General features: G+C 35.8%; 2 protein-coding genes across 2 annotated transcripts; one reads left to right on the top strand and one right to left on the bottom strand.

Moving 5' to 3' along the window:
- Window positions 1–14,055: 14,055 nt before the first annotated feature.
- ADAM32 (ADAM metallopeptidase domain 32) lies at window positions 14,056–106,311 on the bottom strand. Its single transcript, XM_033104017.1, has 18 exons — window positions 106,210–106,311; window positions 100,930–100,991; window positions 98,486–98,561; window positions 86,576–86,652; window positions 82,141–82,318; window positions 80,205–80,273; window positions 76,996–77,067; window positions 76,623–76,789; window positions 68,080–68,161; window positions 60,287–60,423; window positions 55,468–55,645; window positions 49,921–50,013; window positions 47,566–47,761; window positions 35,989–36,094; window positions 34,712–34,895; window positions 29,834–29,917; window positions 15,960–16,059; window positions 14,056–14,219 (listed from the first exon to the last, which is right to left on the bottom strand). The coding sequence occupies exons 1-18, from the start codon at window positions 106,309–106,311 to the stop codon at window positions 14,056–14,058; spliced, it is 2,127 nt and encodes a 708-aa protein (XP_032959908.1).
- On the top strand, window positions 15,287–15,777 carry LOC117021489 (dynein light chain 1, cytoplasmic-like). Its single transcript, XM_033104673.1, has one exon. The coding sequence runs from the start codon at window positions 15,326–15,328 to the stop codon at window positions 15,593–15,595; it is 270 nt and encodes an 89-aa protein (XP_032960564.1). The 5' UTR covers window positions 15,287–15,325; the 3' UTR covers window positions 15,596–15,777.
- Window positions 106,312–121,896: the final 15,585 nt, after the last annotated feature.

A 121,896-nucleotide genomic window follows, 5' to 3' on the forward strand; every position in this document is an offset into this window, starting at 1 on the left:
ATATGAAGTAAACTATTTGACATCAGTCTGAGTAATATCTTTTTGGATATGCTACTCAAGCAAGGGAAACAAAAGCAAAAATAAACAAATGGGAATAAAACGCTTCTGCATAGTGAAGGCAACCTTAAACAAATAAAAAAGACAACCTACTGAATGAGAGGGTGTATTTGCAAACGGTAGAACTGATAAGGGGTTGATATCCAAAATATATAAGAAGCTAATACAACTCAATAATTAAATAACAAACAATCTGGTCAAAAAACGGGTAGAGGACATGAAATTTTTTCAAAGACGACAAACAGATGGCCAACAGACATATGAAAACATGCTCAGCATCATTAATCATCAGGGAAATGCAAATCCAAATCACAATTAGATACCCCCTCACACCAGTCAGAATGGCTATTATCAAAAAAAGTCAACAAATAATATGTTAGCAAGGATCTGGAGAAAAGGCAACCGTGTGCACTGATGGTAGCACTCGAAATTGGTGCAGCCCCTGTGGAAAACAGTATGGAAATTCCTCAAAAAACTAAAAGTAGATATACCATATGACCCAAAAATTCCACTTCTGGGTATTTATCCAAAGAAAACGAGAACACTAATTCAAAAAGATATGTGCACCCTTATATTCATTGCAGCATTATGTATTTTACAAATTGCAGCAATTTAAATAATATCTAGAAAATAATTGTGAATTATTAATTTATTCTTAACTTTCAACACGTCTTAAGAAACCTTCTAATTTACTTACCTGGTGGTATATGAGTGAATGCTGTCTTCTGATCTGGATATTAAAAAAAAACAAATAGAAAATAATGTCTCAAATTAGTCCTAAGAAAGCTTGCCTACTACATTAATAAAAGTCAGGCCATTTTATAAGCAGTAGTGTCTCTTTTATAAGACTAGCTATCAATAAAGAAAGTAATGTCCAAGGTCACTGAACAAAAGTATCACACAGAAAACCAGGAACCTTAAGTCTTTAACAACTATAGGTTTGGGATATCAATTCATGCTTCCTTTGAATTCTAGATCTCCAGGTGTAACAAGTGCTGTAAAAAATTTATGACTTAAGAGGGTAAAACATGAAATAACTTCCACAAGGAGGATTCTACGAAGCAGGATGTGAAGAACTCTCATGAGACAGTAACTGCTGCTTGAGATGGCCTTACAATCAAAGAAAAAAAGCCATTAAGAGGTAATGTCGACAGCCAGCACAAACTAAAGAATTCATACACCAACAATTATAAGTAACAGAAAAACTTCAAAAAAAAGAATATTTAGGATTTCCATAGAGATCAATAAGGGAACAGAATCCATTAAACAAAAAAAGACAAAAAAAAAAAGAATTGCTGATTTTTAAATTGCTTAGGGAGATCACCCAGATCACTAGGTAAACAGAACTATATAAAACACCAACTCAGAAACATGGAGAAATATAAACGTAGAAGATTTAGAATGGGGAGAGTCAATATCCGAAGAGACAAAGTCCAGAACTTTTCCAAATTGAAGAAAGGCATGAATCATCACACTAAAAGAAAACATTGAGTCCAGTTAATAAAGAAAAAAAAAAAAAGAAGAAGAAGAAGGTCTCTACCTGAATACATTATAATGAAATAAGATCTCTAAGGACAAAGGGAAAACCTTAGAGGCTGTGTTAGGCCAAATTCTAATGATGGCCCCCTAAGATTCCTATTCCTTGGCTATTTAAATACTCTTCTAAGTACTGCTCTGAAGAGAGGTTGCAGATGTAATTAAAGCTCCAAATCAGTTGATCTTAAAATACAGAGATTATTTTGGTGGGCCTGACTCAATCAAGTGAGCTCTTTAAAAGTAGAGTTTTCAATTTCCTCTTAAGTATCAAGTGAATTAACATTTAAATCTTTTTGATTTAGTCAATTCTATCCTTTGCTATTTTCACAAAATAAATCAGTTTGTCTCAAAAAAAATTAAAAAATAAATAAGAGTTTTCTTCTGCTGGTGGCAGAAGAGTTAGTAAGAGAGTCAAAGCCTGAGGAAGACTTGACATGCTAGGGTTTCTTTGAAGATGAAAGAAGGTACATGAGAAGCCATGTGGCTCTAGAAGCAGGGAGGGGCCCCTAGCAGACAGACAGCAAGAAAATAGGTATCTCTGATATCTGCAAGAAATTGGGTTCTGCTTACAACATGAATGAGCTAACAGCCCAGCTTGGCCTTCGGGCTTTATGACAACACAGTCAAATCCACCTGGATTTCTGACTTACAGAACTTTGACATAATAAATAAATATTGTTTGAAGTCATTAACCATGTGGTAATTTCTTACGTAGCAATACAAAAACAAAGGCTACTTTAGATAAAACTCATATGAACTGTAAAGGAATAAATGAATCAACACACTAACAGAAGATTCATCATCATCAGTAAATGCCAGGCTACACTGACATTTCCTCAAATAGCTGAGGCAAGGTAACTCTCAACCTAGAAGTCCATACTACACAAATTCACATTTAGGAGTGAAAATAAACACAATTTCAGACAATAAGATAAACAGCTAATTAACACAGACTCACTGTTGGAATTTCTAAGAGATGTACTCCAAAATATGAAGTGAAAGTCAAAAAAGAATAGTGAGCAAAAACAGTGGTAAATATGTAATGAAATCCTAGTGTATTTTGACTAAAAATGGTAATGATAACAAAAATGATGACTTATTTGAAGCAGGTTAAAATTCAGGAGTAACTAAATACCAATGAAAAAAATATGGAAGAGTGAAGAAAAGAGTATAGGGTTAAATGGGTTAAGATCCATATATTCTTAGAAGACTATAAATACTTAACAATAACAGCACAATCAATATAATGGAATACAAGAAAGTAGAAAAAGTATTGAAAAAGTATAATCAGAAGATAAAAACGGCAGAATTCACCTAAATATATTGTCAAACATAAGTATGTGTATATAAATACATTAAATTAAACTACTGAGAAACTCTTGACATTACCTATTTTTAATCCCATTGGCAGAATATTTTTCAGAAGCCAACTAAATGAAAGATTGAAACTAAGATGATGGAAAAGTTACATCAGGTAAATTTAACAGAATGTTAGTATGGCAGTTATAAAACAGTGAGGACGGAATTTATGGTTAAGAAACATTAATGAGGACAAAAATGCTATTTTTAGTAATAAATAGAACACAGTTAAGACAATGTAATTAGTTTTCCCCAAAGCATAATTATTATAAAAATTTATACATGAGCTCTGTCACAATCTATCAAATGTCAGGCATTTGCTTGTTTACCCAAGCTGTGCATGAATATGTAGTCATGCATCATTTAAAAATACATAACAATATGTTCTGAAAATGCACATGTAGGTGATTTAGTCATGGTGTAAACATCACAGAGTGCATTTACACAAACCTAGATGGCATAGCCTACTGCACACCAAGGCTACATGGTATAGCCTATTGCTCCTAGGCTACAAGCCTGTACAGCATGTTACTGTACTGAATACTGTAGGCAATTGTAACACAATGTAACTACTTGTGTATTTAAACATATCTAAACAGGGAAAAAGTACAGTGAAAAGACGACATAAAAGATAAAAAGTGATACACCTCTACAGGACACTTAGCATGAACGGAGTTTGCATGACTGGAAGTTGCTCTACGAGAGTCAGGGAGTCAGTGGTGAGTGGATGTGAAGGCCTAGGACGTGACGATCCACTACAGTGGACTTATAGACACTGTCCCACAAGCCCTCCCCCACTTCCTTCCAACATGGTCAGAAATAGGACATTTAAGCTCTCAATGCTGCTCCATGGACAGGGATGTGGGCTGGACTGATTGGAAATATCGAGGAGAAAGTGGATGCATATGTCATACATAGATCACCGTAATAGTGACTGTCCAAGGGAAAGAAAGGTGGCTTGAGGATCAGTAAGAATAACAAATCAAGACGGAGTGATAAAGGAACATAGGGGACTGTTATGGCAATATGACTTTGGCTATTATATGTTGAAGCAGTGGTCAGATTAAGGAACTTTAATCTGTGGTATTCATTTAAAAAAAGAGGGTGTTTAACAGGGAGAGGATATAGATATAAAAGTGCAAGGTGGCGCAGCAAGTGCTAACATTGAAGCTAAAGCAAGTTATCTAGATTTAGCTAAAATAATTAATGAAAGTGGCTACACTAAACAATATATATTCTTTATTTATTTCATTAAATATATTGGGGTGACAATGATTAATAAAATTATATAGGTTTCAAATGTACTTTTCTATAATACAGCATCTATGTATCACACTGTGTGTTCAGCACCCAGTCAGTTCTCCTTCCATCACCATAAAAATTTAGATGAACGAGCCTTATATTGGAAGAAGATGCCACCTAGGACTTTAAGAGTTAAAGAGGAGAAATCAATGCCTGGTTTTAAGGCTTCAAAAAACAGGCTGACTCTCACCAGAATGGGGAAACAAAGAAACATATCCCAAATAAAAAACAAACAAACAAAACCTGAAGAATTGGACCCAAATGAAATAGAGGTAACCAACGTATAAAAGACAGAGTTCAGAACACTGATGATAAGAATGTTTAAGGAGCTTAGTGATGACATAAAGGATAGAGTAATCATAATGAACAACCAGTTAGAAATAAAGAATACAATAACTGAAATAAAGAACACACTTGAAGGAATTACCAGCAGATTAAATGAGGCAGAGGATCGAATCAGCAACTTAGAAGACAAGTTAGGAAAGATCACCCAAGCGAAACAACAAAAAGGAACAAAAAACAATGAAAATGGTTTAAGAGACCTCTGGGATAACATCAAGTGCCACAACATGCGCATCATAGGAATACCAGAAGGTAAAGAGAGGGAGCGAGGGCTCAAGAACATATTTGAAATCATAATGACTGAAAACTTCCCTAACCTGGTAAAGGAAACTGACATACAAGCCCAGGAAGTGCAGAGAGTTCCAATCAAGATGAACCCAAACAGGTCCACACCAAGACACATTCTAGTTAAAATGGCAAAGGTTAAAGACAAAGAGAGTATCCTAAAAGCAGCAAGAGAAAGACAGCGGGTTACATACAAGGGAACTTCTATAAGACCATCAAATGACTTTTCTACAGAAACATTGCAGGCCAGAAGGTAATGGCATGAGGTATTCAAAGGGATGGAAAACAAAAGCCTACAACCTAGATTGCTTTATCTAGCAAGGCTATCATTTAAAATTGAAAGAGAGATAAAGAGCTTTCCAGAAAAGAATAAGCTAAAGGAATTTATTACCACCAAGCCAGCATTGCAGGAAATAATAAAAGGTCTTCTGTAAGCAGAAGAAAGATGAAAAACAATCTAACTACAAATAACAAAATGGCAATAACTATGTACCTATCAATAATCACTTTAAATGTAAATGGATTAAATGTTCCAATCAAAAGACATAGGGTGGCTGAGTGGATAAGAAAACAAGACCATATGCTGTATATGCTGTATACAAGAGACTCTCCTCAGATCAAAAGACACATACAAGCTGAAAGTGAAGGGTTGGAGTAAGATATTTCATGCAAATGGAAATGAGAGAAAGGCTAGAGTAGCAACACTTATATCTGACAAAACAGACTTTAAAATAAAGAATATATTAAAAGACAAAGATGGGCACTACATAATAATAAAGGGATCGATCCGACAAGAGGACATAACCTTAGTAAACATCTATGCACCCAATATAGGAGCACCTAAATATAAAAAACAAATATTGACTGACATAAAGACAGAGATCAACAGTAACACTATCATAGCAGGGGACTTCAACACACCTCTGACAACAAGGGACAGGTCTTTCAGACAGAAAATCAATATGGAAACAACGGCCTTAAATGACACATTGGACCAGTTGAATTTAATTGATATTTTCAGACATTTCACCCCAAAGCTGCAGAATATACGTTCTCCTCAAGTATACATGGAATATTTTCCAAGACAGACCACATGTAAGGCCACAGAACAAGTCTCGATAAACTTAAGAAAACTGAAATCATACCAATTGTCTTCTCTGACCACAGTGCTATGAAATTAGAAATCAACTACAGAAAAAAAACTGGAAGACACACAAATACATGGAGGCTGAATAACATGTTACTAAATAATGAATGGGTCAACCATGAGATCAAGGAAGAAATCAAAATATATCTCGAGACAAATGAAAATGAAAACACAATACCTCAAAATCTATGGGATGCAGCAAAAGCAGTCCTAAGAGGGAATGTTGTTTTCCTTCAAAGACTATAAAATACCTGGGAATAAATTTAACCAAAGAAGTAAAAGATCTGTACTCAGAAAATTATAAGACACTGAAGAGAGAAATTAAAGAAGACATAAATAGATGGAAACACATACCATGTTCATGTATAGGAAGAATTAATATAGTTAAAATGTCCATACTGCCTAAGGCAATATACATATTCAACACAATTCCTATCAAACTATCAGGATGTTTTTCACAGAAATAGAACATATAATCCTAAAATTTATATGGAACCATGAAATACCCCAGATAGCCTCGGCAATCTTGAGAAATAAGAACAAAGTGGGAGGTATAACGATACCTGACATCAAATTATACTACAAGGCTACAGTAATCAAAATATCATGGTACTGGCATAAAAACAGACACATAGATCAGTGGAACAGAATAGAGAGCCCAGAAATAAATCCATTCCTATATGGTCATGTAATCTATGACAATGGAAGCAAGAATTTATGGTGGGGTAAAAACAGTCTATTCAATAAATGGTGCTGGGAAACCTGGACAGAAACAAAATGAAAATGCAAAAAAATGAAGCTGGACCACCTCCTTACACCATATACAAGAATAAATTCAAAATGGATTAAAGACTTAAATGTAAGATCTGAAACCATAAAATTCCTAGAAGAAAATATAGGAAGAAAGTTTACAGACATTACCTGGAGTAATATTTTTACTGATATATCCCCTTGGGCAAGGTAAGTAAGAGAAAAAATAAACATATGGGATTACATCAAACTGAAAAGTTTTTTCACAGCAAAGGAAACCATCAATAAAACAAAAAGGAATCCTACTGAATGGGAAAAGATATTTGTCAATAATATATTCAATAAGGGGCTAATACCCAAAATTTATAAAAAACTCAACTCAACTCAACTCTAAAAAAACAAACAACCCAATTAAAAAATGGACAGAGGACATGAAGAGACATTTTTCTAAAGAGGACATACAGATGGCAAACAGACATATGAAAAAATGCTCAAGCTCACTAATCATTAGAGAAATGCAAATAAAAACCACAATGAGATACCACCTCACCCCAGTCCAAATGGCTATCACCAATAAATCAACAAACATCAAGTGCTGGCAAGGATGTGGAGAAAGGGGAACACCTGTGCACTGTTGGTGGGATTGCAGAGTGGTGTAGCCACTATGGAAATCAGTATGGAGGTATCTCAGAAAACTGATAATGGACCTACCTTATGATCCAGCAATTCCACTCCTAGGTATCTATCCTGAGAAATCCAAAAGTCTAATTCAAAAAAATTTATGCAACCCTATGTTTATTGCAGCACTATACACAGTAGCCAAGACATGGAAACAACCGAAATGCCCATCAGTAGACAACTGGATTAAGAAACTGTGGTACATTTATACAATGGAGTATTATGCAGCGATAAACAAGAATGAAATCTTACCATTTGCAACAATACGGATGGACCTAGAGAACATTATGTTAAGTGAAATAAGTCAGAGAAAGACAAATACCATATGATGTCCCTTATATGTGGAATCTAAAGAAAAGAATAAATGAATGATCAGAAACAGTCTCAGAGATATAGAGGAAAAAACTGAGGTTTGCTAGATGGAAGGGGGTGGGGATGAGAGAGAAGTTGAGGGGATTAGAAAGCACAGTCAGTAACCACAAGATTGCCACGGGGATACGAAAGTCAGTTTGGGGAATATACTCAATTATGTGTAAAGATTTTGTAGCGTATCCGATGGACACTTGTCTTATTAGGGACCACTTCAGGAATGGTGTAGATGCCTGATCACTGCACTGTACACCTGAAGCTGAAGCGGAATAATAATGAATGTCAACTATAATTTTATATATATATACGTATATGTACATACGTATATATACATATGTACACACACACATACATATATATATTCACAAGAAATGGGGTACAACATTAGGAATAGAGACAGTGGAAATGTAACGGCTGTATGTGATGTCAGAGGGGTAGTAGATTGGGGGAGGGAAGTTATCACTTTGTGAGGGGTAGAAATGATAAATGTCTAACTAGTACATTGTTTTGTACACCTGAAACTAATTTTAAAAAAAAACAGGCTTACTCTCTTGTTAGGGGGTAATACAACTGGTGACTTTAAGTTGAAGCCCATGCTCATTTACCCTTGTGAAAAATCTAGGGCCTTTACAAATTATGCTAAAGATACTCTGCCTTTGCTGTATAAATGTAACAACAAAGTGTGGATAACAGCACATCTCTTTATAACATGGTTTAATTAATATTTTAAGCCCGATATTGAGACTTACTGCTCAGAAAAAAAAGATTCCTTTCAAAATATTACTGCTCATTGACAATGCACCTGGTCACACAAGAGTGCTGATGGAGATGTATACAAGATTAATGTTGTTTTTATGGCTGCTAACACAACATCCATTCTGTAGCCCATGGACCAAGGAGTAATTTCAACATTCAAGTCTTATTATTTAAGAAATACATTTCATAAGGCTATAGTTGCCACAGATAGTCACTCCTCTGACAGATATGGACAAAGTAAATTGAACGCCTGCTGGAAAGGACTCACCATTCTGAATGCCATTAAGACCATTCGTGATTCATGGAAAGAGGTCAAAATATCAACATTCACAGTAGTTTGGAAGAAACTGACTCCAATACTATTGGATGACTTTGAGGGATTCAAGACATCAGTGGAGGAAGTAACTGCAGATGTGGTGGAAATAACAAGAGAATTAGAATTAGAAGTGGAGCCTGAAGATGTGACTGAATTGCTACAATCTCAAAATAAAACTTTAACAGATAAGGAGTTGCTTCTTATGGATGAGCAAAGGAAGTGGTTTCTTGAGATGGAATTTACTCCTGGTGAAGATGTGAAGATTGTTGAAATGACAAGAGATTTAGAATATTACATACGTAAACTTATATGATAAAGCAGAAGTAGGTTTTGAAAGAACTGGCTCCAGTTTTGAAAGAAGTTTTACTGTGGGTAAAAGCTATCAAACAGCATCACATGCCACAGAGAGATCATTTGTGAAAGGAAGAGTCAATCGATACACAAACTTCAGTGTTGTTTTATTTTCAGAAGTTGCCACAGCCACCTCAACCCTCCACCAGAAACAAATCATGACTTGCTGAAGGCTCAGATGATGGTTTGTTTTTTGTGTTGTTTTTTTTTTAGCAATAAAGACACACACTGACTGAAAGTAAAGAGATGGAAAAAGATATTTCATGAAAAAGGAAACGATAAAAGAAAGCTGGGGTAGCAATACTTATACCAGACAAAACAGTCTTTAAAACAAAGGCTATAAAAGGAGACAAAGAGGGATCCTTCCTCTGTGTTTTAGCTGAAGAAACCCAAAACACTACTTTGAGGAGAACAGCGCATCCATATGTTCATTGCAGTATTGTTTATAATGGCCAAGATGTGGACACAGCCTGGGTGTCCCTGAATGGATGAATGAATAAAGAGGTGGCATATATATATATATATATATATATATATATATATATATGCAATTCAATGTTTCTCAGCCATAAGAAAGAATGCAATCTTGCTATCTCCAATAAAATCAATAGACTTGAATGGTATTATGCTGAGTGAAATAATTCACACACAAAAAGACAAATACCATATGATTTCTCTTATATGTGGAATCTAAAACATAAAATAAACAAATAAAACAGAGAACATTTTGATGGTTGCCAGATGGGAGGGGAGTTGGGGAATGGGTGAAAGGGGGAGGAAGGGATTAAGAGGTACAAATTAGTAGTTACAAAATAGTCATGGGGATGTAAGGAACAGCATAGGGAATACAGTCAATAATATTGTAAATCACTATGTACGGTGCCAGGTGGGTACTAGATTTACCAGGGGGATCACTTTATAAATTGTATAAATGTCTAACCACTATGGTGTACACCTGAAACTAATATAAAATAATACTGTATGTCAACTGTAATTGAAAAATTGAAAAACAGAAAAAAAATTCGTAATACAATACAAACACACATCCTCAAAAATGGAGTACATGTAAACACTGGTGAATATGACTAAGGTCTGTAGTTTACTAATACTATATCAATACCAATTGCTGACTGTAAATATGCGTTATATTAACATAAGATGTTATCATTGGGAAAACCTAAGTGAAGGATAGAAAGGAATTCTCTGCTAGTTTTTGCAACTTTTTATATTCTTTTTTTTAATGAACAAATGTTTTATTGACATGTTCATCATTGTACATAGTATCTGGCATGAAAAAGTTTTACCAAAACTTTTACATTGATTTTTACAAATTAGATGCCATTCTCAAAATTTATGTATAATTGTGTTCATTGAATAGTTGTATTTAGCAAAGCAAAAAGTTGCCGACTATAATAGACTTTGCAATGAAATCATGTTGACTGCATCAGCTTATGCTATGTATGACCTGACTTACTAGCAAGTTTATTTAACATGATATTAAGACATTTCCCCAAAGTTAAACTACATGTAACAAATCAACTCCAAAAATTAAAGTGGGACTTACAAGGGTTCTAGAAGATCCAAACTTGAAGTAAATCTTCAAAAAGAAATATACAAAAAGAAATAAAATCTTGAATAATTTCAAAACAAAAATTTAAAAGGAAAAAACTGTAAGCTAAGATGCTGGGAGATATAAACCTGAAAGCAATAAATGAACAGGACAAACAGACAAACAAAAACTCAGACACAGAAAACAGTTTTGTGGTTACCAAAGAGTAAGGGGGAAGGGTCGTGGTAGAAGAGGGAAAAGAGGATCAAATATATGATGATGGAAGGAGAACTGACTCTGGGTAGTGAACACACAATGTGATATACAGATGATGTATTGTAGAATTGTACACTTGGAAACCTATGTAATTTTACTAACCAATGTCACTCCAATAAAGTTAATTAAAAAATATATGTGATAAGAAATTCTAGTAAGTATTAACTAAATATAATAATGATAATTACAAAATAACCCTAACTTATTTGGAGGAAACTGAAAAGCCAGATGAGAAACAGATTGAAGAAAAGAGGTTAAAGGGCTGAGAGGCTTATGCTATTAGGAAGAAGACTACATATAATGTTAAATTTAGACATTATATAACATTAACCATGAATACTAAAATTTAAAGAAAATCATGAAAATAAAAACCATGTAATTGTACAAAATAGTAGAAAGAACAAACAAATACAATCAAACAAATGGATTACAGGAAAAGAAAAAAGTAGAAAAGAAAATGGTAAATACGAAAAAATAAGATAGATTTCAGCTTAAATATACACTGCCATATATGAAGCATAACAAAATCCTCTATTGCATTCCATATAAAGATTGTTTATAAGACACCAACCAAAAACAAAGAAAAGTTAAGAATAAGGGATGAAAAAAGATGTACTAGGTAAATCTAAGTTTCAAATAGCAAGTTGGTATAGCAATATAAAACAGTGAGAGTAGAATTTAAGATACAATTATTAATGACTAAAAGAAAATACACCAAAGAAAATATAATTAAATTGAACATTATGCATTCAGTCACTGTCTGAGAATATATAAGGCAGAAGGAAAGCTATGACATATTGGAAAATTTCAGTTTCCTTCTCACAGAAAATACATTATCAAGCAGACGGAGGAAAAAACCCAGTAAGTATAAAGATGATTTGAAACAACACACTGAAAAGATTATTCTAAAAACAAAGAAGCAAACATACCATGTCACAATAATTGAAGCCTATATATCAACCACACATTTTTATGAAAATTTACTTTCTGGTTTCAACATTGAAGAGTCTAAATAAAAGAGACAAGTTTCTCACAATAAGTAATAGAATTGGAAAATGATTTTTACAACAAGAAAAATAAACCATATAACTGGAAACTAAAGAACACAATTTAGTCATGATTTAACCAAGAAATCATAATGGAAATTTGTAATTTTTTTAACTGAATGTCAACTATATCTTAAAAACTGAAGAATGTAGATAAAAATGATATATAAAAGAGAAAGTTTTAGCTTTTAAAGCATATGTTAGGAAATTAGAGAGACTGAACATCAGTAAAAAAAGAATTAGATTGAAGAAAGCTAGAATTAAAACAGAGCAAAGGTAAATAGAGTAGAAAAGAGGGAAAGTGCAAAACTTAAGGATAATAAACACAAAGGAAATACAGAGATCTCAACAAACTTGTATTTTTTGAAATACAAATGAAAACTTGTATTTTTCAATTTACTAATAAAATAAACACTTTTCCATAAAGATATATGTACTCTGATGTTCATTGCAGCTTTGTTTATGGTGGCCAAGACATGGAAACAATTAAAGTGTCCTTTGATAGATGAATGGATGAAGAAGATGTGGTACATATACAAAATGGAATGCTACTCTGACATAAGAAAAGATAAAATACTGCCATTTGCAACAACATGGATGTATCTTCAGATTATTATGCCAAGTGAAATAAGTGAGACAGAAATAGTCGAGAACCATATGACTTCACTGATATGGGGGATGTAAAACTGAAAGCAACAAAGGAACAAGACAAACAAATAACGAAACAAAAACTCATTAGACAGACAACAGTTTAATGGTTACCAGAGGGGAAGGGGGGAGGAGGGTTGTAGGAGAGGTTAAAGGGGATCAAATATATGGTGATGAAAGGAGAACTGACTCTGGGTGGTGAACACACAATGTAATTTATAGATGATGTGATACAGAATTGTACACCTGAAATTTATGTAATTTTACTAACAATTGTCACCCCAATAAATTTTAAATAAATAAATAAATAAATAATAAAAAAATAATAAATAAATTTAAAAAAAACCTATGTAGTTTTTTTGACCATTGTCACCCCAATAAATTTTAATCAAAATGAAATAAAAGAAGACTCTTTTATTTCTCTAAGAAGACTGCTCATGAAAAAGAAAAAAGGAAAACCATATAAACAAAATTAGAATTAGATTAGGAAATGTATCTATAAAAATGTATAAATATTTAGAATTATATATAATTTTAGACATGTCACATGGATACAGCCATATGTAGTAAAAATATGTAACATACATCAACTTTCAATGTAGAGATTGTTTTCTGCAGGGAGGAAGATAATACTAGAAGGGGACTGCAGCTGTAGATGCAATGGTTATATTAACATTTGTTTATTTCTAATGATGGGTCAGTAGGTGTTTGTCACCTTGTTCTCTATCTTTGTGTTTGAATTATTTATATATATATACATATATATATATATATATATATACACACACACACACACATATACATATATATATACACACACACACACATATATATATATATAGCAGGCTAAATTACAAATTCACCTTCTGAAGACTTTATCCAAAAAATCTTTTTAAAATTATTTCTTACATGAAGCAGCAATGCAAAATGAAATATTTCCTGTGTGTTAAGGCCCAGAAATCTGCATTTTTAATAAGTACTTCTTCTGTGGGTAACATGGAATATTTTAAGAGCCACTAGGGTATTTGAAAGCAAAAGATGTGGGTGCATTTGATTTCTTCCTCTCTCAATTACCAAGGCAACGACTTTGGCCAAGTTACTTAACCACACTCCCAAATTTTTGTATTTCTAAATATAATAATATTCAAAATTATCACACACAATTAAATGAGATACTGATGTAGTACTCAAAGTCCCTGTAAAATGTATCATTGCTGTTCATGATAATGCCTTATTTATGACTAGATTTAAATGGTACTAAAGTTTAACTTTAGAATACAAATTCAATTTACTCGCTACTTAGGGATTCCTCTTTATCAGTGAACCATTTTTTCAAAAGAGTCCATGAAATAGCTATTATGGTTGCTACGATGACAATAGGTAAAGCAATGTAGAAACCTAGAATCCACCGGTTCTTTCCATGCTTCCAAAAAGCTTTTTCCATTATTAAACCTAAAAATAAAAACACATTAAAAAATCAGAGTAAAAGAATTAATCTATTTTTACTTTGAAGTTGTAGCAAACTACAATGTTCTTAATTTTTGTTCTTATTCAAGTAACATAATAGAACCGTAATAGTTTGGACTAACTCTACTACCTCTCATTCTAAAAGAGCAGAAACCAAGTTGCAACATAGTCTACATTATATAGCAGCTACAGCAAAATCTCACTATAACCCTGTAAGTGGGGCCCAATAATTTCCATGATATATAATGTGGGATAGTGTAATTGCAAGGTTATCCAATAAATATGCATTGTTACAAGGTCCATTATCAAAGAATTTCACTATATTTGTGCATACACTGTTTTTCTTTATTAGATTGTTGACATTTTGCCATTAAGAATCTGTTTTTATGTATGGAGCCACTGCAATGCTACTAAAATGGCATTGGCATGAAAACTAGGAGACTTGATTCCTAACCCTAATTCTGCAACTAGTTAGCACTAGGTATGGTGCGCTAAGATTATTTAAGCTCCATGAGGAGAGGGACTTTGTTTCACTTACTATACATCCCCAGGCTATATGACCAGCACCTAGCATATATTAGGAGTTCAATAAATATTTGCTAACTAAATGAATGAATAAAAACTAAAGTCATGGTGAACACATAGAACATTGTGCTAGCATCCCTCTGTGATCTCTTTGACAGAAATTTATGGATTTTTCTTATTTAAACTATAAACTCCTTCGGAGTAAAAACTTATCTTTGATTTCCTTTATTTTTTCCTGTAACAGACACGTAGTAATAGTGCCAGGAACAGAGTAAATGCTGTCTGTTAGAGCTGAAATCACAGGATCAATTATAAAGGGGGGAATGTTGAAAGATAGTCTTAAAGGAGAAAGTCAATGATATCCATAAATAAAAATTTTAAAAGATACCCGTAGCTTCAATCATGATATTTGAGAGTTAAAATTTGAAAAAAGAGCAAGATTAAGAAGGCATATTTGGAGATGCCCCATGGCTTCGGTAGCGACGGCTTCTCCCACTGGGTCTGAGCTCGCCAGCCCCTTCCCCAGGAGACCGTTGCAGTCGGCCAACCCTTGCTCCACTGTAACCATGTGCGACAGAAAGGCGGTGATCAAAAATGCCGACTTGTCCGAGGAGATGCAACAGGATTCGGTGGAGTGTGCTACTCAGGCGTTGGAGAAGTATAACATAGAGAAGGACATTGCGGCCCATATTAAGAAGGAGTTTGACAAGAAGTACAACCCCACCTGGCACTGCATCGTGGGGAGGAACTTCGGTAGTTACCTGACACATGAAACCAAACACTTCATCTACTTCTACCTGGGCCAAGTGGTCATTCTTCTGTTCAAATCTGGTTAGAAGCATGGACTGTTCTACACACCCAGTGATCCATCCAAAAACAAGGACTGCAGCCTAAATTCCAAATACCAGAGACTGAAATCTTCAGCTTTGCCTAAAGGAACACCTTGATCTTGAACCTTTGTGTTTTGTACAGGGCTTTCTCTGTACTCATTTGTTGTGGTTATAAAACAATTAGCAAATCAAAACAAACAAAAAAAAAATGAAGGCATATTTAGTTTCCATTTCTTAAGAGAAGGCTATTTACTTTTTAATTACAAATACTGGTTTCTTCCTAAGTGGCAAAAATCTAACATTTTTTTTCTGTGAAGAGAAACTATTTGAGAATTTTATTAACTGGCTATGTAAAGAGACAGATACTTGCCTGGTGTTTCAGGGAACATAGAAGCGTCTCTGGAACGCTGTTTACAATCTGGAGGTTTGAAGCCCGGAGAACAATGGCACTCCATCTGGGAAGTGCACACCTAGGATCATTTTTTAAAAATTTAAATGATCATTTAGAAATATTTTCTCATAGAAATTAAAATTATTAGTTGGATCATCAAGCTTACTTTTGTATTTTCATCTAGTATAATTTTATTTGATTTAGAAAGATAAGCCTATAAATCAAATTATTTCTTGCCCTAATGTACACACACACATACACACACACACACACACACACACACACATACACACACAGCTTTTAAAACCTGTGAAGTTTTGATTTGCATTTCCCTAATAGCCAGTGAAGCTGAGCATTTTTTCATATATCTGTTGGCCTTTTATATGTCTTCTTGGAAAAAGGGTCTGTTCAGGTCCTCTGGCTATTTTTTAATTGGATTGTTTCTTTTTCTGTTGTTGAATTGTATGAGTTCTTTATATATTTTGGATATTAGCCCCTTCTCAGAGGTGTCTGCAAATATTTTCTCTTATTCTGTTGGTTGCCTCTTTGTTTTGTTCTTGGTTTCATTTGCTGTGCAGAAGCTTTCTAGTTTGATATAGTCCATTTATTTATTTTTGCTTTTATTTCCTTTGCTTTTGAAAGGTGGTAGAAGAAAGTAAATGGGGTCAAGTATATAGTGATGGAAGGAGAACTGACTCAGGTGGTGAATACAATGCAATATATAGATGACGTATTGCATAATTGTACACTTGAAACCTGTATAATTTTACTAAGCAATGCCACCCCAATAAATTTAATAAAAATTTAAAAATAAATTAATTTTTAAAAAGCTTTAAATTAAGGCTCACAATGTTCGCATCAAGAAAATTTAACATCTTCAAATGTTAACCTAAAAATTTAGTGTGCAGTTTCAAAAACACATACTTAAATTCGAATGAAAATGAGATACCTTCAGTGGTGTGCTAGAGCCAGCTAGTATCAGCTCCTCAGCTCCCAGACCTGCTTGTGCACGATATTTCCCATCTCCAAGTTCAGTGACATCACATGTAATGCAGTATTTGCACTTACAAATGAAGACTGTACTCTCCCTCCAGGTGGTTATTAAACTTTTATAAGCATAACACTGCCTTGACCACTATCAGGCTTTATTTTGTTTGTTTGCTTTGTTTGTTTGATTTTTAAACAGAGGCTTTTTGTATCACAAGAGGGCATCAGATACTTAGATACAGCATAACATGGTTTATCTGATGGTTTCTGTAATTAATACATTAATTATTGAATAATAATATGGCAAACACCTTTATGTTGCCCACTGTGTGTGAGTCTCTATTCTGAGGACTTTTTACAGATTTACTCATTAAATCCTCATAACAGTGCTGTGAGGTCAGAATTATTATCATTCCCATTTTACAGATGAAAAACTGAGGCACAGATATTTAACTTGCCAAAAGCCACATGGCTAGTAAATGATAGAGCCAGGATTGAAACCCAAAAGATCTGGTTTCAGAAGCCCTGCCCTTGACCACTATGCTACGCTACCTCTCAAGCTAACATAAAACATCTCTCAATTTCTAAGATCTCAATTTAAAGCCATGAAGCCAATTTCTCTATTTCATGGCTTAAATGTACAGGGAAAAAGGTATTGTGTTCAGGATATCCAATGTCCCAGATTCTGTCATACAACCTTCATGCTAGTGTGTGTGTGTGTGTGTGTGTGTGTGTGTTTGTGTGTGTGTGGTGGGGGCGGGCGGGGGGGTGCATACTTTTACGCTGAAATATTTCACAGAAGTGATGTTAGCCTTCGCAGGAGACTTGGTGTCAATTTGTCCTAATATTGTACTGTTACTTTTGGATCACTTTGCTTAAGGTGCTGCCTTTCAAATTTTTCCACTGTAAGGTACTATGCTTCCATTTTAATTAATAACTAATTTCTGAGGAGACACTTGTAAGATTATGTAAGTATCTGGGTCCTCATAAAACTTTCACTCACTAGTTTTAGCATCCACTGATAATTATTTAACTAAAGTAGTCCTATATTGATTACACCATAAGGAAGAGTGTTCCTTTATCTCCATTTATGTACTCAGTTACTGCTATTAGTAATATATCACTTATGTGGCCTAATGATCTTTGACAAGGGTGCCAAGACCACTCAATAGGGAGAGTCTCTTCAGCAAATGCTGTTGGAAAAAACTAAATATCCACTGCAAAAGAAGTTTCCCTTATCGCACACCATATACATAAATTAACTCAGGATGTATTAAAGACCTAAATGTAAGCCCTATGGCTATAAAACGCCTAGAAGAAAACATAGGGGGAACCTTCATGAGATTGGACTTCTCAATTTCTTGAATATGACACTAAAAGCATAAGCAACAAAAGTAAAACCAGACAAAGGGGTCAATAACAACCTTGAAAACATTTGCGCATCAAAGGACACAACCACGTGAAAGACCAACTTACGAAACAGGAGAAAAGATTTGTAAATCATACATCTCATAAAGGGTTAATATCTAGAATACACAAAGAACCACAACTCAACTACAACAAAATCAAATACCCTGTTAAAAAAATAGGAAAAGGACTTGAATAAGACATTTCTATACAAATGACACACAAATGGCCAATAAGGATATGAACCAATGCTCAACATCACTAATCATAAGAGACATGCATGATTTTTGTTCTATTTCTTTAAAAATGTCATTGGGATTTTGATAGGGATTGCATTAAATCTGTACATTGCTTTGGGTAATATAGCCATTTTAATTATGTTGATTCTTCCATTTCATGACCATGGAATATCTTTCCATTCTGTATGTCTTCTTCCATTTCATTTCATAATGTCTTGTAGTGTTTGTTCAGTGTATAAGTCCATCACATCCTTTGTTAAGTTTATTCCTAGATATTTTATTCTGTTTCTTGCAGTTGCAAAAGGAGTTGCTTATTTTTATTTCTTTTTCTGAAATTTCATTTTTAGTATATAGGAACACAATGGATTTTTGTACATTGATTTTGTATCCTGCCATTTTACTGTATTTCTTTATTGTTTCTAATAGTTTTTTGTGGAGTCTTTAGGTTTTTCTATATAAGGAAACATGTCCTCTACAAAAAGTGACAATTTGACTTCTTTATTCCTAGTCCGAATGCCTTTCATTTCTTTCTCTTGCCTGATTGCTCTGGCAAGGATTTCCAATACCATGTTGAATAACAGTGGTATGAAGGGGCATCCCTTTCTTTTTCCTGATTGCAGAGGAGAAGCTTTCAGTTTTACACCATTAAGTATGTTATTAGTTGAGGGTTTGTCATATATGGCCTTTATTATGTTGAGGTACTTTCCTTCTATATCCATTTTATTAAGGGTTTTAACCATAAATGAATGTTGTATATTGTCAAAAACTTTTTCTACATCTACTGATAGGATTTTATGATTTTTATCCTTGATTTATGTGGTTTATCACATTGATCAATTTGCATATATTTATATGCTGAACTATCCTTGTGCCTCTGGAATAAACCCCACTTAATCGTGATGTGTAATATTTTTAATGTATTGTTGCACTAGATTTGCTAGTATTTTGTTTAGGATTTTTGCATCTGTATTCATCAGAGACATTGGTCTGTAGTTTTCTTTTTGTGTGTTATTTTTACCAGGTTTTGGTATCAGGATAATGTTGGCCTCATAAAATGAGTTATGAAGTATTGCCACTTCTTCCATTTTTTGGAAGAGTTTGAGAAGGACAAGTATTAAATCATCTTTGAATGTTTGGTAGAATACATTAGTGAAGCCATCTGGTCCTGGACTTTTGCTTTTGGGGAGAAATAGAACAAAAAAGCATCAGATTTGTATGAAATCACACACACACACACACATAAAAAAACCAAACAGCCAAAGCAATCCTGAGAAAAAAGAACAAGGCTGAAGTTATCATATTTCCTGCCTTCAATTATTACTACAAAGCGACAAAAATCAAAACAGCATGGTATGGGCAGAAAAACAGACACACAGACCAATGAAACATAATTAAGAACTCAGAAGTAAACCCACATATTTATGGGCAGACAATTTTCGAAAAATGAGCCAAAAACATACAATGGAGAAAAGAAACCCTCTTAAATACATGGTGCTGGGGAAAGTGGAAAGCCATATACAAAAGAATGAAATTAGACTGTTATCTGTCACCAGACACCAAAATTAACTCAAAATGGATCAAACACCTAAATATAAGACCTAAAACAATTAAATGCATAAAAATAACATAGGTACTAAACCTATGGACTTAGGTCTTAGAGAGGATTTTATGAATTTGACCCTAAAGGCAAGGGTGGTAAAAGCAAAAATAAATGGGAATATATCAAACTAAACAGCATCTGCACATCAAAAGAAACCATAAACAAAACAAAAAGGCAAATGGGAGAAGATATTTGCAAACAATATGTAAAATAAGGGGCTAATATCCAAAATATATAAAGAGCTTATACAACTTAACAACAAAAAAAAACAAACTGGCCATCAGATACATGAAAAAATACTCAACTTCCCTATGTATAAGGGAAATGCAAATCAAAACCACAATAAGGTACATCTCACACCTGGTAGAATGGCTATTATCAACAAGACAAGCAATAACAAGACCTGGAGAGGATGTGGAGTAAAAGTAACTCTCATACATTGCTAGTGGGAATGTAAATTGGTACAGGCACTATGGGAAACAGTATGGAAGTTCCACAAAATATTAGGAATAGAGTTACCACATGACCCAGCAGTCCCTCCTCTGGGTATCTGTCTGAAAAATTTGAGAACAATTATTTGTAAAGCTATATGTACCCCTATCTTTACGGTAGCCAAGACAGGGAAACAACCCAACTGTCCTTTGATGGATAATGGATAAAGATGTGGTACATATATACAATGGAGTACTACTCTGCCATAACAAAAGATGAAATCCTGCCATCTACAACATGGATGGATTTTGAGAGTATCATGCTAAATGAAATAAGTCAGACATTAAAGGACAAGAATCGTATTATATCACTCATATGTGAGATATAAAACAGAAAGCAACAAATGAATGAACAAAACAAAGAAAAAAAACTCATTGACAGAGATAAGAGTATGGTGGTTACTAGAAAAGAAGGGTGGTGGGGGATGCTGAAAAGTATAAAGGGGTTAAATATATGGTGACAGAAGGAGACTAAACTTTACGTGATGAGTACACAATCCAATATACAGATGATGTATTATAATATTATACACTTGAAACATAATCTTATTAACCAGTGTCACCCCAGTAAATTTAATTCTAAAATAGAAGAGTAAAAAAACAAAATTTTTTAAAAAGCATGCTTTTTTCTTTATATATATAGTACCATGTTATCTTTGTTGAATCAGTGAGTGACTGAATTAATTAGCACACTCATACACATAAACATATTTGATGAATTAATAAATTAATTTATATATATATATATGTACACATATGCATACAAGGCAAACAATGCTTTTAGAAGAGTTATCTCTGTATTGCAAAAAGATGACTAATTTTGCTTTCTACTTTAGATTTCTAAATATTCCAAATCTTCCATGATGAGTAAATAGTACATCTTTTATGGGGAAAGAAAAGAATAAGTAATGTCTATGAATCTGAAGGAGAACTTAGATTATGAGCAGGCAAACAATTGGACTGTTGGAGAAATTTAGCCTCAAAATAAGTTTTATACTGCATGCACAGAGTGTTCAAATGTAGTATTCATAACATTCATTGCTCAAGAGGATCGAGAGTAAAAGAGATGAGGAGGAGGAGGTAATTTTTTACTTTGTAAGCAAAATTAAATGTTTTGGTATTTTGGGAAGGCTATCATTACTAAAGGCTATCATTACTAAAATTTTAAATATATAGGTCCTTCAAACAAGCAGTCGCACTCCTGGTAAACATCCCACAGCAATATAGGTGCCAGCATGCAAGGACATACATACAAGGAGGCTTATTTATCAAAGCTATATCTACAAACTTAGAAGGATTTAAGTTTGTTGAACAAAAAGGTAAGATATAGAAATGTGTGATATGATCTATATCTAAATCTAATATCAATCCATGGATAGATGATAGATAGCTCAATCGATAGATAGACAGCTAGCTAGATACTCATTCAGCAAATATTTGAGTTCCTAGTATGTGCTAAGCAGAGTAGTGGGCTCTTGCTAATATCAAAGAATATATGTGTATATGAATACATCTCTGCACATGATTAAATAAATCTAGAATAAACAAAGAAGGAATGATTCCTGGTAAACTGATAATAAGAGAACAATACAAAAATTAATGCGATAACATTGGTATGATTATATAAAGTTAAATATATTAGTGAATATATGTATATATAAACGTGTGAATGCAAAGAGACACTTCAAAAAATAAACTATACTAAAGCAATATAATTAGGTGGTGTGTCAGTGGTAACATAAGTAGTTTAATGACTATTGTTGTATATCAAATGAGCCTTGCCCATTTATTTATTCCTTTCACATAAATTTATGACTGCTGAAAGTGTTCAACAGAAACAAAATTTTTAAATTGGAATAATGCTTCACACTTGTTTTCAAATGTGTTTTTTTAACTTACTAATAATACAATTTGTTTTTTCTTATTATTCTAATATTTATTATTCTAATATTGTGTGATTTTTGTCTTTAAGCTAATTTTCTGAAAGGCAATCCATTGAAAGCCAATTTGCCTAGGCCAACTGTAGTCTAGGCAATATCAGTTTGTCTGCTAGTCAACTCATCAAATAGTTATTTGGTATTTGGATGCAAAATAATCACATCTGAGTATTTACTGGGTTTTCTTAAGCTCTTAATTTATAAAATGATTAACTGCATTTTGGATGCACTGCATTGGAAGATTTCTGTAAAGTTTTAGTAAACAGTTTTCACTGTGTCTTCAGAAAAGCATTTTAATGAATTTCTTATTTATGTATGCCTAATTCATATTTCGCTAGCTATAGCAGCAGAGACCCACTTTTTAGCATTTCTGAGAACACCAATTTCTGATCTGACATATAAGGATCTTGGAAGTCACCACTCCATCCTAACAAGTAAAGAGATAAACAAATTTTAAAAGTCAACAATTCTTATTATATCCATCATAGAAGTAATATTACAAGACAAACTCTTACCTCCAAAACTGGAGAGATTGTCAAGCAAATACAGAGAATCACAACTTACTAGAACAGAAACCCCCATGTGAGTCAGACCCAGGGTAGAAAAAATTAAATTATTGTTGATGTATTACTGAAAGCTCAGTTTAGAAAAGTCTGAGAGTTAAAAACTCCATGGGGCTCAGTTAATGGTGGGTCCCCCCACTTTTATGAGTTTTACATTCAGGAGCTAGAACAGATTCTCACATTGAATATAGAAGAAAAATTCCCTTGTACTTCCAGCCGGGGGAGGGGAAAGAAACAAGTCAAAATACACCAGAGTATTCTGTTCTTCTTAATATGGCCTAACCTCAAAAGAAATTATTTTACCAGCGCCTAAACTTACTGAAGTTTTTTCAGAGCCTAACTGACATAGGAGAAGGGAAATACCCAACTCTAGCATACTCTAGCCATCCTGTCCTACCTAAGGGGGTAAAAGAGAAATTCACAGTCCAGAGGTATAAGGCTCACTAAAAGACTGAGGCCTAATTATAGGACTAGCGAAAGCTTCCCCTCCTCTTCCACACATCTTACCACTACATTATTGCAGTTCCGTTTACCCAGTACATAATGCCCAGCTATTAAGAAAAAAGTTGCAGGCATATGAAAAAGGAAAAAGTATATTTTGAACAGACAAAGCAAGCTCAGCTATGGAAAGGAAGTTGTAATTATCAGACCAGGAATTTAAAACAACCATAATTAATATGCTAAGGGCTAGTGGATAAAGTAGACAGCATGCAAATAAAAATGGGCAAAATAAGCAGAGAGATGGAAATTCTAAGAAAGAACCAAAAAGAAATGCTAGAGATAAAAACTGTAACAGAAATGAAAATTGCCTCTGATGGGGTCAGGAGCAGATTTGTCAAATCAGAATTTGAGGATATCTCAATAGAAACTTCCAAAATGACAAGCAAAGAGAAAAAAGACTGGGGTGGCGGGGGTGGGGTGGCAGGGAGGGCAAGCCAGAATTTGCAGGAACTATGAGCAACTACAAAAGATATAACATATGTGTAATGGGAATATTAGAAGGCAAAGAAAGAAAGAAACAAGAAATGTAAAGCAAAATGACTGAGAATTTTGCAAAATTAAGGTCAGACACCAAACCACAGATCCAGGAAACTCAGAAAACAGAGCAGGATAAATGACAAAAATTTACACCTACGTATCATATTCAAACTTCAGAAAATCAAAGACAAAGAAAAGTCCTGAAAGAAGCCAGAGGGGGTTAAACCCCTTGTCTAGAGAAGCATGAGGATAAAAATCACATTGGAAATGATGCAAGGAAGAAGAGCATGGCGTGAAATGTTTACAGTGTTCATAAGAAAAGAATTGCCAGGCTAGAATTTGTTATCCTTCAAAAGTGAAAAAGAAATAGACTTTCTCAAACAGAAATTGAGAAATTTGTCTTCAGTAGACTTCCCTTGGAAGAAATGATAAAAGAAGTTTATCAGAGAAGAAAATTATATAGGTCAGAAAAATCACATTTACATTAAAAAAAGAGCATTAGAAATGGAATAAGTGAACACAAAATAAAAACTTTTATGGTTCCTCTTCATAATTGACCTAATAGTTACCCAATTATTCAAAATAATAATAGCAACAATGTATTAGATTAAGTATGATTCTGTGTAAGTAAAATGACAGCATGATACAAGTGATGGGAGAGTATATATGGATTATTTTCTTACTATAAGGTTACCTACACTACAAGTGGTAGAGTTGAAAGAGGACCTATGAGGTGGGATCAAACAATAAGGTGATTGTTTAAATTAAAAAAATGTATTAGAGTAAAAGACACATTGCCATTAATTCCCCTCAAATACTCCTCCTCTCTTTGAACACACTTATCCCATCGTGCCACTTTCTGAAGCAGTTCTGGAAGTCCTTTTTCATGAGTGTCTTTAGTTGCACTGTCATGGTTGTCTCGGAATTAAGGGGAATTAAGACTCATAGATACAGAGAACATTTTGATGGTTTCCAGATGGGAGGGCTGTTGGGGGTGAGTGAAAAAGATGAAGGGATTAAGAAGTACAAATTGGTTGTTACAAAATAGTCATGGGGATGTAGGGTATAGCATAAGGGATAGAGCCAATAATATTGTAATAACTGTATATTGTGTCAGATGGGTACTAGATTTATCAGGGTGATAGATGGGAGGGGTTGCAGGCAGGGCTTAGAAGGGATTAAGAACTACAAATTGGTAGCTATAAAACAGTCATAGGGATGTAAAGTTAAAGCACAGGAAATATAGTCAATAATGTGGTAATAACTATATATAGTGCCAGGTGGGTATTGGACTAATCAGAGGGATCACTTCTAAAATTACGTAAATGTCTAACTACTATGTTGTACCCCTGAAATAAATACAAAATATTATTGAATGTCAACTGTCATTGATAAATTAAAAGAGGGGTGAAAAGTATATAGGGGAATAAAGGGTTCAAATTTCCAGGTATAAAACAAATAAGTTATGCAGGTGAAATGAACAGCATAGGAAATACAGTCAATAATATTGTGATAATGTAGTACGGTGTCAGATGGTTGCTGGACTTATCATGGTGATCACTTCTTTACATATATAAATGTTGAATAACAATGGGGTATACCTGAAACTTATATAATATTGTATGTTAGCTATATTATAGTAAAAATATTTTTCAAAAAAAAAGAAGAACTTTCCAAACCTGGGGAGAGACTTGGACATCCAAATCCATAAAATTAACAGATCACCCCAGTATCTCAATACAAAATGACCTTCTCTAAGACATATTACAATGACACTCACAAAAATCAAAGACAAAGAGAAAATCTTAAAAACTAGCAAGAGGAAAAAATAACTGTAATCTACAAAGGAACCCCCAATAGGCTATTACTGGATTTCTCAGCAGACATCCTTAAGGTCAGGAGAGAGTGGAATGACATATTCAAAGTGTTGAAAGAAAAAAAAAATTAGCCAAGAATACTCCATTCAGCAAACTTATCCTTCAGAAATGAAGAAGAAATAAAAAGTTTCTCAGACAGTCAAAAATTGAGGGAGTTCATCACCACTAGGCCTGCCTTACAAGAAATGCTGAAAGGAGTTCTTCCATCTGAAATGAAAAAACGTAATCAGTAACATGAAAACATAAAAATATATACAAAACACTGGTAAAACTAAATACACAGATTTAGAAAACTCTAAATCTGTAATGTTTGTCCATTAACCATGTAATAATAGTATACAGGTTAAAGGAAAATATTATTAAAAATAATTATAGCTACTATAGTTTGCTAATAAATGCATAATATCAAAAAAGGTAAATTATGACATCAAAAATATAAAAGAAGGCAGTAAATGGTTAGAACTTTTGTATATGATTGAAGCTGCAAATAGCTTAAGATGGACTATTTTATCTACAAGATATTTTATGTAAATCTCATGGTAATCATAAAGCAAAAACCTATAGTTGATTCACAAAAGATAAAGAGTGGGGATTTAGAGTACACCATGCTCGGAAAGGCACCAATTCACATAAGTAGGCAGACAAAAAAGGGGGAAAAGAACAAAGGAAATAAAACACAGCCAGAAAACATTTAGAGAGTGGCATTAATAAGTCCGAACATATCAACAATTACTCTAAAGTTTAATAAAATTAATTAATTAATCAAAAGGTACAGAGTAGATGCATAAAATGAATGGATGAAAAAAAAAAGCAAAGCCCAACTAAATTCTGCCTTCAAGAGACTGATTTCACTTATTTTTTAAGATTTTTCTTTTTTTTTTTTAATTGGGAAGGGGAACAGGACTTTATTGGGAAACAGTGTGTACTTCCAGGACTTTTTTTTTTTCTTCCAAGTCAAGTTGTTGTCCTTTCGATCTTAGTTGTGGAGGGTGCCATTCAGCTTCAAGTTGTTCTTTCAGTCTTAGTTGATTTCATTTTTAAGAGAACACATAGGCTCAAAATAGAGATGGAAAAAACATTCCATGGAATCAAATACTCTTTTGATTCCAGAAATCAAAAGAAAGATGGTTTTTTTCTCTATATCTCTGACAATATTTGTTTACTTTGCTCATGTATTCAGTTCTTTAGATTCCACAAATAAGTGAGATCATATGGTATTTGTCCTTCTCCATCTGACTTACTTCACTTGGATGGCCTGACCACTATACTATACACCTGAAGCTGAAGCTGAATAATATTGTACGCCAACAATAATTTAATATATGTAGTCACAGGATATGGAGTTCAGCATAGGGAATAGAGTCAATAGAATTGTAATAGATATATACGATGTCAGAGAGGCAATAGATTGCGGGGTGTGGGTTGTCACTTTGTTAGGGGTGAAATATCTGGCTATTGCATTGTTTTGTGCACCTGAAACTAATTTAAAAAATAAAAATAAATTTAAAAATGGGGTAGCTATCCTTATGTCAGTCAAAATAGAGTTTTAAGCCAAAAATAGTAAAAGATAAAAAAGTCATTATACAATGATAAAGGAGTTCCTTCTTCAAAATATAACGATCATAATATACAAACCCAACATTAGAGTACCTAACATATTAATCAAATAGTAATAGATCTGAAGGAAGAAATTGACAGCAATACAATAAAAGTAGGATATTTCAAAACACTTTCAACAATGGATAGATAATCCAGACAGAAAATCAGAAGGAAATGTTGGACTTGAATTATACTTTATACCAAAGGGACTTAACAGATATATTCAGAACATTTCATCAAACATCAGCAGAACACATATTGTTCTCAAATTCATATGGAACATTACTAAGGAGAGGTCACGTCATAGGCCACAAAAGAAATCTTAGCAAATTTAAGAAGACTAAAAACATACAAGTATCTATTTGGCCAAAATGATATGAAATTACAAATCAACAAGAGGAAAGCTGAAAAATTTACAAAGATGTAGAAATTAAACAACAAATTTATGAACAACCAGTGGGTCAAAGAAGAAATTAAAAAGGAAATCAAAAAAATACCTAAAACACATGAAAATGAAAACACAACATAGCAGAAAATTGGGACACTGCAAAAGCAGTTCTTAACGGTAGTTTATAGTGATAAGTGCATATATTAAGAGAATAGATCATTTAAAATAAGCTATCTAACTTTACAACTAATGGAACTAGATAAAGAAAAATAAGTCCAATGTTAGCAAAAGAAAGGCAATTACAAAGATCACAGTGAAATAAATAAGGACCAAAAATCCAAAGGCAAACATCAATGAAACTAAAAACTCGTTTTTGGGGAAAAAAATAAATTAACAAATCTCAGGTAGACTGAAAAAAAAATAGAGAAAAGTGATATCACCAAGATGGCAACATAGGTTGTTCCCAGCTTTGCTCCCCCTCAAGGAGAAAAAAAAAAACTAACAACTATTCATGAACAAGATACCACTGAGAAACCTAGAGCACGGGGTGAGAATAAAGTATACCCGTGCACCACTGAGACGAGACAGACTACATTAGAAGGGTAAGAGGAGTAGCAATACGCTGACCATATCGCCCCTCCCCCAGCACCACCACACTGAGAGGTCTACCCTGCGCCTCCAGTTCTTCCAAGGGGAAAGAGAACTCAGGGTGGACATATACATCCCCCAACAATGTGGGTCACTTCTTGGGAGTCCCCAATCTGATTTTGCCTCACAGTGCTCATGGGCAATTCTGTGGGGTCTGCCCACTGAAATTCTGATTGTGAGGGAAGAGACCGGAGGGGCTTGCAACAACCAGTGCTTGGATCTTGGCAGCCCAAGTTCCTACCTGCAGTGCCCAAGTGTCCCAACCAGTGTCTTTGCTCATCTGCATAGCCAAGACAGTGCTCTAGTCTGACCAGGAAACTTGACAGGGTACAGGTCTGCCTGATTTGGGACCTCAAATGAAGAGCCTTGCCACCTCCGGAGACTGATCTGTCCCCTGACCCAGGCAGGGGACCTGAGTCATAGCCCTGTTCACTGCTGAGTGTAGTTTCTAGCCCCATACAACTAGAAATCATGGCCAATTTAATTCTATACCATGTTCTGAAAAACTACCTATGGCTACAAATTTAGTAACCCAATTCAGTTCCATATTGAAGCTAGATACAGCAGGGTTTAACTATTACGAAAGGTCACCAAGAAGACATGATCACTGGTTTGACCCACAAGCTAGACCTGGGAAATTTGGGGCTCCTATCCCCTCTACTGTGCTTGGGCTTTGTGCTCTGCTTGCTTTCCCTGCACTAGAAACTACCCAAAGACACAACCTTGAGACAGAAACGTGGTGATGAGACCACCTGGACTGGGTATGTGACTAAATCCAGTTAAGTCCGCCTGTGTATGTGACTGAATCCATGGCCTCTATATTAACTTTTAAACTTCTGGCGGGCAGGTACAGAAAACTACTTTTCTTGCAGCTGCCCAAGACGAGCCTTATAAGCAAGTTGCCTTGTTTATTAAACCTGCAACCTACCAATCAGGAGTGATCTACCTTTTGCTTCAGTCTCACCCTGCCATCCAGATATGGGGATCAGGTACAGATTACATCCAGGAAGCACTAGAGGAGGTTGTGACCCAACACTCGCATTTAGTTGGAACCCAATAAATATTGAATAAATTAATGAGTAATTCTGAAAAGTGTCCAAGATAGATATAATTTGGAAAAACATAAATCATGTGCTTACCCCATTTCCACTGCACTTTTTTGAACAAGCAGAGAATTCATCCATAAGTAACCTCGATTCTACACATTCACCATTTACACAAACCTAAAGAAAAAAATGTCAAAGTCAGAGGGGTCCAGCTACCTTAACATTACAATCAGTAATTTTATAATGTAAGACTATAACCATTAATGCAATAAATATCCATCTAAGTACTGCTTTTGTCACACCCCACAGAGTTTTATATGTATAGAATATATGTATAGAACTCAGGATGGACATACACATACCCCAACAATGTGGGTCACTTCTTGGGAGTCCCCAATCTGATTTTGCCTCACAGTGCGCATGGGCAATTCTGTGGGGTCTGCCCATTGAAATTCTGATTGTGAGGGAAGACACAGGAGGGGCTTGCAACAACCAGTGCTTGGATCTTGGCAGCCCAAGTGCCCAGGTGTCTTTCTTTGGGGTCTTTCTTTTCCTAGGGTCTCTCAAAGGTTCCCTAAAACCAGACAAGCAGCATCTGGCTTGAGCCTGTCCTGTACCTCTGGCTGAGCAGCCCTAAGTGCAGCACTAGCAGCAGCCAGCTGTGATTTGTGGTTTGGCCTCTCAAGGTACTTCCAAACATAGCATAGGTGGCAGCCATCTGCGGATTTCTTTGTGGCTCCTGCCGGATGGCCCCAGGTGGGGCATGGGCTGCGGCTGAACTTGACCTACAGTGGATCCCCTCCAAGGTGGTCCTGGGGCTGGCGCCCCCTATGGCCAGCTTCAAAACAAGCTGGAGCATCATCCAGCTGCCTCCAAGTACGACACACCCAAGGGACAGATTGGGCTGGCATCAGAGTCCTGCTGAGGCAGATCCTGCTCTGTAGAGTCAGCCCCTGCACAACAACTCTTCCACTGTAGTCAAGGCCAGTCCTTACAACCAGTGAGCCCAAGGATCAGTCCCTCACATTGATGTGCAATTGTCAACCAAGGCTCAACTATAAGAAGAGAGCACATACAACCCACACAAGGGATGCACATGGTGTATGTGGCTCAGGTGACCAGAAAGACTGCACCCCTAAGCCCCACAGTACACCTATGACATAAGACCGCTCTACTAAGACCAGGAGACACAGCAGTCCTGCCTCATATGTAGAAACAAACACAGGGAGGTAGCCAAAATGGGGAGACAAAGAAACATGTCCCAAATAACAAAAGAAAGCTCCAGAAAAAGAACTACGTGAAATGGAGATAAGCAATCTATCAGACACAGAACTCCAAACACTGATTATAAGAATTCTCAATGATCTCAGGGAGACCTTCAATAGAGAGATAGGAAGCATAAAAATGCAGATGGAAACCATGAAAAACAACCAGTCAGAAATAAAGGATACAATAACGGAAATGAAGAATATATTACAGGGAATCAACAGCAGATTAAATGAAGCAGAGGATCTAACCAGCGATGTAGAAGATAAGGTAGCAGAAAACACCCTACCAGAACAGCTAAAAGAAAAAAGAATCTAAAAAATTGAGGAGAGTTTAAGGGGCCTCAGGGACAATATCAAGCATACCAACATTCGCATTATAGGGGTACCAGAAGGTGACGAGAGAGGGCAAGGAATTGAAAACCTATCTGAAGAATAATGACAGAAAACTTCCCTAACCTGGTGAAGGAAATAGACATACAAGCCCAGGAAGCACAGAGAGTCCCAAACAAGATAAATCCAAAGAGGCTCACACCAAGACACATCATAATTAAAATGCCAAAGGTTAAAGACAAAGAGAATCTTGAAAGTGGCAAGAGAAAAGCAGTTAGTTACCTAAAAGGGAGCCCCCTTAAGACTGGCAGCTGATTTCTCAACAGAAACTCTGCAGGCAAGAAGGGAGTGGCAGGAAATATTATAAGTGATGAAAAGCAATGACATACAACCAAGATTACTCTATTCAGCAAAGCTATCATTTAGAATTAAAGAACAGGTAAGGAGCTTCCCAGACAAGAAAAAAACTGAAGGAGTTCATCACCACCAAACCAGTATTACAAGGAGTCTTAGAGGGACTTCTTTAAGATGGGAGGCAGATTAAGGATGAGTGAAAGGGGAAGGGATTAAGAAGTACAAATGTGTTGTTATACAGTAGTCATGGGTATGTAGGGTATAGCATAAGGAATATAGTCAATAATATTGTAATAACTAGGTATGATGCCAGATAGGTACTAGATCTATCAGGGTGACAGATGGGAATGGGGTTGAGGGTAAGGTGAAAAAAGTGAAGGTATTAAGAAGTACAAATTGGTAGCTAATACACTATGAGGAATATAATCAACAACGTTGTAAAGATCACGTAAGGTGCCAGATGAGCACTGGGGATCACCTCACAGATTGTGTCCAATGCGCTATATACCTGAAGCTGAAGTATTAATAGAATAATACTGAATGTCAACTATAACTAAATATATAGGTATATATATAGTCACAGAATGTGGAGTATAGCATAGGCAATATAATCAATGGTATTGTAACAGCTATATAAGATGTCAGAGGAGTAGTAGCTTGGGGGGGTATCACTTTATGAAGGATTTAAATATATAACAATTATGTTGCTTTACACACCTGTAACTAATAAAAAAAGGAATGAGAAATGAAGACTTTCTGAGACAAACAAAAATTGAGGAAATTGTTACTAGTAGAGCTGCCTTGTATGACAAGTTAAAAGTTCTTTAAACAGAAGGAAAATAACAAGTCAGAAACTAACAGAATGTACAACACCAAGAGTGAGCGTTTATGTACGAGTAAGCTATTGTCTTTGTGTAACTATGATGTGTCAATGTGGGGTCATCAATTGTAACAAATACACCATTCTTGGGGATTTTGATAAGGGGGAGGCTATGCTTGCATGGGGGCATATGGGAAGTCTATGTATGTACCTTCCTCTCAATTTTGCTGTGAACCTGCTGTAAAACTGCTCTAAAATATGGTCTTTAAAAAATATTTCAGGGCAGACAAATGGGATACAAATGAAACAAAATGGACATGAAAAAATTGTAACCAAATAACCACTTTTTATTACAATACCATGAAATCTAACAAAACTATTCCTAAGAGTGTAGTTAAAAGAATATCCTATATTCATTGCACATATCAAAATTTGGCATAGAAAGAAAATCAACTCAATATAATCAGGATATGTATTAAATTTGCATTAAATATGAGCTATTATTAGAGTCCCTTAATAAAGATAATAGAAATTTTTATTAAATTATACTACAGATATCTAACATTCTATTATGGGATATATTAAACATCGACACAATCCTTTTAAGTTTAAAGTATAATAATTGGAGGATTAAGGATATATTCCCAACTCCATTATTTATAGCAATATCAACTCCCGTAAGTTACGGTTTTCTTAACCTGAGTGCAGATACTTTTTCTAAAGCATTTGAGATTTGTTTCCAGGCTAAAATAAAACAATGTGAAAATGATGTCCTTTTAAACACTAAGTCACAGTATAATTCTCTTCAAAGAAATGGCCTCACAAAACCCTTTCTAAATCCAAACAACCTAACCCTATTAAACTTTTAATGTGTTGAGTCTTCTCATTAGTTCTTGGCCATGCTGGTGTGTCTAACAACTCTATTTGAAATGTAGTATCTATTGTCTTCCTGTCTCAGTAAAATTGCCATGAAGAGTCCTGTTACAGGTGGACACTACTGACAGAAACAAAATTGCCAAGAATGTTTCAACATATAAGAGTTACCCATAGTATCATTAAAGATAACCTGGTAAAAAAATATTTCATACATTATCACGAAGAACTATCCATGTTATAGAAAAGATCCTATTCTTACTAAATCAACATCTGAATATTACCAAATCATCTACTGACTGTGTTTCATTTTTTAATTGTTTTGGCTCGATGGCCTAAATATATCTATTGAGCTCCCTGGTGTATAGCTCCTTCATGGAGGCATTTTTGATTCCAAGCCATGAGAGGAATCCAACATTAAAGAGACCACATATTTTACCTACAGTCAACTTCATTTAAACTATAAAACCACCAAAAGTGGCTATTAATATATACATTTCACATATTAAATAATTTGTTCAAAATCATCTATCAAGTTAGTAAAAGAGTTAGAATTCAGATCTATGCATATATATCTTTAAAGACTACATCTTATACTATATTGTAGTTCCTCATGAGCAAAGATCTGATCAAAAACTAAATGAGATTTTGAAGTAAAGTCATCCCCTCTATGTTTTCTCCAGATTTATGTCAGCCTTAGAAATAACAAATTATAATAACAATCAATAATAACAGCCAACTTATATTTAACTTTTTCTGTGTGCTGGACATCATGTTAAGCACTTTATACTATTATGTCATTTAATCTTTGCAATAACCTCACAGAGTAAGTGCTATTGTTATCCCCACTTTACATAAAGTTGTGGTATCTCAGACTGGTTATATAACCAGCAAAATGTCAACACCTAAGAGGTAAAGATTTGATTCTAAGTAACCTCATCTAACGTGTGTTGTTATCTGCTGAGCCACAAAGAGACACATACTACTAAGTGGGATTTCTTCTTTTTTTCTCCAATAAGAAAAGTAAATTTGTATGCAATAGTGTACTTAACTACACTGTATTACCAAGTTCTCTCCCCTCCTTACTCCAGCTCCAAAACACTTGGGAATTTCCTTGCTCACAACATTGAAATCTTGAAGGGGATCAAATACTCCATTTCCCTCTTAATGTCTGGAGGCTAACTGAAGCTTATTCATTTTGTCCTTAAACCATATATTTAAGGTTACACAGAACTACATATGAATTTAAATTTGATACTTAAATGAAAATACATATTGAAGAGATGAATATAACTATATTTTTAAAATAAATTTTAAATCATTTACCCTCCCAACATCACATTCAGAGCCATTACGGATCACCATTGGATCTATAACAGAGCCATGAAGACTGTAGTCTAAAGTCACACATACAACATCTCGTACATAAGCATAAATCACAGCAACATTTTCTTGATGGAAAGGAGATCGAGAAGGGTAGGTACAAACTAATCTGCCACATATAAGATTCCTGCAAAAATAACAAAATTACATGATTATAATACATCAGGCATTTATTAGAAATGCTTCCTATTTGCTTTCTTTGACAAAAAAAAAAAAAAATGTTGATCATCAATGACAATGAATCCAGGGATTTTAACACTAACATTAAAAGCAAAAGCAAAAAGTAAAAAAGTATAAAGCCATTGAACCAAGATTAGCTTTCAGTGCTACTAATGGCCTTTTATTCACTCTTCAGATTTATATACTTATTGTCAATTCACTCAAACAATTTATATCCCTATAATAGAGGGATATAAAGATAAATAAGTTGTTACCCCCTACCCTCAAGAACCTTATCATCTAATACTAAATGTGGTACAAAGCCCATTAAAATTATTACAAATTAAATAAACAAATTCTTACAGAGATTTAAGATGAGGACACATTCTCACTTAGCAGTTAGGGAAGATGCCATCTGACTCAAAGTTTACAAATTAGTAGGATTTCAACAGGCAAAGTAAGGTATTTCTATACAAAAGTAATAGCACAAGCAAATAAAGGAAGTATAAAACTATCTGGTATATGTACCAATCTACAAATTCCATGAGTACAAGGATCATGTATGATTTGCTAACTAGTAGCTAGCCCAGTGTCCAGCACATAGTAGGTTCTTAATAAACATTTCTAAAATAAATTCAGGACAAAATATCAAAGAGCTGCCTCTTTAGATGCACACAAAAATGAACTTCAATTTATAGACACTGGGCAGTAATTGAATGAATTACTTGGGCATGAATGAATCAGCTTGGGCAAGTAATTGAATGAATGGGGACAGTATTTTTATAAAGAATAACGAACAGATTCAGAAAGAAGAGGTACAACAGGTATTATTAGTTTCAATTATGTATTTGATTTAGGAATGTAATGGTCATCTAAAAATTTCGTGGAAATTTAAGCCTGTCACACAAGAAATATGTCAGGGCTAGATATTTTGATTTGAGATTCAGTCCCATATACATGTAATACTTGGAACCACTGGAATGAATGACATATATAAAGAAAAACTAAAGAAAGAATCTTATAGAACATAAGAAAATATCTTTAATATTTGCATAGCATACCTCCATGAACATATTTTATATTTGCCTCTTTCCAGACCGCAGTTCCCAAACCTATCACTTTGAGACTGTATTTCTTCATAGCAGGCAAATGGAGCATTTTTTGAACCTGTCAAAATTAAAAATGTATTTGGATTAAAACTTGCTTTCTTTTTCATCTACTTCCATTTCCTCATATGTTATATGTCTCCTTTTCCTTTTTCTCTATTCTCTAATTAAAAGCTTTTCCTAGTGAGGTTGTAGAAAAAGAGAAAGAATTAAAGTTAAAAGGCAATGCTACTGGTTATCTTTTTTTTCTTTTTTTCTTTTTTTTTTTTTTGCTTCATTTCCCATTATTTTCATCACAAAAGATATTATGAAGGGAGGGAAGAGTTATAGATGTGTAAACCCTGAAAGGCCTCTGTGAAGGAAGGCAACAGAAAGATAACATAGAAAACTATACTTGTTCTCCTCTATTCGGAGTAGGAACTCATAAAAAGCCAGCTCTGTAACAAAATCTCATTGAAGAAATGTCACTGTATCTTCAGGAAGTCTAAAATAAAGGGACCAAAATTATCAACTTACATATTTTCCTATATTTTTCCTTCATTACTATATGAGTTTTTTATTGCTTTGTAAAAGACTACCAAAACCTTGGCAGCTTACAACACCCATTTATAATGTCGCAGTTGCTGTAAATCAGAAGTCCAGCAAGGCACAAGTGATCTCTCTGCTCAGGGTCTTACTAGGCTGAAATAAAGTTATCGGCTGGAGTTGTAGTCTCATCTGAGGCTGGAATCCTCTTAAGAGCTCACTGATTGTTGACAGAATTCAGTTTGGTTTTTTTTGCAGTCGTAGCTCCATTTTCTTACTATCTGCCAGGGGCTGATCTTGGCTCATAGGAACTCCCGATCAGGTCCTAGTCACACATCCCTCTCACAACATGGCAGCTTATTTCTTCCAAACCAGCAGGAGAATCTTTCTGACATCTCCCATATTTTAAGGGTTCACATGATTAGGTCAGGCCCACTCAGAATGATCTCTATTAATTCAAAGTTGACTGACTGTGGACCTTAATTACATCTTGAAAAGTCCTTCATCTTCACTATGTAATCTAATCCCAGGAACAATAGTCCATCATATATTCACTGGTTTTGCCCCAACTCAAAGGGGATTGATTATCTAAGGCATGCACACCAGGAGAGTCATGGGGGCCACCTTAGAGTTCTGTCTAGCACAGTTACCTTCTCCAAAATGAAGCTTGCTAAGCCTAACTGCTTCATCTATAAAAGCAGATAATATCATCTCAATGGATAGTTATGAGAATTAATTAAAATGTTGTTTATTTAGTCACTGTGGATTTCCATCTAATCCCCCTCTATATTCTTTTAAGATCAAGAGTGTCTCTCCTGTTTACCTGCCCTTCATGAGTTACATTTATCCCCACTATTCTTTTTAATTCTTTATTGTGTACTAATTTTTTATCTTTCCACCATTTTTAAACACTGGCCTACCAAAGGTGATTGCATAGATACCATGAAGACAGGCAACGTTATTTCTGAGTATTCACAATGTTTATCCAAGACAATTGTAAATCTAAGGCACTAGATTAGGAATGCCAATGCAGGGCTTGTTAAGCACCATGATAATGCCCAGAAAAAAACAGAAATTGAATAATTCAGTCCAGTTTGGAAAGGTAATATAAAAGAATATGTTAGGCACAGAGCAGTCAGATGAGTTCTGTTGAAAGTGATGTTCTTCTTCCCAGTCCAATTTATATTAGTCCACCTATCGCATCTAAAGGTACCAATGAGCCCTATTATTAACTTCTCCCTTGGAGACCCTCTCTCATTAGTGTTAGAGACTTTCTCTCAGATAAGTCTGGGTTTTCCAGGGTGAGAGGGAAACACTAAAAGTGCAACACTTTGCAAATGACAAGTCACATGTCAAATATACCTTTAAATCCAACATACTGACCAAGTAAGAAAATTTGCCCTTCCATAGTCCGAATAGTATATTTAGATTCTCTGTACCCTGTTACCAAATGCTATGAGGTGCAATAAAGTCGTGAGCATAACCTAACTTCTCACTCACCTCATCTCACATTCCCCTTATCGGCATGAATGCATTATTTGTTTCATTCTTTTACAATATTTTTCATAACTCCTGTTTCTATCTAAAATATTCTTAGAGAGAGACGTCATAGGAATGGCGGTAGAAGGGCGCACTTTCTGAGTTCTCCTCCGGATCTTATTACAAACAAGACCTATAACCCATCAAAGAACTCTTTGCTCATCACAGAGAACAGCTAAGAGACTCCTGGATTACTTGAAGCTAAGGATTACTTGAAGGTGCGCTAATTGGGCGAGCAGGGGAAGGAAGGGAGCTGAGTGAAAACTCCCGGCCGGCGGCGGCGGGAAATCCCAGCCCGCAGCGGAGTCTCAGCAGGCGGCAGCAAAAACCGAAAACCGCGGTGGCACCCACAGTTCCGGGCATGCACGGGATCCCAGGGCGGAACGGAGAGCACAGAGACCAGGAGGTGGGCTCTTTCCCTGCGTCCCACGGCTGATTTCTCCCGCCGGGAGGGCAGCCAGTGGGCCCTAGGGCGGACAAAGAACACAGACTCCATACCTGGGCCCCTCCCCCGCCCCTCTCTTCCAATCCTACCCTGCCCTTCCAGAGACTTAAACTGGCCCCTGAACTGAGGAGAGGTGTCAGATTACAGAGGAGCCGTAGTAGTGCTCAGGCTCTGGGAAGCCTGACTGGCAGCCCTGACCCAGGGAGACTGGGAAGTGTGTGATTTTGGCTGGGCTAGGAGAGAAGAGACTCCTCCACCCCCAGCCACCACCTTTTCTGGCCTGCGGGAAGAGGGTGATGCGCGGCTGGGCTGGGAGAGAGAAGACCCCTCCATCCCCAGCCCCCACCCTTTCTGGCCTGCCTAGGGCGGGGCAAGTGCAACTGCAGAGACACACCCAGAGATCAGCAGTAAGGCAGGCACAGCTCTGGGCTTTCAGCAGATCAGAAATCTCCCGCCCGCACTCCCCCATACACACACACACTGAAGAAGTGCCCTAAGACTCAGGAGTACTGGACACGGGGCTGGTGGTGCTACTCTCAGTGTGCATATGTGCAGACAAGGGCAGAAACTGCACTGACTTTGTAAAAACTATCATCCAGACCCCTCAGGCCCACGCATTTAAGTCTGCAGTCCCAAAGTCACTCTGGGCACCAGGTGACTGGCTCTGCCTGCGCAATAAGCAGGGGGCTCTTTGGTACAGCAGAGGACAACCTGGACATTGCTTGGTGGGCTTAGGCCGAGACTGTCGCTGCTTTTTGTTTTGCTTTGTTTTGTTTTGTTTTGTTTTGTTTTGGTTTGGTTTTTTTGTGGGCTTATATCTTTTTATTTTCATTAGTCTCATTTCACTGGAGTGGAATACACAACTGTACTTAATATAGCACTTGGAACATAGTAACCTTTTAGAGAATGTTCCATTACTTGGACTAATGGCACCTTTGGTGTTTAACATCTGTTTTGTTTTGTTTTGCTTTGTCTTTATATCTTTGATATCTTTGCCTGTGTCGAGTGGGGGTTATCGGGTGTTTTTGCATGTGAATGTATTTGATTTTTTTCTTTGTTGTTGTTGTTGCTGTTGTGCTTGGTGATTTGCTTTGTTCTGAAACTGCCCTGCCGGGGCCCAGCTTTAGAGGCACGGTCAGCAGATCAGAAATCTCCCGCCCGCACCCCCCCATACACAAACACACTGAAGAAGTGCCCTAAGACTCAGGAGTACTGGACACGGGGCTGGTGGTGCTACTCTCAGTGTGCATACATGCAGGCAAGGGCAGAAACTGCACTGAATTTGTAAAAACTATCATCCAGACCCCTCAGGCCCACGCATTTAAGTCTGCAGTCCTAAAGTCACTCTGGGCACCAGGTGACCGGCTCTGCCTGCGCAATAAGCAGGGGGCTCTTTGGTACAGCAGAGGACAACCTGGACATTGCTTGGTGGGCTCAGGCAGAGACTGTCGCTGCTTTTTGTTTTGCTTTGCTTTGTTTTGTTTTGCTTTGTCTTTATATCTTTGATATCTTTGCCCGTGTCGAGTGGGGGTTATCGGCTGTTTTTTGCATGTGAATGTACTTGATTTTTTTCTTTGCTGTTGTCGTTGCTGTTGTGCTTGGTGATTTGCTTTGTTCTGAAACTGCCCTGCCAGGGCCCAGCTTGAAAGGCACGGGATTCAGCATATCCAGGGGCCAACTCCAGACCAAACTGGAGTGCTGCTGGGTTTGACCTGCGGGTCACACACCCAGAGGGGGTTCTCTGCAGGCACTGGAGCCCATAGAGGCCAAACCACATTTGGGTGGTCAACCCTCACGCAGCAGAGCGCCCTGCGGGGGGCAGAGCCAAGTCTCAGAACAGGTCAGCCCAGGAGTTAACCCCACCTACTCACAAGCAAAAAGCAATTAAAGATCTTCTTGAACAGGACAATATACACAACACAAGAGTCACTTTTGGAGCACACGCAGAGGAGGACGACATGGTGCGAGTCAAATATAAAGGACACATACTACATAAGATAACCTAGCAAGAACTAAGAACTCTAGGGGATCTATCTAATATATCAAAATAAACACAGTCAGCCAGAATGGGGAAACAAAGATACACGTCCCAAATAAAAGAACAGAAGAAGCCTCCACAACTGGAACCAAATGAAGCAGACGTAACCAACCTCTCAGAGACAGAGTTCAGAACACTGGTGATAAGAATGTTTAAGGAGCTTAGAGAAGACATAAAGAAGGATGTAGAAATCATAACGAACGAGCTTAGAGAAAACATAAAGAAGGATGTAGAAATCATAACGAACAACCAGTTAGAACTAAAGAACACAATTACCGAAATTAAGAACTCACTTGAAGGAATTACCAGCAGGCTAGGTGAAGCAGTGGATCGAATCAGCGACTTAGAGGACAAGGTAGCAGAGATCACCCAAACGGAACAACAGAAAGAAAAAAGAATAAAAAACAATGAGGATGGGCTAAGAGACCTCTGGGATAACATCAAGTGCAACAACATGCGCATCATAGGAATACCAGAAGGTGAAGAGAGGAAGCAAGGGATTGAGAACATATTTGAAGTAATAATGTCCGAAAACTTCCCCAACCTGATGAAGGAAACCAACATACAAGCCCAGGAAGTGCAGAGAGTTCCAACCAGGATTAACCCAAACAGGTCCACACCAAGACACATTACAGTTAAAATGGCAAAGCTTAAAGACAAAGAGAGAATCCTAAAAGCAGCAAGAGAAAGAGGGAGGGTTCCATACAAGGGAACTCCCATAAGACTATCAAATGATTTTTCTACAGAAACATTGAAGGCCAGGAGGGAGTGGCAGGAGATACTCAAAGTGATGGAAAACAAAGGCCTACAACCTAGATTGCTTTATCCAGCAAGGCTATCATTTAAAGTTGATGGAGAGATAAAGAGCTTTCCAGAAAAAAATAAGCTAAAGGAATTTATTACCACCAAGCCAGCATTGCAAGAAATACTAAAAGGACTTCTGTAAATAGAAGAAAGATCAAAACAACCTAACTACAAATATAAAAATGGCAATAACTATGTACCTGTTAATAATCACTTTAAATGTAAATGGATTAAATGCTCCAATCAAGAGACATAGGGTGGCTGACTGGATAAGAAAGCAAGACCCTTGTATATGCTGTATACAAGAGACTCACCTCAGAACAAAAGACACACACAGGCTGAAAGTGAAGGGTTGGAGTAAGATCTTTCATGCAAATGGAAACGAGAAAAAAGCTGGAGTTGCAATACTTATATCTGACAAAATAGACTTTAAAATGAAGACCATACTAAAAGACAAAGATGGGCACTATATAATAATAAAGGGATCGATCCGACAAGAGGACATAACCCTAGTAAACATCTATGCACCCAACATAGGAGCACCTAAATATATAAAACAGGTACTGACTGACATAAAGACAGAGATCAACAGTAACACTATTATAGTAGGGGACTTCAACACACCTCTGACAACAAGGGACAGGTCTTCCAGACAGAAAATCAATATGGAAACAACAGCCTTAAATGATACATTGGACCACTTGGATTTAATCGATATTTTCAGAACATTTCACCCCAATGCTGCAAAATACACGTTTTTCTCAAGCGCACATGGAACATTTTCCAAGATAGATCATATGTTAGGCCACAAAACAAGTCTTGATAAATTTAAGAAAATTGAAATCATACCAATTGTCTTCTCTGATCACAATGCTATGAAATTAGAAATGAACTACAGGAAAAAAACTGGAAGACACACCAATTCATGGAGGCTGAATAAATAATGAATGGGTCAAGCAGGAGATCAAGGAAGAAATCAAAAGATATCTCGAGACAAATGAAAATGAAAACACGACGACCCAAAATCTATGGGATGCCGCGAAAGCAATCCTAAGAGGGAAATTCATAGCTTTGCAGGCCTACCTAAAGAAACAAGAAACATCACTAATCAACAGTTTATCTTCACATTTAAGGGATTTGGAAAAAGAACAGCAAAATAAGCCCAAAGGGAGCACAAGGAAGGAGATAATAAAGATCAGAGAAGAAATAAATGAAATAGAAACCAGAAAAACAATACAAAAGATCAATGAATCCAAGAGTTGGCTCTTAGAGAAGATAAACAAAATCGACAAACCTTTAGCCAGACTCATTAAAAAAAAGAGAGAGAGGGCCCAAATTAATAAAATCAGAAATGAAAGAGGAGAAGTGACAACGGACACTGCAGAAATACAAAAAGTTTTAAGAAGTTACTATGAGCAACTATATGCCAACAAATTTGACAATCTGGAAGAAATGGACAATTTTCTAGAGGCGTACAACCTTCCAAGGCTAACTCAAGAAGAAACAGAAAACCTGAATAGACTGATTACCACCACGGAAATTGAATCAGTAATCAACAGTCTCCCAACAAACAAAAGCCCTGGACCAGATGGCTTTACAGGTGAATTTTACAAACGTTCAAAAAAGAATTATCACCTATTCTCCTCAAGCTCTTCCAAAAAATCCAGAAGGACGGAAGACTCCCAAACACTTTTTACGAAGCCACTATCACCCTGATCCCAAAATCAGACAAAGACACCACAAAAAAAGAAAACTACAGGCCGATATCTCTAATGAACATAGATGCAAAAATCCTCAACAAAATATTAGCGAACAGAATTCAGCAATACATTAAAAAGATCATTCACCATGATCCAGTGGGATTCATCCCTGGTATGCAAGGGTGGTTCAACATCCGCAAATCAATTAACGTGATACACCACATTAACAAAATGAAAAATAAAAATCACATGATCATATCAACAGATGCAGAAAAAGCATTTGATAAAATCCAACAGCCATTTATGATAAAAACCCTTAAGGAAGTGGGAATAGAGGGATCATATCTCAACATAATAAAGGCCATATATGGCAAACCCACAGCTAACATCATACTCAATGGGGAAAAGCTAAAACCATTCCCCCTAAGATCAGGAACAAGGCAAGGTTGCCCACTATCTCCGCTTCTATTCAACATAGTGCTGGAAGTTCTAGCCACAGCAATCAGACAAGAAAAAGAAATAAAAGGCATCCAAATTGGTAAGGAGGAAGTAAAGTTATCATTGTATGCAGATGATATGATACTATATATAGAGAACCCTAAAGACTCCACCAAGAAGCTATTAGAGCTGATAGATGAATTTAGTAAAGTAGCAGGATACAAAATTAATATTCAGAAATCAGTTGCATTTGTATATACCAATAATAAAACATCAGAAGGAGAAATTAAAAAACAATCCCATTTACAATTGCTCCAAAGACTATAAAATACCTGGGAATAAATTTAACCAAAGAAGTAAAAGACCTGTACTCAGAAAATTATAAGACACTGAAGAAAGGAATGAGGAAGATATAAACAGATGGAAACACATATCATGTTCATGGATAGGAAGAATTAATATAGTTAAAATGTCCATACTGCCTAAGGCAATATACATATTCAACGCAATTCCTATCAAACTACTAACGTCGTTTTTCACAGAAATAGAACATATAATCCTAAAATTTATATGGGACCATAAAAGACCCGGAATAGCAAAGGCAATCTTGAGAAATAAGAACAAAGTAGGAGGTATAACAATACCTGACTTCAAATTATACTACAAGGCTACAGTAATCAAAACAGCATGGTACTGGCATAAAAAGAGACACATAGATCAATGGAACAGAATAGAGAGTCTAGAAATAAATCCACGCCTATATGGCCATTTAATCTACGACAATGGAAGCAAGAATGTACGATGGGGTAAAGACAGTCTATTCAATAAATGGTGCTGGGAAACCTGGACAGACGCATGCAAAGAAATGAAGCTGGACCACCTCCTTACACCATATACAAAAATAAATTCAAAATGGCTTAAAGACTTAAATGTAAGATCTGAAACCATAAAATACCTAGAAGAAAATATAGGAAGAAACTTCTCAGACATTACCCGGAGTAAGATTTTTACTGATATATCCCCTCGATCGAGGGAAGTAAGAGAAAAAATAAACATATGGGATTATATCAAACTAAAAAGTTTTTTCACAGCAAAGGAAATCATCAATAAAACAAAAAGGGATCCTACTGAATGGGAAAAGATATTTGCCAGTGATATATCTGATAAGGGATTAATACCACAAATCTATGAAAAACTCACTCAACTCAACTCCAAAAAAACAAACGACCCAATTAAAAAATGGGCAGAGGACTTGAAGAGACATTTTTCTAAAAAGGACATACAGATGGCAAACAAACATATGAAGAAATGCTCAACCTCACTAACCATCAGAGAAATGCAAATAAAAACCACAATGAGATACCACCTCACCCCAGTCAAAATGGCTATCATCAATAAATTAACAAACAACAAGTGCTGGCGCGGATGTGCAGAAAAGGGAACGCTTGTGCACTGTTGGTGGGATTGCAAATTGGTGCAGCCACTATGGAAAACAGTATGGAGGTATCTCAAAAATCTGAAAATGGAACTACCCTATGATCCAGTAATTCCACTCCTAGGTATCTATCCGGAGAAATCCAAAACTCCAATTCAAAAATCTTTATGCACTTCTATGTTTATTGCAGCACTATACACAATAGCTAAGACATGGAAACAACCGAAATGCCCATCGGTAGATGACTGGATCAAGAAACTGTGGTACATTTATACAATGGAGTATTACGCAGCCATAAAGAAGAAAGAAATCTTACCATTTGCAACAACATGGATGGACCTAGAGAACATTATGTTAAGTGACATAAGTCAGACGGAGAAAGATAAGTACCATGTGATCTCACTTATATGCGGAGTCTAAAGAAAAGAGTGAGTGAATGAACTAATCAGAAACAGTTTTGGAGACAAAGAGGAAAAACTGAGGGTTGCTAGATGGGTGGGGGGGGTGGGGGTGGGGGGGCAGAGTGAGGGGATTGGAGGGCAGTCGGTGACCACAGGATGGCCACGGGGTTTGAAAATTAATCTGGGGAACGTAATTTAGTGGTTACCAGAGGGTAAGGGGGTTGGGGGGTGGGAGATGAGGGTAAGGGGGATCAAATATGTGGTGATGGAAGGAGAACTGACTCTGGGTGGTGAACACACAATGTAATTTATAGATGATGTGATACAGAATTGCACACCTGAAATCTATGTAATTTTACTAACAATTGTCACCCCAATAAATTAAAAAAAAAAAAGTCAAGAGATAATAAATGTTGGCGAGGATATGGGGCAAATGGAACATGCCCACTGTTGGTGGGAATGCAAATTGGCACAGCAACTACAAAGAACAGTGTGGCGGTTCCTCAAAACTTTAAAAATAGCACTACCATACGATCCAGCAATCCCAGTTGCAATCCATTTCCTATCCAAAGGAAATGAAAACAAGACCTCAAGAGACATCTGTACACCCAGTTCACTGTAATTATTCACAATAGACAAAATATGGGAAAAACCTAAGTGTTCATCTAGACATACAATGGAATATAATTCAGTCATGAAACAGAAGGAAATCCTGCCATTTGCAACAACCTGGATAAAACTGGTGGGTAATAATATCCACTACGTGATTAAGTCAGAAAGGGAAAGACAAAAACTCCATGATATCACTTATATGTGGAATCTAAAAAAAGCCAAACTCATAGAAACAGAGAGTACAGTGTAGTTACTATGGGCTGGGAGGAGGAGAAAAAGGGATGTTCATCAAAGGGTACAAACTTCCACTTATAAGATGAGTCAAATTCTGAGAATCTAAGGTACTTGACATTATATACTTGAAAGCATCTTATATACTTGAAAGCATATTATATACTTGAAAGCTGCTGACAGTAGCTTTGAATGTTCTCCCCAGAAAAAAAGAAATAGTTGCTATGTGACATGATGGAAGTGTTAGCTAATGTTATAGTGTTAATCACTTTACAATATATGAGTATCAAATCAACACACTGTACACTTTAAACTTACACAATGTTATATGTTAACTATGTCTCAATAAAGCTGGGGTAGGAAAGACTTAAACTTTATACTGTAAAACTCCTAGAAGAAAACATAGGGAAAAAGCTCTTGGATATTGGTCTGGGCAACAACTTTTTGAATGTGACAAAAGCCAGGCAGCGAAAAACAAAAATAGACAAGTGGGACTGCATTATACTAAAAAACTTCTCAGCAAAGAAAACAATCAACACAGTGAAAAGGAAACATACAGAGTAAGAGAAAATATTTGCAAATCTGTATCTGATAAGGTGTTAATCTCCAAAATATATGCGACTCATACAATTCAACAGCAAAAATAATGAGATTGTAAAATAGCAAAGTACTTGAATAGACATTTCTCAAAAAGAGACAAAAAAGTAGTCATCAGATATATGAAAAGGTTCTGAACATTGCCAATCATCAAGGAAATGAAAGCTCATACCTTTGGGATACGGGCTATTATCGAAAAGTCAAAAGATAAATGTTAGCCCTTAAGGATGTGGAGAAAAGGGAACCTGTGTACACTGTTGATGGGAATAAAATTGGTAAGCCATTATAGAAAACAGCATACAGGCTCTCAAAAATTGAAAATGAACTACCTTATGATCCAGCAATCCTATTTCTGGATATAGATATAGACATAGATATAGATATAGATATATATAGATATATATAGATATATATAGAACATATATATCTATATATATAGATATATATGTAATGGATATGTTAAGTAGCCTTGATTGTGGCAATTATTTCACAACGTACGTGTATACAAAAACATCAAGTCAAATACCATAAATATATACATTTTGTCAATTATACCTTAATAAGGTTTGAAACAAGTAAAAATATAGATGTTAAACAGAATAAAGAATTTAAGTGTATATATATTTACATACAACTTACATATAGAATATGTTATACGTATATTCTGTTCTATATATATTATATTACACATACAATTGCCCACTGTCTTGATAATGTTAATAAAAATATTGAAGAGCAACTCTTTAGATGTTACAAAACAATATTACCTCTTCCAAATATGGATGCACAGCGTGCATCAAGATCATGGCAGTCTCCATCGTAACAAATAAATTTTCCTTTACATAAACGTCCATTGTATATAGTTATATCAGGATTACAGGCTCCTGAGCTTCCATTACAAAATTCAGGAAGATCACAGTCAGGATGCGCTTTGGGCCTACATTCCGAACCTACACTTAGAAACTAGTAGAAATTAAAATATAAAAAATAAAGCATTATATGTAAGATTGTTGCATTTATCAATATTTATTTCAAAACTGTGTTAATTCCATTTATAGGTTGATGATCTATTTATTCATTAATGTCTATTAGTGTCTTCCGTACAAAGCATTATGCTAATCATACTGAAAAAAATGAATGTTAACTAAAACAGGAGAGAAGACATATGTACAGGGAAAAGGATAACACAAATATGATGTGATGAGAGCCAAGGTTTTGTTTGTGTTTCAGTACAGGGAATAAAAGTCATTTTTAGCTTACGATACTTATTCCTTGGGGGTAAAAATAGTGTAATTTAGACAATTCCAAATGAAATATATTTATTCAAACCATAGTGTGTAAGTTTGGAATATTTGTAATTCTATGGTAAATATGAAACATTAATAACAGAATGAACAGAGGGAAACTGAAGGGTGATTTAAAGAGGCCCTTCAAGTCTTTGGAGAGGAAGGAACCCAATTGCAATCTTTCTCTTGAATTATCCTATAGTTAATTAAAATTTCCACATATAGAAAATTTATATAAAGAATCTTAAATGGGCATCTATCTCATACTTTTTTTCAATTCAAGTTTATTGGGGTGACAATGGTTAGTAAAGTTACATAGGTTTCAACTTTGTAACCTAAGAACCTACAGAACCTGAACTTCTGTAATACATCATCTATATATCATGCTGTGTGCTCACCACCCAGAGTCACTTCTCCTTCCATCACCATATATTTGACCTCCTTTACCCTCGTCTACCACTACCCACTGGCAACCACTAATCTATTGTCTATGAGTTTTTGTTCGCTTGTTTGTCTTGTTCCTTTGTTGTTTTCAGTTTTATATACCACAGATCAGTGAAATCATGTGGTTCTCGACTTTTTATGATTTATTTTGCTTAGCACAATAATCTCAAGATCCATCCATGTTGTTACAAATGGCACTATTTCATCTTTTCTTTTGGCAGAAGAGTATTCCATTGTGTATATATACCACATCTTCTTTATCCAAGGACACTTTGGTTTTTTCCATGTCTTGGCCACCGTAAATAAAGCTGCAATGAACATAAGCTTTACTTATCTCATACTTCTTAATTGATAGTTTCCAGGTGACACTAAAAAGATCAGAGATAAAAATGTACCACACGGTAAAGTTCAGAGAAAAATAACATAAAACTGTGTCAGTGAAGGACAGTCAAGAACATAGAACCAACCCATGCTAGGCAGTTCAACAGAAGGATTCTCATATGACAAATTTGTTACAAATATATTGAAAGAGCTGAAAAGGAGAACGGGACAGGAGTCAACATCTTAACCATATAAGCTAAAAATGTGATCTTTAAGACAGATGATTTTTAAATAAGTTAATCATTTAAGTTTTGTGCCAATATGTAGCATTTCTTTTTTTTTTAAGTTGAGAACCATATGATATCACTGATATGTGGGATATAAAACTAAAAACAACAAAGGAACAAGGCAAACAAAGAAACAAAAACTCATAGACACAGCAAATAGTTTACTGGTTACCAGAGGTAAAGCAGGGAGGGGGGTTGGTAGGGTAGATGAGGGTAAAGGGGATCAAATATATGGTGATGGAAGGAGAACTGACTCTGGGTGGTGAACACACAATGTGATATATAGATACTGTATTACAGAACTGTACACCTCAAACCTATGTAACTTTACTAACCATTGTCACCCCAATAAACTTTAATTTAAAAAAATGTAGCATTTCTAATGAGTTTCATTACTTATACATTTTTGGGAAACTGTTGTGTCTTTCAATTACATACTTACAGATACCTATCACAACCAGTACATTTTTATTTATAAAAATAGTAATACTGGAAAAGTGAATAAAAATAATCCCTTTTAATAGAGAGTTTCTGTATTGAAGAATCCTATAATAGCTCTCAATCAAGGTTTAAAAATAACAGCATTACATTAGGGAGAATAATGGCATTAGAAGTTTCAACATCCAGCTAAAGTACAAAATCAGAAGACTGATTCGGAATGTAGTACCTTCTTCTTTATTTAAAGGTCATTTATTTGACTTAGAACTGTAGGTCTAAGTGTTCTAAAGAATCCCAGATATGATTCATTATATACTTGGAAGATAATAATAAACTTAAATCTTACTTTACAGTTCTTGCAGCATAATCCTTTATCACATTGGGATCCTGATTTCAGCACACAAGTTTTAGGTTCACAACAGCTATCAGGTCCACATTGCTATGAATGAGTGGAATTCAAGTAAGAATGTCATAACATAATATAAACTTTAGTAGGAGCTATGCTTACTGTACTTTTTTTGAGTTTTGGGAAAGAACATGAATGCTGTGAACATTTATAGATTTTTGCATCTCTAAATAAATAAAATACTAAGGTACTTCAAGTAAAAACAGAGTAACTGGAATCGCACTAAATTTTAATCAACTAAAAAACAGGACAAAATATATGGAATAATTTTTTTTCAAAAATTGGATAATAGTAACAGATAGTAGAATTAGAATGGTGGTTACCAGTGCCTGGAGGGTGGGAGAAAAGGGGAGATAGTGATCAAAAAGTACAAACTTTCATTTATATTATGAATTAGTTCTCAGGATCTAATACAGCATGATGACCACAGTTTAAAAAGGATCGTATACTTGAAATTTGATAAGAGAACAGATGAAGTATTCTCACCACACACACATACGAAATGGTAACTGTGTGAGTCATGGATATGTTAATTAGTGTGAGTGTGGGAATCATTTCACAATGTATAACATATCAAAATAGCATACTGCATATCTTAAATATATACAATTTTTATTTGTCAATCATACCTCAATAAAGCTGGCGGGGAAAGGGTGTGTAGAATTTAGGCCCACTGCAATTGTAAAGAGAACAGTCCCCAAGACTTCTTACACCAATCACAAGTTCAGTGGATTCCCAAAACTATCCTCAGGTTTGATTAATTTACTGGAAGAACTCATGGATCTCACTGAAGCTGGAATACTCACAGTTATGGATTATTGTATGGAAAGGACACAAAATATAATAGCCAAGAGAAAAAACACCTAGGACAGACTACAGGAAAAGCAGTGAACATGGAGCTCCTATTATCATCACCTCATAGAATGATATACGCACTACTCTCCCAGCATTAATGTTGATACTTCCTAACTCATTCTATGAGACCAATGTTACCCCCACACCAAACATTACTAGAAAGGAAAATTACAGACCAATATCTCTCATAAATACAGATGTAAAAATCCTCAAAAAAAATTTGGTAATCAAATCCAACAATGTACAAAAAGAATTATAGATCACAACCAAGTAGGACTTATCACAAGTATGCAAGGCTGGTTCATTGTACAAATCTCAATTAATATACTCCATCTTACTGACAGGCTGAAGAAGAAAAACGATATGACCATAACAATTCATGTAGAAAAAGCATCTGACAAAATCCAACACTCACTTCTTATACAAAATGCTAGCAAAGTAGGAACAGAGGGAAACTTCCACAATCTGACAATGAACATCTAGAAAAAGTCTACAGCTAACATCACACTTATGTTGACATAAGCTTTCTCCCTAAGATGGTGAACAAGGCAAAGATGCCCCCCCACCACTCCTGTCAAAATCTTACTGTAAGTGCTAGCTAGTACAATAAGACAAGAAAATGAAATTGTTTTTAAAAATACATGTTGGCAAGAAGTAAAACTATTTTTGTCCAGAAATTACATGATTGTCTATTTAAAGAAAATTCTAAATAATCAGCTAAACAACAGCAGCAACAAAAAAACCTCCTGTGACTAATAAGTGATTGTACCAAGTTTGTTGGATACCAAGTCAACACACAAAAGTCAATTGTTTTCCTGTATAACAACAATAGAAAATGGGAATTTGTAATAAAAATCATAATATCATTTACATTAGCACTAAACAATAAAGTACTTGCCAATAGTTCTAACAAAATTTTACAGAATCTATAAGAGTAAACCTACAAACCTCTGATGAAAAGAAATCAAAGAAGGTATAAATAAATGGAGAGATATTCCATGTTTATGGACAGGAAAACTCAAAATTATTAAGTTGTCAGTAGTTCCCAACCTGATTTAGAGATTCAATGTAATTTCAATCAAAATTCTAGTGAGTTGGCAAACTGATTATAAAGTTTATATGAAGAGGCAAAAGACCCAGAACAGTCAATATAATACATAATAAGAAAAAGGAGGAGGAGGAGGAAAATTAAAGGACTGACAATACTCAACTTCAAAACTTACTATAAACTCTAATAATGACAGTGTGGTATTTAAAAAAATACACCAAAAAGAAATAACTGGAACAAAATAGAGATCCCAGAAATAGACATACACAGAGAACAAAAATCTTTGACAATAGAGCGAATGCAATTCAATAGAGGATGGATAGTCTTTTCAATAAATGGTGCTGGACAACCGCACATTCACATGGAAAATAATGACTCTATACCTTTCAAACAAACAAACAAACAAAAAAACAAACAAACAAACTCAGGGGGGAGCATTAACCAAAATGTAAAATGTCCTCCTAGAAGGTTAGATTTAAGAGGGAAGATCTCATATTAAGTACTCTTCCACAATAAAAATAATAAATAAATAAATAGAATAATACAAATCTTAAACACATTTTTTTCAAAAAGAAGGGAGCACTTTCCAACTCATTTTATGAGTCAAGAATCACTCTGACACCAAAACAAGATGAAAATACTATAAGAAAAAAACTATAGACCACAATGTCCTTATAAAAGTGTCATAATCCTGATGAAATATTGGCAAATTAAATCTAGATAGATAGATAGATAGATAGATAGATAGATAGATAGATAGATAATAGATAGATAGATGATAGATAGATAGATAGAAATCCAACTGGGGCTAATGTCAGGAATGCATGGTTGGATGAGTATTCAAAACCAATCAATGAAATGCACCATATTAACAGGAAAAAAGGCAGGAAAACTCATATGAGGAGCTCAATAAACACAGAAATAAGACATTTGACAAAATTCAACATTAATTCTTGACTATGGTGATGGAAGGAGAACTGACTCTGGGAGGTGAGCACACAATGTGATTATGTATTACAGAATTATACATTTGAAACCTATGCAATTTCACTAACCATTGTCATCCCAGTTAATTTAATTTTTAAAAAAAAATCTCTCAGCTAACTAGAAATAGAAGGGAACGTCCTCAACATGATAGAGGGATCTGTTTTTTAAAAAAATGTTTGTATCTAACACCATATTTGCTGGTGAAAGTCAGAAAATTTTCCCCCTAAAAATAAGAACAAAGCAAAGACCACTTTCAGCACTTTTAATCAACACCAGAAACAAGGTGGATTCACAAAAGTCAACTGCATTTTCGTATTAACAATGGACAACTGTCAAATAAAACATTAAAATAATACTATCAAAACCATTAAACTTTAGAAAAAATAAATTAAAGACTTTAATAAGTGGAGAGGTACACCATGTACATAGATTGGCAGACTCAATATTGGTAAGATTCCCCCAAAATTGATACATGGATACAACATAATTCCAATCAAAGTCCCTACATTTGCATGCTGATTCTCTAATTTATATGAAAATACAGATCCTAGAATAGGAAAACTATCTTGCAAAAGATGAACAAATTTGGATGGTTTACACTATTTGTTTTCAAGACTTACTGTAAAAGTACATTAATTAAGACCATGTGGAGTTGGCATAAGGATATACAAATAAATAAACAGAAAAGAACCCAGGGATAGGCACACACATATGGTAATTTATTTTCATAAGGATGTTAAGGTAAAACAATGGTGAAAATGTAGTTATATTAACAAATACTGCTAAAAACATTGATATTCATATGGAGGATAATGAATGTCAACCCAAATCTCTCAACAAAAACAAACTCCGATGCATCACAGACTAAATGTAAAAGTTTAAATCGTATAACTTCTAGTAGAAAACATAGGAGAAAATGTTCATGACCTTGGGTAAGCAAAGATTTCTTAGGACAGAAAAAGCGTGACCACAGAAGAAACAAATGATAAAATGAACTTTCTAAAAAACATACCTGTTATTCAAAGAGTTTGTTAAGAAACTGAAAAGGTAATCCATAGATTGTAAACAATACATGTCTAACAAAGGACTGGTATCCAGCCTATACAAAGAACTCTTGCAAATCAATAAAAATAATAATAATAGTAATAATAATAATAACCCTAATTTTTAAAACTGGCAAAAGATATGAACAGATTATTCAAACAACACATGGCCAATAGGACATGAGAAATGCTCAATATCATTAGGGTCACCAAGGAAATACAAATCAAAACCATCGGAATGGCTAAAATTTGAAGGCTGCAATATCAAATTCTGGTAAGGATGTGAAGGAAAGAAGTTTTACATGTTGCTGATAGGATTGTAAAATTATACAACAACTTTGGAAAACAGTTTGAAATTTTTCATAAAGATATACTTATCATGTGACCCAGCAATTCTACTTTTAGGAATTCAGAATAATGGCCCAATATTGTTAACAACTCAAATGTCTATTATCAGATGGATGGAAAAACAGACTGTGGTATACCCAAACAATAAAATATTAGTCAAAATAAAAAGGGAGAACTATTATGACATAAAACAATGTGGATGAATCTCGAAAACGTGTATTGAAAGGAGATGCTAGACACAAAGAATATGTGCTGTATCATTCTTTTCATATGACTTTCTAGATCAGGCAAAACTGACATAACCAGAAGTTGCCTGGAGATGAGAAGTTACATGACTGCAGAGGGGGCATGAATAAACTTTTGGGGATAATGAAAAGAATCTGTACCTTAACTGCACCAATGCTTACATACATTTGTCAAAAGTCATCAACCGGTATACTTAAAATGAGTGCACTTTATTGTATGTAGATTATGCCCCAATAAAATTGATTTAAAAATAAATGAAGAAGAGTAAAGATGGAAGACTTGTTCTACCAAATGGTAAAACATGAGACAACAAAAGGCATAGCAATTAAAACCATGTCATACAGGTACAAGTACATTCAAGCCCATATATGTATCAAACCCTAATATCATTTCCATCTATCTTGTAATCATGAAAATTAATGATATCTGCTATATTACTGCAAATACTGAATTGTCTAGAAGCATTATATCCAGGACTTTTTCCATTCATTATACTCTCAGGACTTCCCTATCAAAATCACCCACTATTCAGACTGTAATATTAACTCCGTCCTCCCTCACCATACTACTGATTCCATTATGAAGTAAGGCCCTAAAGGACACTGGATGGTCCACTGTCATATTAATCTTCAGTAAGACATTTATAAAATGTTCAAAGGTTAAGCACGGGTTTGAAAAGATCTTATATATTTAGTCTGGAACCCAAAACCTCATTCTAGATTCTCATTTTTCCCATCAGCAATAATTATTTTGGAGTACATTTTATATTTTACATTTTACATTTATTCAAAACTCTTCAACCCGTAAAATCTAGACAGTACATTCTTGCACATATTTCAACCTTGATTTCACTGTCAATATTCTACATGGTACTCAGTCATATTTGAGATACGTAACATTTATGAAAAAAAGATTAAAACAATAAATTTATTAATTAATTTTCCTAGTTTTCAGACTTACTTCCTCAGTACCACAGTCACAGATTTCATTGCTCTCAACTTTGCCATTGCCACAGATTGCTCGACCCCTTTGCATTTGTGGCTTATTCTGAAGACATTTGGTGGCACCAATATTTGAAATGAAATTTTCAAAGTCACTCAAACTGCAATTGCTAAAAGTCTTCACACCACTGGATTGCCTAAAGATGAATCCATATAAGATCATTGGCAGTATACTTCTGAAAACACAATTCTATATTATATAAATTAATTTCAAAATGCTTAATTTAATGGGGAATGATAAATGTTCATAACACGTGCTTAGATGCCAAAATCATTCCTGAGGAGGTCATGTGATTTCATTCACTGGAATACATGTCCTTATTAAAACAAAATTAAGTACAGCTCAATAGCTAAAACAACCAACCCATTAGAAATGAGAAAAATAGACATTTTTCCAAAGAAGACAGGTATATAAAAAGGTGCTCAGGATCACTAATCATCAGGGAAATTCAAATCAAAACCACAATGAGATATCACCTCACACCCGTTAGGATGGCTATTATCATTTTTTATAAAAAAGATAAGTGCTGGTGAGGATGTGGAGAAATTGGAACCCTGGTACACTATTGATGGAAATGTAAATTGATACAGCTTCTGTGGGAAATAGTAGAGAGATTCTTCAAAAAATTAAAAATATAACTACCATGTGATCCAGCAATTCCACTTCTGGGTATATATTCAAAGTAATGGAAACCAGCATCCCAAAAAGATTATCTGCACTCCCATGCTCATTGCAGCCTATTCACAATAGGCAAAGATATGGAAGCAACCTCAATGTCCATTGACAGATGAATGGATTAAAAAAAAGTGGTATGTGCATGAAATGGAATATTATTCAGTCTGAAATAAAAGAAGGAAATATTCCATATGCAACAACATCGATGAACCTTAAAAACATTATGGTAAGTGAAATAAGCCAGTCATAGAAGGACAACTCCTGCATGATCACACTTACAAGAGGCATCTAAAATAAAGTCATATATGTCAACAGTAGAATGGTGATTGCCAGAGTTTAGGAGAAGGGAAACATGGGGAGTTGTTTCATTTATGCAAGATGAATACATTCAAGAAATTTGCTATACAGCACAGTGCCAATAGTTAGCAATACTGTACTGTATATTTTAAGAAATTTTAAGTATTTTTTTCAGTTTTTATTAAATCAATTGGGATGATATTAGTTAGTAAAATTATATAGGTTTCAAGTGTACAATTCTATAATACATCATCTGGTTATTGCATTGTGTGTTCACTACCCAGAATTCTCTCTTCATCACCATATATTTGACCTCCTTTACCCTCTTCTACCATCCCCCCTTACGCCTTACCCTCTGGTAACCACTAAACTGTGTCTGTATCTATGAGTTTCTGTTTGTTTGTCTTGTTCATTTGTTACTTTCAGTTTTATATCACACATATGAGTGAAGTCATATGGTTCTCGACTTTTTCTGTCTGACTTATTTCGCTTAGCATGATCATCTCAAGATCCATCCATGTTGTTGTAAATGGCAGTATTTCATCTAATCTTATGGCCAAGTAATATTCTACTGTATATATACATATACATATATAGTATATCAAATCTCCTTTATCCAATCATCTATCAAAGGACACTTTGGTTGCTTCCATGTCTTGACCACCGTGAATAATGCTGCAATGAACATAGAAGTACATGCATCTCTACGGATAAAAGTTTTCATATTTTTTTGTGTAGATACCCAGAAGAGATTGCTGGGTCGTATGGTAATTCTATTCTAAATTTTTTGAGGAACCTCCATACTGTTTTCCATAGTGGCTGTGCCAGTTTACATTCCCACAAGTAGTATATGCGGGTTTCTGTTTTTCCACAACCTCTCCAACCCTCGTTATTATTTATCTTGTTGATAATAGCCATTCTAATAGGTGTGAGGTGGTATCTCATTGTGATTTTGATTTGCATTCCCTTATAGCTAGTGAAGTTGAGCATCTTTGCATTTGTCTGCAGGCCGTCTGTATGTCTTCTTGGGAGCAGTGTATGTTCAGGTTGTCTGCCCATTTTTTAAGTAGACTGTTGCGTTTTTTGTTGTTGCATTGTATGAGTTCTTTATGTACTTTGGATAAATACATAAACCTCCCTCACTGGAGGTTTTATTTGCAAATATTATCTCCCATTTGGTTGGTTGCCTCTTTGTTTTGTTGATGGCTTCTTTTGCTATGCAGAAGCTTTTTAGTTTGATATATTCCCATTCATTTATTTTTGCTTTTACTTCCCTTGACTTTGAGGTCAAATTAATAAAAACCTCTGTAAACCCAAGGTCCATAAATTTCGTAACTGTTTTCTTCTGCAATTTATTGTTTCGGGTCTTATATTTAGATCTTTGATTCATTTTGAGTTAATTTTGGTATATGGTGACAGATAGCAGTCTAGTTTTATTCTTTTACACATCGCTTTCCAATTTTCCCAACAACAGTTTTTGAAGAGGCTTTCTTTTCTCCGCTGTATGTTTTTGGCTCCTTTGTTGAAAATTATCTGCCTATATATATGTGGGTTTATTTCTGGGTTCTCAATTCTATTACATTGATCTGTGTGTCTGTTTTTCTGCCAATATCATGCTGTTTTGATTATTGTTGCTTTGTAGTACCAACTGATGTCAGGGAGTGTGATACCTCCGGCCTTGGTCATTTTCCTTTCAGGGTCCTTCTCTCTTCTACACTCCCCACCCCCAATTCCACGTTCTCACTGTTCTTGTGTATTTTTAGACGACCATTTTAATACTTTCCTAGGTCTTTCCTATGCCTCAAATAATAAGAGATATAAGCACAATAATAAATTATGTGTACACACACACACACACACACACACACACACACATATGCATTTTAATCACTTGCATCCTCATAACAACTGTGTGGTGTAGCTATCTGGGTCCTCATTTTTCAGGTGAAAAAACTAAGGGTTAGAAAAATTAGCAAACAAGTGAATGATTCCAAAGCCTATGTTCCCCTCAATGTATTCCATACTCCAAAGTGGTATGCCCTCTTCCTTAATCAAACTTCCATAGCTTAATGAAGCTGGTCTTAGCAAGGAATTAAGAGAAAGGAATATGAATAAAACAATTTGATTTCTTTGAATAATTAATAACTGTATGCTCCTTCTAAATGTTTGTGCCTTTTTGTAAAATGATGCAACCAGAGAGGTGCGCAAACCTTGACCATGGTTCCTACATTCATAGCTATTGCCAATTTCTATGTCTCTTTTCTCCCTTCACTTCTAAACTCAATTGTGCGTGCAGACTGTATTGAATGTAAGGATTTAAAACATGAGCTACCCAATTTTAAAAAGTAGATGTAAATTAAATCATCAAAATAATATGCTAAATGATCACTTAAGCGTAAGAATGAAATGTAAAAATATATAATAATGGTCTCTGCTACTTGGTTTAAGTTGATTCCAATATATTAAGTCTTCTATATGAAGTCATTATGGAGTAAAGAACATAACAAAACTTTGAGTTATATTAACTTGCTAACTAGTACCAACACTGTGACTTATGAGGCTTATAGGCAAAGTGATTCAATTCTCTAAGTCTCAGTTTTCTCATCTACAAAACAGGAATGATACCCATCCATCTCCTGGGTTGTTGTGAGGACTAAATAACATTAAATAAGCCAAGTGCCTAATTCAACTCTCTGACTTACAGACATGCCCAACAAGTCACTGGTGATTACTGACATCAGCTGAATTTTGGCCACTAATTAATAGTATATCCAATGTAGTCATTAGGCTCTCTGTACTCCAGGGGCTTTTAAATAAAAAAGAACACATGAAATGGAAATAATAATATTTGCCTTACTTACTCACATGCCTTCTTTGAAAATTACATAAAATAATGTATGAGGTATACTGTGGAGATGCGAAAGATATGCAGATACATTAGATTTTGAAAAAATTCATATAACACTTGCCCTACACACATCACAAGAGATTTTTAATAAATTGGAGAATATGTATGAAAGCATTTTAATATTATAAAGCACCATACAAACCTAAAGGTTTATTAACACAGATTCTAGAGCCAGAATGCCTGGATTCAAAACTCAGGTCTGTCACAAACTAACTATCTGACCACGGATAATTACTAATGACACTTGCTCTAGTCTTCAACTGATATACTATTTGGGAAACATAGGCAAATTTAGAAATTACTGTAACTACTCCATCACATACTTATGGGATTTTACATTTTAAAAACCAGTTTCCTATCTTATTTTCTTGTTTTATTTTCATATCACTGTAAAATAAGAGAATAGGTATAATCATTACCATTTTAAATATGAGCAAGATAAATCTAAACAAGGTTGAGTAATTTGTCCAAAGTCACACAAATATCATATATTTAATTAGGAGCTTCCAAGTAGGACTTAGTCATTGGAAGGCAGTTTTTCCACAACATTAAACTAGTCTAAAGGCAAAAGCAAAAATTCTGCCTAAAAATAAAGGCTACTTGTTTTGTCCTGCTGACATATTTTTAAAGACCCTTACTAAGTGCTTTCATAAAATACACAGCCTAGGAGAATTCCTTTGCTAACGTATTGTCCTTATTGTATTTGCTATCCTTGACTGTTCTTAATCGTATGTCTCCCTCTATACTCCTCTCACACTGAAATTTTCATTTTTATATTTTATAGTACTTGGTCCATTTATAGCTAATTTGTGCTATAAGTAAATATATTTTGCACTTCAAATATTTAAAACAAAATAAACATAACCAATAAATAAATATTATTTTTTAAAAACTTACATAGCTTCTGGATTCATTATACAGATGGCTCCTGAACACTGACATTTCTTTGGGTCATCATATGATATTCCCAGACTGAGTCCCAACATCTGGGTGACAATTATTGAAAATGCATCCAAAGTTATCTCCTTGGGATACTACATTAGCAATAAAAAAAATTCAAACGAAAGACAATTCATTGAAGGGTGGTAAAAAAACAATATTTTTCTAATTCTGAACATTTTTATTGTTTTAGCAAATATTTAAGAACAGGGAAATATAGCTCCTTGGACAGTTGAGAAACTGAAGCTCTTCTTAGGAAATTTTACTGAGATATAAGCCTATTGAGTCTAGGCCAAGCTTTGCCATGATCTAACAGCTAAACAACTAACATAATGAATAGCTACCATACCTATATAAAAGGCTTGTTTTTACATTACATTTTTGATTATATGGACCATGATCTTCAATTTACCCAATTTCTTACAACAGCTCTCATATACACTTAGTAAGGCCCACATGATATTCAGCCTCCCAGCTCCTAAAGTGCCCACATAACCAAATTCCTGAGTTTGAGTGTGCTACTTTCTTTCTGCTAGTACTCTCAATGACACAATAACTGGTATCAGGAGAAACCACGTTCTTGTCATATATTTCACAAGTGCACAAATAACTTCCTTGCCAAGGTGAATGGGGCACTTAGAGTTATCCGTCTTTTTCATGTTATAATTTCTGGTGGATATAAGGTAGTATATTTCATTAAGTTTTAACTTGCATTTCACATAATTTTTGACAGTTTGGCTATCTTTTTTGGGAAGTGTTTATTAAAGTATCTTGTCTATTTTTCTACTGCATTCACCTTTTATTGATTTATGGAAGCATTTTATATATTCTGTATATGAATCATTGTTAGTCATACCTTGCAAATACTTTCCCTACAGTGTGGCTTGTCTTTTCACTCTCTTAATGTCTTTTCATTAACAAAATTTCCTTAATTTGATGTGGTCCAATTCATCCAACTTTTCCTTTATGATTAGAGTCTTTTTGTCCACTTTAAGAAATCTTTCCCTGTGATATGGATTGGACCTAAAGGGTATTATACTAAGCCAAATAAGTGAGACTGAGAAAGACAAATAGCGTATGATCTTACGTATATGCGGAATCTAAAGAACAGAAAAAATGAACAAAAAATAAAAAACAGAAATAGACTCATAGATAGAGGGAACAAACAAATAGTTGCTAAATGGGAGGGGGATTGGGGGACGAGTGAGAAAGGTGAAGGAATTAGAAAGTACAAATTAGTAGTTACAAAATAGTCACAGGGATATAAAGTACAGCATAGGGAATATAGTCAATAATGCTGCAGAAACCGTGTATCATGCTAGGTAGGTATTATAACTAATTGGGTGATTATTGCATAAATTATATAAAAGTCTAACTACTATGCTGTACACCTGAAACTAATATAAAATAATATTGAATGTCAACTATCCTGTTTCCCCGAAAATAAGAACTAGCCAGACCATCAGGTCTAATGCACCTTTTGGAGCAAAAATTAATATAAGACCCAGTCTTATTTTAATATAAGACTGGATATAATATAATATAATATAATATAATATAATATAATATAATATAGTGCCGGGTATAATATAGTATAATATAATACCCGGGTCTTAATTAATTTTTGCTCCGAAAGACACATTAGACACATTAGAGCTGATTGTCCACCTAGGTCAATCGGGGAAACAGGGTAATATCACCAGACACAACTATTATTGATTTATGCAGGCCATGTTCAAACAATTCTTTTATTACTTTTCGTTCCCTCTAAAGCTCAGATCTCCCAGTTGGGATCACTCTCCTTCTGCCTGAAGAATATTATTTATAATTTCCTTTAGTGATTTTGGACTGCTGGCAAAGCAGCAGAGGCAAAGAAATGGAGGCAAACAGAAAAAAATGAAAAATATGATGATAGCATTAATTCTAAAACTACCAATAAGCACAAAAATGGGCATGATTTAAACTGAAATAATTAAAATACATATATTTTCAAATTGGACAGAGAAAATATATGCTGATTACAAGAAATACTCCTTAATTGCCAGGATTGGATATAGCTGCATGAGACAGGAAATTCAAAATAATGACTTAGAGTAGAAAGAAATTTCTCTCACACACACATACAAGCGGCTTCTTGGTTTTCAGGAATCTGACTCCTTCCAGCTCCTAGTCCATCCAGCCAAGGTAATGACCTTGTCGTCACAGGTCATTTGAAACAGCAGATTAGAGAAAAGTCACAATGAAGAATGGGTACCATTCCCTTAAAGAAGTTTCCTGGAAGTTCCAAATGTTATTTCTGCTTGCATCTCATCAGAGGAAACTTAGAAAAATCTAGCTACAAAAGAGGCTAGGAAATGAAGATTTCTTCATATACAAGTACGAACAGGAATATTGCCTATCTAAAAACTGAGGTTCTGTTTTATTAAAAAAAAAGAATCAAATGGAGATTGAAAGATGTATGTACAGAGATGTTTATTAAATATTGTTTGTAATGGCAAAAATAGAAACAACCAAAATACTCATGTAAAGCATAAAGGATATAGTGTGGCATATTTACAAAATATCACAAACCAAAGCAAAAAATTAACTAGACACACAGGATTTTGAGTACAGTGAAACTATATGATACTGTAATGATAGATATATGTCACTACGCATTTGTCAAAACTAATAGAATGTATAACAGCAAGAGTGAACCCTAATGTAAACTATGGAATTGGTTGATTATAATGTGTCAGTGTAGGTTCATCATTTACAACAAACATACCAGTATGGTGTGGAATGTTAATAGTGAGGGAAAGAATGGGAAATCTCTGTACTTTCTTCTCAATTTTGCTATGAACCTAAAATTTCTATTAAAAAGTAAAGTCTTTTAAAAACTAAGTAGAATCCCATATACCAGATGAATAAATCTCACAATTATAACTGGAAACCAAAAAATTCAAATTGCAGAATGACAAATTATGATACAACTGATATTTAAAGCATAAAAACAATTGTTTAGAGAAATATTCAATTGTGGTCAAAGTATCAGAGCTTTTAAACAAAGAAATATAAAGGTTTTGTAAAAGTATAAGTATAAAAGCTTTGTAAAAGAATAATTCCTTGAATTCATCTCCTCCAATTATTCTATCCTACACCCTGTCTCAGCCCTCATTCCCATGGTTCTCACACTAAGCCTTGTCAACAGATCTTTACCAATAACTGCAACACCTCCATCATCTCTATAAAGTGCATCCCACATCCTGACCACCTGATGTCTTTCCTAATCACTCCTCTAGCACCCCAACTCCAACAATCTGTGTACCCACCAGCACATTCAAACTATGGTTCCTAAATTTTCACTGCCCCTAACTTCCTTACTGACTTATTTCCCTCCTTAACCAGTTCAAATTCTCTTACAAACACCCTCAAGTTTCCTTGCCATCGTTGCACCTCAAAATTTGACAAAAACACAATACATCAATCTTCAAAACACTGAGATAGAAAGATATGAGAACTAGGATTTCATACCTAGCCAAATTATCAATCAAATGTGGGAAAGCAAAAGTATTTTCATTAATAAAATAATTCAATGTTTGCCATTTATACACACTGTTTAAAAAAAAACTCAAGAGTTATTTCAGAAAAATACATGTAACAAAGAATTCCAAGAAAAGGAAGATAAGGTTTAATATTCTTTGGAAGTTGGTTTCACCCATAAAAGTAAGTTAAAAACAACTTACTGTTAGAGCGTGATACCTAAAAGATCCTCCTTTGTCAATAACCTAGAAGAAATGGACAAGTTCTTAGAAACATATAGCCTTCCAAGGCTGAACCATGAAGAACTGGAAAATCTAAACAGACTGATCACCAGTAAGGAAATTGAATCAGTCATCCAAAACCTTTCCAAAAGCAAAAGCCCAGGACCAGATGGCTTCACTAGTGAATTCTACCAAACCTTCAAAGAGGATCTAATACCAATCCTGCCCAAACTCTTCCAAAAAATTGAAGAAGAGACAGCACTCCCTAACTCATTTTATGAGGCCAACATTACCCTGATACCAAAACCTGGTAAGGACAACACGAAAAAAGGGAACTACAGACAGATATCTCTGATGAATACAGATGCAAAAATCCTAAACAATATTCTAGCAAATCTAATACAACAAAAGATCATTCATCACGACCAAGTGGGGTTCATCCCCGGGGCACAAAGATAGTTCAACATCCGCAAATCCATCAATGTGATACATCACATAAACAAAATAAGGGACAAAAATCATATGATTATATCAATTGATGCAGAAAAAGCATTTGACAAGATACAACATCCATTTATGATTAAAACACCTAACAAAATAGGTATAGAAGGAAAATACCTTAACATAATAAAGGCCATATATGACAAGCCCTCAGCTAATCTCATAATTAATGGTGAAAAACTGAAGCCCTTTGCTCTACGTTCAGGAACACGACAGGGCTGTCCCCTATCACCTCTGCTTTTCAACATAGTGTTGGAAGTCCTTGCCAGAGCAATCAGACAAGAGAAAGAAATAAAAGGCATCCACATTGGGAATAAAGAAGTTAAATTATCATTCTTTGCAGATGACATGATGCTATATACAGAAAACCCTAAAGACTCCACCAAAAAACTATTAGAAGCAATCAACGAATACAGTAAAGTTGCTGGCTACAAAATCAACGTACAAAAGTCCACTGCATTCCTATATACTAACAATGAAATCTCAGAAAAAGAAATACAAAAAACAATTCCTTTTGCAATTGCAGCAAAAATAATAAAATACCTAGGAATAAACTTAACCAAGAATGTGAAGGACCTATATGTTGAAAACTATAAGACATTTTTGCAAGAAATGGAAGAAGACACAAAGAAATGGAAAGACATTCCATGCTCATGGATTGGAAGAATCAACATAGTTAAAATGGCTATATTACCCAAAGCAATATACAGATTTAATGCAATCCCCATCAAAATTCCAATGGCATTTTTTAAAGAAATAGGACAAAAAATCATCAGATTTGTTTGGAACCACAAAAGACCTCGAATAGCCAAAGCAATTTTAAGAAAAAAGAACAATACTGGAGGTATCACACTCCCTGACTTTAGCTTATACTACAGGGCTACAATAATCAAAACAGCATGGTATTGGCAGAAAAACAGACACATAGACCAATGAAATAGAATTGAGAACCCAGATATAAAACCACATAAATATGGACAGATAATTTTCAACAAAGAAGCTAAAAACATACAATGGAGGAAAAACAGCCTCTTCAATAAATGGTGCTGGGAGAACTGGAAAGCCACGTGCAAAAGAATGAAACCAGACTGCTATCTGTCACCATGTACCAAAATTAATTCAAAATGGATCAAAGACTTAAGCATAAGACCTGACACAATAAACTGCATAGAAGAAAACATAGGTACTAAACTTATGGACCTTGGGTTCAAAGAGCATTTTATGAATTTGGCAATGGAAGTAAAAGCTAAAATAAACGAATGGGACTACATGAAACTTAAAAGCTTCTACACAGCAAAAGAAACCATCGACAAAATAAAGAGGCAACCAACTGAATGGGAGAAGATTTTTGCAAACAGTGCCTCCGATAAGGGGCTAATATCCAAAATATACAAGGAACTCATGAAACTCAACAACAAAAAAACAAACAACCCAATTGAAAAATGGGCAGAGGACCTGAAGAGACATTTCTCCAAAGAGGACATACAAATGGCAAATAGACATATGAATAAATGCTCAACATCACTAATCATCAGAGAAATGCAAATAAAAACCACAATGAGATATCACCTCACCCCAGTCAGAATGGCTATCATTAACAAGACAAATAGTAACAAGTGTTGGAGAGACTGTGGAGAAAAAGGAACCCTCATACACTGTTGGTGGGAATGCAGACTGGTGCAGCCGTTATGCAAGGCAGTGTGGAGGTTCCTCAAAAAATTACGAATAGAATTACCATATGACCCAGCAATCCCTCTCCTGGGTATCTACCCAAAAAATCTGAAAACATCTACACATAAAGACACGTGTGCTCCAATGTTCATTGCAGCTTTGTTTACGGTGGCCAAGATGTGGAAACCACCAAAATGTCCTTCAATAGATGAATGGATAAAGAAGTTGTGGTATATATACACAATGGAATACTATTTGGCGGTAAGAAAAGATGAAATAGGACCATTTGTGACAACATAGATGGATCCTGAGAGTATAATGCTAAGCGAAACAAGTCAGACAGAAAAGGCAGAGAACCATATGATTTCACTGATATGTGGTATATAAACCAAAAACAACAAAAGAACAAGACAAACAAATGAGAAACAAGAACTCATAGACACAGACAACAGTTTAGTGGTTACCAGAGGGTAAGGGGGGTGGGGGGTGGGAGATGAGGGTAAGGGGGATCAAATATATGGTGATGGAAGGAGAACTGACTTCGGGTGGTGAACACACAATGGGATTTATAGATGATGTAATGCAGAATTGTACACCTGAAATCTATGTAATTTTACTAACAATTGTCACCCCAATAAATTTTAAAAAATTTAAAAAAAGGAAAAAAAGATCCTCCTTTGACCACCAAAGCTTTACTAGCATAATGTTTTTTTATTCAATAGTTAATATTACTTATATATTCAAAATACTGTAAAGTACTAATTATTGGTTTAATTATTAAATCAACTGTAGACAAAGTACAAAAGTTCAATAGAATTATACATTTTATGAATCTTGACAATGGATATGAGAAGTGTACAACCATTTTACATCTCTTATTTTTCATAGCAAATAATCAATGGATATTGTCTAAGGTAAATAGGTATTATTTAAACAACAAAATGTAAGTATGAAAATGATAATATCTATTATATATAATTATGTATACTATATAGCATGACATAATATGTATATATACATGTATACATATGTATATTATGTCATACTATAATAATATGTTTTAATAATATAAACATTATTAAAGTATTAAGAATAAGTATATGACAAATAGAGAGAGAGGACTAAGTATAGTGAGTATAGTGATCACTTCCTGAGTGGAGAGATGCAAGATTATATGAATTTCTTTATATGTTCCCATATGTACATTAAAAAGTGGACATGAACAACAAATTATTTTGTAATTTAAAAAATATATAGTACTTGTTTTGAAAAAGAAGGAATAGGATGGGTAATGGCTCAACTAATTACTTCACCTTTCAATGTCAATGATGTATCTAATTGTACCAATAATTTATGTATATACATAAAATATTTATAAGTACTATAAATATTTAAAATGTACATAAAAGTTTCTTTTAAATACTGCTTGAAACATTTTAAAGGATTTTTATTATACTTTTTAGTTGATCATTTGTTTTGATTTTGAAGCCATTTTATCTGTAAGACTATTTCTCCAATTTTATATCTACAAGCAAAAATCTATTTGGGTTACCAAAATTTCATTACAGATAATTTTTCATAATGCACTATTCTATATATTAAAGACTGTATGTGTATTTGTGATATTTTTGTTCCACTTTAACTTCCAAACAATTGCAACAATACACTTGTTCTACAGAATACTCTTCCTTCTACACACTTTAAATTTTTAACAGTAATTGAAAATAAATGTAATCTCTAAATATAAATATAAATGTGAACTGTATAAAATAATGCTACAATGTGGAATAAGTTTTAAATGTATAATTTTTAAAATAAGATTAAATAATTACATACCAAAGCAATGCCCGCAGAATAATGAGAAACACACATCTTTCCAGGAAACGTTGCTCCCACATAATCTGGAGACTCTCTATAGCTAAAATAAATAAACAAACAAACAAACATTTATAATTCATTTGACAAACGATTCAAATGTGGGAGTTCCTGCTAATAAACTGTCTGTACTTCATAAAATCCTAGTCTGAAGCAAATTCAGTTACAATGTTTCCATATGTCCTTAGTTGTTTCAAATTTGGAAGGTATTCTTAATTAAATGAGATTAAATTCTCTGGATTTATAAAACATATCCAGTGAATCGAAATTTTTGATGGCTTCCTTTACTGTTCTCGTCACATTTGGTTAAAGCTAACAAAGACTTTGATCAAATATTTTGATCAAAATCATTTTGCTGACTGACAATGAAAAATAGTTTTAATGTGTGGGTTAAAATTTTTCACTCGCATGAAGAAATGCTCACCAGTTTCTCATAGGAATGACTTGATTGTTCTACAATTTAACATTGTTATTCTCCTTTGAATAAGGGTCCATAAAAATTGTTGTATAACATCAGCACAATTTGCAGAGATCTACATAAATTAGTCTGTTTAATACTCAAATGAAGCCAGTGAAATAGATATTATTTTTATCCCCCTTGAAAAAAATCAAACATCAGATGGGAAGTATAAGTAACTTCCTCAAGGAGATACAAATAATAAGTGCTACTGAAGGATATGAATTTGGGCAGTCTGAATCTGGAGCCATACTCTTAACCACAAAGGTATATGCTCAAAACATAAATTATGTCATCTTTAGAGCCCCCACCAAAATAAACATTCCAGGATGTGTCTAAAAAAGCTTGGTACTCAATTCTCATTTGAAAATATCCCTTCAGTGTCAACTGCACTTCACAATTGCACAATCTCCCCACTGCTGCCTTTATTCTGTCTCTCTGATATTGTTTTGATCTAACCCCTCCAGCACTTGTTTTCAAATATTTGCTTTTAATAGCCAACTTTGGCTTTACATTGCAATGTCTAAGTATTGTTTATATTCTTTCTTCATCCAAGATAGTTCTCCCAATAGATAAAACTCCCCCTAAAATGCTATGCATATGAGCTGAACTCAATAATAGTTATTTTTTACTTAATATTGCCCACCATCCAGTCTCCACATCAAGTCACTTGTCAAGATCTAATGTTTTACTTCTTCAATGTTTCTTATATCCTTACCCTCCTTCAAAGATTCAGCTACAGTTCCAAATACAAGTATACACACAACTTATATGTAACTCCATACTCTTTGAAAAGAACTACAAATTATTTAGTCTCACTGATTCCATAACCTGGAATGCTTTCAACCTGTTTCTCTGAATTTAAGTATGCCTAACTCTGCATTCCAACTTCTAACTTAATTACCACTTCTTAAACTTGACTTTTTAATATACATTATTTTGAGTCAGAGCCCCTCCTTTTTTTCTCCTGTAAACTACAAGTAAGTAGAGATAATGTATTAGCATTAATCTTGTGGAGTGACATAAGCAATAGAATAGAATAGGGGTTTCCAGCCTCCAACTCCCCACCAAAACAATGATTTTGAGAACCACCCACAGATGAGAATAACTTTGTGAGAGTCCAATAGTCCAGAGGAGAGGTCCTAGTGCCCCACTGGAAAAAAAAAATCCATGAATAGATGCACTAAAGAAGCTAAGTAGAGTTTCACTGTACCCATGTCACCATTCTCCGAAGGCAACACAGCTCAGTGCTATGAAAGATTCCCTCAGCCGTGATTTCTACCATAGAGGAATACTATCGAGTATAGTGAGTACCCCCAGCCATGCAGGATGCTGCCCAAGAGGCCCACTTCTTAAGTGTCCATTGACAGATGAACAGATAAAGAAAATGTGATGGAAAGTGGGTCCAAGATGGTGGTATAGGAGGACAATGAGCTTGCCCCCTCCCAAGAACACATCAAATGTACACCTATATGTAGAGCAATTCCTTCTGAGAGACAACTGAGGGGCAACTGAATAGATTCTGTACAATAAACGAGAGAGACCACACATAGAGATGGTTGGGGAACCACAAGAGCACTCTGGGAGCTGAGGGAACTCTCCAGGACTTGAGGAACCAATAAGTGCCATTTCTTATAATTCCCTGCATTTGGATAGTGGGTGGGAGCTCTATTCAGGTGCTACGGCCAACCTGTAGAGCCACTATAGTGCATTCCCAGCCACCTTCACAGAGCTAGCTCCAAAAGGAACCGGAGAGAGGCACAGCATGCATGCACAGGGCCCCTCCACCAGAAATTGATCGTACGGGTACAATGTGGTGCTGCTGTACAAACTCACTGGGCTGCATGTGTACATAGGGCTTCCACGCCCGAAGAAAGTAAGGAGCTGGCAAGGCACAGCAGTGCTCTTACATAGGGCTGCCAATTCCAGTAAAAGTGTGGAACTAGTAGGATGCTGTGGCCCACCCACCCAGAGCAGCCCCATCCAGACGAGGCTAAGGCAACAGACAATTAAAGCAACAGGGCATGCTATGTGCACACAGTGCAAACCTGCCTAGACCAGAAGGGAAAGGAAGCATGCACACATCAGGCTGCCTCACTCAATTTGTTCTGGCCATGGACTGCCAGAACAACAGGGAGCAACTGCACACACATGTACACCTGGCTGTCCTTCCTGGAACCTAGCCAAGCAGCACATCAGGCACCATACATGCCCGCCCCGACTCCAACTGAACTGCCAAAACCAGCCAACATACAGTCTACACAGGCCACTCTACACAAGACCACTTTTTCAATATTGGCAGAGACAGCTATTTCACCTAACTCAGAGGAACAAACACATAAAAATCAAACAAAATGAAGACACAAAAGAATACGCCCCAACTGAAGAAACAAGAAAAAACCCTAGAGAAAAACTCTAATAAAACAGACATAAGTAATTTGCCAAATAAAGAATTCAAAGAAACAATCATAAAAGATGCTCAACAAACTTAAGAATAGAATAGAACCCAGACACATCAATGAAGAATGAGAAAATATAATAACCAATCAGAGATGAAGAATATAATGAAGGAAATGAAAAGCAATTAGAAGGAAACAACAGCAGAATAGTGAATACAGAAGAACAGATAAGCAGCCTGAAAGACAGAATAATGGAAATCACCCAATCGGAAAAGCAAAATGAAAAAAAATATATATTTTTAACTAGTATAGTTTAAGGCACCTCTAGGACAACATCAAGCACTCTAACATTCACATTATAGGGATTCCAGAAGGAGAAAAGACAGGAAAAGGGGAAGAAAGTATATGTGAAGAAATAATGGTTGAAAACTTTCCTTATCTGGGGAAGAAAACAGATATCTAGGTTCAAGAATCACAGAGAGTTCCGAACAAGATGAACCCAAAGAGGTCCACATGAAGACATATTATAATTAAAATGTCAAAAATTAAGAATAAAGAAACAAAAACTCACAGACTCAGACAATAGTTTAGTGGCTACCAGAGGGTAAGGGGAGAGGAGGTGGTATGGGATCAAATATATGGTGATAGAAGGAGAACTGACTCTGGGTGGTGAACACATAATGTGATTTATAGATGATGTATTACAGAATTGTACACCTGAAACCTATGTTAACTTTACTAACCATTGTCACCCCCAATAAACTTTAATTTAAAAAATAAAATAAAATAGAAAATAAAGTACATTAAAATTTAAAAAAAAGAAGTTAAGGATAAAGAGTCAATATTGAAGGCAGCAAGATGGAAGCAACAAGTCACATATAATAGAAACCCCATTAGACTCTCAGCTGATTTCTCAGTAGCAACTCTACATGCCAGAAGGAAGTGGCAGGAAATAGTTAAAGTCCTGAAAGAAAGGGATCTATTACCTGGAATATTATACCCAGGAAAGATATCATTCAGAATTGAAGGAGAGATAAAGAGTTTCCCAGACAAGCAAGAACAGAAAGAGTTCACCAACACATAACCAGGTTTGTAAGAAATTTTCTTTTTTTTTTTTAGTTGAAAATGGTTTCCTATTGTAAAAATTTTCTTTTTTATTAAAGCATATTGTGGTAACAATGGTTAGTAAAGTTACATAGGTTTCAAGTGTATAATTCTGTAATACATCATCTATATATCACATTGTGTGTTCATCACCTAGTCAGTTCTCCTTCCATCACCATATATTTGACCACATTTACCCTTATCTATCACCCCCTCACCCCTTACCTCCTGGTAACCACCAAACTATGTCTATCAGCTTTTGTTTCTTTATTTGTCTTGTTCCTTTGTTGCTTTCAGTTTTATATCCCACATATCAGTGAAATCATATGGTTCTTGACTTTTTCTGTCTGACTTATTTCGCTTAGCATAATAATCTCAAGATCCATCCATGTTGTCGCAAATGGCACTATTTCATCTTTTCTTATTAAAGTGTCTTCTTTATACAGAAAAGGCCATAACCAGGAAAAAAAATACAGGAAAGAAAAAAAAATCTTCGGGGTAACGGCTAATATGTAATAAACAGCAAGTCAATCTCTTAAAAAGCAAATATGAAGGTTAAAAGACAAGTAGCAAGATTAATTATAATGACAATAGTCAGGGGATATACAAAACACAAGATATAAAATATAATGTCAAAAACATAAAGCATGGAGGGGAAAGTGAAAATGTAGTACTTTTAGAATGCGTCTGAACTTAAATGCCTATCAGCTTAAAATAGATTGTTACAAATATAGAGGGATATACGTGAACCTCATGGTAACCCCACACCAAAAACATATAAAAAATGCACAAAAAATAAGGAGAAAGGAACCCAAATAAAACACTAAAGAAAACCAGTAAACTGAAAGAGATCACGAGAAGAAACAGTGAAGAACAATAAAAACAACAGAAAAAGAATTGACAAAATGGCAAAAAACATATAACCTACCAAAAATTACTCTAAATTTAAATGGATTAAATACTCCAATCAAAAGACACAGGATTGGGGCCGGCCCGGTGGCTCAGGCGGTTAGAGCTCCATGCTCCTAACTCCAAAGGCTGCCGGTTCGATTCCTACATGGGCCAGTGGGCGCTCAACCACAAGGTTGCCAGTTCAATTCCTGGAGTTCTGCAAGGGATAGTGGGCAGCACCCCCTGCAACTAAAATTGAACATGGCACCTTGAGCGGAGCTGCCACTGAGCTCCCGGATGGCTCAGTTGGTTGGAGCACATCCTCTCAACCACAAGGTTGCAGGTTCGACTTCTGCGCCCCCTGCAACTAGTAACGGCAACTGGACTTAGAGCTGAGCTGCACCCTCCACAACTAAGACTGAAAGGACAATAACTTGATTGGAAAAACCTCCTGGAAGTACACACTGTTCCCCAATAAAGTCCTGTATAAAAAAAAAAAAAAAAAAGTCATAGGATTGCTGGATTAAAAGAAAAAAGACCCATCTACAGGTTGCCTACAAGAGACTCACTTTAAATAGAAAGACACACACAGACTAAAAGTAAAGGGATATAAAGAAGTATTTCACGCAAATAGAAATAAAAAGAAAGATGGGGTAGACTTCAAAACAAAGAATGTAAAAAGAGATAAAGAAGGACATTACATAATGATATGGGGGTCAATCAAAGAAGGGGATATAACATTTGTGAATATCTACATACCCAACATACGAGCACCTAAGTACACAAAGCATATATTAATGGACATAAAGGTAGAAATTAACAGTAATATTACAATTGTAGGGTACTTTAATGCCCCATTTACCTCAATAGGTAGATCACCCATACAGAAAATTAATAAGGAAAAAAATGGCTTAAATGTCACATTAGACCAGATTGAGTTAATAGACATTTATAAAACATTTAATCCCAAAACTGCAGAATACACATTTCTCTCAAGTGTATGTAGTACATGCTCCAGGATAGACCATATATTAAGCCACAAAACAAACCTCAATAAATTCAAGAAGACTGAAATTATATTAGGCATATTTCCGACACAATGAAATGAAACAATTAAGTATAGAAAAAAACTAGAAAAAATACAAATATATGGAGACTAAAGAACATGTTACTAAAAACCAGTTGCTCAAAGTCAAAACTACCTTGAGACAAATGAAAATGAAAGCACAACCTTACAAAACATATGGGAAGCAGCAAAAGCAGTTTTAAGGAAAAAGTTCATAGCTATACAGGCCTACCTAAAAACACAAGAAAAATCCCAAATAAACAATCAAACTTTCCAACTAGAACTAGAAAAAGAAGAACAAACAAAAACAAAAATAAGTAAAATGAAAAAATAATAAAGATAAGAGTGGAAATAAACGATACAAAAAAAATACAACATTGACAAAAAAAATCAATGAAATTTAGAGCTGATTCTCTGAAAGGTTAAATAAAATGTAAAAGCCTCTAGCCAGGCTCATCAGAGAGAGCCCAAATAAATAAAATCAGAAATGAAAAAGGAGATACTACAAATGACAACACAGAAATATAAAGGATCGTTAAAGAACACTAAGGACAATTACATGCCAACAAATTGAATAAGCTAGGAAAAAAATGGGTGAATTTCTAGAAACATACAACTTTCCAAGACTGTACCAGGAAGAAACAGAAAATCTGAACAGATCAATTGCTAGCAATGAAACTGAAGCAGTAATCAAAACACTCTCAATAAAACAAAAGCCCAGTACCAGGAGGTATCACAGGTGAATTCTACCAAACATTTAAAGAAGAATTAATACCCACCATTCTCAAACTATTGAAAAAAATAGAAGAGGAGAGACAACTTCCAACTTATTTTATGAAGCCAAGATTACCCTAATACTGAAATACCAAAACTAGACAATAACACCACACACACAAAAAAGGAGAGAATTATAGGCCAAAACCCTGAGCTTAAGTGCCTATTAGATCAAAATTGCAAAACTCCTCAATAGAATATATTAAAAAGATGATACACCATGATCAAGTGAGATTATTCCAGGGATGCAAGGACGGTTCAACATCTGATAACAATAGAGTGATAATCTATATTAACAAAATTAAGGATAACCATATTATCATCTCAATATAAGCAGTAAAAGCATTACAGAAAATTCAACATTCGTTATAACAACTCTAAACCAAGTGGGTATAGAGGGAATGTACCTCAACATAATAAAGACCATATATGACAAGTCCACAGCTGATATACTCAAAAGTGAAAAACTAAAAGCTTTTTCTGTAAGATCAGAAACAAGACAAGAATGCCATTTCACCACCTTATTCAGCATAGTATTAGAAGTCCTAGCCAGACCAATCAGGCAAGAAAAATAAATAAAAGACATATATTTATTTGGATTGCCCCTTTATCATTATACGATGACCTTTTTTGTCTGTTATGACAGTCTTGTCTTAAAGTTGATTTTGTCTGATATTAGTTACCCCAGATTTCTTTTGGTTTCAATTTGCATGGAATATCTTATTCCATCCCTTCACAATCAGTGTGCATCCTTACATCTGAAGTAAGTTTCTTGCAGGCAGCATATAGATGGGTCTTGTTTTTTAACCACTTAGCTACTCTGTCTTTCAACTAGAGAATTTAGTCCATTTATATTTAAAGTAATTATTGATAGCGATATACTTAATGCTATTTTATTCATTGTTTTCTGGCTGCTTTGTAATTCCTCTGTACATTTCCTCTTCTCTTACTCTCCTCTTTTGAGATTTGATGACATTTTATAATGGTATACTTAGATTCCTTTTATCCTATCTTTTCTATATATGCTATAGGTTTTGGCTCTGTGGCTACAACAAGGCTTACATAAAACAAGTTATATTTGTAACAGTCTATTTGAAGATGAAAACTTAAGTTTGAACGTATACTGAAACTCAACATATTTAACCCCTCTACCCTCACATTTTATGTTTTTGATGTCACAATTAGTGTTTTTTATCTTGTGTATCTCTTAACAAATTATTGTAGCAATGATTATTTTTACGACTTTGGTCTTTTAACCTTCAGAGTAGATTTACGAATGATTAACCCCCCACCATTACAACATTAGATTAGTCTGGAGATATATACACAGAGGGTGCCAAAAAAATGTATACACATTTTAAGAAAGGAAAAAGCTATTAAAATTGTAATACTCAATATATAGTGATAACAAAAGATGAATACAAGTCACATTTGACTTCTGCAGTTACAAGAGGTGCTCCAAGTGGTTACCATCAGTGTCCAGACACTTCTGATTACTGTGAACTACTGCTTGAGCAATACTGACCAAAGTGTCCACTTGTATAGATTTTTTTGGCACCCCCAGTATATAATTTGACCCAGCAATCACACTCCTGGAGATTATATATATACATAAACATGTCCCTTTAACATCCTTGTAGGGCTAGTCAACTGGTTATGATCTCCTTTAGCTTCTGCTTGCTGGAAAACATTTTTTCTCTATCCTCCCACCCCCTTCCCTTTGGAATAGTCAGAAATGAATAACAATTCCCTAAATAAAGCTACATCATTATCAGAGATCTGTTTTCTAAGAATACTGAAACATTATTCTTACACGAATAGATATGCAATATCATGAGGCCTGAGTGTAAGATAGGATTTTTTCCAATCTAGAAATCTATGCAGTAATTCATCTGCCTCACCAACCGTAGAAATTTTATTTGTATCTGACCACAACTCCAATGATGACAGCACAATAGTAACTTTAAATTGGGCAAACATCTAAAAACAGAAGAAATAAACATTTAAAAAATTAATTTTTATGTTCTTTTACATGACCAAGAAATTACTTCAATGTTTTGACAAATCCACACTTAGTTTATGTGGATGATTTTATTATTTAAAAATGCCACATCAAGTTAATGAAAATTATAATTTAAAAAACTAGTATGAATTTTTCTAACTAGCATGAAAAGGAAAATACTTACTGAATTTACAAGGCCAATAATTTCGATGACTTTATTTGTTACTATCATGCTATCAGAGCCCAAGAAATCATACTGAAAAACAGAATTAATTTGAAATTTAAATACAAATTTGTTACATAATATATCTGAGATTTACTCTTACTCTCCATCAACTCTTACAGGTTTGAGGCTGCTTTAGGGTTAGTACAGTTCAAAATAAGCCAGAATGTAAATTGGAATCACTTACATATACTGACGGGAATGTAAAATCTTACAGCCACTCTGAAAAGTAATTTGGGACAGTCTTTCAAAACAAATAATGGACTAACCATATCACCCTGCAATTAAAGTCCTAGGCATTTATCCCAAAGAAATAAAAACTGATGCTCCCAAAAAAACATACATATAAATGTTCATAATAGCTTTATTTATAAGAGTCCAAAATTAGAAACAACTCATACTTCAATGGTTAACTGGTTAAACAAACTGGTACATTCATACAATGAAATACCACTCAGTAATCAAAAGGAACTGAACTTTTGATATACGGAACAGTTTGGAAAACCTCAAGAAAATTATGCTGAGTATAAAAGAAATCTCAAAAGGATACATATTGCATGCTAACATTTATGAAATCACAGAGATAGAGAAGAGATTAGTGATTGCCAGGGGTTAATAAATATAGGAAGTGGGGGAGAGATGGTGCAATTATAAAGAGATAACATAAGAGTCTTATGGTTGTGGTACTGTTGAGTGGTGCCTTGACTGTGGTGGTGATGGTTACATAAGGCCACATTTTGATACTATCACATAAAACTACACACACACACACACACACACACACACACACACACAACTGTGTGTATATGTAACTGAGTGTATATGTTACTGTTGAAATCTGAGTAAGTTCTGTGGAATGTGTCAATGTCAAATCCCATGTCTATAAATCATATATCTGAAGTTCACTATCTCTTTGATGTTCCACAAGACCCTCAAATTAAACATATCCAAAACTAAACTCATATCATTCCTCAAAAATCTGCTCCTACTTACATTTCCACTGCTACAGTGAATGGTATCGCCTATGACCTCCCACATTATACTACACGTTCCATGAGAATAGAACTTTTTCTGTTTTGTTCATTGCTGTATCCACAATAAACAGAACAATAACTGGTATCCAGATCATGCTCAATAAATTTATTAAGTGAATAAATAAATCAACTTATCAGTCCTTCTAATTCAACCTCATCAGTACCTTTTAGAACTGTCCTTTTTTTCCTGTTCCTAATACTACTAATTTATAAATTTTCACTTTTATTACTGAAATAATTTCTTAAACTGTTCCTCCTTCTCCAATTTTCTCACCATATATCCAGTCCCTACACTTTTACAAAATGGTGATTCTAAAATGAAAGCATTACCGTGTCACTCCCTGCTTAAAATTTTCTAATGACTCTCCATTACTTTTGGGATAAAATCCAAATACCATGTCAATTCTTCAACTCTTTCCATTTCCTTTCTTCAACGCTGTATACCAAACTTATTGCAGTTTTCTGAAAAGAACCTTCTCTCATATTTATGTACCCTTGTTAAGAAAGGTTTTGCACAAACTCTTCCATGGCCTCATCCTCCCCCTCTTAGCCAAAAAAACCAATCGAGAGCCCAACCCTTTATCAGGTTCTTATATTCCAAGCCATTATTCCGCTGCCTTAATCAGCTAAGTACCAAAGAACTAGAGACAACCCTATACCCCGGAAACAACTGAAATTATCCTAACTAGCCAATCCTAAACCTGCTTACCTGAGCTCACCATATCTTTCCCAAAGAAACCACAGTCAAGGCTCCCACCCATCTTTCCAATACCAATCATTTCCTGATTTGTTGGCCTCACTCTACTCATACCTGAATAATAATAAAACCTACATTTTAAAACACCTACTTGCATGCTCTTACAGTACCTCAGGTTACAGTTTTGTGTTGCCATGTCTTTCTTCATTATTGGACTGTATTTTTATAATTCCATATGCTTGTCTCCATCATGGCACTAAATTCACTGGGCTACAATTGTGAAGTCTTTGAAGACAATATCACTATTGCTCTTCTTTATGTGCCCAACATCTAGTAACACAGTTGTCATAGCTGACTCAACGTTTATTAAAAGAATATGTAAATATACATAAGAACATAGAAAACAGATATTTAATCCACATTATACAGCTGGCAAGCCTAACAATTTAGGCAAGAAGTTTTCAAAACAACTCTCAAAATTTGTAACATAATCCTGAAACAAAATGATTTCCATAATCCAAAATATTCCCTAGAAATTTAGTCGTCTTTCTAGAAATATCTTAATTCTATCTTAAATGTTTACTCTGCCCTTTCCCTATACGCTAATAAATCAAGTATTATCATATCCTTCTCCAAATCTCACCTGTCTTTGACCTTCAACTCTGACTTCCTGACAAGCTCTACAATCCTACAAATAGAACTGATAGTGAGTATAATTTATATTCCCTTTGGTATTCCAAAGGTGTGACAATCCAATGCTTATCATCAGAACAAAGCCTGGAAAGTATATTTTTATTCCTGATTTCTGAAATATTTGAAATGTAGGGGAAATAAAATCACACTTCGTTGAGTGCAAGCTAAGTTATCACCCCAAGGTCCTGAAGTTCAGAGGTCCAAGAACTGTTTATGGGAATCAGGGATCGAGAGGTGCATTTAGACTAAGTAAACAACAGACTGGAACCAGTATACCACTAAAAACTGCTAAAACCAAAAAAAAACTTGACATATTAATGTAAGCAGTTCCCATAAATAGCTATATTACCATTACTTTAGTGCCAATAAGTATTTTACAGGGCAAAACATCCTCTAGACTACATACTGCTGCTTTCCAAGTGCAAACAAAAATTAAAATCTTAACGAATGTAACTTAAAACAAATATCACCATTAAAAATATTGTGGATTGAGAGAGGCCCTAAAGATGTGAAGTACCACCAAAAAGATCATTTTGTTATACAGGATTTTGTTATGTAAATATTTAAAATACAACATTTCTGAAAAAACTAGTATAACTTTGAATATGTGGTTTTTCAGTTTGTAAATGTTTCCACTGTCCTGTCCATGATATGCAAGTAAGAAGATTGGAATGTTTAAGTTCCTTTCCAACTGGGGATAATCATATACTCATACTAAATATTTAATAGTAAAGAAAACTACATACCAAAACTTTGTCCACCACAATATGCATTTCAAGATAAAGAGGAACTAAGTCTGAAACAGTTGATTCTGACTAGAAAAAAGAAAAACAACATTTAAAAACAGAAAGGCGTTCATAAATTGTTTATTCTGAACTTTTAAAATCTTATTTCCATCTTCGTGGAGGTATAAGTGACAAATAAAAATTATATATATTTAAGGTGTAAGACTTGATGTTTTGATATATACACATATATGTATAATAATTGGCGTAATAAAGTTAATTACTATATCCACCTCACAGTTACCATTTTCTTTCTATTTTTTGTGGTGAGAACACATAAGATCAACCCTCTTAGCAAATTTCAAGTTTACAATACAGTATTGTTAACTATAGTCACATTACTGTATATTAAATCTCCAGAACTTAATTCATCTTGTCTAACTGAAATTTTGTACTCTGACCAACATTTCCCCCATTTTCCTTGTCCCCAGCTTCTGGCAACTACCATTGTACTTTCTGCATCTCTGAGGTTGATTATTTTAGATTCCACATATAAGTGAAATCATGCAGTATTTGTCTTTCTGTGTCTGGCTTATTTAATTTAGCATGTCTTCTACATTCATCCATGTTGTCATAAATGGCAACAATTTCCTTCGTTTTTAAGGCTGAATAATACTCCATCGTGTGAGAGACTGTGTGTGTGTGTGTGTGTGTGTTACACTTTATCTTTCGTCCATCAATGGATATTTAGTTTGTTTCCATTTCTTGGTTATTGTGAATATAATTGCAATGAACATAGGACTGTAGGTATTTCTTCAAGATACTGATTTGATTTCCTATGGATATATTCCCAGAAGTAGAAATGGTGGATCATATGGTGGCTCTATTTGTAATTTTCTGAGGAACCTCCATACTGTTTTTCCATAGTGGCTGTGCCAATTTTCAATCCCCACAAACAGTGCACAAGGGTTCCCTTTACACTCTTACCTACACTTGTCTTTTTTATATTAGCCATTTTAAATGAGGTGATATCTCATTTTGGTTTTGATTTCATTTACCTGATAATTAATGATGTTGAGCTATGTGTGGTTATGGTTGTCAACTAGACTTATTGTAGTGATCATTTCATAATATATACACATATCATATCATTATGTATGTCTTAAACTAATATGTTTATGCCAATTGTATCTCAATAAAACAAGGAAAATTGAAAAAATTTATTTTAAATATAAATAAACTTTTAAAAGAGCTACAGATTCTAGATGTTAAAAGCAAAAGCACTACCAAAGACAGAATATCCCACCCTCCTGCCCTATAGCCTCAAAAATATGGAAAAAAAGAATCTGAGGGGATCTTGGCAGAGCAGTAACACTGTCCACCATAGTGGGTAATCTAAGCCATTGAAAATTATCTCCAAAATTCTCAGAAGGAAAAGAAAAATTTCAGTATTTAGTTAACAAAACTTCATTTAAAACTATATACATATATGTTATAGCATTACATTCTTTGGTGCTGCACCTTCATTTGATTTCTAAATTATTTTGGATATAGGATTAGAAGCTATAACAGACAGAATTATCATGGGTTAAACAAGATCGGAGTTTATTTCTCCCACACATAAAAGTCTGAAGATGCTGGTTTAGACTTATAAGTTCAGGAACTGAATTTTAATTTATACTGAACACGTATTAGTTACTTTTTAGAAAGGTACAATTATGTAACAAACAAAATAATTAAAATAAAAGCAGTCATAAAAAGGAAATGATAGATTGTTACAAGGAGAAAAAGGTGATATACTTGTATAGTTCAAAGGAAATGGCAAGGTTAAGAAGAAGTGAGGATGTTCTCAAGGAAAGAATATTTGCTAGTTATACAATAGGTTTATAAATTTCTTTTTTAAAATAAATTAAAGAAGAAATTGCTTTAAAAGTAGTAAAAAGCATATGCAACTAACTTTTTCACTTATAAAAATGTTATAGTCCATTGGGTTTTGTTCTGTGCCATGGGTTTTTTCAGTAAGAACTGCAAATTCGTGGTTTTCATTCCTTAATTCATAAAGAATATGCTGAAATGTAGCTGCAGCTTCCAGAGGCTCAATTCCATAAGAGACATTTTGAAATTGCAGCACTCCTCTGTAAAATTAAGGATACAAATTTAAGTGCTTTTAAATGAATTCTATATTACAAAACTCTGACAGAATCAAAAAAGAAAAGGAGAAAATACAGAATGTTTTTGAGCTCAGTAGTTTGGCCCAAATTCTTTATGTTTTGGAGATGACTCTGACGAGACAAAAGATTTCCCCTAATCCACAAAACTAACATTTTCTTTATAGTTATAAATGCAGCAGAAATTACATGTTCATTGTTAAATGTAAAACTGTACAGCTCTACAGTGATCAAGAAATTCCCCTGTGCTCCAAGTCAGTGACTAAATGAAAGCAATGTAGAAACCATGATCAATTGCTCTCTGGTTTGCACTCCTTTAGAAAAATGATTACATTGCTTACATAATTAAAGGCTATATAATGAGAAATAAATTTATAAAAATAAAATATGTCATTATGAAAAGTCATTTATTTTGTTTATGCAGTCTGAATAAAAAATTTAAACCAAGATCTTATAATAAAAATTACAGCAGAATTAAATAAAATAGGAAAAAAAATGACAATAGAACAGATTAATGCAGCAAAAAGCTGGTTCTTTGAAAAGATAAATAAAACTGACAAACCTCTGGCTAGACTCCAAAAGGAAAAAAGAGAAAAGACACAACTAAACAAAATCAGAAATAAATAAACAAAATCAGAAATAAAAGAGAGGTTACGATAGATACCACAGAAATACAAAGGATCATACAAGAATACTGTGAAAGAATATATGCCATCATATTCAATAACCTAGAAGAAATGGGCAAAGTTTTAGATATCTATAACCATCCTAAACTGAATCACAAAGAACTGGGAAATCTAAATACACCAATTAACAGCAAGGAAATTAAAAAAATCAACAACCCCCCCAAAAAAATTTAAAAGTCCAGGACCACATGGCTTCACTAGTGAATTCTACCAAACACTCAAAGATGATTTAATAACTGTCCTTCTCAAATTTTCCCCAAAAATTGCAGAAGAGGCAACACTTCTTAACAAATTTTATGAGGCCAACATTACTCTGATATCAAAATCTGGAAAGGATAATACAAAAAAAAGAAAACTACAGACTAATATGTCTGATAAATACAGATGCAAAAATCCTAAACAAATACTCATGAATCAAATACAACAATATATTAAAAAGATTATACATCACGATCAAATGGGGTTCATTTCAGGGGTGCAAGGATGGTTCAATATAAGCAAGTCAATCAATGTGATACATGACATTAACAAAATAAAGGATAAAAATCATATGATCATATCAATAGATGCAGAAAAAGTATTTGACAACATACTACATCCACTTATCATTAAAATACTTAATAAAATGGTTATAGAAAGTACATCAACATAATGAAGGCCATATATGATAAACCTTCAGTTAATATCATAATTAATGGTGAAAAGCTGAAAGCTTTCCCTTCAAGATCAGTAAAAAGACAAGAATGCCCACTCTCAACACTGTTATTGAACATAGTATTGGAAGTCTTAGCCAGAGCAATCAGGCAAGAGAAAGAAAAAAAGGCAGCCAAATTGGGAATGAGGAAGTCAAATTGTCACTTTTTGCAGGTGACTTGATTCTTTATATAGAAAACCATAAAAACTCCTCCAAAAAAAAAAAAATCTTAGAAACAATAAACAAATAAAGTGAAGTCGCAGGACACAAAATCAATGTACAAAAATCCACTGCATTCCTATATATTAACAATAAAATTGCAGAAAAAAATGAATAAAACAATTCCTTTTGCAATTGCTACAAAAACGAATAAAATACCTAGGAATGAAAAAAAAAAAGGACGTGAAGAAGCTCTACACTGAAAACTACAAGACATTATTTTAAAAAATGGAAGAAGACACAAAGAAATGGAAAGCTATTCTGTGTTCATGGATTGAAAGAATTACCATAATTAAAATGACCATATTACCCAAAGCAATATACAGATTTAATGCAGTCCACATCAAAATCCCAATAGTATTTTTTAAAAAAACAGAACAAAAAATCATCCGATTTGTATAAAATCATAAAAGACCCCAATAGCCAAAGCAATCTTGATATAAAAGAACAAGGCTGGAGGATTCACACTCCCTGACACCAATTTATACTACAAAGCAACAATAATCAAAATAGCATGGTATTGGCAGAAAAACAGACACAGATCCATGGAACAGAATTGAGAGCTCAGAAATAAACCCATATACATGGGCAATTAATTTTCAAAAAAGGAGTCGAAAACATACATGGAGAAAAGAAAGAATCGTTAATAAATGGTGCTAGGAAAATTGTTATGTGTAAAAGCTATGTGTAAAAGAATGAAAAAAAGCTTCTATTAGTCACCATCCACCAAAATTAAGTCAAAATGGATCAAAGACCTAAACATAAGACTTGAAAAAATAAATTGCATGGAAAAAAATATAGGTACCAAACTTATGGACCTTGGTCTTGGAGAGAAGTTTATGAATTTGACCTCAAAGACAAGGGAAATAAAAGCAAAAATAAATGAATGGGATTACATCAAACCAAAAAGTTTCTGCACAGCAAAGAAATTATCAACAAAACAAAGAGGCAACCAGCCAAATGGGAGAAGATATTTGTAAACAACACCTCCAATTAGGAGCTAATATCCAAAATATATAAAGAACTCATACAACTCCACAACAACAAACCAAACAATCCAATTTAAAACTGTGCAGATGATCTGAATAGATACTTCTCCCAAGAAGACATACAAATGACCACAGACAAATGAAAAGACACTCAACGACCAGCTACTAGGGAAATGCAAATCAAAAAAACAAACAAAAAAACAATGAAATATCACCTCACACCTTTTAGATTGGCTATTATCATCAAGACAAGTAATAACAAGTGCTGGAGAGGTTGTGGGAAAAAAGGAACCCTCGTACACTACTGTGGGAATGTAAATTGGTACAGCCACTATGGAAAACAGTATGGAGTTTAAAAAAAAAATAAGAATGGAATTACCATGACCCAAAGAGGGATTGGGTCCCAGCAATCCGTCTTTTAGGTATCTACACAAAAAATCTGAAAACTTTTATCTATAAAGACATATGAACCCCTATGTTCAGTGCAGCATTATTCACAGTGGCCAAGACATGGAAATAACCACTGTCCTTCTATAGATGATTGGATAAAGAAGTGGTGTGTACATATATATATATATATATGTATATATGTATATATGTATATATACATATGTATATATACATATATGTATATATGTATATGTATATGTATATACATATACATATACACACAATAGAATATTACTCAGCAATAAGAAAAGATGAAATACTGCCATTTGTGACAACATGGATGGATCTTGACATTATTGTGCTAAGAGAAACAAGTGAGACAGAAAAAGTCGAGAACCATATCATTTCACTCATATGTGGGACATAAAACTGAAAGCAAGAAACTAACAAGATAAACAAACAAAAACTCATAGACACAGACAATAGTTAGTGGTTGGGGGGGCAATAGTGAGGGTAAAGGGGGTGAAATATATGACGACAGAAAAAGATTTGACCTTCGGTGGTAAACACAGAATGCAATAATATATAGGTGATGAATTTTAGAATTGTACACTTGAAACCTATATATTTTTACTAACCAATGTCACCCAAATAAATTTTAAGAAAGAAAAGAAGGATCCTATACTACAAAATGAGAGTGAAGAATTTCCTGACAGAATGGAAAACTCTCTAAGTACTAAGGAGGAAACACTACAATTCTTACAGAGTTTCACATATAATATTATTAGAAAAAATGAGTACTATATTAATTATTATTTGTTTATGTACAATTTTCTTCCTCTCTCTGAAGACGATTTTCCTTGAGATAAAGCATGACTTGTTTACCTTTATTTCTCTTTGTATCTCTAAACACTAGCCTCGTAGCTCGGTCATGGTAGGTATCAAAAATACTCTATTTGCTATAAAATGAGCAACTCTAAACTTAGCTCCTCAAACTTGCTGTAGTCAAACACATTCAACTGTCATTTCCATAGTTAAGAAAAAAACAAGATATAGAGCAAGGACACCAGGAAATCTAAACCTTCAAGGAAATTAGAAATTATCTGATCAGTGAGAAGAATATAGCTGAATAATCTCCACATGAGAATTTTCTTCCAGCTGCATACTTAATATCAACATAGCATATTCACTCCAGCCAAGTATCATAACTATGATGTTCACAAATCAACAGTAGAAAATACATAACCTCAGTCCTGAGCATGTGCTGAGTGTGACGACAGAATTCGGATATCCTTCAATGTATCCTTGGTAGTAGCATTGAGTCTAGAAAAGAAACCAAGTAAGGTGGTTATTTAGGAATTGACAAAACTTTCTAATGATTTCTTACTTGACAGAACTTTCTGAATATTTTTCAAAGGCTACAGTTTATATCAATATAAATAAAGCGACATTCAGAAAAAAGTCTCCCCACATTTGCCACTTTTACTATATTAACTACTCTTTTCAGATTAATACTTGGGTTTATTATTTTATACCCTGCTTCCAAAGTTAAACCCATATTTTCAGTAAAATTATTTTCCAATATATAAATTTAGGTCACCAATTAAAAAGACAAAGACTGTGAATCTGGATTTGTTTTTTATGTTTTTTAAATCATTTTAATTTTTCAATTACAGTTGACATTCAATATCATTTTATATTATTTTCAGGTGTACCACATAGCTAGACATTTACATAATTTATGAAGTGATTCCCCCGATTAGTACCCACCTGTCAATATGCAGTTATTACAATGTTATTGACTATATTCCCTATGCTGTACTTTACATTTCATTTCATGATTATTTTATTACTACCAATTTGTACTTCTGAATCCCTTCACTTTTCCACCCAGAACTCCAACCACCCTCCCATCTGGCAACCATCAGTTTGTTCTCTGTATCTACAGAGGGTGCCAAAAAAATGTACCACATTTTAAGAAAGGAAAAAACTATTAAAATTGTAATACTCAATATATACCAATAATAAAAGATGAATACAAGTCACATTTGACTTCTGCAATTACAAGAGGTGCTCAAAGTGGTTATCAGCATCCAGACACTTCTGATTACGGTGCACTACTGCTTGAGCAATATTGACCAACGTGTCCAATTGTATACATTTTTTTGGCACCTCTGGTATGAATCTGTTTGTTTTGTTAATTTGTTCTTTAGAGTCCACATATAAGTGATATCATATGGAATTGTCTTTCTCTGACTTCTTTCACTTAACATAATACCCTCTAGGTAAAACAAGTGTTCATGAGGACGTGAAGAAAAGGGAACCTTCATGCACTGTTCCTGGGATTGCAAATTGGTGCATCTGCTATGGAAAACAATTTGGAGGTTCCTCAAAAAACTAAAAATAGATCTTATGACCTAACAATTCTACTTCCGAGTATTCATCCAAAGAAATCCAAAACACTAATTTGATAAGATATATGCACCCCTATAGTCACTATAGTTCTATTTATAATAGCCAAGATACGCATATGGAAGCAACCTAAGTGCCCATCAATAGACAACTGGGGGTTATATATTTCTAAAAACTTGTGAATTTCTCCTAGGTTATTGAATTTAGTGAAATATGGTCCTTCATTCTTGTATGATCCTTTGTATTTCTGTGGTATCCGTTATATTATAACTTCTCCTTTTTCTTTTTTTTAATTTTAATTAAAGTTTACTGCGGGGACAATGGTTAGTAAAGTTACATACCATCTTTCTTTGAAAATAAGACTTAGCTGGAAAATCAGCTCTAATGCGTCTTTTGGAGCAAAAATTAATATAAAATCGGGACTTATTTTACAATAAGACCGGGTCTTATATAAGACCAGGTATAATATATACAATATAATGTAATGTAATGTAATATAATATAATATAATATAATATAATATAATATAATATAATACAATACAATATAAATACCAGGTATTATATAATATAATATAATACCAGGTCTTATATTAATTTTTGCTCCAAAAGACGCATTAGAGCAAATTATCTGGCTAGGTCTTATTTTCAGGGAAACAGGGTAGGTATCAAGCATACAATGTTTTAATACATCATCTATATATCACATTGTGGGTTCACCACCCAGTCTACTTCCATCACCAAATGTTTCTGATTTTGTTTGTGTCTTTACTCTCTTTTCCTTAGTGAGTCTAGCCTTGGATTTGTCAGTTGTATTAATCTTTTCAAAGAACCAGCTCTTTGTTGCATTAACTTTTTTCTATTGTCTTTTTTCTCTATTTCATTTAATTCTGCTCTGATCTGCATTATTTCCTTCATTCTGCTGATTTTGGGTCTCATTTGTTCTTCTTTTTCTAGTTCTTTAAGGTGTAATGTTAGGTAGTTTATTTGGGATTTTCTTTTTGGAGATGAGCCTACAATGCTATAAACTTCCCTCTTTTTACCACTTTTGCAGCATCCTAATAATTTTTATATGATGTATTTTCTTTTTATTTATTTATTTATTTATTTATTTATTTATTTATTTATTTATTTATTGGGGTGACAATTGTTAGTAAAATTACATAGATTTAAAGTGTACAATTCTGTATCACATCATCTATAAATTACATTGTGTGTTCACCACCCAGAGTCAGTTCTCCTTCCATCACCATATATTTGATCCCCCTTACCCTCATCTCCCACCCCCCAACCCCTTACCCTCTGGTAACCACTAAATTACGTTCCCCAGATTAATTTTCAAACCCCGTGGCCATCTTGTGGTTACTGATTGTTTTCTAACCCCCTCACCTTCCCCCTTACCCCCACCCCCCTGCCCACCTAGCAACCCTTAGTTTTTCCTCTTTGTATCCAAAACTGTTTCTGATTAGTTCATTCACTTATTCTTTTCTTTAGATTCCACATATGAGTGAGATCATATGGTACTTATCTTTCTCTGTCTGACTTATTTCACTTAACATAATGTTCTCTAGGTCCATCCATGTTGTTGCAAATGGTAAGATTTCTTTCTTCTTTATGGCTGCGTAATACTCCATTATATAAATGTACCACAGTTTCTTGATCCAGTCATCTACCGATGGGCATTTCGGTTGTTTCCATGTCTTAGCTATTGTGTATAGTGCTGCAATAAACATAGGAGTACATAAAGATTTTTGAATTGGAGTTTTGGATTTCTCCGGATAGATACCTAGGAGTGGAATTACTGGATCATAGGGTAGTTCCATTTTCAGATTTTTGAGATACCTCCATACTGTTTTCCATAGTGGCTGCACCAATCTGCAATCCCACCAACAGTACACAAGCGTTCCCTTTTCTCCACATTCTCGCCAGCACTTGTTGTTTGTTGATTTATTGATGATAGCCATTTTGACTGGGGTGAGGTGGTATCTCATTGTGGTTTTTATTTGCATTTCTCTGATGGTTAGTGAGGTTGAGCATTTCTTCATATGTCTGTTTGCCATCTGTATGTCCTCTTTAGAAAAATGTCTCTTCAAGTCCTCTGCCCATTTTTTAATTGGGTCGTTTGTTTTTTTGGAGTTGAGTTGAGTGAGTTTTTCATAGATTTGTGATATTAATCCCTTATCAGATATATCATTGGCAAATATCTTTTCCCATTCAGTAGGATCCCTTTTTGTTTTATTGATGGTTTCCTTTGCTGTGAAAAAACTTTTTAGTTTGATATAATCCCACATTTATTTTTTCTCTTACTTCCCTCGCGCAAGGGGATATATCAATAAAAATCTTACTCCGGGTAATGTCTGTGAAGTTTCTTCCAATATTTTCTTCTAGGTATTTTATGGTTTCAGATCTTACATTTAAGTCTTTAAGCCATTCTGAATTTATTTTTGTATATGGTGTAAGGAGGTGGTCCAGCTTCATTTTTTTGCATGTGTCTGTCCAGGTTTCCCAGCACCATTTATTGAATAGACTGTCTTTACCCCATCATACATTCTTGCTTCCATTGTCGTAGATTAAATGGCCATATAGGCGTGGATTTATTTCTAGACTCTCTATTCTGTTCCACTGATCTATGTGTCTGTTTTTATGCCAGTACCATGCTGTTTTGATTACTGTAGCCTTGTAGTATAATTTGAAGTCAGGTATTGTTATACCTCCCACTTTGTTCTTATTTCTCAAGATTGTCTTGGCTATTCGGGGTCTTTTATGGTCCCATATAAATTTTAGGATTATATGTTCTATTTCTGTGAAAAACATCGTTGGTAGTTTGATAGGAATTGCGTTGAATATGTATATTGCCTTAGGCAGTATGGACAATTTAACTATATTAATTCTTCCTATCCCTGAACATGATATGTGTTTCCATCTATTTATATCTGCCTTCATTCCTTTCTTCAGTGTCTTATAATTTTCTGAGTACAGATCTTTTACTTCTTTGGTTACATTTATTCCCAGGTATTTTATAGTCTTTGGAGCAATTGTAAATGGGATTGTTTTTTTAATTTCTCCTTCTGATGTTTTATTATTGGTATATACAAATGCAACTGATTTCTGAATATTAATTTTGTATCCTGCTACTTTACTAAATTCATCTATCAGCTCTAATAGCTTCTTGGTGGAGTCTTTAGGGTTCTCTATATATACTATCATATCATCTGCATATAATGATAATTTTACTTCCTCCTTACCAATTTGGATGCCTTTTATTTCTTTTTCTTGTCTGATTGCTGTGGCTAGAACTTCCAGCACTATGTTGAATAGAAGCGGAGATAGTGGGCAACCTTGCCTTGTTCCTGATCTTAGGGGGAATGGTTTTAGCTTTTCCCCATTGAGTATGATGTTAGCTGTGGGTTTGTCATATATGGCCTTTACTATGTTGAGATATGATCCCTCTATTCCCACTTTCTTAAGGGTTTTTATCATAAATGGCTGTTGGATTTTATCAAATGCTTTTTCTGCATCTATTGATATGATCATGTGATTTTTATTTTTCATTTTGTTAATGTGGTGTATCACATTAATTGATTTGCGGATGTTGAACCACCCTTGCATACCAGGGATGAATCCCACTTGATCATGGTGTATGATCTTTTTAATGTATTTCTGAATTCTGTTCGCTAATATTTTGTTGAAGATTTTTGCATCTATGTTCATTAGAGATATCGGCCTGTAGTTTTCTTTTTTTGTGGTGTCTTTGTCTGATTTTGGGATCAGGGTGATAGTGGCTTCGTAGAAAGTGTTTGGGAGTCTTCCCTCATTCTGGATTTTTTGGAAGAGCTTGAGGAGAATAGGTGATAATTCTTTTTTGAACGTTTTGTAAAATTCACTTGTAAAGCCATCTGATCCAGGGCTTTTGTTTGTTGGGAGAATGTTGATTACTGATTCAATTTCCGTGGTGGTTATCAGTCTATTCAGGTTTTCTGTTTCTTCTTGAGTTAGCCTTGGAAGGTTGTACGCCTCTAGAAAATTGTCCATTTCTTCCAGATTCTCAAATTTGTTGGCATATATTTGCTCATAGTAACTTCTTAAAACTTATTTGTATTTCTGCGGTGTCTGTTGTCACTTCTCCTCTTTCATTTCTGATTTTGTTAATTTGGGTCCTATCTCTGTTTTTTTTAATGAGTCTGGCTAAACGTTTGTCGATTTTGTTTATCCTCTCTAAGAACCAACTCTTGGATTCATTGATCTTTTGTATTGTTTTTCTGGTTTCTATTTCATTTATTTCTGCTCTGATCTTTATTATCTCCTTCCTTGTGCTCCCTTTGGGCTTATTTTGCTGTTCTTTTTCCAAATCCCTTAAGTGTGAAGATAAACTGTTGATTAGTGATGTTTCTTGTTTCTTTAGGTAGGCCTGCAAAGCTATGAATTTCCCTCTTAGGACTGCTTTCACGGCATCCCATAGATTTTGGGTCGTCGTGTTTTCATTTTCGTTTGTCTCGAGATATCTTTTGATTTCTTCCTTGATCTCCTGCTTGACCCATTCATTATTTAGTAATAAGTAATTCAGCCTCCATGAATTGGTGTGTCTTCCAGTTTTTTTCCTGTAGTTCATTTCTAATTTCATAGCATTGTGATCAGAGAAGACAATTGGTATGATTTCAATTTTCTTAAATTTATCAAGACTTGTTTTGTGGCCTAACATATGGTCTATCTTGGAAAATGTTCCATGTGCGCTTGAGAAAAACGTGTATTTTGCAGCATTGGGGTGAAATGTTCTGAAAATATCGATTAAATCCAAGTGGTCCAATGTATCATTTAAGGCTGTTGTTTCCATATTGATTTTCTGTCTGGAAGACCTGTCCCTTGTTGTCAGAGGTGTGTTGAAGTCCCCGACTATAATAGTGTTACTGTTGATCTCTGCCTTTATGTCAGTCAGTACCTGTTTTATATATTTAGGTGCTCCTATGTTGAGTGCATAGATGTTTACTAGGGTTATGTCCTCTTGTCGGATCAATCCCTTTATTATTATATAGTGCCCATCTTTATCTTTTAGTATGTTCTTCATTTTAAAGTCTATTTTGTCAAATATAAGTATTGCAACTCCAGCTTTCTTCTCGTTTCCATTTGCATGAAACATCTTACTCCAACCCTTCAATTTCAGCCTGTGTGTGTCTTTTGTTCTGAGGTGAGTCTCTTATATACAGCATATACAAGGGTCTTGCTTTCTTATCCAGTCAGCCACCCTATGTCTCTTGATTGGAGCATTTAATCCATTCACATTTAAAGTGATTATTGATAGGTACATAGTTATTGCCATTTTTAAATTTGTAGTTAGGTTGTTTTGATCTTTCTTCTATTTACAGAAGTCCTTTTAGTATTTCTTGCAATGCTGGCTTGGTGGTAATAAATTCTTTTAGCTTATTTTTTTCTGGAAAGCTCTTTAATCTCTCCATCAACTTTAAATGATAGCCTTGCTGGATAAAGCAATCTAGGTTGTAGGCCTTTGTTTTCCATCACTTTGAGTATCTCCTGCCACTCCCTCCTGGCCTTCAATGTTTCTGTAGAAAAATCATTTGATAGTCGTATGGGAGTTCCCTTGTATGGAACCCTCCGTCTTTCTCTTGCTGCTTTTAGGATTCTCTCTTTGTCTTTAAGCTTTGCCATTTTAACTATAATGTGTCTTGATGTGGACCTGTTTGGATTTATCCTGGTTGGAACTCTCTGCACTTCCTGGGCTTGTATGTTGGTTTCCTTCATCAGGTTGGGGAAGTTTTCAGACATTATTACTTCAAATATGTTCTCAATCCCTTGCTTCCTCTCTTCACCTTCTGGTATTCCTATGATGTGCATGTTGTTGCGCTTGATGTTATCCCAGAGGTCTCTTAAGCCATCCTCATTGTTTTTTATTGTTTTTTCTTTCTGTTGTTCCGTTTGGGTGATCTCTGCTATCTTGTCTTCTAAGTTGCTGATTCGATCCTCTGCTTCATCTAACCTGCTGGCAATTCCTTCAAGTGAGTTCTTAATTTCGGTAATTGTGTTCTTTAGTTCTAACTGGTTGTTCATTATGATTTCTACATCCTTCTTTATGTCTTCTCTAAGCTCCTTAAACATTCTTATCACCAGTGTTCTGAACTCTGTCTCTGAAAGGTTGGTTACGTCTGCTTCATTTGGTTCCATTTGTGGAGGTTTCTCCTGTTCTTTTATTTGGGACGTGTATCTTTGTTTCCCCATTCTGGCTGACTCTCTGTGTTTGTTTTGATGTATTAGGTAGATCCCCTAGAGTTCTTAGTTCTTGTTAGGTTATCTTATGTAGTATGTGTCCTTTATATTTGACTTGCACTACGTCGTTCTTCTCCTCTGCGTGTGCTCCAAAGGTGACTCTTGTGTTGTTTATATTGTCCTGTTCAAGAAGATCTTTAATTGCTTTTTGCTTGTGAGTAGGTGTGGTTAACTCCTGGGCTGACTCGTTGTGAGACTTGGCTCTGCCCCCCGCAGGGTGTTCTGCTGCATGAGGGTTGACCACTTAAATGTGGTTTGGCCTCTATGGGCTCTAGTGCCTGCAGAGAATTCCCTCTGGGTGTGTGACTTGTAGGTCAAACCCGGTAGTACTCTGGTTTGGTCTGGAGTTGGCCTCTGGATATGCTGAATCTTGTGCCTCTTAAGCTGGGCCATGGTAGGGCAGTTTCAGAACAAAGCAAATCACCAAGCACAACAGCAACAACAACAACAAAGAAAAAAATCAAATACATTCACATGTAAAAACACCCGATAACCCCCACTTGACACAGGCAAAGATATCAAAGATATAAAGACAAAGCAAAACAAAGCAAAACAAAAGGCAGTGACAGTCTTGGCTTAAGCCCACCAAGTAATGTCCAGGTTGTCCTCTGCTGTACCAAAGAGCCCCCTGCTTATTGCGCAGGCAGAGCCGATCACCCGGTGCCCAGAGTGACTTTGGGACTGTAGATTTAAATGCGTGGGCCTGAGGGGTCTGGATGATAGTTTTTACAAAGTCAGTGCAGTTTCTGCCCTTGCCTGCACATATGCACACTGAGAGTAGCACCACCAGCCCCTGTCCAGTACTCCTGAGTCTTAGGGCACTTCTTCAGTGTGTGTGTGTATGGGGGGGTGCGGGCGGGAGATTTCTGAGCTGCTGAAAGCCCAGAGCTGCGTCTGCCTTACTGCTGATCCCTGGGAGTGTCTCTGCAGTTGCACTTGCCCCGCCCTAGGCAGGCCAGAAAGGGTGGGGGCTGGGGATGGAGGGGTCTTCTCTCTCCCAGCCCAGCCTCAAGTCACCCTCTTCCCGCAGGCCAGAAAAGGTTGTGGCAGAGGGTGGAGGAGTCTCTTCTCTCCAAGCCCAGCCAAAATCACACTCTTCCCAGTCTCCCTGGGTCAGGGCTGCCTGTCAGGCTTCCCAGAGCCTGAGCACTACTAAGGCTCCTCTGACACTACTCCTCAGTTCAGGGGCCAGTTTAAGTCTCTGGAAGGGCGGGGGTAGGATTGGAAGAGCGGGGTGGGGGAGGGGCCCAGTTATGGAGTCTGTGTTCTTTGTCCGCCCTAGGGCCCACTGGCCGCCCTCCCGGCGGGAGAAATCAGCCGTGGGACGCAGGGAAAGAGTCCACCTCCTGGTCTCTGTGCTCTCTGCTCCACCCTGGGATCCTGTGCGTGCCCGGAACTGCGGGTGCCACCGCGGTTTTCACCGCCGCTGCCACCGCTGCCGGCAGAGACCCCGCGGGCCCGCGCGTTTTCACTCCGCTCCCTTCCTTCCTTCCCCTGCTCGCCCAATTAGCGCACCTTCAAGTAATCCTTAGCTTCAAGTAATCCACGAGTCTCTTAGCTGTTCTGTGTGATGAGCAAAGAGTTCTTTGATGGGTTATAGGTCCCGTTTGTAATAAGATCCGGAGGAGAACTCAGAAAGTGCGCCCTGCTGCCGCCATTCCTATGACCAATATGATGTATTTTCATTCTCATTTGTTTTGATGTGTATTTTGACTCTTATTAATATTTCTTCTTTGACCCAGTCGTTCTTTAGTAGCATGTTGTTTGATCTCCATGTATTTGTGGGTTTTTTTGCATGCCCTCTTTTTGCAGTTGATCTCCTATTTCAAAGCATTGTGGTTGGAGAATATGCTTAGTGTGACTTCAATCTTCTTAAAGTTGTTGAGGGTAGTTTGGTGCCCAACATATGGTTTATCTTTGAGAATGTTCCATGTACACTAGAAAAGAATGTAGTCTAGTGTTCTGGGACGAAAGACTCCATAAATGTCAATTATGTCCATTTGGGCTAATGTGTCATTTAAAGCTGATATTTTCTTATTGATTTCCTATTTGGATGATCTATCCATAGCTGTCATTTGGGTATTTAGGTCCCCTACTATAATTGTGTTTTTGTCAGTTTCTCCCTTCAGTTCTGTTAGTAGCTGCTTTATAAATTTTGGTGCTCCCTGACTGGGAGCATTACATTGATAAATGTTATGTCTTCTTGTTGTATTGTCCCTTTATTGTTATGAAATGTCCATCTTTATCACTTGTTACTTTTTTTATCCTGAAATCTGTTTAGTCGGATATAAGTATGGTTATATCCATTTTTCTCTGGATATCATTTGCTTGGAGTGTCAATTTACATCCTTTAAGTGTGAGTCTATATTTGTCCTTGCAGCTGAGATGTGTCTGCTAAAAGTAGCATATTGTTGGGTTTCGGTTTTTGATCCAATCTGCTACTCTGTGCCTTTTTATTGGTGAGCTCAATCCATTTAGATTTAAAGTGATTATTGATATATGAGGATTTCCTATAGCCATTATATCTTTTATTTTCTGGTAACTCAGTGTCTCCATTGTTTCTTTGCCTTTGTGTTTCTGTCTGTTGCTTTCGTTTGGTGGCATTCTATGATTTTTCTCCTCTGTTTCCTCTTTTTTTAAGTTTTGTGTCTCAGTTCTGGATTTTTTGTTTTTTTAGTGGTTACCATTAAGTTCATATAAAAGAAAGTTTCACATACAAGTATACAATAGTCTTTTTTCTTCAGCATGCTTCTTATTTCCATTCCCCTTAGCAAATTCATACTTTTACTCTCTCCCCTTTTATGTTTTTGTTGTCACAAATTATCCCTATTTATGCTGAGAACAATATACTTTAAAAATGTAGAATACACTTTCTTTTTCAAGAACATGGAACATTTACAAAATGAAAACATATTCTGGCCATGAAGCATGAGAACAAATTTTAAACTGAAATCATACAAAATTTGGTCTCTGACTACAGTACAATTAAGCTAGAGGTTTATCAAACATCATCACAAAAAAAAGTAAGATTATATAATTTCCAAGATTCAATAGTGCTATAACTTTTGATAGGAATCAATGTAAGGCTTCTTATTAAAACACTTGCTTATGATGAAACTAAGGGGAGGAAAGAAGAAGCAAGAAAAGGAAACCGATGGTCCTATCCAATAGGACCATAAATATAAATGAAGTATTAGGTTGGTGCAAAAGTATCTGCAGTTTTTGCGATTATTTTTAACCAATTATTTTTTAATTACTTTGGCAACAACTTAATAACATGGTTTCTAATTCTGTATTTCAACAAATTTTTATTATATGCTAACTATATGCCAGGTATATTTCTAGGAACCAGGGATACATCAGTATATAAAACAGACAAAAACCCCTACCCTCATGAAGATTACATTTCACTGGAGAAACAGAAAATAAATAGATAAAATATATGACACATCATATATTGATAACCATTATAAAGAAAAACAAAACAGCTAAGGGAAGAGTATTAAGGGTAAGAGTGCAGTTTAAAATAGGGGTTAGTCAAAAATTAACGGGCTATTTTGAGCAAAGAGCTGACGGAAATGAAGGATAAAAGCATGTGGATATTTTGGAAAAGAACAAGCATCTGGATCAGAGGAAATAAAAAGTGCAAAGTTCTTGAAAGGAGAACATGTCTGGTATGTCTGAAGAACAGCAAAGAGAGAAATGTGATTGAAACAGAGTGAGCAACGTAGAGAATAACAGGAAATTAGGTCAGCGAGGTAAAGAGAACCAGATTATATAAAGGCTATAGGATAGTGAATGACTTTGGTTTTCACTTTGTGAGCAATAGGTGGTCATCCCATGGAGAGTCTGAGCAGAGCAGCAACATGATCTGGTTAGATTTTAACAGGATCGAACTGGTTGCCATGTTGAGTACTGACTGAGGGGATGGGTAAGCTGTGGAAGCAGGGAGATTATTCAAGAAGTAACGGCTATAATCCAAATTAAATATGATTTTTAAATACTTAGAAAAGAGTGGTGTCACTCTTTTATTAAAAGTGTCAGTAGATGAAGACACCAAAAAAGAGTGGATAATCTAAAGGGTAGATTCAATAGGATTTCTTGATGGATGGAATAAGGGGTTTTCAGCAAAAGGAAAGGTTTTTCAATCTATGATTTTGTGTCCAGTAACCTTTGTGTTTGCTTTAAATATTTTTCAATTTATATTCATGTATTCAACAAAATATTAATTAATTAATTAATCAATCAATCAAATGGTATTTCTGTTCTAGGCAAAGTGGAAAGTTCTAAGTCAATACAGTTTGTCTTTAATTTACCAAGATTTCAGGAAAGCATAAAAGCGGGGAAACTGACGCAATAACTGGATCCCTTAAATATATCCATTGTGAATAGAGACTTCTGTATTAGGAAAGCATTTACTCAATGTAATAAAGGTTTAAAAAATCTGTAAAGTGGAACTTAAATCTTACCTGAATATTTGAAGAATAAGAATTCACAGATCCTTGATTATACAAATAAACCATAAAATTATCTGCTAAAAAAAATCTAAACGTAAAAAAGAGTGACAGAATTTTAAAAGTTATTCTTTTTGAAACATATAAAGCAGTGGCCTGCAAACTAACATGCTCAGGCCAAATCTGACCTACCCTCTGTTTTTTTTTAAAGTTTTATTGGAACAGTCACACCCATTTAGTTATGTATGGTCTATGGCTGCTTTCCTGCTACAACAGCAGAGTTGAGTCATTTTGACAGAAATAGTATGGCCCTCAAAGCCAAAAATACTTACTATCTGGGCTTTTAGAGAAAAATTTGCCAACCCCTGACAAAAATAGTATTTTCTTTTGATATATATGCACTTTTTATTCAAAACAATACACATTTACTCAAAACAATTTTCTTATCTTAATGAACTCCTTTAAAGAAAATAAGAAGGGACTATAAGATGAATGAAAAGTATTTTAAAAATTACAAAGATATGAACTGAAGGTAGAATTATGAGAGTTGTCTGTTCTTTCATTCTTTCTAAATTTTACTACCATGCATGCATATTACCTTTACAATGAAGTGGAAGAGTAATGTGTAAAAGTCATATTAATCTGAACATAGGTACTAAAACTACAAATCTAAGTTCAATCTCCTCTGGTACCATTCTCTGTATTAATGCTATGTTAGTTAGAATTCTTCATCTCTTGCTTACTCCTCAATCCAAAGTAATATAACTAGACCACCCAGACTAGTTTCTGTTGGGAATCCTCCACTAAAACTGATCTCATATAGATTACCAGTGACCCCCTATTTTCAAATCCAAAAGGCAGTTTGAAGTCAAGTAAACTACTCTAATGCACTTCATATTGCTGACCACATTCCCTTTCTTTAAACCATCTACTCTTCAACTTCAATCTTACTATGTCTCCCTGGTTTTTCTTGTATCTTTCCGTCTGCTTCTATAAATCCTTTAATCTGGATCCTTGTTTCTTCCCTTAAGTGTTTCCATGGCACTTATTTCTGGGTTTGTTTTCCTTCTCACCTTTAATATTCACCCCCACCTCTATAGATTTATCTTGTTCATTTCTGGTGTTTCACTTATACCTACCGTACATAAAAAGATGGCTTTAAAACCCACATTTCTCTCCCATGTGCTAAACCAATTCCAATTGCCAACTAGACATTTCTCCTGGGATATCCCACAAGCACTTTATATACAACCTCTCCAAAAATGAGCCCATATTTGCCGACTCAGATCTGCTTCCCTTCTCCTTCACTGCCCCACTAAATCTCTGCCACCACTGTATCCAATCTGTTAGCTAATCTTTTTCTGCCACCTCAGGATGTCTCAAAAAAAAAAAACCCTACCTCTACATGTAGTTCCGCTTCTCATTATTTCTCACTTAAGTTACTTGCAATAACATAATTGGCATTATACTGTCATAATCATCATGCATGTGATTTTTCCAAACAATATATACATGTTCTATCCATCTATGCTCCAGTCCCTATTTTCTTACCACTATTCATAGGCCTGATAAGATGTTCAAAAGCACTGTGCGTTCTCTCACTTTCCCTCTTATACACTTGAAAAGTTCTTTGTGTTGTCATTTACCATATTCTTCTGTATACAGGAATAGGTTAACTCTTCTTTTATTCAGTACCATTCTTTGACATCTTACACAATGAATCACTTGCTTACACATCTCTAAGAAACTTCCCCTCAGCCAAAAAAACCTTTGTTTCTTCTTTCTTAGAAAGCATTCATCTAAGTCTATTCTTCTTTCTCTATTCACTGTTTTCGAAAAGTTATTTACACTTACTACATTTCTCACAATTCATCTCTCCCTAATTCCATGTAGTCTAGCTCTACACCCAAAATTTAACTGAAACTGTCCTCTCAAAAGTCACTTCTAAGCTAGCTTTTCTCAATGGGGTTTTCATTAGAGAATTAAAACCTACAAAAAGTTATTTCAAGTATTGTCTCAATTCTCTGAAGGACGATACATAACTAGTACTATTTTCCATAAACTATTCACTAGCTCCCACAGAGTGTATGATCTAATTTCTGTATTAAATCCTTTACTCCACATCCTTGACCAAATCGTAACTGATGCAATCAATTACAGATTTATTTCTTATTTTGGCATGTGATTATACAGGTCCTGCTGGTTCCATCAACTTAAGATCATATAGATTAATCTTCAAGAGGTGAATACCTATTTTTTCTGTTCCTGATTCACAAAAGACTACTTGAGGCATTAAGACCAAAAATTTAGTTAATTCACAGGGGAGATGATGTTCATCTGAGACATCTGAAAATGTTATTAACAACTACACTTATTATTTTTAACAGTCCATTCTTATCATAAGTAAACAAATTCATATAAATAAAATGAAATCTAAAACTAAAGAATACAAATATTACCTTTGCTTAAGGTGTACAGTATATGGTTTCTCATCTATTGGAATAATATAGGATATCTGCTCCTAGAGAATCCAAAACAACTGAGAGTGAAGACAAATGCAATAGAATAAGCAAAACAACAATTTTATATCAATTAATCCCTCCAAACAATGCTTAAAATATCTTGATTAAATTGTCTCAGATTATGTGTGATTTAAAATCTGTAACAACGTATCAAAAATTGACATTTACTTATTTTATAGTACATTCTATTTACACAAAAATAAGCCCAATCTAAGGATTTACACAGTTTTAGCAATCTATAGATAACTGAGATTTAAGCTCTTCTGAAAGAAGAGACTATGTGCTATGTCATAATGTCTAGTCAGGTGGCATCATTGGGATAATAAAATATATCTATATCAGTGAAGCTTACTCCATTTGCCACAAAAATTATTTTAACCATTTTCCTAAAATGTATTGCCTATTTCCCATATTTTTAAACAGAAGATTCTTGAACAAATTGGGTATTGTTTTTGACACTATCACTACTATTCTCCAGTTAAAACATGGATTGCAATGAATAATAATATCAGTAAGTCGGTAAACCTGAGTACTGAGATTTTATTCAAGAATAGAGAACATGTGCAAAGCAAGACTGACAGATGTTTTCTATGACAGCATCATAGAAAACTCAGTAAAGGCATATAAAAACCAAAAGACACAAATACCAGAACACAGAAGCAGATAAGCCTTCTAGGATCTGTAACAATATAAAGTAACCAGCAGACTTTACAAATCAAAAATACAACGCAATAATGTAGGGTGTTAAAAGGTCTGACAAATGGTCAAAAACAAAACAAGAAGGTTAACATCACTGGTGTTAAGTTGATATCAGGTACCCACTGCTATGATTTGATGAGAAGAGCACTTTACAGTAATCTTTCCTAAAACTCATAACCTCAGCCTAATAATGAGGGAACATCAGAAAAATCCAAATTGAAGGACATTCTGCAAAATATCTGACCAATACTCTTTCAAACTATCAAGATCATGAAAAATAAGGCAAGATAGAGAAACAAGGCAAAGGAGGAGGGACATAACTAACTGCAATGTAGGATCCTCTGTAGGCTCCTTGAACAGAAAGAGTACCTTAGTGGAAAAACTGGTGAAATCAAAATAAAGCCTGCAGTTTAGTTAGTAGTAATTTATCAATGTTAATTTCTTAGTTTTGACAAATGTAATCTGTCAACATAGTTATATAAAATGTTATTTTAGGAGAGCTGAGTAAACCGTTTCCCCTACTACAAAGGGGAACTCTCTGTAGCATTCTGCAATTTTCTCTAAATCTATAATTATTCCAAAATTTTAAGTTTATTTTTTAAAAATCAAAACCAGAAATAAATTGAAGAAAGAAATAGAGGATGACGTCATAAAAATGGCAGCGTGAGGTAAGTCTCTTGAAATCTCCCCTGGAATTTACAACTAATCGAACAACAATAACTCCACAAAGGACTCCCTGCATAGCAGACAGGCAAGACGAAGAGGCCCACTACTGAATACACCTAAAGGTGGGCAAATTGCGAGAGCAGGGGAGAAGGGAAGGGAGAGGTGCAGAGACAGGGGCAGCATCGGCACAGGACGCAGACCTAGCTCAGTGCTCGGAGCTCGCTGCATCCCGGAACTGCCGCAGCTGCGGAAGAGGGAAGAAATCGGACTGCTAGCGCTCCGCTTATGGCCCACAGGACTGAGGGAACAATAGATAACACGGCTGAACCCAACGCTCACGGCAAAACCTCAGAGCAAAGACTGAGGGAAAAAGGCTGAAAACAGTGGTTTAAGCCCTCACTGCCAAGCAGAAAATGGAAGTCTTAGGCACTGAGCCTAGCTGCCCACTCCTTACCCTCCCAGAGTTGGCCCCGCCCCCATCTGCCCAGTGCCAGAAGCAGAACAGTAGTAGTGTCAGATCAAAAGAACAGAACATTTGCAGTACTGAGAATTGTGATCCACAGACAGGACTCACAGTCCAACTAGTTTCGGCAAAAGAGAGGGAACTCTGGAAGCAAGACTGGCTGTGGTGGTGGTTGCCGCCATTGCTCTGGGCCACCTCCCACAACCCACCCAACCCCTGTCCCCACTTATCTGGGCGGATCCCTACAGGAGTAAACAGAGCTGCTGAAACACACCGGCTCTGAACCTGGTGCAGGAAGAGCTTTGGAACTTCAGAAGCTCTCCACATCCCCCAACAGAGGCATCGCCCTATGACTCAGGCAAACTGTTTACAGAAGAGAAGCCCACCTTCCAGGGAATCCTCCCATTGTGTGAGAAGCAGGAATAGTGCAGAGAAAATATAACACTACAGTGTGAGAGAGAATAAAAGGCTGCAGTAGGAGAGAAAATAAAACATTCTTCCAACACCTCATGGAAAACAAAAGAAAGACCTCTTCCTATCAACCTGTTGCAGAACCCACTCCTGTAGATGTCTAGGAAGAGAAATGATAAATCTAATTGCCATGAATAACCAACGTAACAAGACATATCCGAAAGAAAATGAAAAGTCTCCAGAAAATGAACTTAAAGACATGGAAATATGTGACTTAAATGACAGAGAATTCAAGATTGCAGTTCTTATAAAACTCAACGAGATGCAAGAAAATACAGGCAGTTTAATGAACTCAGAAACACAATCAAAGAACAAAATGAACATTTTACCAAAGAGATTGAAATTTAAAAAAATACGCAAATAGAATTTCTGGATATTAAGAACTCAATAAAAGAAATGAAGAATGAAATAGCCAGCTTAGGTAGTAGAGTTGACCAGATGGAGGAAAGAATCAGGGACATCGCAGAAAGAAGTTTGGAAATGACATGGATGGAAGAAGAAAGAGACTTGAGACTTAAAAGAAATGCAAGAACTCTACAAGGACTTTCTAATTCCATCAGAAGAGCAATATAAGAATAATGGGCATACCAGAAGGAGCAGAAATACAGAAGGGAACAGAGAGTACATTCAAACAAATAGTCGACGAGAACTTCCCAAAATGTGCAAAGAACTGGATCCTCGAATCCAAGAAGAAAATAGAACACCTAATTACCTCAACCCCAATAGGCCTTCTCCAAGGCACATTGTATTGAAGCTGCCAAAAGTTAAAGACAAAGAGAGAATCCTCAAGGCAGCCAGGGAAAAGAAGACGGTAACCTACAAAGGAAAGCCCATTAGATTATCATCAGATTTTTCAGCAGTAACTCTATAAGCCAGGATGGAGTGGAATCAAATATTCAAAATATTGAAAGAGAAGTTATGAGCCAAGAATAACATATCCAGCAAAGATATCCTTTAGATATGAAGGAGGAATAAAGACATACAGAAGCAGAGGGAATTTTCGAACACACGACCTGCACTACAAGAAATACTGAAGGAGGCTATTCAACCACCATAAATAGGGATTTTGTAGAAATGAAAACGTAAAAGGGGGAGAGTAAAGGCCTGAACCAGAATATGGGAATGGATAAAGTAAGCATGCTGAAGAAAATGGAATACTCTAAAATATGAAACTTTCTTTTACATAAACTTAATGGTAACCACTCAAAAAAATCCAGAACTGAAATAATACTGTAGTAAAAGAAGAAACAGAGAGAAAAATTGTTGCATCCCGCGCGCCGAGGATTGTGGGGAGCAAGAAGGGCAGCACAGGGTTAAGAAATGACAGTAGCCATGAATAGAGTGCAAGCTGGGCCAAGGGGCTGCAGCCTCAAGGACTGGGCCCCGAATGGGGCCTACACATAGTTTTTATTATTTAGGTGGGGAAGTAAAGGAGATAAATTTGTCAATCTCAAGATCTGTGAATCCTATGCATTATAATAAGAGACTAATTCAAGCCAATCACTCTTGCCTAAAGACAGCTGAACCATAAGTCTCAGGATGTATGTACTTCCCCAAAAGACAAAACCTTTATACATATGAATAGATGGAGAGCACATCATTGAATCTCTTCCCTTGCAGGTTGTGGGAAAGAATGCGACCACAGAAGCAGAGTCCCTCCTTGGCCACAGAAGCAGAGTCTCTCCTTAGCCGGGGGAAGGTGGGGGCTGTGCCTACCTCTGTGAACCCTGTGGGTTCTCCTGTTGGTCCCCACTCGGCTGTGCCTGGCTTGAGTTGTCCTCCCCACCATGGGGAATCTTACTTGTCATAGGCTGACCAGCCATCTTTCTGGGGCCAAACAGGGAGACATAAGGTGCAAACATAAAGGTGAAGCAAAGTCCCTGAAAGGATCCGTCTCACAGACTCTCCTTTCTTTAGGGGCAGGTACAAGGAGACAGACGGGTAGGCTGCTGCATGGCAACAAAAAATCATAGAATACCACCAAACAGATAATTGACAACAACAAAAAGGCAAAGAAATAATGGAGACACAGTCTTACCAGAAAACCAAATATAAAATGATAGGAAATCCTCATATACCAATAATCACCCTAAATGTAAATGGACTGAACTCTCCAATAAAAAGGCACAGAGTAGCAGATTGGATCAAAAAACTAAACCTAACCATATGCTGCCCTCAAGAGACACATCTCAGCTACAACGACAAACACAGACTCAAACTGAAAGGTGAAAATTGACACTCCAAGCAAATGGCATCCAGAGAAAATAGGTGTAGCCATATTGATATCAGATGAAACAGACTTCAGGATGAAAAAAGGTACAAGAGACAAACATGGACATTTCATAATGATAAAGGGGACTATATATACAACCAGAAAACATAACAGTCATCAATATTTATGCCAGGAAACACTGAAATATACAAAACAACTATGAACAGAACTAAAGGGAGAAATTGACCGAAAAACAATTATACTAGGGGACCTAAATGTGGGGAGCCATGATTTCTTGATGCTTTGGAGCCTTGAAAACTGGCTCAGCTTATGATTAACTTGTTTCTGCTCCTGAGGCATTGTCTTGCCTGCACCTGGAGGGTGCTTGCAAACTGCTAAGGTATGTAGTGGGAACGGCCAGTTTCTCGGACACAGATCACTGATGGCTATCAGGATAATGGATAGATTCTGTCATGGGATAATTGCTTTTGGGGAGTTCTTTAGTGATTTTGTAAGTTTCTGGGTAGAAGTTAAAAATTTACTTTCTGTGAGGTAATGCACACTTGTGATTGTTAAACTGCACGTATTCAAAGGGTATATAAATGGTGGTAGTGAATAAAGACGGTGCTTCAGGATCACTGAAGACCGGCCGCATCATCATTTGTGTGAGTGTCTCTTTTTCATTCCCACTCCCCTTGTCAGGTACTGATCGATTTGTGACGGCTGGCTCGTCACACTTGGCGCCCGAACAGGGACCTGAATATAGGGGTAACAGTGAGGAACACCGCGTGGCTAGGGCCCGGCTCATATTGAGGAGCTTATTTCATTGGATGCGCGGTGAATGAGACACGTTCCCCTTGGTCGAATGAGTGTGTGAGTGAATGGTAGCTCCACGACTTCGTGTTACGGAGCTTGTTTTGGGCCCTAATCTGAGGTTCCGGTTCTGTCATACCTTTGTTAAGACAGATTTGGTCCCGCGAGGGGCACGGCCAGACGGGCATCTGATTGCTTTCTTTGTTGAAAAAAGGGCCGAGTCAGGGAAAAGAGAAATGGGTCACGCTAGCAGCAAGGACCTGTATGTTAGAGGAATTAAGAAAGTACTTGCCGCCCGTGGCAGCAGGGTGAGCAGAGAACAATTAGGTAAATTTTTAGAATTTGTAAAGGAAGTTTGCCCTAAGTTTCCAAATAAAGGTACCGTCAGCTTGGAAACTGGGAAAAAGGTTGGAGAACAATTACAAGGCTATTATATTGTCCAAGGACCTGTAGAAACATCCGGGTTATGGACTTTGATCAGAAATTGCTTAAATCTTAAAAGTGAGAGTTGTAGACTAGAAAAAGTGAAACAGGCTGGAAATGAAAAAATTCTTCCATCTGCCGCCTCTCCGGAGGAGAAGGAGGAGGGGGAGGAAGTCAGGTATGCCGAGGAAGCTCCTATGCATAATAAAGAACCTGCTGGCCAGGGACCTCTAGATGATCAATGGAAAAATTTAGGCCCTCAAGATCAGAAAGATTTAGAAGAAGCTGCAGTTAAATATGACAGGGAGAAATATTCCGTAATGGCTGCAGCTCAAGAAAGCAGGCGGTTTGTAGATCCTATCTTTACGCTTACAGAACAAATAAAGATGCTTCAAGGACAATTAGTAGAACTCAAGATTACTAGGGAAGGGGAAAATTGTCCCAGGCCTCCCCAGATTCCTTATAGAGAGGAGGATTGTCCCAGGCCTCCCCAGATTCCTTATAGAGATCCGGGAAATCCAGGGGGTGGCGAATCCCCTGTAATTAACCCCACTGCACCACCTCCAGAGGGACCTCGTATGTGGGACCCTCCACTGCCACCACCGCAGCCACCGATTTGGGACATGTTTACTAAGCCTCCGCCAGGTTATGTTAAGCCAGGTTCAGATTCTGTTGTGCGCTCCCCTCTCCAAATGGCTTGTGAAGAGGCCCGCAAGCAGGGGGAGTCTACGGAAAAATCTGGAGTATATCCTCTTATTGAAAGAACTGATCAGACAGGAAATGTGTTTAGAGAATGGAGACCTTTTCAGTGGAAGCAAGTAAAGGAATTAAAGGAAGCTTGCGCACAGTACGGTCCTATTGCCCCTTTTACCATGGCAATTTTAGATGCTTTGTCCAGTGAGGCTACTCCTCCAGAGGACTGGAAGAAAATTGCTCATGCTTGCCTTTCCGGAGGCGATTATCTCTTATGGAAATCAGAATTTTATGAAAATTGTAAAAAGAAGGCCAATGAGAATGCCTTAAGACAGATCCCTATTACTTTTGATATGCTAGCAGGAGAAGGCATGTATGCTGACCTAAGAAATCAAATGGGATTTGCACCAGGCACTTATGGCCAAACTGCCACAGCAGCTAAAGATGCTTGGCGAATGCTGCCTGATACCTCCTGTAAGGAAGAACATGTTTCTCAAATAAGACAAGGCGCAGATGAGCCTTTCCAGGAATTTGTGTCTCGCCTTAGCACTGCTGTAGGACGGACTTTTGGGTCATCAGTAGCTACTCAATCTTTTATAACACAGCTTGCTTATGAGAATGCTAATTCTGCCTGCCAGGCGATTATTAGACCATTCAGAAAGAAAGGAACTTTATCTGATTTTATCCATTTGTGCTCAGATGTGGGACCGTCTTTTTCTCAAGGTATAGCCCTAGCTGCAGCTTTACAAGGAAAATCTATAAAAGAAGTAATGTATCAACAGGCAAAACTCCATGCAGGGAGTCGTTCTGGGGCTTGTTTTACTTGTGGAAAATTGGGACATCGAGCGGCTCAATGCCCTCACAAAGCTGAGCCCGAGAATTCAGCAGCTCCCACAAAAAAGCCGCCAGATATATGCCCTAAATGTAGGAGAGGAAAGCATTGGGCCAATGAGTGTAAATCTAAGACAGATAAGGATGGAAAACCGATTCAGGGAAACTGGGTGAGGGGCCAGCCCCAGGCCCCGAATCAACAATGTTATGGGGCACTGCAGGTTCAGGAACAAATGTAGGGTCAGAGAGAGAACGAGTCCCTGAAAGGAAACACATCACAGATTTATTCAGGGCCACCGCAGGCAGCGCAGGATTGGACTTGTGTTCCACCACCGACATCGTATTAACTCCTGAAATGGGAATACAAGCTTTGCCCACAGAGATCTTTGGGCCATTACCACCAAAAACTGTAGGTTTATATCTTTACAGGCCTATCTCAAGAAACAAGAAAAATTCCAGATAAATAACCTCACGTTACACCTTAAAGAACTAGCAAAAGAAGAACAAATGAAACCCACGGTCAGCAGAAGAAAGGAAATAATAATCAGAGCAGAACTAAATGAAATCAAGAACAAAAAGACAATAGTGATAAATGTGATAAAGAGTGGGTTCTTTGAAAAGATTAATAAAATTGACAAATCCTTGGCTAGACTAACTAAGATAAAAAGAGAAAAGACATGAATAAACAAAATCAGAAATGAAAGAGGGGTAGTTACCACAGATGCCACAGAAATACAAATGATCATCCAAGAATACTATGAAGGACTATATGCCTCCAAATTCAAAACCTAGAAGAAATGAACAAGTTCTTAGAAACAGGCTTCCTAGGCTGTTCCTATAGGTTTCCTAGGCTGAATCAAGAAGAATTGGAAAATCTAAATAGACTGATCACCAGTTAGGAAATTGAATCAGTCATCCAAAACCTTCCCAAAAGTAAAAGTCCGGGACCAGATACCTTCACTAGTGAATTCTACCAAACCTTCAAAGAGGCTCTAATAACTGTCCTGCTCAAACTCTTCCAAAATATTGAAGAAGAGACAATACTCCCTAATTCATTTTATGAGGCCAACATTACCCTGATACCAAAACCTGGTAAGGACAACACAAAAAAAGAAAACTACAGCCCGATATCTCTGATGAATACAGATGCAGAATCCTAAACAAAATTCTAGCAAATCAAATGCAACAATGCATTAAAAAGATTATTCATCACGACCAAGTGGGGTTCATCCCAGGAGCACAAGGATGGTTCAACATATGCAAATCCATCAAAGTGATACATCACAGAAACAAAATAAAGGACAAAAATCATATGATTTTATCAATAGATGCAGAAAAAGCATTTGACAAGATACAACATCCATTTACGATTAAAACACTTAGTAAAATAAGTATAGAAGGAAAAATACCTTAACATAATAAAGGCCATATATGACAAGCTCTCAGCTAATCTCATAATTAACGGTGAAACTGAAGACCTTTGCTCTACTACATTCAGGAACACGACAGGGCTGTCCCCTATCACCTCTGATTTTCAACATAGTGTTGGAAGTCCTCGCCAGAGCAAACTGGCAAGAAATAAAAGGCATCCAAATTGGGAATGAAGAAGTCATATTGTCACTCTTTGCAGATGACATGATGCTATATACAGAAAACCCTAAAGATTCCCCCAAAAAGCTATTAGAAACAATAAACGAATACAGTAAATTTGCCGGCTACAAAATCAACGTACAAAACTCCATTGCATTCCTGTATACTAACAATGAAATCTCAGAAAAGGAAATAAAAGAAAAAAAATTCCTTTTGCAATTGCAACAAAAAGAATAAAATACCTAGGAATAAACTTAACCAAGAATATGAAAGACCTCTATGCTGAAAACTATAAGACATTTTTAAAAGAAATTGAAGAAGACACAAAGAAATGGAAAGACATTCCATGCTCATGGATTGGAAGAATCAACATAGTTAAAATGGCCATATCACCCAAAGCAACATACAGACTTAATGCAATCCCCATCAAAATCCCAATGGCATTTTTCAGAGAAATAGATCAAAACAATCATCAGATTTGTATGGAATCACAAAGACCACAAATAACCAAAGCACTCTTAAGGAAAAAAAGCAACGCTGGAGGTATTACACTCTCTGACTTCACCTTGAACTGTAACAGGGACACAATAATCAAAACAGCATGGTACTAGCAGAAAAACAGACACACAGATCAATAGAACACAACTGAGAACTCAGAAATAAACACACATAAATATGGACAGATAATTTTTGACAAAGAAGTAAAAAACATACAATGGAGAAAAGACAGTCTCTTCGGTAAATGGTGCTGGAGAATTGGAAAGCCACATGAAAAATAATGAAACTGGACTGCTATCTGTCACCATGTACCAAAATTAATTCAAAATGGATCAAAGACCTAAGCATAAGACCTGAAACAATAAACTGCATAGAAGAAAACATAGATACTAAATTTATGGACCTTGGGTTCAAAGAGCACTTTATGAATTTGACTCAAAAGGCAAGGGAAGTAAAAGCTTAAATAAATGAATGGGACTATATCAAACTTAAAAGCTTCTGCACAGCAAAAGAAACCATCGACAAAATAAAGAGGCAACCAACTGAATGGGAGAAGATTTTTGCAAACAATGCCTCCGATAAGGAGCTAATATCCAAAATATACAAGGAACTCATACAACTTAACAACAAAAAAACAAACCACCCAATAGAAAAATGGGCAGAGGACCTGAATAGACATTTCTCCAAAGAGTACATACAAATGGCCAACAGACATGAAAAAATGCTCATCACTAAGCATCAGAGAAATACAAATAAAAACAATAATGAGATATCACCTCACCCCGGTTAGAATGGCTATCATCAACAAGACAAATAGTAACAAGAGTTAGAGAGGCCATGGAGAAAAAGGAACCCTCATACACTGTTGGTGGGAATGCAGATTTGTGCAGCCGTTATGCAAGGCAGTGTAGAGTTTTCTCAAAAAATTAAGAGTAGAATTACCATATGACCCAGCAATCCGTCTCCTGGGTATTTACCAAAAAAATCTGAAAACATTTATCCATAAAGACATGTGTGCTCCAATGTTCATTGCAGCTTTATTTCTGGTGGCCAAGACATGGAAACAAACAAAATGTCCTTCGATAGATGAATGTATAAAGAAGTTACGATATATATACAGAATGGAATACTATTCAGCGGTAAGAAAAGATGAAATAGTACCATTTGTGATAACATGAATGGATCTTGAGATTATAATGCTAAGCGAAATAAGTCAGATAGAAAAAGTAGAGAACCATATGATTTCTCTGATATGTGGTATATAAACCAAAAACAACAAAAGAACAAGATAAACAAATGAAGGAACAAAAACTCATAGACAATAGTTTAGGGGTTACCAGAGGGCAAGAGGGGAGGGCAGCTCTAATGTAGAAGAGGGTAAACGGGGTCTAATGTATGGTGATGAAAGAGAACTAACTCTGGGTGGTGAACACACAATGTGAGATATAGATAATGTATTACAGAACTGTACACCTAAAATCTATGTAACTTTACTAATAATTGTCACCCCAATAAACTTTAATTTTTAAAAAAAAAACCTGTTGAAATTGATGACTTGAAAAATTAACAATTTAATATTTTTGCATATTACTTTCATATATTAAATGTGACACAATTAAAGAAAGAAAGAAGGAAGGAAGGAAGGAAGGAAAAAAGGAAGGAAAGATGGAAGGAAGGAAGGAAGGAAGGAAGGGACGGAGGGAGGGAGGGAGGGAGGAAGAAAATGACAGACATAAGACAGAGATACCAAACATAAGATGCTGATACGGAAGCAGCAGTATGTTCTAGCTTTAAATTTGTATTGGTGAAAAAACAGTCCCTTAGTGAGTCTGATCTGAATGTAGTATCTGAAACACAGATACCAGAGCATCCTTATCTCTTTATAAAGCGGACCTGAGCGGACCTGAGGGAACTGCAAGTTCCCCTAAGCAGTTCCTAAATGAATATTTTTATCAAAATAAAAAGTTAATAATTATTAGGATTTTAGTGTACCAGATATATTTACTTCAACTGTACTTTCATTATGGGAGTTAGGGTGAAATGCATTCTATTTTCAAACTATATAGATAAAATTAGCTAGATCTGTAAAGAATGTAAAGGTGTTGATTAATGGAGGCCAAAGAGAATTTACTAAACAATACTGGTAAATTTGTTTTTAATTTTTTAACAACGGATTTTTGATGACTAAGAAATTCTGTCCCTTCTGGAACTTCCCTCATATAATTTCCCAAATAAGTCTAACAGAATGTTATTTGTGAAGTGTCAGAATAATTTCAACAGTTTCAGAAAACACTTTTCCTGAACACCTGCTCAAATAGTTCCAAAATCACTCACCTTCACAAAATATATCTTAGTAAGGGTCTGAAATCCCTATAGACCTTTAAACATTTGGGGACTCAGAAGTAGATTTATCTGAATTTAAAATGACCTATATTGACAATTCATTTTTCTGTTTCACAAAAACTATGGACTGGTTGGGTAGTGTCTTACGTCATGTTCCCTAGAAACAGAGTCTAAAACAAAGATACTTTTATAAGTGCTATACTGAGGCAGCACACTCAGGAGGAAGTGTAAGGTAGCCAGAAAAACAAGATAGGGAGGAAAATGAAGCTAAAGCAGGTATGATTTCAGGTCAGTTCTAGCCTTAGCCTGATCCCCTGGGGGAATTCTAATGCATAAATTTGCCTGAGTCTTTTTCACAAGGCAAGGGAGCCGGGCTTTTGTACCTTATACCAATTAGTCTTTGGCTGAAAGGTTGCCTGGATCATGAGGATAGGGAGTAAAATTCTCAGGCAACTCCAGGGAAGATATTTCAATAACTGCAATTCTGCAGAGAAGATTACTAACTCTTTTTCTTTTTATATTTATATAGTTATTTATTGATTGATTGATTGATTGATTGATTTAATTAGTTCAGGTGTACAAAGCAATGTAATAGACATTTACACCCCTCACAAAGTGATAACCTCCCCAATCTATTACCCCTCTGACATTGTATATAGGTGTTACAATAACATTGGCTATATTCCCTATGCTGTGTTCCACATCCCGTGACCATATATATATATATATATATATATATATATATATATATATATAAAACATACATATATATTGCATACATGTATATATATATACATATGTTTAATTATAGTTGACATTCAATATTATTCAGCTTCAGGTGTACGTCAAGTGCCAGGAAATAAACAACCCAAACTTATAAAGCAATTCTTGCCAGGCACTGGGCTGGAGGCACACCAACAGCCCTGCCCTAGCAGCTCATCTGGATGCCCTAATTGACACTCATCATCTCCCTGCTCTACCATCTCTTCCAGATTATCCTCACCCTCAGTCATCACATCTTCTAGGTGGGTAGACTGACAGGGTGACCAGATCATCCCTCAGCGTTCTAAACCCCCAGTTATTTATCAAGCCACACTTGCTATATTTTCCCATTTACAGTTAAGAGTAGGCAGGGCAATTTTAAGAAAAGCCCCAGTGGATCACCTGAGTGCCGAGCACTTGCCTCCTGTCCTCCCACATTATTCAGCAGCACCCCTAACTCCTCGTGATGATCACAGTAAATTACCCTGCCAGTATGGCAATTTCTTTTCTTTTCTTTTTTGGCTTGCTGTTCTGTCACAAAGAGCCAAAAATGACCCCATGGCAGCTGTAGTTGTTAAGTTTAGCAGGAGGTTTTACCCTGTTTCCTGGTAGAAGCATCTTCCCACTATGATCCAGAACCCTTTTCCCTCAAAGCGTAATGTTGTAGGTAATGGAATAAAATACACTCAAATTGTTCACTAAAATTGACGGCGAGCAGGGGCACTTCTACCACTTTGTGGTCCCTGAACAATATTCATTTGTTTAATGTATACACCACACTCTATAGTACTCCATCCTTGTAATTCTCATCTCCAAGCTGGAGTTTAACTGTATTTAGAGGCCAATCTGTTACTCTATTAGGCAGGCTGTTACTGGATGATGCCTTATGTGACAGGGATGAGTGGGTCCTATGGTCATATACCCACTGCCACTTTATTTGTCATAAAGTAGATCCCTTGACTTATCCTATGTCCGTAGATCAGTGAATAATAGTGCTGGCCAATGCACTGTAGAGAGTGACATGGGCCAAGTTACTCTGGCCAGGTAAGGTAAGTCCATATCCATAAATACGTATCAAGAACAGTAAGCACAAAGCCTTGCTCCTTCTAGAATGGAAAGAGTCTAATGTAACCAACATGCTAAAAGAAACAAATGGTTGATCTCCTCAAGTGATGGTACCATTATCTGGGGCTTAGCATCAATTTCTATTGCTAATAGGTCAGACAATCAGAAGTGGCAGTAACTACCACCTTGGTAAAAGAGAGCCTAAGCTGTTGGACCCATGCATAGCCTCCTTCACCACCACCACAGCTACTTCATTCATGAGCCCATTTGTGCAAGCACTGGGGCAGCTGAAGACAGAGGCTGAGTTTCACCTAATGGATGCATCATCCATTCACTTGCTTGTTTTATGACTCTTCTATAGTAGGTACTATCTGGTATGCATTAGCATGCAACACAAGATCTCCATACTTTTTACCAACTGTCATAAGTCTATTCACATGCCTCTTCCCCAGGTGCCTCAGTCTAACCTTCCAGTCTTACCCTTTCAGTAACTAACAAAACAGCCAAACCATTCACCACAACTCATGTATGTTTTTTTATCTTGGCCTGCTTTCTTCTCAACACAAAGTGGATTACCAGGTGTACCACCTGAGGCTCTCCTGCTGGGAGGATTTCCCATATCCACTGCCTTTAAGGGCCAATGCTGAGTGGAGCAGCAGTGACATAATAATCCAGTTTTCGTTTGTACCAACATACCAAGCTAACTTATTAAAGAACAAACTCAGTTTATGTTTTCTTCTTTCATTACATGCTTATAGGGACCCCTCATGAGTCCACAGAACTAAGAGAGGCATTCATGCCACAGTAGGGGACGACATGAAGACCTAGTCATGCAACATACTTGTGCCCACTAGACCTACTCAGTGTCAGATGTATGGGGTCTGACAATTAAGATCACAAATTCATCCTAGAAAAAGAGCTACATACCTCATTGCTGAACATTACTACGGTCACGTTCGAAGTTCTCTCTTTGGGAAGCCATGCACAGACACCAGCACCTAGTCCACCCTTCAAAGCAATTTTAGAACTTTTTTACTGGAATAGCCATCAGAGCTGTCATCGTATTACCTTTGATGTCCTGAATGTCATCAAAATGTCTTCCTCTCAATATTTCCTTTACTTTGGATAAAGAAAAAAGTCATTGGGGGCCAAATCAGGTGAGTAGGAAGGGTGTTCAAATACAGTATTTGTTTACTGGCTAAAAACTCCCTTTAATTTTGTTCATTGGTGAGCTCCTTCAGGACCATTTTTGCACACACCTTTCTCATGCCAAGATTTTCAGTTAAGATTTTCCTGTTTCTCTATCCATGTTTACTTGATCTGCTATGCTTCTCACAGTTAGCCCTTTATTTTGATGCACAATTCAATGAATTTCTGCAATGTTTTCATCAGTTCTGCTCATTACTGGACACCCTGACTTCTCTTCATCAGTGACACATTCTCTCCCCTCAGAAAAACATTGAATCCATTTGTACACTGCCATTTTCTTCATGACATTATCCCCACAAACTTGGACTGACATGTCCCTGATTTCACTACCACTCTAACAAGAAATTTAATGTTTGTTCATTGCTCTAATTTAAGCTCAGACATTCTCGTGACGGCACACAAAAACACTCAACAATAATGAACGTCACTCAGCAAGATACCGCCAGAAGTCGACATGAACACAACTGTGAGACACAGATATAGCAAGGTTATGAAACCTTACCGAGCTGTTTGTACAGTGCTGCCAATGTAAACATATGGTGGCAAGTTCGCGAACTCAATTGTCAGACCTTGTATTTCCCTTGGACTCAGCTAAATTTATGATCTGAAGAATCTAAGAACTCCTGTTTGTGATGGGTAGTTCTGGTTGCACAGTCATTTACTATCTCATGGTCTGATTCTCAGTCTCAAAGACCAACAGTGTACCAGGAGCTGCTTTTTGAATGATGTATAGTTCTCTGATGAAGACAATATGGCCTTGCTCCAAAAACCCAAAATGCTGCACCAGAACTCTCCTATTGAGGCTTACCTGAAACTCTACACAGCATCTATCTATACCATGAATAATTCTAGTACCATGGGTTCTGCTGGGTCATATAGCCCAAGAAGCAGGGATGCCGACAATGCAACCTTGATCTAATAATAGAGAGATTTCTTACTATGGACTCTCCTTGAAACTGGCAGTCTTCTAAACCATTCAGTAAATGAGTCAAGCTAGTATCCAAAGTCTCCAAAACCAAAAGAGACTTACCAACTGTGGCTCTTTCTTAGTGATAGAGGGCTCAAGGTACAATTATCTATTCTTTATTTTGGAGGGAATGTGGCAGCATGCCACTGACCACGAGACTCCTAAAAATATCACTGATGGATCAGATGCCTGAATTTTTATAGACTACATTTCACTCCTTCATGTTTTACCAGGGAATCTGGAATGCTTATCAATTGCTAAAAGTCTAATTAATTTATGTAATGGGTATAATGAACCAACACATGTTCTGTGAAATGTCCAGATGATCCAGATCCTTTTGACTATATTATGACAGAGAACAGAAGAATGAATATGGCGAAATCATGAATTTAAACGGTTGTCAATCCCAGGCAAATGTGAATTTCTTTTGATCTATTTCTTGAGATATTGAAAACGCATCAACCAGATCAACAGCACTTACCTCTGAAGTTCAGAAACTCTTACAACTAAGCCCTGTGAGTTCAACATAAAACTTCTAACTACAAGAGATGAGGCACACTACCAAGCAGATCCTCTGGCATTCACACTTCACTTTAAATTAATGATTAAGTAGCTTGAGTCTGTAATTTTCTCTTTTCAATGCATTAATGATACTGATCAATAGCCATCAATTCTACAATCCTCATAATTACCATTTCCCCTGTAATTGTCAAACATACGAGCTACTACACTAGCCAGTACATCAGGTCCAACTATTTACCATCACAAGTCACTACAACTGAAAGTCTTAGTATTTTCACTGCTACACATGTTAGAAATTACCAATTTTCTACCTGTCACCAGTGACAGGGTCCTCATCACCAGCTGAATGGTGGGTAATCTAACTGCAGAATCCCATTCTTAGAGTTGGCTTCCTAATACCACCCGAATTCTGACACCAATGTGACGAGCCAGCCGCCACAAATCGAACAGTACTTGAATGGGGGAGTGGGAATGAAAAAAGACACTCACACATGTAATGATGCGATCGATCGGACTCCAGTGATGCTGAAGCACCGCGTTTACTATTCTTCATCAATATAAACCATCTGTGTACGTGCAGCTTAACAATCACGAGTGTGCATTACCTCATTGAGAGTAAATTTTTAACTTCTACATAGAAACTACAAAATCACTGAAACTTCCCCAAAGTCATTTTCTCAATGACAAAGCCCACCAATTACCCTGATAATCATCAGTGATCTGTGTCCGGAACCGGCCACTCCCACCTCATTCCTTAGCAGCTTGCAAGCACCCTCCAGGTGTAGGCAGAAACAATGCCTTAGGAGTTAAAACAAGTTAACCATAAACTGAGCCAGTCTGCAAGGCTACAGAATAACAAGAAATTATGGCTCCCCACACACCAACCATCTTAGCTGAATTCATAGGAAACTGAGTTTGAAATGAGAATTATTTTGCAAGTGACTTAATGAACAAATACTCTCAGGAAAAAACGTATGGGAGAGTGAGGGAAGCAGAATTCGCAAGGGTACAAGTTAAACATCAATAGAGTTTCCAGTGAAGTCTAGATTCAGCCTGATGCTACAGGAAGCTCTGGAGAGGAACTGTACCATATATCCTACCATGCCTTGAGGCTTTAAAATTGGAGTTTGTGAATCCTCACACTTTTCAGTCATTGGCCCCTGGAACTCTGGATGAGGTAGCTCTGATACCCCAAGGCAAACTTCTGGGGAAATCTGTACTGAGCTATTAGCAGCAGCCAGATGATGGGGGAAATGAACCAAACCAATAGATCAGGGTAAAACATGGGAAGTGTCAGATGTAGAAAAATAATTTAAGGAATAAAAAAAAAATCCCCCTTATAATGGAAAGACTTATAGGCAAGACAAGATAATCATGACAGTGTAAACTTTAGAACACCAAATCCCTTCTAAAATCAGATAGGGCAACTAGAATATTTGAAAAAAAAAAAAATATTTAGAATCTTCATCAAGGAATCTTCACAAACCAAAGATTATGGTACAGGAGGAGGGGGCAGAGGAATGCAAATCAAAGACAACAGGAGAACCAACAGAAGAAGATGTATATAACATCAGCTGTTTAGTAGAGAGAAAATAAAGGGGAGTTCTAAGATTTGTAAGAATACAAGGACTCAGAAATGATCAATACTCTCAAAAACATGAAGCCACACTTAATGGAAAGCTTCAGAAGGCACAGTTACCTGCAAAACTGTGACATAGCTCAAGAAGAATCCAAGATGGCAGCGTAGGTAAACACTGTGCCTGCCTCCTTCCATGACCACATTAAAATTACAACTAAATTATAGAATAATCAACCTGGAGAACCATCTGAAGACCTGCTGAATAGAAGTCATATAAATAATGACATAAAGAAGATGCCACATCGAGACTGGAAAGATAGGTGGACACGCAAAACGAGCAGGCCCCACACCCACATTTGGTAGTTAAGAATCAAGAGGGATATTTCAGTTGCAGAGGTCCCTCTTGAGGAACAAGGGATCCCAGTTCCACACCACGCTCCCCAGCCCAGAGCACCTGTGCCAAGAAGAGAAGGCCCACAACATCTGGCTGTGAAAAACAGTGGGATTCCATCCATCTGGGTGAGACAGAAGACTGCTGGAAACCTGGGCATACTTAAAGAGTCTACACACAGACTCTCTAACTAACAGGTACTCACCCCGGGCTCCAGTGGAGGGACAGCAGCTTGGGAGGTGCCAGAGACATGTAGGAAGAGATTGAATTGTGTGGCTTCAGGACAAGGGCCAGAGGAACAACCACCCTCGTTCTGTGCAGCCTATAGGTGAGTGCCTTATTTTCTGTGTTGAGCCCTCCCCACATGTGGCCAAATCTGGATCAGCACTGTCATGGTGAAATCCACTCATTCCACCCTGGTGACTCCCTGACACCCCACCCTACCCAACTCATGCACTTCCAGACACACTTTCAGTAGCAGGCAGCCAGCCCCAGTCTGTGCTGCAGTCTTTTTTGAACAATTCTCAGGGTCCGTGGGCCCCAGGAGGGCAACATTTGGCCTTGATGTGCTCTGAGCCTTTTGGTGAATAGCCCCAGCTCATCACTGGTGTCAAACCTGAATCTTCGTTCACCTGGTAAACACCATTAGCCTCACTCTGATGAAACCCTGTGGCCCCACCTTACCCAACTCGTGTACTGCCAAAGCTCTTTCAACAGCTGAGCCTTATGGACAGTTCGCAGGTGGCAGCAGGCCTTGAGGTGCACTGGGCCTTTGGCTGAGCTTCTGCAGGCCTGGTACTGGTGACGGCCAGCCTCGGTTCCCAACATGGTCTCTCCCATGCACCTCCAGGTCCAGTATAGGCAGCAACCAACCACAGATCACTTTGTAGCTCCTACCAAGTAGCCCTGGATGAGTCACAGGTAGCATCTGATCTTGGTTTACACAGGAGCCCCTCCCAAGATGCCCTAAATCCAGCACACCAGTGGCTAACTCCAAACCACAAGAGAATACCACCCAATTAGCCCCACAAGTGGCACACCCAATGGGCGGTCTCAGCAGGCACCAGAGCCCACTGGGGCAAATCCCACTCTGTGGGGTCAGCCCCAGAACAACAACTGGTACACTGTGGTCATGGCCAATCCTCACAGCCAGTAAGCATAAGGATCAATCCAACCAACTGATGTGCCAACAGCAATCAAGCTTCAACTACAACAGGAGGGCACACACAACCCACACAAGGGACACACCAGGAACATCTGGCTCAGGTGATCAGGGATACCACACCAATCGGCCCCATAGGACACCTACTAAATAAGGCCACTCTACCAAGACCGGAAGACATAGCAGCCCTACCAAATACATAGAAACAAACACAGGGAGGCAGCCAAAATGAAGAAACAAAGAAATGTGTCCCAAATGAAAGATCAGATCAAAGATCCAGAAGAACTAAGCAAAATGGAGACAAGCAATCTACTAGATGCAGAGTTCAAAACACTGGTTATAAAAATACTCAATGATCTCAGTGAGAATTCAACAAAGACATAGGAAACATAAAAGTGGAGACAGAAAACATAAAAATGATATGAAGAATACAAGAACTGAAATGAAGAGTACACTAGAAGGAATCAACAGCAGATTAGATGAAGCAGAAGATCAAATCAGCAATTTGGAAGATGAGGTAACAGAAAACATACAACCAGAACAGAGAAACACAAAAGGATACAAAAAATAAGGATAGTTTAAGTGGCCTCCAACATTTGTATTATATGGGCACAAGAAGGAAGAGAGAATGAAGTTGAAAATCAATCTGAAGAAATAATAACTTCTCTAACCTGGCAAAGGAAATATACATAAAAGCCCAGGAAGCACAGAAAGTCCAAAACAAGATGAACTCAAAGAGGCTCACACCAAGACACATCATAATTAAAATGCCAAAGTTTAAAGACAAAGAGAGAATCTTAAAAGCAGCAGGAGAAAAGCAGTTAGTTACCTATAAAGGAGCTGCCATAAGACTATCAGCTAATTTCTCAACAGAAATTTTGCGGGCCAGAAGGAATTGGCACAAAATATTCAAAGCGATAAAAAGCAAGGATCTACAACCAAGATTACTCTACCCAGCAAATCTATCATTTAGAATCAAAGGACAGATACAGAGTTTCCAGATTAAATAAAAGCTAAAGGAGTTCATAACCACCAAATCAGTATTACAAAAAAATGTTAGAGGGACTTTTTGTAAGGAAGAAAAACATCAAAAATATGAATAATAAAGTGATAATAACTATTACATTTTGATCAACAATTACTTTAAATGTAAATGAATTAGATGCTCCAATCAAAAGAGATAGGGTGGCTGAATGGATAAGAAAACAAGACCCTTACATATGCTGCCTACAAAAGACTCACTTCAAATTGAAAGGTACACACAGACAGAAAGCATGAAGAAAGATATTTCCTGAAAATAGAAATTTAAAAAAATAGCTGGGGTAGCAATACTTATACCAGACAAAATAGACTTGAACACAAAGGCCATAACAAGAGACCGAAAAGGACCCAGTAATTCTACTTCTGGGTTTATCCAAAGAAACCCAAAACACTAATTCAAAAAGACATATGCATCTCTATTTTCACTGCAGCATTATTTACAATAGCCAAGATATGGAATCAACCTAAGTGTCCATCAATAGATGAATGAATAAAGAAGAAATG

This window comes from Rhinolophus ferrumequinum, chromosome 4 (assembly GCF_004115265.2).
Source record: "Rhinolophus ferrumequinum isolate MPI-CBG mRhiFer1 chromosome 4, mRhiFer1_v1.p, whole genome shotgun sequence".
Classification (NCBI taxonomy): domain Eukaryota; kingdom Metazoa; phylum Chordata; class Mammalia; order Chiroptera; family Rhinolophidae; genus Rhinolophus; species Rhinolophus ferrumequinum.

Coding starts and splice junctions, on each gene's coding strand:
- LOC117021489 (XM_033104673.1), top strand. CDS start 15,326: ATGTGCGACAGAAAGGCGGTGATCAAAAATGCCGACTTGTCCGAGGAG.
- ADAM32 (XM_033104017.1), bottom strand. CDS start 106,311: ATGAGCCGGGCCCTAGCCACGCGGTGTTCCTCACTGTTACCCCTATAT. Junction 86,653..98,485: donor CTTATTCTTCAAATATTCAG/GTAAGATTTAAG, acceptor TTTCTTTTCTAG/ACTCAATGCTACTACCAAGG. Junction 34,896..35,988: donor TATAAAATATGTTCATGGAG/GTATGCTATGCA, acceptor TTATTTTTGCAG/GAATCTTATATGTGGCAGAT.